This window comes from Glycine soja, chromosome 1, assembly GCF_004193775.1.
Source record: "Glycine soja cultivar W05 chromosome 1, ASM419377v2, whole genome shotgun sequence".
Taxonomy (NCBI): domain Eukaryota; kingdom Viridiplantae; phylum Streptophyta; class Magnoliopsida; order Fabales; family Fabaceae; genus Glycine; species Glycine soja.
Genome location: NC_041002.1, coordinates 6,807,427 through 6,951,605, shown reverse-complemented (window position 1 = coordinate 6,951,605; position 144,179 = coordinate 6,807,427). Strand labels below are relative to the sequence as shown.

At 31.6% G+C, this 144,179-nt stretch overlaps 4 protein-coding genes, 2 long non-coding RNA genes and 1 pseudogene across 15 annotated transcripts in view; 2 read left to right on the top strand and 5 right to left on the bottom strand.

The window, feature by feature from the left end:
• The window catches only part of LOC114417469, a 1,401-nt gene extending 1,400 nt beyond the window's left edge, over position 1 (bottom strand). The window contains exon 1 of the mRNA XM_028382880.1: position 1. This exon is cut by the window's left edge and continues 176 nt beyond it. Coding sequence (XP_028238681.1) covers position 1 — 1 coding nt within the window.
• Positions 2-19,208: 19,207 nt separating this feature from the next.
• Positions 19,209-28,730, bottom strand: LOC114402192. Its single transcript, XR_003664395.1, has 5 exons — positions 28,603-28,730; positions 26,526-26,588; positions 23,605-23,714; positions 19,479-19,767; positions 19,209-19,381 (listed from the first exon to the last, which is right to left on the bottom strand). It is a non-coding gene; the product is annotated as an uncharacterized LOC114402192 (long non-coding RNA).
• A 26,105-nt stretch (positions 28,731-54,835) lies between these two features.
• On the top strand, positions 54,836-55,576 carry LOC114403073. The gene is made up of 3 exons (XR_003664583.1): positions 54,836-55,207; positions 55,325-55,387; positions 55,514-55,576. It is a non-coding gene; the product is annotated as an uncharacterized LOC114403073 (long non-coding RNA).
• A 15,342-nt stretch (positions 55,577-70,918) lies between these two features.
• LOC114411734 (probable WRKY transcription factor 4) lies at positions 70,919-76,129 on the top strand. 2 transcript variants are annotated; one of them, XM_028375420.1, is made up of 4 exons: positions 70,919-71,021; positions 74,063-74,718; positions 75,094-75,252; positions 75,471-75,750. In XM_028375420.1, the coding sequence occupies exons 2-4, from the start codon at positions 74,075-74,077 to the stop codon at positions 75,748-75,750; spliced, it is 1,083 nt and encodes a 360-aa protein (XP_028231221.1). In that variant the 5' UTR covers positions 70,919-71,021; positions 74,063-74,074. The 2 variants fall into 2 exon arrangements, with proteins under 2 accessions (XP_028231221.1, XP_028231215.1); XM_028375414.1 differs by lacking the exon at positions 70,919-71,021 and adding an exon at positions 71,028-71,460 and having other exon boundaries at positions 75,471-76,129.
• Positions 76,130-83,407: 7,278 nt separating this feature from the next.
• LOC114411689 (putative exosome complex component rrp40) lies at positions 83,408-89,153 on the bottom strand. 9 transcript variants are annotated; one of them, XM_028375399.1, is made up of 12 exons: positions 88,962-89,153; positions 88,380-88,423; positions 88,178-88,253; positions 87,958-88,098; positions 87,779-87,853; positions 87,041-87,127; positions 86,254-86,310; positions 85,629-85,721; positions 84,491-84,563; positions 84,277-84,352; positions 84,105-84,195; positions 83,408-83,935 (listed from the first exon to the last, which is right to left on the bottom strand). In XM_028375399.1, the coding sequence occupies exons 4-12, from the start codon at positions 88,006-88,008 to the stop codon at positions 83,879-83,881; spliced, it is 660 nt and encodes a 219-aa protein (XP_028231200.1). In that variant the 5' UTR covers positions 88,009-88,098; positions 88,178-88,253; positions 88,380-88,423; positions 88,962-89,153; the 3' UTR covers positions 83,408-83,878. The 9 variants fall into 9 exon arrangements, 8 of the variants coding, with proteins under 8 accessions (XP_028231200.1, XP_028231174.1, XP_028231157.1 ...); XM_028375373.1 differs by having other exon boundaries at positions 87,958-88,065; positions 88,161-88,253; positions 88,380-88,448; positions 88,962-89,152; XM_028375356.1 differs by having other exon boundaries at positions 87,958-88,065; positions 88,161-88,253; positions 88,962-89,152.
• A 5,133-nt stretch (positions 89,154-94,286) lies between these two features.
• On the bottom strand, positions 94,287-137,118 carry LOC114411680 (annotated as a pseudogene).
• LOC114415113 lies at positions 125,460-126,744 on the bottom strand. Its single transcript, XM_028380036.1, has 2 exons — positions 126,726-126,744; positions 125,460-125,800 (listed from the first exon to the last, which is right to left on the bottom strand). Exons 1-2 carry the CDS (start codon positions 126,742-126,744, stop codon positions 125,460-125,462), a joined length of 360 nt encoding a protein of 119 aa, XP_028235837.1.
• Positions 137,119-144,179: the final 7,061 nt, after the last annotated feature.

Here is a 144,179-nt window from a genome sequence, read left to right as displayed (position 1 = left end):
TAGGGATGACTGGCTCATTGACGTGATCCGCAATCACAGCGACTCGCTGCCTCCGTGCGGATGCAGTAGGCCGTCAACGCTGTGGAGCATCATCGGAATCATCACGATCTCCTCTGCCGATACCTCTGCCAGTAACCTGACCTAAGGCACAACCTAATCCTCTGGTCCTAACCATGATCTGCAAACGAGTGACGCAAATTCAATCACCCATTTCATTCACTCAAATTTCATTGGTCTAACACAAATTTCATTGACTAAAAGTCGCGCAAGCTGTCAGGCTTTCAAGAAAGGCATGTCAAGAAAGGCTACACATGTTAGGCTTTTATCGGGTTAGTTTTTATTCAGTACGCTATATGATTGAATGGAAATTGATTATGGATCATAATATTATTGATATTAGATGAACAAAGCCAAAGAAAGAAGAAATCAATCTTCTTGATATTAGATTAACAAAGCCAAAGAAAGAAGAAATCAACCTTATGTGGACTGGTCAAGCTTTATGCTTATTCATTTGGTTCAACCTATAAAGGAAGTACATGGTCATAACTTAGTTAAAGGATACTCTATCCTTTATGAGCTATTTCTTTTCTAAGGATACTCTATCCTTTATGGTCATAACTTAGTTAAAGGAAGAAATGGAAGCAACTACTCATTTGGTTCAACCTATACTGGCAGTGAAGTGCATTCCTATGAGCCCCAAGCAATATTAATTGAAATATTAACTACTAAGTAGTTTACCAAGTGTTTTTATGATTCATTCTAATATCTCATGCAAGTTGTGATAAAATAATGTTTAGTGTAGCCCAAAGTCAATTCAAGGATCTCGAGGTTGTGATTAAATTTAAAGTCCCTTTTATTAATTGAGAATTTGTGTTTTGTTTCTCTACCTTTTATGTTTTCAATTTTTGAAATTTAATTGATGATTATGATAGGGTTTTGGGAATTGAATTAGTATTAGCATTAGGTGATAGAATGGCTGCTTAATTGATGACCAAAATGCTTATTGCTCTAAAGTTTGATATAAAACCATTTGTATGGAATAATTGGTTCATCATTTGTGATATTATATTATAGCTGACCATGTGGCTTAGAGTTCTAAATAACTTAAGGTTTTGGGATAGTTGGTTCATGATTCCAAATGCATTTCTTCACATACAGGCTCAGAGGTTCTAAGCAAACTACCATCATGCCAAATTCCCAGTTCTATCATGTCAAATTCCTATTTCCTAGTTTAATCCATTAATTGCAAGTATTTGCATCTATCTAAGGTATGAATTTAGGTACAAGAAGCTGCAGATTGCTATTCATTATTGTTCTCCTCTAATTTGGATTTTCTATTTCTATTCATTGTTGTTCTCCTCTAATTAAATTGTTAGATATGAATTTAGTTACAAGAAGCTGCAGATTGCTTGGGTGTTGACTGTGTGCCTCGATATGTTGAGATGAAGCACATGGAAGTTGGCTTATATGGAAGCACATGGAAGTTAGCTTATAGGGATATCAATTATATTAGTCATAACTTAGTTAAAGGAATGAATTTGTATGTAATCACATAAAAGGCAATTACATATTCGCATTAAATCAAATAAAGTATTTAGCAAATAATTAGCATACATTCATGGCAATTTGTATGAAACAGTAGATATTCATGACACTATTTATCAAATATTTAGCATACATTCAGAGGTATCAAATAATATTTGGCAATTTTTGAATTAAAATCAAACTGTGAGTTTTACGGATCAGGTGATCCGTAAAGTATGTTGAGTATTTTACGGATCTAGTGATCCGTAAACTACTCAACATACTTTACGGATCAAGTGATCCATAAGCATCTTCCGGATCAACTTGATCCGGAAAATGTTTACGGATCACTTGATTCGTAAAGCTCCCAGCGATTTCCGACAGCGGTTTCCGCCATCGCCTGCAACACTGGACCATAAAAGCTAAGGTTCACGGTGCTTACCTCGACGGTGGACGCGCTAACCTCCTCAACGACCGTTGCTCTTCGCGGAAGCTTCCTCGCAGCACCACCGCAAGCTACCTCGGCAACCTCCTCAACGAAGAAGAAGAAGAGGCACAAAGAAGACGTGCAAGCAATGAAGAAGAAGACGCAGGAAGAAGAAGCAGGAAGAAGAAGAAGCAGGAAGGTGATCCGAAAGAAGAAGAAGCAGAAGCGCAAACGCGGGGAGGGAGGGAGAGAGGTTTCGTTTTTTAAAAAAAAATTAGTGAGGGACGTTATGGTCTTTACACAGCAATTGCTGGGTGCACCAGCAAAACTGCTGGGTGCACCTAGCAGCACTCAATAATTTAGTAATTTGATCCCACAAAGCCCACAAAGTAATTTGACCCCACGCCCCTGTCACTATGAAAGCCCACAAAGTTTTTGCTTTCACACGTTCTTGGATCCATTGCCAATCTTAGTCATTCTTATTCCTTAGGGGTAAGACATTAAATTTCTTTCTTATTCCTTAGGGGTAAGACATTAAATTTCTTTTACACTTAACTCTGCTGGCATATACTCCAAACTCTTCGAATCTCTACTACCATCTTTTCCATTAAATTTCTCCTTCTTTGCCATTATGTATATTACATCAATCCTTCTTCCACCCCAAAAAGCTCTTGATTTTCATTTAATCCCAAGGCATGATTTAGGATTCATTATCCATCCTAATAATGGATAACTCGTACTAGCTAGCTTATGCATTGCTCCACTACATAGAATGAACCTTGATAGACTCAATTAGTAGCTCTCATAGTTAACATGTTTTGTGAAGATGTGAGAATTGCAGGCTAACCTTATTAACCATACCACTTCAAACCATACTGACATTTGTCCCTTCCATCACAGTCGACCAATACCTTAAACTGCAAGAATTGTTTTTGGACATATCATTGTGTAACACTAGCTAAATTCCCACGAACTCAAACATGTCTTTCATACTTAGCTGACACTTCACATTCCAACAACAAATATGTTGCGTTTTCCACTTCCCTTCCACACCCCTACATTGTATTCAATTATGTTTCTTTGTATTAAGTTTAATTTGAATAAATGGTATACAATCCAACGCTAGCTTCCATGCAAAGATTTACCCACCTTCGGGGGGTACACCTTTTACCTACCTATTTTCAAAAAAACTCCTCTAAGACCTATATGCTTAATTGGACATAATTGCTTGGTAAGCATATTTCGCTGAGTAACTATTTGACTTTTGATTTAAATTCAATTTTAATAGGCTAGGCTAACTTAGTTCGCGATGCCATCCCATGTAATTTGTGGTTAAATATGGTAGCTCGCAAACAAAAGATAAAAAACCAAAAAAAAACAATGTAAAATTACCTAAATAAGCAAAAAAATTAAAAAATAAAAACTCTAAACATTTGTGATTTTTAATTTCCTTTTGTGGGTTGTAATTTGTAAATAATTGATTTGATTTCGTAATATAAGAAAAATACGAATAAAGTGCAAACCAAAACCATTAACTAATAAAAAAATTAACCAAACATTAAACATTTATTAATTAATATAAGCTAACCAAATATTCAAATACATAAACAAATATTCAAAAGAAAACATCAAATAAAAAACAGTCTATTCAAGAACTAACCAATAATGTATACTCTAATAGAAAATAGAGCTTCAAGAGTTATATAACCTACAGGGGTGTTAATGGTGAGAGTTGGTTCGATTTTTAAACAAAATTAAAGTCATACAACCAAACACAAAATAAAAATCTGATTTGGTTTAGTTCAATATAACTATAACATCAAATTCAAACCAAATCAAATTAATCTTTTGGGATATGATTCAATTTGACTTTTTTTTTAATTTATTTTGAATTTGTTATCATAGTTTAATCTATCAACTAAACATACATATATCTAACTAGCTCTAATGCATGGCTTGAATGAATTGTGGTTAAATGGGTCACCCACAGCCCATAACTGATATACCTAGCTAGCTCTAAGGCATGGCTCTTCACCATTTGGTGGAAAAGTAATTTCATCAAAATGAAGAAATATACATTAATGATGATACTGCTTTTGTGGTTAATTAATTATTGTAGTATCCAATGTAAAGCTTATGGAAGCTAGTGAGGTTGTTGATCTTTGAGGTTATGGTTTTGGTGAACTTAATGTTGGAGTGAGCTTGAAATGGAGCCAATGCCGCAATTAAGAAGGAAGAGTCAAAGAAGAGGAAGAAGTGGTTAGAGAGGGAGAGCGAGAAGAGGGGTATGATTACGAGGAGTTGTAGCCAGTGGAAAATACTTTGAAAGTAAATACCATACACGACGTTATTTTGTATGGGGTTCAACCTTTTAAGTTTAATTATGTCACTTAGGGCTTATTTGTTTTCAAGTTATATATGGTCAAATTCACCTCAATCATCATATTAGATTATAATGTGTGTTATGATGAGAGGAATTGATTCTAATGATTTTGAAACAAGACATTTGGCGTGTTATGTGAAGAGAAACTAACATCCATAATATTAAAGACTAACACAAATAATGTCTTCTAAAGTTAAATATTCTTTCCATTTTTAATTATAAGATTCTTTTTAAAGATTTATAATAATAAATTTTGAAACAGAGCTAAAACTAGAGATTCCATATTTCAGAGTCACATAAAATTAAGTGTTCTAATATATTTGCACTTTTCCCCCTTAATATTACTACTGTAATTCAGTTTGAAGTGGAAGTGTGGAACCACAACATTATTGTATTACGCATGCTTGCGGGGGACAGACACGTACGTATCGCCCCTTGTGAGCTGCAGGCAGTGTTTTTTTTTTTTTACAGAAGGCAGAATTAATTGCTACAAATACAACATTGAAAATCAGAAATATAGTGGTTGGTGTATTTATTAGGTGTGAAAAGTAACCATTTATGTGTGTAAACGGTAAAGTAAGCACGTGGATGTGGTGGGTAGGTATGGTTCAGGAAACCCTAGACTGAAAGATGAATGTATTTGACTGTTTAACATGTTTTTCACATTTTATTACTGATTTTAATTGTTTTACATAAATACCTGGAATATGCATATATTAGTAGATTTTTTATTTAAGATTTTCCTTTTCAGGTTTTATATTACGAATTTCTATCATTTTTTCTCTCTAAATATTACCTTTGTTGTTAAATATAAGATTTTTTTTAAGATTGTTTCTTCATTTTTATTAAATTATTTTCAAGTTATATTTTGTATTAACTATTTTTTAATTAAAATATTTTAATTAATTCACAATAAATGTTATGAATTAATAAAATAAATTCGTCTTTTTTCTTATAAAGATGGGACAACAAAACTATGACACTTAATTAATTAGATAAAAGGTAATTAAGTAACAAAAATGATGTGCGCCAACAGTCTTAAGGATAATTTTAGAAAAATAATATAATTTTTTAATAAATTTAATATTATGGATTAAATTAACCAATTTTCTTAAAATTTGTGAATTATATAAAAAAAGTCTTATATTTAAGAACAAATATAGTATCTTTTATTAGATTTTTGGTAATTAATAAAGTAATACTTTAAAAAATTAATTTACATATCATTGAATATTCACGACAAGTACTGTACAATGTAATGAAAAATTAATTTTAATTAGTCATTTTTTTATCATAATTTCAATTAGTCTTTTTTTTAAATAATATCTATAATAAATAATTACTATAAAGGCTTAGTTGATGACAATTTCTGGGAAATTTTTTTAATTAGAGGGTAAAAATGACAATTTAACTTAAATGTCTTTTAAATCTTTTTGTGTCCTTAGTTCATAACATGATTATTCCTAACAAGCAAAAGAAATTTTACATATATATATATATATATATATATATATATATATATATATATATTGCATATGTTGTATTGTATGCTAAAAAATTTACCATATTTAAAAAAAACACACTTTTTTATTTTTTAAATATATTATATATTATTGTTTCATTAATACGATTTATTTACTCCCCAGTGACTAAGAGACTGCTAAAACCAGAGATTCTCTTTTTTCAGAGTTACATAAAATTAGGTGTACTATATTTTTTTATATTCTTTTTAATTCATTTTGAAGTGGAATTATGGAACCACTGCCACAACATTATATTACGAATACTTGCCTTCTCTGCTGTGAGAAGAGAAAGGATACAGAAATTTTTCTACTGGGAGTAAATAAATAAATTATAATAATTTCATTGACAAAAAAATATTATAAATTTTTATAAAATACACCATCTCATGATAAAAAATATCAAAATACCTAAGTTTTTAAACATTTAAAAAGATAAAGTACGGAAAATTAGTATCAAATTATTTTTTCTTTTATATTTTTACATTCTCTTATTTAAAAAATTTATCTTAAAGGATAATACCTATTTTTTATGAAGGTAAAAATAATAATTATTTAAGATATTAAAGTAAAAAAAAAAATCTACTTGGAAGCAATTGCCCTCTTAATTGGGAACGTGTATCTGTCATGGCTGTGAGCAGAGTTAATGGTTAGAAATAGAACATTGAAAATCTGAAATATAGTGGTTGCTGTATTTATGTGCGAAAAATTTGCGTGTGAAGATTGGTTTGGTTCAGGTAAGCTGAAACCTGAGAGTGCACTGCGTAGTCCTGCTAAAAAAATGTATTCATACTAGATATTTTATGACTATTTAAGATGTTTTTATTTCTATTTTATAATTTTTATTTTATTTTTACATCAATAACTGTAAATGTGATAATAATTTTAAAAATGTTAATTGTATTTTTTAATTATTTTTTTAGTTTTTGTTTGTTCAATTCAAATACATATTTTGTCACTATTCGTTTACTTTGATCTTAGTTTTGATGTTTATAAAACAAATTTACTAAAAATATATTTATTTTCGTTTCCCACAAGAATTAAAATTTATTAAATTTTTGGTTTTGGTTTTCAATTTACTACTAATAATATGTCAAAAAGGAAAGGTCGTAAGTTCTAATATTTTCACTAATAAAAATTAATAAATTAATAACTAAAATTTAACTATACAAAATCTGAAATCATTTGTTTGGCAAGATATAATAATAGCCATTTGAATCAGTGGGTACGTGATATATTAGATAAACCAAAGTTTAAATAAAATAAAACTATAGAAACTTAAACCAAAATGAAATATATAAGGATCAAAACCTATATTTATACAACTAAAAGGATAAAAAGTTAAACTTTCAAAATATGAAGTCCAAAACTAAAAGCAAAGAAAAATACAAAGAATAAAAAATGTATTTACAATTTTATGTTTTATAACTTTTAAAATTTATTATTGGCTTAAATATGTTGGTATTTCTTGATATATAGCTGAATTTTATTTTTGTCCCTGATAAATTTTTTTGTTGTTTTTTCTCCTTGATACCTATTTTTTTTTTTCTTGTTTCCCTATTGTTACTTGAATCTGCCAACTATTGGCATACCCATTAATTTGACACGTCATTTGCTTATCTGTGATGTTATGTTGGATTAAATGTATCATCTTATTTCATTATGTGTTTGATGGCCTCAATAATTAATAAATAAATAACAAAAATGAATTGTAGAGGACATAACATCTCATACTAAGTACAATTCTCGTCACTTTATCATTTAAAGTTTATTTTTTAATTATCAATTACATTTCACATGAATCAGACTCGACTTAAGACGTAACAACATTCACTAATTTCATAATAAATAATAAATAATTCACAGGCTTTATGCAACAATTATACTAAGACTTAAACTTATATGCAATGTGATACCATGTTTATAACATTTTGTTTTCGTAAAATAAATAAAAAGAATTTTATTTAAAAATTAAGAGTTTCTAAAAATTAAATAAATTAGAGGAAATGATTTTTGTTAATTAAAATAAGGATTTCATAATATTAGAAAATAAATAGAGTAAAATGATGTTTTAAAAATAAAGGGATGTTTTAATTAATTATTTATTTAATGAAAAAGTAAAATAGAATTCTTTTTTATAAAATAATAAAATAAAGAAAAATAAAGTAAATAATAGGCTAAGAGTACCTTATCTATAAATAAAGACATATTAGGTCAATTTTTACAATTAGGATATGTCTCTACTCTCTATGCTCTTTCTTTTTTTCAAATTCGTTCTCCCTTCTTCTTCTCCCAAAATCTATCTTTTTTTTTTTATACACCCAAACATGTCTAAGTAAAACTACAATCCCAACAATAGGAATGTGAGAAAATAAGTTTCCAAGGTGATATCTAAATTTCAGGATGATCTAACGGTTAACAAGTCTAGAATAATAATTTTACTGTGACATGTTTAAGTATATACGTGAAAAAGAGAATTTTGGAAAAGGAATAAGAAATGACGAATTTAGGAATAAGAAAGAGCGGTGAAACGTATCTTAATTATAAGAACTAATTTAATATATCTCTATTTATAGTTAGGGTCCTCTGAACATATTATTTATTATATTTTTTATTTTATAATTTTATAAAAATAATTCTATTTTACTATTTCATTAAATAAATAATCAATTAAAATATCCCTTTATTTTCTAAACTATCATTTTACTCTATTTATTTTCTAATACTATAAATCTTTGTTTTAATTAATAAAAATTATTTTCTCTCATTTATTTAATTTCTAAAAACTCTATTAATTTTTAAGTAAAATTCTTTTTATTTATTTTTAAAAAAAATAGGATGTTACATGCTTGTTCGCTCACCAGATTTGGACTCAGAGCTCACTTTCATACTCCTCCAACTACATGAAAGTCATGAAACTTGTCCATCATAAATAACTTGTTTTTCTATATGAAATTTGTTATTGGCTTTCGCTATACTATTTGAAATTTTCAACACATAGTAAATTTATGCATTAAAAAAATCTGCTATCCTCCATTTTAGGAAAAAAACGAGCTATGGATCCTTACCTACTCCACCTCTTCGAACTCCAAATTGAGCATTTAGCAGTACACACGCAATAATGAACAAAATGTAAAAGCCTAATTAATAACAGAGAGAAATTTCAAGGTGACAGATTGAAGAAGTAGGTGAAGCAACCAATAAAGATATTAAATTTCACATGCCAATTCTGTTTACTAATTTCTTTCTCTGAATTGCTGACGACGAATTAAATGTACGATTGTATGGTTCGATATGCTATTCAATGTTTGTGGACAAAAAGGAAATGAAAATCAACTAATTCAATATTTTGATTGTTTGAAGAGTGCGCAAATTATGATACAGATTAAGAAAAATATACTTCTAAATTTTAATAATCGGTTAAAATTTATTAAAAATTATATTTTTTTTATAAATTTTGTTTTTCTTTTAGTGATTTTTTTATTTATATTAAATGAAAACTAAAATCTAACCAAATTAACGATTTTAAATAATTTATAATAAGTCATAAAAACTTTTTTGAGGAAGAGTGTTAGAGTACCTCTAGCATTCTTGGTTAATTCTTTGAAAGTTTAGAGTAGTAGTTTGGAAATCTGACATACATAAAATCCTTTTCTTTATTTTTCCTTTTAAATGAAAATTTTATTTTTATTTACTTTATCATTTTAAAAGTGTAAAATTGCAAATTTTATATAAATCATTTTTTTTAATTTTTTACCTTTTTAATAATTATTTTGTACACTTATCAAGAACGAAAAGTAGGCATTCGTGAAGAATATGTTAGAGCAATAAACAAAAATAAATTAATGACATTAAAAAAAATTGCCTATCATGGGTTCATAACATTGTATAAAAGTATATAAATGTACTTTTTAGGATAATATAATGTACGCTATTAGATGCTTTAAATTACTTCAAAAAGTTAATTTTAAATTATTTTTTAATTTTTCAAAATAAATTAAATACGTTTCTGTAATAAAAAAATATTTTTGACTTCTTATTGCATGCTTACGAATATATCATAATTTTTTTAAAAAAATAGTTAATATTTCTTTATTTTAAGATATTAATGCAAAAAATTAAAAAGAAAAAATATTATGTTTTCAAGATGTTAAATATATTTAATTTTTCAATCAAATGATAAATAAAAAATATTATAAAGAATATTACATTTCTCTAATTCAAGATAACCACTCTTAGCTTAAATACATGATCAAATCCAATTGAAATCTGATTTACTAGTTTATATATAATGGTCATCGAAGATTTATGAGCATCTTAATTAACCAGTACAATGTAACTAATTGATAGTTCTATTCATCAGTGCCATTGATACATTTTTAAAATTTGTCTACAATTATTAATTAAGGAGAAGTGTGTTTCAGGAATAACTTTTTTTAGTTCAAGGGATATTATTTCTGATAATATAACATGAGAATGTTATTTTTGGTATTTTTCATGTAAAAAAATAAAATTGATTAACTATTAAAAATTATTAGAAATATTTTTTATATGTTAAAAATAATTAAAACATGCAGGAAATTGGCGGTAACACGAATGAGATTACTCAAGGAGTATTGAGAGTGAATGAAATTATGAGAAAGAAACTGGCACAACATGAGCAAACAAAATTTGTGGAAAAAAAAAAAATTGTAGGGCGTAACATGAAGCAATATTAAGAGGGCAGTGTGCTAATGGATTATAAGAAGGGTAGTTCTGGATTTTTATTCAAGAAAAAGTATTTCTGTCGTATGAAAATAATTTTTTATATCCTTCCGCCTTAATTAAATATTAGTTGAAGATGAAGTTATGACATTCTCATAATGAAATATTTCCTGATTAATTATTTTATTATTCCGTATTAAATTTGAGATAATTCTTTGCGATCTTTTATTTTTTAGACCAAAAAATTTATCCTAAAATAAACACCCCTAAATTTTTGCAAAACTACCAACATTCTTTTTTTATTCGGGAAAAGAAATCAAAATATATATTAGAAATAATTCAAACACATTATTGAATTAATTGGGCTATTTACGTAATTTGTGTGTATGTATTTTGGGGTGTGGCACAAAAATAAAGGAACAGATAATAAATAACAAGTAGCTGTGAGCCAGTAAAATATCAAAGATCCTATATGGAGGAGGGTAGGGCTCCATGCACGTGGAGAAACATTTGAGGAACCCCATTTAGCCAAGAAGTCTGCAACCATCAATAGTGTAGAAAACACTTTCTACATCGGTTATTAGCGATGTTCTACGTCGATTCTACATTCCCTTTGAAGTTGTCCTCGTTGAAAGCAAAGACCTTCAATGACGATCAATAAACCACCGTTTTGAAAGAGTCAACGATACAAAGATGCTTTTTTATTTCAACACCGTCTTTGCAAGTAACCATTCAAAGACGGTTTTTACGTTAACACCGTCGTAAAATGGTATTATTAAACGATAGTGTTTATGATAAACCCGACTTTGAATGTTGACCATTCTAAGACGATTTTATAGTAAACACCATCATAACATAGTATCATTCAACGACGGTGTTTGTCATAAAACCTGACTTTGAATGGTTACATCATACGACGGTGTTTATCTTAAAATCGTCTTAAAATGGACAATATTCAAAGTCGGGTTTATCATAAACATTGTCGTTGCATGGTATCATTCTACAACGGTGTTAACATAAAAACCATCTTTGAATGACACCATTCTAAGACGTTTATTAAGTATACACCGTCGTAGAAATGATATCATTCAATGATGGTTATTCGCTAATAATAACCATCTTTGAATGCGTTCCTTTAATGGTAGCATTGAACTGCACCTATATGATTAAGCCTTAAAGATAAGCATATTTCATAAATACATATAATCAAAATCATGATTATAGGCTTAAAAAATAGAATGTCATCCATTCAGAATAGCACACATTTGTAATAGGAGCTATTTAATCCTTATAATATTCATCACAAATTGTATGTGTCCGTGATGCTACTATGGAATTACGCAACATGCACAACACCAGGAATTATTGAAACAAGTGCAGAACCTTTTACTTAAAAGCAACCCTTGAGTTAATTATCCTTCAAGGTTGAAGTTTCCAAGAAAAACAGATCAAGTATGAATTTAGATTCATACTTTTCTAAATATTCAATTCAAATGAGAACTATTAAATCCAGTACTTAAACATAATAATGGAAAAACAAAAGCAAAGATCTCATTTGAAGCTGAATTTTTTTACCTTACACCAATATCGTTCAATAATTACATGTATCATTCATTAATTACCCATGACCATTGTTGGAGCATCATCATATGTAGTGCCTGCAACATTCTGCTAAGGTGGCATATTCAAACCAACATTCTGTGTTGGAGCAGTGCCTGTTCTTTGTATGACTACATCCCTAGGGACAATATCATATTTCCTTTGTGAATTTCGACATTAGCCCAACCCCTCATTGTGAGCTTCTTCATGAACATTTCACAGGCCTTCGCGAACACCATTGGGGTCTCGACTGATATCATCCACACATCCTCATCGGTCCAAAGTCTGTTGTGGAAATCATAACACTAAGCCAAGCTTATCATTGCTAATTTTTAACTCTAACAATAGTGCTGATACAAAAGGCTATATTGGGTGTAAATAAGACACTACAGTACAATATTCCAATAACAACCAAGTCTCCTTTAGAGGTTGTATATATGGACTACATGCAATTCCAAGTCAAACCTAAATAACAAATAGAAGACATGTATATTTATATGGAGAATCATGCAAAGCCACACCTAAAGAGTTTCCTTAGCACTGCATGAAGAAGTTAAAGAAGCTAAATGAAAAATGGCAAACTCACTTTGTTCCATTCAACGTGTGCTCTGAAGGTGTATGCCAATGACATTGAGTTAGATTGTAGTAAGTTTCATTTATGTTAAGCTGGTCTGCATCTCCTTTCCATTCCAATTGTCAAAAAATTAAGCACAAAGTTGACGAAGCAAGAGTTGATTTATAAACTTTCTTAAGTTTACCCAATTGATGAAGCTCTTCTACCCTTTGGTAAAGCAGATCAATAGGAGATTGTAGTGTTCCATCCCCACATGTTTTCCATAAACGTTGATACGCCACCAATTATCTGGCCCTGTGCTACTTCCTATAGCATTTTAATCACTCTTCATCTTCTGTTCACACAATGGAGAAGCAAAGGTCAAGCTGAATAACGAGTAATGAGGCCATAATGAATCCAATTGTTATTATTTTTTTGGCTGAATTTCCAATTTTTATTCTACTAACGTGATTTTATAAATGTGGCAACCACAAATGATGTACATAGTCCTATATAATAAGGTGGAAATTATGATGACTGACCTTGCTCATTGCTAAACCAACAACCACACAAATATACAGAACATGAGTCATCCCGACAACAAATAGGAACCGGTGCAACTACTCAAAGAAATGGTTGAGGTAGGAACCGGTGCATCTGCTCAAAGAAATAGGAACCAGTGTAGTTGCTCAAGACCCTCATACAAAAGAAATGGTTCACAAGTCGAGGGTCTACAAGTAATTTATTTATTGAAAATGAATTTTTTGTGAAGGCAGAAATCACTTTGCATTAGATTGATACCTCTCCGCATTGGTTGAATGCTTCACTATTAATTTCTTGAGGGGAGGAGGAGGAGGAGGAGGAGGAGGAGAAGCTTTGATGAATCATATTCTCATTGATGCCGAGGTCTTGCTCATAACAAATATAATCAATGTTTGCTAGATTGGGACGAATTGACACAAATTTCATAGATCCACCTTGCACTTTGTGCCAATAGCAAAGAGATAAGGCCAACCGGCATCAACTCTGACAATGCACAATAGTAATCCAACTTAAAATACAAAAATGAAAATTAAAATCAGTCAAGCGCACTTAGTTGATATAAGACATAATGGAATCATACTTAGTTAGTGGCCTTTAACTGATTTTGTAAGAACCTGTTTATTGGACAAGACTCAATTCAGTAGATAACGATATCATTGGATATTCTTAATGTAACGGAACAATAACAATATAGGAAATTTAATCTATTGCCAACATCATGTTACCCAAATAACCAATTTGAATATTCACTACAATAACCATTCTACCTCAACTTCTAAAATCCCTTGAAAACGTTCAATGTCATACTCGGGAATGCTCAAAGTTGCAATCACATCCCTTATATGACTTCCACATGAAAATTAAATTTGACCCATATTTCTTACAAGGGCTCTGCAACAAAATCACATAACTTATGAAGCACAAATCTACCAAAAAACAATGAAAGAATACACATACCAATATTAAACAATACCTATGATTAGAAGCCTCCTCATATATAGGCATTGGATAGAGTGAGGGACTAGCAGAAGGAGGACACAAGGTTGAGAAGACTCTTCAGCCTCTGTTATTGACAAACCTGCCACCGATTTTTACCAAAATCAAAAAACAACACTTAGAAGGAGAAGCAAATAAAGTTCAGTAGTAACTAATTTAACAAATACAATGAATTGCCTGTGGATAAATTTGTCACCTTTCGTTGGTGTACATCTTCAAAGGTAGCCAATATGGGTGGAAGAAATCCATAGGCTGCTCCACAAACAATAATACTTACAAGAATACCAAGACTGGCATACACATCAAACACCACTGCTGGTACACATAGGCCAGTAACAAGCTTAACAATAGTGTCAAATTAATGTATTTCAGTCCGTTAGGGAAATTACAATCACAAAGTAATTAAATTGATAATACATGGATAGCAATGTGAACAAAAACTTGAAACATTCGCAGTAAAGGAAAACACCTCACAACAATGTAATATATTTATTCACATAATCGTCAATAATAGTACAAATTTGTTTACAATATTTGACCAATTCTATCGAATAAAATGTAATTCGTTCTTCCTAAGTCATGATTAAGTCTTTCTACACAACATGTCTTTATGTTTTAAAAAATATGCTGCTTATTTCTTACGAATTGTTGTCATTGTCTCCTTGTCTAACGGCGTGCCATCACCATACCACTACAAGTTATAATATATATCAGTTAGTGACATAGATTAAAAATGAAGTACAACTGATACTCAACAAATAACAGATTTAACTGTATATATACCATGGTCCAATTAGTCTTTAACTCCCCGCTTACTATGTTCCACATCCAATGCATAATGTAATATCCACACTCAAAACCTCCGGTTTGAACATGACTCTACATTTAATATGAAAACATCACCATGCAAAATAACCCATAGATGATATGACTAACCTTAACTTCAATCCACTTAGGTCCAGCTTGCTTAGTATCACCATGCAAAGTAGTCTTTAATTTGTTCATTGCACTGCTTACAAAAAAACATCAACGTATATAGAAGGACAACATATTTATGCATGAACATTTAATAAGACCACATTATATCTTCTATGTTAACACTTAACTTGTTGATTGCAGCTTTGATATGAATATTGGGCTTCTTACGCAACGAACAGAACCAAACGACAACATCTTGCATAGGACACAAAGCAACCAGCTGCCAATGGGCCCTGAATTTCAAATGAATTACATAGGTATAACACAAACATTGCTTATAGTCATTTGACAAAGGACAACTTATTGATATAAGTAAGCTTCGAGGTACACCTCTCATTGGGATTCCTTAAGCCATGTTTCAATGTATTGTTGGCATTCACCACGTCTATCCTTTGCATTGTGTAAGGACTATGGCTTAAGGAATGCATACATGGAACCATGACCCAAGCTTGAACTAAGTGGAGAAGGACAAAGCCCTCGAGTGGAGAAGGATGAAGGCCCAAGTGGAGAAGGATGAAGGCCCAGAGGCAGAGACACTATCAAGACTATTAATTGTTGCTGAAAGCCCAAACTAATTTGAAGGCCCAAGTTAAATATGTTTTTTAGTTATAATTTTTATTTATTGTAATTTTGGCCCAAACTGTTTAGAAGGTCCATGTCTATTTTTATCTTTTGTTCAGATACACTATAAGTATTGGTTTTTGTTTTCAATAAAAAGACTTTTGACATTTGATAAAATTTGGTGAGATCTTCTCTCTGGGTTCCTTGTTGAACCAATCTCAGACTTATCAAGGTAATCCTTGTGGCGTCTATCCTGACTTATCTTCCTTCACTGGAAGTGGCGTCATCCAAAACTCCGTAGCCTGTAACAAATGATCCGCTCCTAGTCAGGTTCACATCAATAAACCTATTAATGACATTTGAAATTAAAAAAGATAATCATGCATATCATAATGAATAATAATTAATAGTGAAGAAATAAGGAATTTACTTACATCATCCATAACTGTAGTACAAATATGTTCAAACATTTGTCACCTGATATTATTTCACTAACATTAGAATATGTTAGGAAGATCGATGTAGCTACATCTGCAATCCCAAATTTAGTCCCATCAAACATAAATTGCACAGGCTTGTTGTAAATATCACAAAGGCTCCTAATTAGCCCACACAAAGGATCATCTGCCTCCACATCAAATGACGTTGGGGCATGTGCAACCACTTTGTTTGGAGTAAGTTGTGCATCCTATATGGTTAATGAAAACAACAATTTAACTGATGTTAGTAACTTATTTATGTCTAATCTACAATTGTTTTAATTCATGTACGGCAAAATAAACATTACCTCTTGTGATACAACTTTCACAAGCTGTGTCGGTCATGCAATGAATGTGTCAAGGGTCTGCCCCACATATTGTATTTCTAACGTGGGGTACGGGACTTCAGCATCACAGTTGATTACTTTTTCAACACTCACCCTTACACCATCATCTGCATAAGCCACATTGTGTATGGTAGACCCCCCCCCCCCTCAAGTATTTTTACCAATGACACCAACTATGTACCACAATCACGTTGCACATACAATCCATAGTCGGTATGACATCAACAACATTTTCTTCCCCTGAAGGGTTCACACCAGTTTCGACATTACTTCCTTTTGTGCTGACATGTAAACCCAATTGTTGTATGTCTAGCTCAATTGGGGGTGAGTACTGCGATCCCCTTTGTGAGAACTCTATTTTTATGGCCTCTTTCAACTCTTGTTTCATTTTCTCTAGGCTCCTTCTGTTTTCTTCTTCAATTTGAGTCCTCATTTCTTCCTTAAGGTTTCTGATAATCTCATTTCTCCACTGTTCCTTAAGGCTTCCAATTATCTCAACCAACTATTGTTGGCTGATGGATGTAGAGGAGTTGTTGGAGCCACGCGATGCCCTTCCATAGTATTGAATAATCATCACACCCAACCCCGCTGCACGCACATGACCTCCATGGTCAAGTTTCCCAATGACAGTGTTAAGTATGTCGTCACGACCATGGAGAACAAAGCTACCCTGCACAGTCTACTCTTCTAAGGAGTCCTACATGAAGGAGGTGACAAACATACATCAAATACGGTAATTGTTATTATTAAATTAACAAAACATTTAAAATCAATAATAATCGTTAACTCACTATTTTATCAGATATTTCTTGTGCCGATTGAGATGTCATATGGCCATAACGCTTGGTGCGGGCCACCTTCCATTTAACATGTCTTTGAATTGGAGATGGGGGTTGTCAATAATTGTTGTATTTTCAGTCAGCATTGCCTCCTCTTGTAGTCTCCTTCTTTTCTCGTCTAATAGCTTCTTCTCAAGCAAATCATAACCCCCACGAGATAGTACGTGGGGGCAGTCATTGTGTTTTTGAATTTCCTGTGCCCATTTCCTGATACCCTGTCATGGCGCATATATAATTTCCATCAATTGAATTTAATTGAAATGTTAAATGGGACAAATGATATTTCAAGTTACACGCATGCACATCTAACCTCCTAGTTAGGTGTTTGGCGGGTTGCAGCAAATTCTTTCCAAGTTTCAAGATCTAGACCATATTTTGATGAAGGATCATGTGTTTGTTGGCCGTCAGTGTTAGCAAACACAAATTTTCTAGTGAGGGTGAACTTAAATTGCCTCCATCTTGTCGCCACCATTGACATGACCTTCTGTTAGTCAATGAATACGACTAACTTTTGAGTATAAAACCTGTGTGAATTGTATGAAACTCCTCCAATTTATGGTTATTTTGTAGTGTTGTAATTACTTTTTGTTAAAGATAGGTAATAAATACTTAGTACTCCCATTTTGTGTGTTTAATATCCATTTCCTCTCAATTTCAGGTTAATTAGGCAAGTTAGTGAAGTGTTGATTTTCATCCACTTGCTAAGCCAATCTTCTGGCTTAGCGAGCCATCCGCTGAGCGCAACACTCCTCGGCTGAGCGCAAGGAAGAATCCGAAAGAAGGATGAGTTGTGCATTTGCGCTGAGCGAAGGGTCATCCCACTAAGTGCACCGCTTCAGTCCATCCGCTGAGCGAGAAAAGCACGCACTAAGCCGAAATCCACTAATGCGCCCTGAGTGGTCCATAGTCGCGCTAAGCGCGCTAGCACAAACAAAGCCACCTATTTAAGCCTGAAATCAGATTTTGGAAGGGAGTTTGGGAAATTCTTGAAGCTTTTGCATGTTTAGAGATTTCTAGAGAGAGAAAGGTCCAAGTTTCAGAGAGTTTTGAGAGATTTTGCTGTGAGAAGACTGGCAGAGAAATAAGTGAGAAGAGGAAGTCATCCTGAGAGCATGAGATGAGTCTGTGAGTGATTGTGAGGTTCTAGAGGTGGAGGAGACATCCCCACTACTTGTATTTCTTCAATCCTTCATTTTTCTCTTCTTTTTGTTGTAAAGGAAGCTTCCCAGATATGGAGAGCTAAATCCTCTGTTGGTTCTTCCTTGTAGGTACTTGATGTAAATACTTGTATATCTATTTAATGATGTTTTATGTGTTCTCTGTGCTATCAGTACGTCATTTTAGTGTGTGTTTTCCCTGATCATGTAGATGCATGCTTTGTTAGGATCATTCAATAGCAGAAACTGGTCTGATTCTTAGAACTTGATAGGACAAGGCTAGTTTATCGTATTATCACGAGGGATCGGGGTACGACAACCTCTCATGAGGAATCTGTAGATGTATGTTTGTCTTAATGCGGTTCTGGTCGAGTTTAGTCCAACAAGAGGAATCTGAGGACGATGCTTGATCAGGATTAGACTAGACTATCATGAGGAATCGGGGTTTAGCATTTCAGGAGACACCATAGAACACATGAGCATTGTTAAGTAAAAAATATCCTTTTAACATCAAACACCTAATAGGAAGACCAACGTGTTGTCTACTTGTCTTTACACATCATTACTCACGTGATTTTCCTTTTAATAGTTAGTTTACATACCTGTGCATAGTTGACACATCTCTTTTCATACTAGACACCTATTCACTGAATATAGCTTTACCAAGTAACACAAGTTCCCCAAGAGTTCGATATTCGATTCTTATCATTTTATACTACTTGCGCGATCCTTCTTCTTCGCATTTGGTGCTTCTAGGATATCAAATTTAGCCTGCATAAGATAATGTTGTGTTACATTTAGTCGATGTAAACATTTGGTTTAAAAATACAACTAAAAAATTAAACACAAAATGTATCAATGGACTTACCAAAATGTCATCTCATACTAGGTCCTTTAGAGATTCAGGTGCATCTTTCTAGTTGTTGTGTACAATAGGAATCTTTTCTTGAGCTACTACCCTCAGATAATTATGGAACTTTTACTTGTGAAGGCCTGATCCTCTCCCAGTACCGGGATTTACATTAACTATTGGTCTTGGTTGATCGACAGTTCTTAAAGTCAAGCTTCTTAGCCATGTCGATTGTCTACTCCTCTTGGAAGTGGCCTTTGACTGACCATCGAAATGCGGAGGAGACCTCGGAGATGTGGCCATGACCCTGTGCAAATAAAAGTAATAATTAGTAATGTACAACGATTAAACATATACTCAATACAAAACAAATTGTAAATTGCCAGAAAAAAATACATTACTTTAATAAAAGTTTGTTATGTAGGAATATTCTCCCATAAACCTTCATCATGATTTATACGATTTGCATGTACATCATCAACGCCATCATCTTCATTCATAGAAGGCATTCGTTGGGAAAAAGTAGGCGTCTCACAAATGTCAAGGGTTGAATCATCATTATGGTTACTGATACCACTTGGTCTTCCTTTTAGAACCACCGACAATCTTGAATCACATGGGTCTTCGACGTAAAAAACTTGTCTGGCTTATTCTGCCATAACAAAAGGTTTGTCCATGTAAGCCACATTGTTAAGGTCTACTAAAGTAAATCCCAATGGATCTTCATGCACACCAGTCTTCCCATTAACCCACTTACACTTAAAAGCAGACACTCCAAATTCACTATAATCAACCTCCCATATTTCTTCAATGACGCCAAAGTAAGGCATGGATACTCAAATCAGGTTGTTGTCTGATGCACTGCAAAAGTGATGAAAATCAGCATCAACAGTCACCCTACTGCTTTGCACGAAACTTTTATCATCTTGTGACTTCGTGTAGAACGAATAATTGTTGACGTCATATCCCTTCCAAGTAGGGACATTGAGATTTGAGCCAATAGCTAGCAATCTTAGTATTCTGGAAGCACTGTCATCAACAAATATTGTTTGTCTAAACCACTTGATGAAAGTTCTATTGTGCTCTTGCAACACCCTTATCATAATCATTTTTGGGTGAGTATCTGTGACATTTTTTTTGTGAGCCTCTATGTATGGTAACACCTCTGCTATGTTGTTTAATATATACAAATGTGCTTGTGACACCTCATGTCGACTCATTGTGATAACATTGTATCCACATGTACCATTACCTCGTCGTGACTGGTCATGTCGACTTTCAGGAAGACCCACAGAGTTAACCGTTGCAATGTACTGCGAGTAAAACTTAATACATTCTTCAGCAACATATCTTTCGACAATTGAAGCTTTTGGCCGGTGTTGGTTCTTGGTATAACCCTTTAACATCTTCATGTACTGCTCAACTGGATACATCCACCGTAAAAACACAGGACCACACAACCGGATTTCCTTCACGAGATGAACAACTAAGTGTACCATTATGTCAAAATGATGGAGGAAAATACATCTCCAATTGACAAAGGACAACGGCACCCTCATTCTCCAATTCATCCAATTTTTTAAGGTCAATGACTTTCCTACATATAGCATTAAAAAGGAAGCACAAACAAGTTATCGTAACCCTGACCTTGTTTGGCAAGGTATCGTGAATCACTACAGGCAATAGTTGTTGCATTAACACATGACAATCATGAGATTTCAAGCCAACCAATTTGAGATCATTAAGGGAGACAAGGCTCTTGATATTTGAAGAGTATCCTTGTGGGACTTTTACACTACGCATGCATTGACAAAAACTTCTTTTTTCTTTTGTTGACATTGTGTAACATGCTGGGGGTAAATACATTCGCGGACCTTTTGAGATAGGATGCACCTGGTCTCATATACCCATGTCAACCAAGTCTTGACGACACTTCAAACCATCCTTTGTCTTGCCTTTCATGTTAAGGAGGGTGCCAATTAAAGAATCACAAACACTTTTCTCCACATGCATGACGTCTATACAATGTCTAACATCAAGATCGAATCATTATGGAAGATCAAACAATATTGACCTTTTCTTCCATTTGTTTGCATCAGATGGTATTTTTTTTGTGTCTTCCCAAACATAGTTACGATATCCTTTACCCAATCATAAACTTCTTTGCCAGCTAATGGACTAGACGCGTTTTCATTTTCTTGACTTCCATCGAAGGCTCTTTTCAATCACTGATATGGATGATAATGTTTGAGAAATCTTCGGTGCCTGGTATATACAACTTTCTTTCCATGTTTTAGTTGGATGAAGCTTGTATTTTTCTCACATATAGGACATGCGTGATGTCCTTTGACATTATATCCACTTAAGTTCCCATAGGCTGGAAAGTAACTAATGGTACAAAATACCATTTCACGCAACCTGAACGTCTTATGCAGATTCTCATCCCACACATCAATCCCGTCTTCCAAAAATCTCCTCAAGTCTTCAATTAATGGACTTAGATAAACATTAATATCATTCCTTGGCTGCCTTGGACCCGCTACCATCATACAAAGCATTATGTACTTTTTCATGATGCATAACCAAGGAGAGAGGTTGCAAATCAGCAACAAAACAAGCCAGGAACTATGGTTAGTGCTTAAGTTTCTAAAAGAGTTCATTCCGTCCAAATATAGACCAAGCCTTAGATTTTTTGGCTCGTCCCCAAAATCAAGATACAGACGGTCAATTGCCTTCCATTGCGAACTATCATCTGGATGTTGGAGGAATCCATTAGATTTTCCACTGTGTGCATGCCATGTAAGGTTTTTTGCATCATCACCATTAGCATACAATCGCTTAAACCTTGGTATTATTGGAAGATACTAACACACCTTTGATGGACATTGGTTGTTTGTGATTACATCAACACTGCATTCCCCATCATTCACTCAGTAGCGTGAGACCCCACATGTGGGGCAATTACGTATTTCTGCAAATTCATTTCTATACAAAATGCAATCATTAGGGCATGCATGAATTTTTTGGTACTCCTCATTCCCACTGGACATAAAATCTTCTTTGCCTCATAGTGATTCTTTTGCAATGTGTTATCTTGTAGAAGAATGCTTTTCAATAACACAAGCAATTCAGTGAAGCTCTTGTCACTCCACCCAAATCGTGCCTTCAAGTTAACCAAAGCTAACACCGCAAACAACCTTGTGAAAGATGTGCACCCCAAATACTAAGGCTTGTTTGAATCATTTTCTATTTTGTCATACAAGGGTGTATGTGCCTGTTGAAAACCCTGTTGCTCAAGATCACGAATCATATCTTCTATACGATTTCCCATGTCTGCATTAACCGACTCAGACTGTGAGATTGTTGCCATGTCCGGCGATTCCCCATGCCTTATCCATTTTGTGTAATTCAAAACTATCCCATCACAGATAAGATGAGATCTTATGTCATTTACTGTTTTGCGTCTCCCATTTGCATAGTTGACATATGGACAAAAATATTTCCCCCGCAGAAATGGTGCATTAGATTGAGCAAACTGCAGAAAATCTTCAACACCATTCTCATAATCTTCACTTATACATGATGCTTTCATCCAACTTTGATCCATGTTTCCCCTTTGCTGTGAAACTTCAGTAAGTTATCCGACATGCATGAAAACCTCACTTTTTTCCTTATAGGTGTGGCCCTATCCCATTCAGGAAGACACTGTTTACAGTACATTCGTACACATGGGTACGTTAGTTTATTTGTTAATTTTGACTAAATTTCGATAGTATTTCGCATTGGTCTCCAAGTACACGACATGAAAGTGGTGAAATCTAATGATCCACCACATTCAAGTATGCACCCAGAGAACAAAGTGAAATGCAGTATACCAAAATTTTGTCTAATTTAACAAATAAACAGTTAACCCATACTTGTGAATGTACTAAACAAAGAGCCCTCACAAACCGTTCAAACACACAATTCAAGATTCAACACATTGATTAATGCAAACTGTCCGTATTAATCAATGTATTGAATCTCAAATGGAAAACCAAGGTTTGCTCACAATGCACATAAATGGTTATACAAAACAATACACATATACCAACAAGCTAAGCATGTAATGATTTTGGAGTATGGGACATATACAAATACATACCTCGGCTAGATAGTCACTGAAGACAAAGAGTAGGTCACTTTCAGGCTACAATGGGTACCACACGACACAATCGAGTACACATAACAGAATTCCTCCTTTTGTAGACAACACTACAATACCAAGCAAAATATTGAAGTAGTAAGAAATAATATATGGCTCAATATCACTAAATTAGCATCAACATTATGCTCATTACTCCATAATATATAAAATATTAAACCACGCCGAACATGCTTAACTACAAAACTACAGTAATTACTTGTGTCTGACAATCTAGGTACATAATTATGTCTTCTATATGTCGATCTATCATTGTAATCCTTTGCTTGCTATGTATCTCACAATTTATGACAAATAAACCAAATAGTGGTTTGGCCCTGAATTTCAGCAATAATATTATCGAATATAATTGATCAAATTTAATCATGGTTGCACCACACTTGTAATAAGCACACAACTATAACAATGACATACATACTAGGAGAGATGTTGACTATAAATATTAATAATTGTAGTGCTATATACGATTTCCTGTTCAGTCAAGCAACAACAAGAGCAAAGTGCATTCACTTCGTATAGCAGGTAAATAGTTGTACCTACACCCAACAATAAATGTTCAACAAGTGAGCGACAACATCACTACCATAACAACAATAATTAAAGTCATAGCACCCATGACCCATGGGATATTCTTAAGGCCAAAAGAATCAACAAAAAATGCAGGGGTTGGGACGAATACATTCATTAAAGTGATAGCACCCATGGCACATGGCATGTTTTGTATGATGAATAAAATAGTAGCTGATATTTAATGTATCAGAGATGTCATCTTCGCAACCAATGAATACCAATCATACAATTAAAGCTGAAAAATACCATGCTTCCATACATAAGCAATATGGCTTATTCCTGTTAAGTGGTTTTAAAACAACTAAATAAAGTGCATCCAATGTCCCACCATCATAATAACATGATCAATTATACACATGTAAAAAAATTTATCATACAACACAACAAATTCAAGTAGCAAAGGCTTTCCTATATAATAGTGCAAAGCACATGATGATAATCAAGCTAGTATTACTCATGCAATCAATGTCAACGCACTTCACAATTCATTCAAATATCCTAGGGTACCATGAAACACAAAGGGCGAAAAAATGGGTATCTGGGCTAGTACATGTTACAAAATCATATATAGATGACTTTGCAATTCATTCAAATATAGGGTACCACAAAACACTAATTTATTAAATGTTTTGTTAGCTTTTTTAAAATGAGTCATTCTTTTCAGTATTTTTTTTAGTTGTTTCAATTATTTGACAATTCTAAAGAAATTCAAATGCGTTAATATATATTATTTTATGTCTAATATGTAAAGGAGAGAGAATAAGACAATACAAAGGAAAAACAAGTGTGGTTTTGCATATTCTCCAAGAAAAATAAACTTCTGACCTCTCTCCTAGCTAACTGGAATAACACTTCTGCAACCATTGTTGACCAAATTTGGAACATAAATGGTTTCATAGCAGTTTCAAATATGTAGAAGTGTTATTAGTGACCATCAAGAGGGGCATTCATTGTTGCCTTCTCTAGTGCTTTGGATTATCGATATTTTGTTTTCATAAAAAAATAAGTGGAAAAACTAATAAATCTTTCAACTTTTGTCTTTTAAGACCTGCATGGCAGTGAAAAGCATTTCACATTTTTGGTTTCTATGCACAAATTAAAGAGGCCAGAAAAGATAAACCTGGAGAATTTAAATAACAAGAGGTTTGATGTAATTAGCATTTTGTTACAGATGATATAATATTACCATTCTTTTTCCTTCATAAGATCAAATCCTTTGTGACCTGAGTAATATACATACTTGGGTTAATTAAAACTGTCATGTTGTTCACATTGAAATGCCTAATTAACTTTTTCAACGAATGTTAGTATATATGGTGTTTTATTATGTTTTGAATTTCATGATTGTTCAATTTACTTGGTTCCACTTTTTCTATCAAGGATTTGGGATGGAGTTTCAAGGATTTTAAGAAACTGACTAAAACCACAAGTTGGAAGGCCTCTAGTAGAACCTATTGTAACTGCACATGCCCTATCACTGATTAGTCCTTATGGATCACTCATTCAGACTAATTCCATAGTAGGTTAAAAAATATTGTAGCTTGCAATCGATCAATAATGGAAAATAAGGCTAGATTGGTTAGTATGAACAAGCTAAGTTGGAGAGGTTTCATTTTTTCTTGAATTGGCTTCTTTAGGAAAGCATCTAAGAATGAGGTGACATGCTTCACATAATCGATATTCTCCTCTATCAAAGCTGAGTTATATAAAATGCAAGACCCTACGTGTTGAGATTTCAAATGAACTTTCCCTTTCGTAGCATAAATAGCTTAACAATCAAACTAGCATTTTGATCTTTAAGTCACAAAACAAAATTTTGCATTCAAGTTTCATACTCCTTTTCTACTAGTTGTTCCTTATAATAATAATTTCTTGAAATGAGACTAATGGAATAATATTATTCATTGTCAATTTATGAAGTCCATTTTCTAGAAGGATACAATCCGTACATCCTCACTTAGTAGTATGGCAAAAAGCAATGACAATAAGTAGTATTGTAAAGTACACAAATGAGTAATGGTATTTCATGTTAGAAATGAAGCAGTTGTTTGCATAGTTCAATAGTAAAAGCAAATTAATAACAGAGAAAGTAAATTTTGGACAACATAAGAAAATGTTTTTGTCATCGACAATGTTTCAATAAGAAGGCTCGGAATTAGGGAGATGACAATGAACTTACTTGCAGAAATTTCGACTAGACGTTATCTATAGAGGATACAAAAATTGAAATTCAATGTAAACTTGCAAATTTCCACAGAAAGGAGGAGGCTGCAATTAATCACGTCAATTACCTTAGTGAGCATTTTCTTTAGCCTTATGTTAGTGTTTCTCACATTAGCTGCTGCCCTATCCACCTGTATAATTAGGCCATTAAAGTCAAATTTTGTTTAAAAATTAGGATATTTTTTGTGGATGTGAAAACTAACATGCACTTAAACCAACAAGTTTGGCACTATGGTTCCTAATATTGGTCAACTAATATTTATAATATGTGGTTGGTGCTCTGATACATGTAAAGGTTTCTCATTTTTGGCATTCAAAGATCTTTGGCTTTTTGTCAAGCTTTCCCTTTCATCTGGTGCCATGGTATGGTATGCTTTCATCTTTACCAACTAATGGGTTAGTAAAGAATACAAAGTTTTAACTATCTACATTTCTATTATGCAATTTATCCAAAAATAAATAAATACATAATCAATACTCTGATGTCTTGAGCTCTGGCACAACACAATATTGGTTCTTTTAACAGGAAACATGGAAGATGCAGAGGTCCAAATTGATGGTCTGTCTATATGGTATTCCTGCTGTATTGTATGAAACTTCTTTATTAGAATTTGAAAAAGGAAAATGCTTGTTGGACACTCAAATAAAATTGATGATATGATGGGACAAAAGAGATAGATAGAGAAATAAGAGGTGTTTGTAAATAATGGGTGTTCAAATATTACCACTTAAAGAAAACTGTGATATTTCCCAATATTTTATATACCTTATCCATCTTTGATACTTTGTTGTATTGGCATAATGCATAATTCTTCTCTTTGGCTGCTTAAGATAAATTTTTATTTTTGTACAGCCTTAACATAAATGGATAGGAATTGATGATATCACTTGGTTTCATGGTTGCTGGAAGGTAATGACATTCTTTTAACTTCCTTTTGTTGTAGTCATTCTTTTTGTTATATGTGAAATAGAAATTGGATTGTTTGGGCATGAGGACTGATGTAAAGAAGCACATATGCCTTTCAAGCATAGTACTCGAGGGGCTATAAAGGGTGGTGCTAGGAAAGCTGACCTTAAATATAAACCTACAAATTTTTATTTTTTGTTTGTTTACCATATGGAATATTGACTTTATGTTTCCTGATTTATAGTGTTCGAGTTGCAAATGAGCTTGGAAAAGGAAACTCCAAAGGTGCAAAGTTCTCTATAGTTTTGACAGTGCTTACAGCTTTTGCCATTGGATTCATTCTCATGTTTATTTTGTTATTTTTAAAGGAAAAACTTGCTTACATATTTACCTCAAGTAAAGATGTTGCCTATGGTGTTGGAGACTTGTGACAATATGAGCTGAAAGTACTAAAACAACCATTTAGTTAAACTAGTAAACTTAAATTAAATTTCATACCCTTAGGTTCACATATAAATCATAATATGAACTAAAAGTACTAAAACATACATACCAAAGAGTGGAGTAGACACAACAAAATGACAAAATTAGAACAAAAGGCAGAGATGAAAGTGGCTGAATTTAGAAGTATAGAACCCAAGGAAGAGACCATATTACAGTTGCAGATAGCCAAAATCACAATACAAGGCAGAGATGTAGATGGCCAAACGGCCCGAACCCAAGGCAGAGATCAAAATGTGAATGCCCGAAGTCATAATGCACAAAAAGAAGGAACAAAGTAGAGAGAGAGCCAAAGTCCACAATGCACAAACACAAGGCAGAGGAGTAGAGGTAGAACAAGGAGTGGGACATATTTGAGAGTGGGAGGAGGGACAGACAGAGAGTAGGACACAAACAAGGGAATACTAAAAGCTTATAAGGTTGTTAAACCCAACCTGCACAACCCATCTGCATAAGCCAAAATTGGCTTGTAAAAAATCTGCAGTCCCAAGATCTTATGAGCAACATGGTGATTCACTCCTATCACACCAATTTACAATCACAACCCCGTTTTAGCTTGGATCTTAAAGATGGTGAGATATGATGATCTTACTCGCAATTTTGATAGCATTGCAATACATATTTTAAACAATGGATTAAACTAACCTTGACAAACCAATAGTCATATTTTAAACAAAACATTTAGCACATAATAAAAAATTTTCAGCCAGCAAACATGATCAATGGATAAAACTAACCTTGGAATTCTTGCACACGTTTCAGAAGCACAAGCTATAGCATTCAATTTTCCACACCAGGAAACAACACTAGGAAAAAACCAATAAGTTCTTTTAAAAAGCGACAACACCAGAATTATAATAGCATAAAAAGAATAAAATAATACGAAACAAATTAATTTTACAAAAAATGCTCAGAAAATGAAATACATAATCTCAACTTTACACAAACACATTCGTAAACTATCAACCATGAAAATAATACGGTTTTAATTAGAACTTTTTTTAGTTGTAGAAAGTTGAAATATTTTCATATTTTATATGTGCATGTTTAGTTTCTATACAGACACACCATTTGTTTTGTTTACAGGGAATATTGTGTGGGATTTGAATTCCTGAATAAAATAATTATTTCATTTTAAGGTTTTTCTCTAATCAATTAGGTTGATGTATAACAATGTTTTATGGGTGTGTGTGTGTGTATATATATATATATATATATATATATATATATATCAACCAGTCACTTAATCTTCCTTTAAAAAGTAGCATAATCAACGTTTGAAAAATACTAATAGGTGCCTGCAGCCAAATAAACATTCTTTGGCTTTTAAACATCACTTGCTAAGAAAACTTTTCCTCAATAACTAAAAGGTTATCCATGAGGTGAACAAAATACAGAAGGCATAAAAAAATATTTTCACCAAAGTGGTCAAATGAAATAGGAATCCTTCGGACATGAAGCATTGTTTAGAACCCCTTCTGCACTTGATTCTGTTAGCCTGTCAGCCTATCAAGATACAATTTTTTGGACCACTAACACTTATGGTATGCATTCTTGTAAATCATATTTACAGTTTTACTTGTTCTAATCAGGAACACCTCCTTAATGATAAACCTATCTGGTAGTCAAAGCTTTCTTGTAGATCAAATTCCCTATTTGGAATGGAATACTCAATATGATTAATACTAATAAGACACTACATATTTGCAGACCACAAATCAATGCAGCTATACTTTCTCATTTCCACACCAATTTTTGATCATGTTATTCATTTGACAAAAATATGAAATTAACCTAATTGGGTGAACAAAACCAATAAAGCACCTGAAGACTAGAACAAAAAGTATAATGGTTAGGTAGAGAAGAACCTGTCGAAGGAACAGTAAACGACGTGCACCTAGCTCACCACTACAAAACCTAATGCACGTTTCGCAAGAGCTACAATGGAAATACCATGAAATAGTTCAAAATACCAATTGGGTGTACATTGAATAGCAGTTCCTTTTTCATTCAACCCAATAAAGCATCAAAGTTAGAGGCGATAAATAGATAGTGATGAAAGAAAACCTTCGAGAATGAAGGTGCTACTATTAGAAAAGTAAAATAAAATGAAAGAAATAAACAAGAAGAAAATGAAAAGCCTTGAATTAAATAACAAAATAACAATAATAATAACTTTAATTGACACCACATGAATCAACAATGCACTATATTATACAATAAGCACAAGGAAAAAATAAATTAGGGGAAGAAATAATTAGCTTGGGTTGAGGCGTGCAAACGTTATCCTTAGAGAGAAAACGCCCCCACTGCACTGGTAAGAAAATCTGATTGCGCTCCTCTCCCAAGATACGACAACCCGTTGGTTTTGATCATGTGCAGCAAAAGGATCCCTGAACCTTCTGAACACCAATGCTCTTGCTCTCAAAAATAAGTTTTTTTTATAAGAGAAAGAAGAGAAAATTTTAGGGAGAAAGAAACCAGACTATTGCTCTGCTTGTGTATTTTCTAAAGAGGAGGAAAGATATATATGTATATATATATATATATATATATATATATATATATATATATATATATATATATATATATATATATATATATATATATATATATATATATAGGCATAGACACTCTTATTCAACAATAAAAATCTGACAGTTGGAACCCAACTTACTGATATCAAAACAAATGTAACAACTTACATATGCCAAAACAAACTTAACAAATTGCATTGACCTGTTAAAGCAAAATCTTAAAAAATATAAGAAATCTAATTTTACATAACAGATTCTAAAATAAATATTTTATTTTATAAAATAGAATTAATAAAGTAATATATATTTATAAATTATAAATTACAAAAAAAATATTTACTAACATTCCCCCACATAATTTAAAATTTTAAAATATTTTTTAAAATATAATTTGTATAGAAACATAAAAGAAAGAAAGAAAGAAAGAGCATGTGATATTGTATTTCAGTATAAGGAACCTTCTGGGTTTGAGCCTTATACCTAGTGTTTATGAACTTCCACCCGAGAAAAATGTAGTGACTTAATTGTCTTGAGCTACACATTCTTTAACCGGACTTTAGTACACAACCCCTACAATATTGACATTCAATTAGGTTCTAATTAGTGGTAGCGCGTTACACGACCTTGCGCTTGTATCTTGTTTCGTGAGTTTCACTTAGAGATTAGCCTATATCTCATAGTGGCGGCCCCACCACCACACTCATTAGGTGAATTCTCAAAGAGTGGTTTGTGACCCCCACCCCTACAATAATTGTCATCGAATTCATTAACATGTATTTTTTTATACCAAAAATACACATATAAATACCTCAACCTTAATATTGCCACAATTTATAATACACCTCGTCATAGGAATGAGAAACGAAACAACTTCACCAAATTTTATTTTGGTGTACTTTAGTTAACAAACAATTTCGTTGTTACCCATTGAACTCCATTCATGGGATCACCAATCACACGAAGATGGATGTCCATTGTTGTAACTAAATAATGGGCTTTAATCTTATTTCCCTCAACGACTCAAGTACTTGTTGACGCATCAACCATTTTGTAAGCGGATCCGCAATATTATTTTCTAACCTGACAAAGTCAAGAGAAATGACACCATGAGAAATCAAATTTTTGATAGACTTATCTCTCACTCTTAAGTGTCTTCCTTTTTCATTAAAATTTTTGCTAGTAACTTTAGATATAACAACTTGACTATCACAATGCACTGAAATAAGAGGTATAGGCTTATTCAATAATGATAAATCACATAACAAATTTTTAAGAAACTGAGCCTCACTAGTAGCAATATCTAAAGCAATAAATTTTTGCTTTCATGTGAAATAATAGTTTGTCTAGTAGATTTTCATGATATTGCACAACCGGCTAATGTAATGATATAACCACTCGTCAATTTTGTTTCATCAAAATCAGAACTTCAATTTGTATCACTAAACCCCTCAATTACTTCCCAATTTACCAAGTGGATATGCAATATCAGGCAGGCCTAGAGAAGTTTGTCAAATGCTACAAAAACCATTAATTTGAGAATATTTATATGAAAAAAAAATAGTTTACTCAAATTTTTCTTTAACTTAATGGATGAGTCATAAGGAGTAGAAACATGTTTCACATCAGAATAATTAAACTTCTTCAATAGCTTTTCAACATAATAAGATTGGGTAAAAGCCATGCCATCATTTTTTCTTTATAAGCTTAATACCCAAAATCACATCTACACAACCAAAATCTTTCATATAAAAATTTCTAGACAAGAAAGACTTCACATCATTTATTAAATGCATATTACTACCAAATATCAATATGTCATCCAGATACAAACATAAAATGACATATCCATTATCATCAAATTGTTTCACATACACACATTTATCACTATCATTAATTTGAAAACCATACAAAAGAATAACTTGATCAAACTTTTGTGTCATTGCTTTGGAGCTTGTTTCAAACCATATAAAGATTTAACAATTTATTTTTCAAGGAAAAACATTTTCAAAGAAAGTGACATCTCTAGATTCCATAATAGTACCATTAGAAATTTCAAAAACTTTTGAATTAACAACTAATGTTAATTTTTACTAGACACCCCCACACTTTAAGATATTTCAGATTTGGTTCTCTTTTTCTCCATAGCTCATAAAGATTTTTAAAAAAAAATTATAAGATACCATATCAAGAAAATGACATACAAAATATAAAGTTTCACCCAAGTGTTCATTTTATTGCTTTGTGTGTTGTATTTTCACATGTTTATTATTATTATTATTATTATTATTATTATTATTATTATTTTAGCAAGAAGCTACATATATAGAGACAATCGGTCACTAATGTGTAACAACAAAATATTTACAACAATAACGTTAAGAATCAGAAAATAAAAATCAAACAAACTTCCTAACATTAAATACTTGTAACGTTCACACAGGAAATTGACCAAGTAAAACATAGCTTCCTAACATATAGGAATGAAATTAGTGAGATGCTTTTAGTTTTTCACATAAAGTAATTCTAAAAGTATTTTATCTTTAAAACCATCATTAATAAAGAAAATATATTTTAATAATAAATTTCAAATTATAAAAAAGTATTTTTCAACAATCTCACATTAATTTAAAATTTAAAGAAATGAAATAATATAAAAAACATTTTTAATGGAGCATAAAGACTCAATGTATCCATTATACACATTTTGGTAAAAACAGGATGTTACTGTAGAAAAGACTATGCAAGAAGAAAGTATAAAATTTTTCTCTCTAAGACTGCTAGAAAAGTAAAATAAAATGAAAGAAATAAATAAGAAGAAAATGCAAAGCCTTGAATTAAATAACAAAATAAATTTAATTGACACCAAATGAATCAACAATGCACTATATTATACAATAAGCACAAGGAAAAAATAAATTAGGGGAAGAAATAATTAGCCTGGGTTGAAGTGCGCAAACGCTATTCTTAGAGAGAAAACGCCCCCACTGCACTGGTAAGAAAATCTGATTGCGCTCCTCTCTCAAGATACGACAATCCGTTGGTTCCGATCGTGTGCAGCGAAAGGGTCCCTGAACCTTCTGAACACCAATGCTCTTGCTCTCAAAAATAAGTTTTTTTTATAAGAGAAAGAAAGAAAATTTTAGGGAGAAAGAAACCAGACTATTGCTCTGCTTGTGTCTTTTCTAAAAAGGAGAAAAGATATATATATATATATATATATATATATATATATATATATATATATATATATATATATATATATATATATATATATATATATATATAATCTGACTATTGGAACCCAACTTACAAATATCAAAATAAATGTAACAACTTACATATGTCAAAACAAACTTAACAAATTGCATTGACCTATTAAAGCAAAATCTTAGAAAATATAAGAAATAATAGATTCTAAAATAAATATTTTATTTTATAAAATAAAATTAATATAAGTAATATATATTTATAAATTTTAAATTGTAAAACAAATATTTACTAACAGTTACATGGCAGCACAACACGTTCCACCACCACAACGCGTTTTGCTCAGAAACCCACTAGGGCGAAGGAGTGACGGGAGGACGTGAGTTGAGTAAGGGGAAACAATTTCAGTATGTCAATGACTAAGGGCATGAGGCTAGGGTCTGTGAGTCACTTGAGGCGTGCAAGGGTTAGTCTTTTAATCGACTTTGCATACCACGACGGTGTTAATTTTAAAGTGTTGTGGATTTCAATAATCAACAACAGTCATAACTGGACCTGTCGTTGTAACATCCATACAAAGACGGGTTTTGCTCCACTGTCGTCGTTTACGCAGAACATAATTACAAATTTGTCATCACATATTATTCTAAGATGACTTCGAAAGATTGATGTGGAATGTGCATCATAAAATAAGGTTTTTCTAGTAGTGCATATATGCTTTACGTGGAATACATTGGAGAAGAACTGTCCATTCTCGCCACAAATATTGCTGATCATGAACACTAAATACATGTGTTGTATGCGGATTACCTGCAAGTTTTATGTGTGTGAAATTAATATGTATCACCTCTTAAATTTTCAACCATTCTTTAATTTTTTTTTCTTGAACTTCTTTAGTCATTGAATATTCGATTACAATTAGAAATACTAAAATGGGTAGTATAAAAAATGTGTTATGTTTTTTACATTTCTTTTAATTCGATGCGGATATGCCTTGTAGAGAGAGAAAAAGGGAGTCTTTATATATATATATATATATATATTATTCTTTCTGATAAAGTAAACTTTTGTTTTTAAGTTATGTTTTACTTCTAGTAGTAAACTTTTGTATTACTTCCAGTGAAGCATTGCATTTTATTAATAATTTTTCATTTTTCTACATATTTTATTGTTATATTGCATATTTTCATATTTTTGGTTCTTATTAATATTTGACCTTAGGAAAGAAGAATCTCAACCTAAGATAAAATGAGAGTTAATTGGGATCGAAAGAAAGAAGAAAACAGAAATTAAGTCAAAATCACCATATCTACAATGGAGTATACATAATACTTGTGGAGCATCAAGAAATTAGATTAAGATATTTTATTTTTATATTTTATCAAGCCATTGGACCTTTTATGGAACCTTTATTTACATTGTTATTAGGCTTAGTTTCTATACCTTATAAAAAGAATTTAGAAGCACTTTAGGAGAGAACTTTGCTAGTTTTACTGCTAGACGTATGGTAGTTCTCTCTTCTCATTCTTAGTTTTATTTCTTGGGTTTTGTATTGTCATGACTTCCATGAGGGAGATAATTAAACCTATTTTCTAGTTCAAGGTTATATCAATGCCCAGTTTCTTAAAGATTGTGTGGTCTAAATATTTTTCATCTCTTTTCTGTTTTTTTATTTATATTTCTAGTATTTTATTATCAAATATTGTTTTGTTGATTGTGCAAAAAAGTCCTTTGTCTAATTAACAAGATTGTGAAAAGGCAATTAAGATTTTATATATATATATATATATATATATATATATATATATATATATATATATATATATATATATATATATAATTTTAGTAGTAAAGAAATATAAGCTTGAATAAATTGAACTTGTTGTCTAAAATTCGGCATCTCTGATTAGTACTAGACATGTGATTTTTAACACTTAGTAAATTTTATTTTTTTTTGCAATATTTCAAAAATATCACACAAATATATTAACAACATTATTTTTATTAAGTATTAAAAAAAATATCACTAAAAGTTACATATGTAATAATAGGTATATTCTATTAGTAGGCTAAATCTTAAAAGCTTGTTTAAGATTGTCTATTAATAAGAGTATTAATCATTGAGTTCATCTTGATTATTACTCCTTTTATATTTAATTATAAGACTTTTTTAATTAATTTTTGTCACTTAAAAAATATTTAATTTAGTTAATTATATTAAATATATTAGTTATTTATACTATTATTCTAAAATTATCAATTTCATATCTCTTTATCAACTTAATTGTCTCTCATTAATATTTAGAAAAAAACTAATTAAGTAAGGATATAAAAAAAATAATAAATGAATTTAAAAATTAAAAAATAATCTTATATAAAAAATCTTATAATTAGAGACTGAGTATAAATTTAAGGAGAGATTAATCATAGGTCTTACTCAACCCCCTATCTATTATTGATTTTAATTTCTTTTAAAATAAACAAGGTTTTTACTAGTTCCTACTTATTTTCGACCCTACTCTCCATTACACACTCGAAGAGGAAAATCAAATACAATAACAAAGAGCAAACACACTCTGGCCAGAGCAAACACACAATGACAAACAAACTAACACAGTAACGATAACTAGTAATGACAAGGGAATACGTGCTCTTTTGTCGTGAATGTATTTGATCGAAGAATTACGTCATAGGAAGAACATTTTTGGTTTTGCTGGTGTATTTTTTTCTTCTTAAACCACCATAATTAGGATTTTAACTTTCGGGTAAAACCCGAAGTATTCTTACAAATTTTGATCTTTTGAGCCGACAATGAAATTAATCCTCAATTAAAAGTTTAATTATATTTAAAATTCTCTCCAATATGAGAGACGCTTGAACTGTATTTTTTTTTCGTTTTTAGTTTCAAAAATTACACAAAAGATAAAATATATAGAATTTAACTTACATTCTTTTTTAGAAGGAGTAATTTAACAAGAAGGAATAATTTAACAAATTATAAGGTTTAAATATTTTTTTTGGTAAGTGAGTATTTTTTTTTATGAAAGTTCATTTTTTTAGTTTTAGTGTCTATAAATTTACATTTTTTCAATTTTAGTTCTTATAAGATATTTTATTCATTTTTAATCTCTAAAACTTTACATTTTTTCCAATTCTGATCCCTGTAAACACAAACTTATGGGGACTATAAATGAAAAAAAAATTAGAATCTTATAGAGATTAAAATTAAAAACACAAACTTACATGAACTAAAAATAATCAAAAAAACTTATAAGGACCAAAATTGAAAAAATATCAACTAACAAAGACTAAAATTAGAAAATGAACTTACAGTTACCAAAATAAAAAAAAAATGTTAACTTACTGGGAGGAGAAAGATCTTTAGGCCAAATAATAAATATAAATTTCCTTAAAATATGTCAAGATTTAACTTGCAAACTTATTCCTTCTAAAAAAATAAAAGGGTGTAAGTTAATAAATCATAATATCTATATCTATACATAAAGACTTTTATATTAATGTTAACTAATTATATTACCTTAAACATGACTTTTAAATAATTATTATAATTAATGATTCTTAATTATATAGTAATTTATGAATAAATGACAGTATAATAAAAAAAACTTTTACTATTGATGCATTTCAATTAAATCTATTTCAAATTAAAATTTAATTTTCATATAGTTTAAAATATTTAAAAATTTCTTTACATATGACTTTTAAAATAATTCTTAATAAAAAATATTGAACATGCCACAATAACATGATATATATATATATATATATATATATATGAATTTTCTATATTTAAGAATTTTTATTTTATTTTATTTTATATTATATCATATAATATTACCTTAAATACTTAATATCTATATTAAGTGTTCAGGTTTTTTTATTACTAAAAATTATATTAGTGACACAAATTCAACACTTAACCATTATGTTGGATTTTATTTGCATGTAAATTTTTTTAAAATTAGCGATAATTATTCATTATGAGCAAGATTCTGATTAATAGGTTAGAGGATATTCATGTTTTTCGACTCAAAGACTCAAAGAAATACCATTATCTATTAATACTGACATGATATATTTCAAAAGAAGTAAAGTGATTACAACTTGAAGCATTATTTTACCTTTAAAATCTCTAAAATTAATGGGTCAACCGGGTGGGAAGGAAATTAGTTAGAGCTTTAGAGGTGTCAAATAAAAACCTTGAATATCTCCTGGTTATAAAAAAAGGGTAAAATAATACTTTACCATGGGTTATGAGGGATTCTCTCTGCTTATTCACATTTGAATATGATACTGTGTTTCTCACTGCTAATTCAGCATCCTGGTGTCTAATTAGTTGAGCCTATTACGTAGCTATAGAAAAGCTTCCTCTGATCCCTAGCTAGCTAGCAATGTAGGGCAATTCACCGACACCGAAAGCTCACTCACACACGAGTTATTTGGTAATGCCATAGAAATTAGTAGTCAAACTAAAAAAATAATGAAAAACTATGTATCAAACTTACAAGATGATAATATTAGGTGTTGGATACTCTCACATATTGATCTTGCTATTCTGAATGCTTCCAACTATCATAATAATATCATCTTGCAAGTTTGACACATAGTCTTCTATTATCTTGAGTTTAATTAACCACTACTTTCCATCACATTGTTGTCAACCCTTACATGAGAGTGAGCTTTCGCTGCAGGTGAATTGTCTTACATTGGTAGCCACGAGCTTCATGTCTTCTTCCGGTATCCATGATCCTTTATTCAACCCTAGCCCTCTCACACCACGTGGCTTCCTCCCCATTTTTAAATGACAAACGGATATATATAAATTTAAGAAATCTGAATCAGACCCTGTGCTTGTTCTTACGTATAGCAGCATTCCCAGTTACGCTATATATAGAGGATATGTATGGAGTGGTACAGTGGTAGGTCACTGATATCGTAATAAATGAGTATAAATAATTGTAGCTGATATTTTCTTAGCTTAATATATTTTATCTGTCATCTTTAAGAAGATGGGGTCAGGATCAAAACGGTAGGTCTCCATACCCACCACATCTCTTTCAGCTTTTGGTTTACATGAAAATAATTTGTCGGCATATAATGTTTCTAACGGTTATTAGTTGAATAATTGATCGTATATTATAAATATTATTCACATATTTTTGCTTAATTTGGTTGCAAATATGTTAAAAGATTCAATTTAATCATCGATTTTTTTTTTAAATGCACCGATTAAATCATTTTTGTCAAATTGAAACTAGTATGGTTAAGTTGAGATTTTTTATGGTTTTCATTTTCTAACAGTGGCAACAACTTTTAACCCCCGTTATCTCTACCACGACATTCTCCGCACAGCCCCACCCAAATCCACCACCTGCCGCAATGAGAACACCCAACCAATCCCCACCATGCAAACCCAACAAAACTAAAAAATATAGATTTAATGTCGCTACGTTATTAACTAAAATGCAGTGATATATTTGTAAATAAAAGAAATTCATTAATATTGGTCTTTGAAAAACTGATTTTAACATCAATTAACATTGGTTTTTGAAAAAAATTAATGTTGTCAAATGATAAGTTAACATAAGTTCGCTAACATTGATTTTTAGAGAAAATCGATATTAATGAACTCAATTTTTAAAAATGCCTCCACGTCCTAATCTCTACTTACTCTTTCGCGTTGCTCTCTCTTCCCCTCTCCGTCTGAGTTGCTCTCTCTTCCTCTTTCCGTCTCAGTTGCATCTCACGCCATCACTGCCTCTTGTGCCTCCCGTCCATTCTCAGCTCCGTTACTCTCGCATTTCTTTCTCGTCGCCTTCTCAATGTCGCTGCCTCTTGCACCTCCAATCCGTTCACGTCGCCATAGGTACATCTCGCCGTCCATGCATTGCGGTTTGAATGTATGAAAAAGTTAGATATGAAAAACCTATGGCATTCACATTGTTAGAATTTTTTTGTTTTACTGATGATTGCAATGTCAGAGTCAGGGTTGGTTGAGTTTACTACACTTGTCATCGTGCACATGGCAATAAAAGGAGTTGATTTCAAACATGGATTGGAGTAAAACAATAACAAGAATTTGTAGTTTTAAGTACTGAACAAGTACTAGTTCCTACATGTGATTTCCATGTTTTGCATTACTTGTGATGACTGATGACCATGGGTACCATAGTCCAATTTGTGACTGCATATTGCCTTTCAATTGTACTTTGATAAGGCATAAATTATACTTTGACTGCATGTTTTGTTATGAATGTTTGATGCATGGAGTCACACTTTTAATAAATTCACATTGTAATTGATGCTTTGAGAGAAGGAAGAAACTAAAAATTTGGGTGCTAAGATGGGGAGAAGTATCGAAGATAGGAAATAATGAGAATTAAATGATTTTGTTTGTGAATGAGCTTGTTGCTTATGCAATTTGAATTTGACTTATCCCTGGAATACATGTCATGTTAAATTCGTAAATTAAAATCAAGCATTTGGTGGCTGGTCCTGTTTTGGAACTATGAATCTTAAGTTCATAGATAAGTCCTGTGAGCCTCACCTTTGGCTTGAACGCAAACTTTGACAAATATTGCAACTGGACGTTTGAACTTGGAGTAGAGTAACAAAAATCTCACTGAATTTACTTTTCTCATTTTTATACGAGAATAAAAGTTTGAACTTGGAGTAGAGTAATCTAGCTTGAACTTGGGTTTAAGGGTTTGAGAATCGCTATATTAATTTGGCTATAATTTTCTTTTTCAATTCCACCGTATAATTTGGCTATAATTTGTAACTTAAAATTTGACATTTTCCTTTGTAAGGGACTTCAAATGAACTGGACTTAGAATCCGCATTCCATTACCTTCTTTCTTCCTTATTCTTCTCATGAAGCGTGAAACATATAAATTACAAGTGAAGCTCTTTGATTTGTTTTCTTTCAAAAATTGAAATAATTTTTTTTATTTGTAGCATTCATTTTTACGTTAGATAAAATGCATTTATCTTGGGCCTCAAAGAATTTTAGGGACTACATGTTAACATGCCACCACGCCACATCATACTAAAAGACATAACAAATAAATTGTATAAAATATTTATAAGAGAAAAAAAATAAAAATATAAGATGATTGAGCTTTTTTCTAAGTTAAAATTACTTTTATAAAAAAAAATTAACTTACTCAACGAAACCTACTTTTTTTAGATTAGTACGTAATCTAATTTTTTCAATCTACTAATATATTTACCTTGTTTAAATGTGCACAGAATAAAAATAAGTATGTTTTTATTATTACTAAATAAATATTATAAATTATAAATTTAAATAAATATTAATTTATACATTAAATATTATAACTATAATTATAATATAATTGTTCTATTTTAGATAATTTATTTTAAAAATATTTTAATTAGTACTTCTAAAATCATATAATTATGCTACAAAAACCAAAAATGCAATTAATTTTTTTTAGTTTATACATTATTCGCTTGTATACTTAAGTATAATTACCATATATTGATAAAAAAAAAAGATAATTAACATTATTATAAAGAGATATTTTTCTTTAAAATAAATATTAGCAAAATATTCTTTGGCTAACACATTATTGTTAATTGAAATATATTAGAAAAAATTATATAATAAGTCCCACTATTTATTTTAAAAACTTGTTATTTTATAATTTTTGATAAATGTATATAGAGAGAAGAAGAGAGAGAATATGTGATGTGAGGATTTATTTTATATGACAATGAAAAAATAAATATTTGCTTGTTGAGCATTTCACCGAGTGTCTTGTTGATTCTCTTTCTCCAATTTAGTAATTCCTTCGATTGTTGGATGCAGACCAAATGGTTTGTCAATAATTATCTCTATAGTTGCAAACATAATCAAATTGTCGAGCCAAGTGAATGGGCCTAACCTAACGATCAACATTTTGGTCCCAAAATAGGAGTAACATTTTTATTTTAGTCATTTAAATATTTTTGTTTTTAAATTAGTCCCTTTAAATAACATTTTGTAGTTGTAATTGCAATTTGTAGGTACTTTTCATTTTCTTGTTTTCATTGTGATCATTCATTGTTATTGTTAGTTACCATCTTCACAGGTATGAATGTCTGTCATGCTATTTTCAGGGTTATTTTTGTTATGAATGCTTTTATAACTTGTATTATGTGATTAATGATGTAATATTACTGTATATACATGTTATATTCATTATGAGTGAATCTTAGTTTCCTGTTTCAAATTGAATATAATGATTCTTTTAGACAGTTTGGATTAATCGTTGTATTGAATCTTGAATTGTCTGTCTGGACAGTTTGGGAATAGTCATTTTTTTATAGTAGATTCATATGTATAAGTTAAGTCTCTTTTGTTAAATTTGATGAAATTTCGATACAATTCATTTCACTTTGTTCTCTGAGTGCGTACTTGATTGTGGTGGAAGTCATGTCACCATTTTCATGTCGTGTACTTGGAGATCAATGCGAAATGCTGCCAAAATTTTGTCAAATTTAAGAAAAGCGACTTAACCTTTACATATAAAAAAAATTGTTCCTAAATAGGATAGAGCCACACCTTTAATGAAAAAAGCGAGGTTTTCATGCATGGAATAACTTTGTCAGTATCACAGAGTTATTAATTAGATGGACCGAAGTTGGATGAATGCAAGTCACATGAGCTCTACGTATGAGGAAGGCGTTGAAGAGCTTTTCCAATTTTCCTTCGAAAGAAGTCAAGCGGATGAGGATGAAGAATATTTTTGTCCTTTTATAAACTGTTTGAATGAGAGATGACAAGTACTAGACGACATACGAGAACATCTTCTGTGTGATGGGATTAAGAAGAATTATGCGATATGGATATGGCATGTGAATTGACATGTAAAGGGGGTCCCAAATTGAACCGATTGATGTAAAAATGGGAGATCGATTAGAGGATATGATCCGTGATCTTGGAAAAGAGTTTTTTCAACAAGCACATGCCCCTATGTATGATACATTGGAAAGTGATTCCAAGAAGCCTTTATATTCAGGGTGCAAGAAATCTTTGACCCTGTTGTCAGCGATGTTAAGTCTGGTTAATGTCAAGGCCAAATATGGGTGGAGTGACAAAAGCTTCACTTACTGTGTCCGATGGGTATGAAGTATCAGAAAATACATGCATGCCCTAATGAATGTATATTGTACAAACATGGGTATGAACAAATGCATAAATTCCCCAGGTGTGGGGTATCACGGTACAAAGTGAAGGATGACGACAAGTGTAACAGTGACGAAAGCACAACGAAAGGCCCCCCCCAGCAAAGGTGTTATGGTATATTCCGATCATTCCAAGGTTTGAGCGTCTGTTTGCTAATGCAGATGACGCAAAAGACCTTACATGGTATGCAGATGGGAAAAATTGCGATGGAATGCTTTGCCATCTGGTTGGTTCCTCCCAATGGAAGAAGATTAATCATCTATATCTAGATTTCGATAAAGAGGTAAGAAATCTTAGGCTTGAACTTGCTACTAATGAAATGTGACAGTTTAAGCACTCAACACAGTTCGTGGCCTATTTTGCTAGTAATTTACAACTTGCCTCCTTGGTTGTGCATGAAGCGAAAATACATGATGGTGTCTATGATGATATCGGGCCCAAGACACCTAGGAAATGGCATCGATGTTTATCTCAATCCCTTGATTGAAGACTTAAGCAAGTTATGGGATGAGAGGGTTGTCGTGTTTGGTAGGTATCAAAATGAGACATTCAAGTTACGCGCAATGCTATTTTGTACCATAAATGACTTTCCAGCATACGGAATTTGAGTGGATACAGTGTTAAGAACCATCGTGCATGCCATATCTATGAAGAAGACACAAGCTATGTACAACTGAAACATGGAAGAAAAATAGTATACACTTGACATCGACGTTTTCTAAAAGCTTATCACGATTGAAAAAAGCTTTTAATGAAAGTCAAAAGTATGAAAATGCATCGACACTGTTAACTGGTTAGCAAGTTCTTGAGCGGGTTGAGGACATCAATACGATGTTTGGAAAAACCTCAAATAAGGAAAAAAGTAAAACTTGCATATGGAAGAAGAGGTCAATATTGTTTTATCTTCCATATTGGTCCGATCTAGATGTCATACATTGTATTGATGTCATGAATGTGGAGAAAACAATGTGTGATAGTGTCATCAACATGCTTCTTAACAATCAAGGTAAGACAAAAGATGGTTCGAATACTCGTCAAGATCTAGTTGAGATGGGTATATGACACTAATTACATCCTAGGTCCGATGTTAAGAAAATACACTTGCCTCCAGCTTGTCATACTTTGTCCAAAAAGGAGAAGATAAGTTTCTGTCAGTATCTGCACCGTGTCAAAGTGTCATAGGGATACTCTTCAAATATTAAGAGTCTTGCGCAGTTCAAAGATCTAAAGTTAGTTGGCTTAAAGTCTCATGATTGTCACGTCTTAATGCAACAACTATTAGTCGTGGCGATACGAGACATTTTACCTAAGAAATTCAGACTTGTCATAACTCGCTTGTGTTTTTTTTTTAGTGTCATATGTAGCAAAGTCATTGATCCTCTTAAGTTAGATGAGCTGGAAAATGAGGCTGATATTATCTTGTGTCAGTTGGAGATTTATTTTCCGCCTTCATTTTTCAACATCTCGGTTCACTTAATTGTTTATCTGGTGAGGGAAATTAAATGTTGTGGTCCCATTTATTTGTAGTGGATGTACCCGATTGAGTGATACATGAATATCTTAAAAGGGTATACAAAGAATCTACACTGTCTGGAAGCATCTATTGTTGAAAGGTATATTGCAGAAAAAACTATTAAGTTTTGTTTAGAGTGCATTGAAAAGGCAAAACCTGTTGGGCTTCTCGAGTCTCAACATGATGAAATAGTGGGAGGTAAGATTTCAAGAGGACTACATGTTATCACTCCAAGTCTAGAAGAATTGCAACAAGCTCATTTGTATATACTAAATAACAGTAATAAAGTTATGTCATACATAGTTCATCACAAAGTTTTGGTCAAGTAAAGTAACCCAAAAATGACCAAGAATAGCGTGTTGAAAGAGCATAACAAGACTTTCCTAAATTGGTTTAAAGATCCAATCTTTGGTGACGATAATGCTTCTAAAACGCTAAGGAAGTTAGCAAATAAGCCTAAAAGAAATCTTATAACTTGGTAAGGATATGATATCAACAAGTTTTAATTCTACACGAAATCACAAGATGACTAGAGTACAATGTAAAATAGTGGGGTTAGTCTAAGGTTTGAATCTCAACACTTTGCTACTGTATATGATGACAATTTTTGTGAGCTTTCATGCCTTACTTTATAGTCATTGAAGAAATCTAGGAGCTTAATTATGTAAAATTCATGGTTTGTGTTTTCAAGTGTAAGTAGGTTGGTAGCAATGTCGATGTGTGAACAGATGATTTCGGATTTACGTTAGTAGATTTGAAGAAGCTCGCTTATTAGAATGAGCCTTTCATCATGGCAGAGCAGGCTAAACAAGTGTTTTATGTTCAAGATCCTTGTGAAGAAAGGTGGTCAATGGTTCTACACAAAAAAAAAAAACAATTAGTGTTAATGTTGAAGATGATGATTCAATTGTTGATACTTGTCTGAGTCCTTTCTCCACACAAATGCCGCCTAACGTCAATAGAGAAAAAGAAGTCGATGACATGCATACAAATCACGATGATCATGATGAAGGAGGATTAATTAACATCATATAATGTAATTTATTTTATATTTATTTGCTTTGATAATTTCAATTGCATAACTTAATATAGTTTTCAAACATTGTTTAATTAATGTTGTTTTTAATAGGCACATGGATACACCACTCAGCTTCCCTCTTCCTCATCTTGAGTCAGCAGCACCTTCGCCATCTACGTCGAATAAGACAAGAAAAGCAACACAGCTCAGATCATTGGCTACTAGACTAGTTGAGGCAGAGAGATCAGTGATTCATGTGGATCTTGCCACTGGGAAAGTCGAAGGTCCCCATAGAAAGAAATTAAGAACGTATTTGGGGATCGTCACTTGCGATAAGGTGGATGTCACATATGATAATTGGAAACAAGTCCCTATAGCTCAAAAGGATTTGATCTAGGAGGATCTTCAGGTATTTCAATTAAACGTTACATGTTTTTGTAATAGGTTATACAAAAAATCTTAAATTATAATTGACTAACTAGAAAATGCACTTTTTGTATCACAGGCTGAATTTGATATTCCTGAAGCATCCGATTGAGGACGAAAAAAAAATATTACAGACCGTAGGAGAAAGCGGTGGAGGTATTTTAATTCAAATTTGACCTCCAAATGGGCTTTGGCAGAGGCAAGGAGGGCAATGATGATAAAGTATGTGATAAGTACGACATAAGCAAGGAGAAGTAGAACTAGTTTTGTCACAGCCATTGAGACCCTTCATGGGAGGTAAGTTTGTGATTTTCATTGTTTTAAACTTTATATTTACGCATTATTGTCAAATGTATTAAGTTAGGCTAATGTGTAATTGTTACAGGATGTTCGAAATAAGGCACAAGCCATTCAGAAACAAAACACTACCCCTTACGTGTGGGGGTTATGATTATCTAAAAGAAAAGTTGATGGAGGACAAGAAAAAGAAACAATTAGAGGAAAAAAATCAATGTGGGAGCACTAACACAATCGTTGATCCTTCATCTCCCATTAGACGACACGTGAAGTAAAAGATGACCCGCACGAGAAATTTGGTCAAATGACATCTGAGGCAGTAAAGAAAATTACAGATAGGATTGTAAGTGACTCTCATTTTTCAGTGGTTATTCTTTATAATAATTGTTAGATGAGTAAACCAAATTTGTTTCATCTATTGACTACATGATTCCTTGGAGGAACAGGCCTCACAAGGAAGATTTGTCGTCCATGGGTGTCAAGATGTATTAATTGTTGCCATTGGGAGACCAGAACATCCTGGTCGTGTCTATTTTGCTGGAGTCGATGTCACGATCAAACAATACTTTGGATCGACTTCAACGAGCTCCTGCATGTTTGCAACCGTGGCTCCCGAAGACCTGGAGCAGCTAACACAAAAAATCAAGGACTAGCTGGAGGAGTCAATCACAAAAAAAGTTACTTGACAACTAATGTTGTCCTTCATCCAGATGCATTCCCAGTTGGAATCGCAAATGCAATCATAGGGACTCGCATTGCCTCTTGAGGTGAGGTTGGTCCTTTTGCTACTCGTGTCAACACAAAAGAAAGTTGTGTCGATCCCTCGGGGTAGGACCCAGGCACGGGTGACTAAGAGAAATGTAGATTGTATATCGATGAAAATCCTCCCCACTTGGTTATCCTTGAAAGAGTTTATGAGGGGTTGACCACCGTCCACAACATCCCTTTGGACTATGATCAAGTCAAGGTTGGTGTTGAGGAAGTTTGAGATGTTGATGCTCACGTTCCTATACCCACTCAACAGGTTCAGTTAATGGGGTAGACACTTAGCACTTTCCTTGCTTGGCCGACACATCTTGTAAAGCATTTTTGAAACAAGTATTTTATTTTTTTGTTTTTAAGAATTACTAAAAAAATAATTTGTTACAAATAAAGTGTTGATTGTCATTCACATATGTTTATTAATTGTCTAGGATAAATAAGGAGCTAAGGGACCAGCGAAACATGTAGATAGGTTGTTATACCTGATGACATTGACCATCCCGTAGCTTTTCCTCAAGCCTTTGCAGGTGTCGTGGGATGCTACCGTGTTTAGGAGTGTATAATGAAAACTTCCTCTTATACATAAAACATGAATATCTTTCTGAAATAGCACACGGTGGTCAAGGTCTCAACATCTCTATTATACAATTGTGGATTTTGTAAGTCACTTTACGTTATTGTACAGTAAATAACTAATTGTTTTAAATTCTTACATAATTTACTTTATTTTAACAACAATAGGCATATGACTAAGACAAGTATGTGAACGAGGAATGCCTTTATGCATGGATTCCTCGAGTTACAGTCCATACAGGCATTTAGGCAATCACAATTTGAATATGAAGATTATATTAAGAAATGGATGCAAAATTCACATAGAGATGTCTACCTAGGAGCCTACTTGAATGAGTAAGTTAAACTGAACAAATCAATTTAACTAATGTATTCACTATAATAACTTAATGTTCTCTAATGCAGTGCACATTGACAAATGGTCGTTATATGTCCTAAAGACAATGTTGTCACCTGGTTTTGTTCCTTACACAGTAGGCCTGACAACTACTTGAAAGAAATTATCAACATGTCAGTTGTATTTTGTAATACATTTACTTTATGATTAGTATTTGACGTCTATATTTTAATTGTACAATATGCATGTGTGTTTCTCTCAATCAATGCTTTGAAAGGATTTAATGATAGTCAAGGAAGTAAATCCAAGGCTGCTACTAGATGGATTGTAGTTAAAGTAAGTCATTTAAACAATGTTTGTTGCCTTAAAAATAAAATTTTATTACTTTGTATAATAATTTTCGGTTAACTTTAAATATCTAAATATCCTACTCAATTTAGTGTAATAAGCAAAAAGGAAGCACTGAGTGCGGGTGCTACGTAATGCATTGGATGTCAACGATAGTCCTAGGAGGTTTCAAGGATAATTGGGGAATAATAATTGTTTACTTCAAAACTAATTCAATTTGTTATAATTGTTATTATTTATACATATTAACTTATGTTTTATTATATCATACAATATGTTATTGATCCAAGACCATTGGAACTAGAGACCATGAAGGCAATTCACATTCAATGGGCAAGATATTATCTAAAGGTTAAAAATGATGCACTAGGTATTTAATTAATTTTAGAATTGTAGAGTTATGTCAATTTAGATTATGCTACAATTGATTTTATGTATTGACTATCATTACTTTAAATATTTACTTTAATTGATAGTAAATATTCAATTATTATGGACAAAATTTGAATTGTTTGAAAATTGTCTGGATTGGTTTTATTTTTCAATTTACAGGTTAATTTGAAATAATTTAAAAAAATAAATAGGATATTAAATTTTTTTTCAAAAAACAACATTGATTTTTCCAAAAACTGATGTTGTTGAGCAGAAAACAACATCAGTTTTTTGAAAAATTGATGTTATTTTTCTCCTCACCAACATCAGTTTTTATAAAAACCAATGTTATAGTTGATTGAAAATATCAATTTTTTATTCTTAATTTTTTTGTTCAATTTTACTCCAAAAAAATTTATTTTTGACATATTTTATCTCTATTTTTTTAAAAAAAACTTATAAATTTTACTTTATGTCAATGAATTGACAATGTTAACATAAGTGTAAAAGTTGGAAATAAAATTTACCAAAAAATTATAAATGAGAGGTAAAATTTGTCAAATGTGAAAAAACTGGGAGTATAAATTGCCAAAAAAGTAAAAAAAGTTTAGGATAAAAAATGCAATTATATTAGCACATCATGTTAACTCAATGAAAAAAAATGCAATTATATTAGCACGCCATGTTAGCTCAACGATAGGAGGTAAAATTAATAATTTTAAAAAAAAAAAGATTAAATTTAACTAAATTAATTTGTTGGAGATAAAATTCATTAAAAAATAAAAAATTAGAGATAAAAAATACAATTAAACCTTATATGAATTATGATTCAACGCAAATTTAGAGCGCTAATTTAGAAGGCAAATGTTGTGTTGTAATTAGGGTCCATTAATTATAAGGTTACAAATTTGAGATAGACAAAAGAATTAATTTCATTATTTAAAAAACATAAGGCTATATATGTATTTTTCATCAGCAAATCTATATACTATCTAATAAAAGAGAAGTACTTGGAAAAATAAAAAATGCCCCTATCTAAGGTTGCGACACGTGGCACTTTTGTTGGTTTTTTTGTCATTTTGCCCTTCATTTTTTGCACTCTTTTTTCTGTTGCCCCAGCCACATGTGACTCCCTAATTGGTGGATTTCTAACTCTTCATTTAATTTCACTTAATTCCCCTGTTGCCTCTCCCATGTGTCTCGCTGTCCAGCCTTCTCATGTCGGTGTGGACCTGCAACACGCTTCCTCCCATGTCCCGTCCAGAAAACCCTTTTTTTTTTGTATTATCATTTACCTATTCCTTCTTCAGTTTTCTTCCTTCTTCACTTTCCCGTTGGTCATCATTTTTCTTTCCCTTTGTTGTTATGCATGTTTGCTTCCTTACTAAAGGCAAGATTTTAATTTTTTTTTGCTATTATGCATGTTTTCTTCGTAACTGATAGTTCTTTGTTTTGTGGTTTTGCAATGTCACCCACGAGGAAGTACCCACCATGGAATGGTTTTTTTCCTTTGCTATTATGCATGTTTGCTTCCTTACTAATTCTTTTCCATTTGCAAGGTCATTCAGGAAGAAGCATCCAACAGGCAAGGTTTTTATTTTGTTTGTTGTTATGCATGTTTGCTTCTTAACTGATAGTGTCCACTTTGTTTGTTTCCCGTAACACTTGTCCACTGACATTAACTCATATTTATTCATGTTTGCTTCCTTACTAATCAAGGTTTTTATTTTGTTTGCTATCACAAAAAAATATTTAACTCCCATAGTTCGCAAAAAAGGTCTCAGGAGATTAAAAAGGCACTTCCTTGACTTGGTTTCATTGCCTGTTGCTTAAAAGAGTAGTCCAATATTTTACTTTCCTTTTTGACTTTGTAACTTTCAATCTTCATGGGTACTTGAGATTCAACATTTTTACCACAAAAAGTTTCAATTTTTAGAACAAGCGCAAAAAATAGACTAAAACAGATTCACGGGTACTTGAGATTCAACATTTTTACTCCTAAATTTCAAGTTTTTTATTTGTTTTGTCAATGTAGACATTAAACCAAATGATATGTAGTACCAAAATCAATCTGAATTGTTATATTCTTCTTCTTGATAAGATGTTGCCTTTATTTAGTTTTATGGTGAATACTAATTTTGCTGATATAGAATAATTTTAATTTTACATGCAACGAAAAAAATTTCATCCCGTGATTCAAATTTTTTTTCTGAATAAAGTTTTGTGATTTTAATTTTGCAGGTTAATTTAGAATACCTTGGTAGAGTTGTGTTCAACACAAATGGCGGGAACTGATTCACACACAACTATGATTGATGGCCTGGGTGTTGCTGGATGGGGAGTTGGTGGAATAGAAGCAGAAGCTGCAATGCTTGGCCAGGTAAAACTAACATGCTAATTTGTTATAGAACCCTCTGAGTTACTTTTAAAATTAGAGAATGAAATTAATTTATTCTCTGAGTATCTATGAAAAATTCCAATTCTCTCCTTTCTTTTAACAGTATGCATGTTGTTTGTAATGATGTATAGACTTGTGTGGTTTTGACCATTGGAGGAGTTATTGTAAGAAATATTTATTTATCTCATATTTTTGCAGCCCATGAGCATGGTCCTACCAGGTGTTGTTGGGTTCAAATTATTAGGCAAACTACGAGATGGTGTCACAACTACTGACTTGGTGTTGATTGTTACACAAATGCTAAGAAAGCATGGGGTTGTTGGCAAGTTTGTAGACTTTTATGGTAAATATATTCCAGAAAATAAATTGTTATTTTGTTGAGTGGGACAAAAAAATAAAGTTTTAAACAAGCCCAGGTTTTTTTCCTACTCTCTCTTAGTTTGTGTTTTTTTTTGTTTTCTTTCATTATTATTACTATTATTATTATTATTATTATTATTATTTGTTGTTGTTGTTATTATTATTATGTATGCTCTAGCTGAAGACCCTCTTTTATGTTGTGATACCAAGAGTGAACATTGAGATTTTTCTTTGAGGTTTCTGGTGTGTGTAGGTGGTGATAACAAAGAAAACCATTTTCCTTTTAGGAAGCATTAACTGTCATGCGGTTATATTGTTGGTGAAATGGGTTGTAAGTTATGTGTTTGGTGAGATGCCTAAATGAAGTTTTGGTTTTTAATCTTGAAAGTCCATGTGTGTCCTGATTTTGGGATACCTCCCTATTTATGATTTCTGACTCATATTTTTGAAGCCCATGAGCATGGTACTACCAGGTGTCGTTGGGTACAAATTATTAGGCAAACTACGAGATGGTGTCATAGCTACTGACTTGGTGTTGATTGTTACACAAATGCTAAGAAAGCATGGGGTTGTTGGCAAGTTTGTAGACTTTTATGGTAAATATATTGTAGAAAATAAATGGTTTCTTTGTTGAGTGGGACAAAAAAAATAAAGTTTTAAACAAGCCCAGGTTTTTTTCCTACTCTCTCTTAGTTTGTGTTGTTTTTTTGTTTTCTTTAATTATTATTATTATTGTTGTTGTTGTTGTTGTTGTTGTTGTTGTTGTTGTTGTTGTTGTTGTTATGTATGCTTTAGCTGAAGGCCATTTTTTATGTTGTGATGCCAGGAGTAAAACATTTTCCTTTTAGGAAGCATTAACTGTCATGCGGTTACATTTTTGGTGAAATGGGTTGTAAGTTATGTGTTTGGTGAGATGCCTAAATGAAGTTTTGGTTTTTAATCTTGAAAGTCCACGTGTGTCTTGATTTTGGGATACCTCCCTATTTATGATTTCTGAATTATCTATTGTAGGAACGAGTTTATTTGATTCTAGAGTATGCACCCAAAGGTGATCTTTACTAGGAATTGCAAAAATGCAAATATTTCATCTAAAGGCGTGTAAGTGTGTAACTATTGTAAGTATATATCATAAAACAACTTTCCTTCTTTTCCTCTCTCCATATGTTGTTGTTTGTGGCTTACAAAATTCCATAGTGATTGACAAATTAATGTTTCTTTTGTGATTGAGGCAGTATGTTGCATCATTGGCCCGAGCCTTTATATATTGCCATGGAAAGCATGTAATACATAGGGATTTCTTATTAACAAAAAAAGTTTATACTGAGATCTACTTATTACCAAAAAAGAAGTTTATGATTTCTTATTTTTGAATTAATTTCTTCATGAAGGGTCCCAATGTACAGTGAAGCTAAGTTGGAATTTTTCATATTTCTGTGGTACCCTAAAACTAAGGTATAAAATTACTTGTTGTGTTAGAAAATCTGATATCATTTTCTTATTTGCTTCTCTTCAATATGACAGTGAAATCTAAAATTTGTGTTAGGGAACAACATATGTGTGTGACTCCTTCAGACCATATGTTGCAAAACATGCGACAAAAATTGATCGCAGCTTATTGGAACTAAGGACAAGGGTAGGGGATATTGTAGTTTTGTATTGGCAAAGAGCTTTCAGTTATACAATATATGAAATTTTGCAACTTGTTGCTACACAATCGACTCTAGCTTCTCGACCTGCTCAGGTAGTTGATTATGGTTATGCATATTTTGTGTCTGCTATTATGTTTGACGATGACTAAGTATGCTGGAATATCAAGCAAGGTTTTTTTTGGCTTTGTTGTTATGCATGTTTGCTTCCTTTTGGTAGCAACATTGATCCTCTTTTCTTTGTTATTTGTTGGTTTTGTTGTTCCAAGTTAAAGCAGTTTTCGCTGCTCCGTGATTTTGCAGCTTCACCCGCGAGGAAGTATCCAGCATACTGACATTGACTCATATTTCTGCACAACATCAAAGGTTTGTAACTTTCAATCTTCATGGGTACTTGAGATTCAGCATTTTTACCCCTAAAGTTTCTATTTTTTTCGCAACCAGCAAAGAAAAAAAAAACTGAAATAGGAAAATTTTATTATTCTGTGAGGAAGAAAAACTTCCATACCTATAGACCAACAATTTCCACAATATTTTCACGTTTTTCTATGTTGTTTGAAATTAATTTTTGTTAAATACTATTATAGAGAATGTGAGGATAACAATAATAGTATTAATTTTTGTTAAATTCAATTTTAGACTAAGTAGTAGATAACCATAATTCAAGTACTTTATGTGCTGCACAATGTTGTTTAGGAAGTTGGCAATGAAGTATTTATCAAAGGAAAATGTGACTGACTTATAGTTTTTGCCTTATTTGAAAGTAACAGATTTCTCATTTAGTTTTTAAGTTGCTAGCATACCCAAATACTTCAGGTATATTCCAATGTACTTTTGACATTTGGATATGTTGACATTCTACTCCTACACTATATTTAGTGAACATATACTATGTCTTCTATACAATGTGGTATGTATTGGCCTTACTATGTCTTCTATAATAAATATTTGCTTCTCTTCATTTTCAGGTCTTACCTTTCAAATAGGTGTTTTTTTTATATACAAACTTTCTATGTTAATTCCTATAATAACAATTACTAGATTTGGATTTAATTATTGTTACCTTTCTATTTGACCAGCTAATTCCAATCTGTGTGAACTCCTATATAGATTGTATTAATCAATCTAAATCTAAATTACCCTATGACAAAGGTTGTTTTGGAAATGTTGGCTTAGGAGAAAAAGATGATCACATGCAAGTATTTTACTACTTTGTTAAGTTATAAAATAATCCTCTTGTGCTTTGTTAAGTCAGAAAATAATCCTATATTAGTTAGCAATTCTTTCAAGTCAATTATTGTCAAAGGATGTATTTCTTTCAAGAGCTGAGTCCAAGACCATTTTTGAGATTAACTACATTTATGAGGTAAACCTGTTATTTATGTTTCCTATTTGTTTTGTGCAATAGAAAGTCCAATCCAAAGTAGTGGCAACCAAACTCTATTAACTCTAATCAAAGTGCGGTTGTTTATTGAATTCCTCCACCAATTGGCCCGAAATCTGATCCCTATGTTTTTCGCCATAAAATAGTTTGTCTTACTATCGACACCATTAATAGAATTCTTATGGATAACCATTCATCGTGTTATCCAGGTTGCATTCAATGCCACAAAAAAACTGATGTTAACCTTGGCAACGGTTATTGCACTCCTGCTCAATTGGTATGCCTTTCATTTATCACTCTTTCTTACACTCTTATATACATTGTCAGGTATAACCTTAGATGATGGTTAACCACGACGAGGAAAACATTTAATTTTTGCTCTGGGACTGTGAATCTACTGAGTGCATTTGACAATCAGCTGATGGAGTCAATAGGCTGGAAATAGCAGTACCTAACCGAATTATCATGCAGTGTTTTTAATCTTTTAATAATATTTTATTAGTTTGCTATCCAATCTGACTACAGATATTAATTATTAAATCTTTTTTCTTTGCGCAGGGATGGTGATGTTGATTTAAATGTTTCTGCTCTATTTTGCATTTTTCCTTAAAAAATGCTCAATATAAGACCAACTTCATTAAATTATAAGTCAAGTCACAAACCTCACTTTGCATTGTTTGATCATGTTACTAGCCCAATTTTCAAATCCACTTGATACACAACACCTCCAACATTTAAAGCATTCATGATATAATAATTCACTATTTTATTATTACTTTGATATTCCGCAGTGCAACTTATAAAAAGAGTTAAAACATTCCACATGCAAAAATAACCCTTGAGCTGCTTGCACAGCCATGTACCTTGGCAATCATTCAAACGCCCCTGCAAGATTAACTTTTTAGAAACAACAATTAAGACTGCACAATTGCCAAGCAACTCAATCTACGGTTAGTTTCAACTTTGGGAAAATACAACAATTTAATGCCTGCAATCTGCTACTTCAACTTCCTTCAACACACCAAAGGAGAGCTTATCTTGCAAATTTCATTTCAATTCTTTTGCAGAGAAACCATCAGCTTCAGCCCATCTCGAAAATGAGCATAACATTGTCAACAATGACAAGTAGGGTAAGCCACCTAAATAGCTTTCATTTACTTAACTTTTGTTTTCAATTAACTGCTTCTCTTCATACCAAATCTTATTTTTGTTCAAACACTTCTACGCCTGAAAGTATCATCCCTGCGTTATTGCAGATAAGTAATCCAATTATCAGGCGACCCTTCATCCTACAATTTAGCGCCGCCTTCCACAACGATAGAGTAATATTAAACTACTCTTTTATTCACGTTGTTTCTTTGACTCATTCTTCTCATATAATATATAACACCTAACTGTAACACATTTTTCTGGTAGGATTATATACAAATATCAATCTTCTACCATGAATAGTAGGCACCACACTACCCGAACTTTGCCCACTTTAGCTATGACGGAGCCATGTACGAAGTACAAATAAGACAAGACCAAGGGAAATTTTTCTTTGCTGATGGCCTCAAAACCTTCAGAAAAGACTTAGGGATCTACGAGTCCACCACCATCAATTTTTTGGCCTATGAACAAAAATGGATATTCAACCTCCACTTCACTCCTCCACTGGATCAACAATCATGCGACAGACATTAATTTTTTCAGAATGCATGTCTGGACTCTTGAACTCACCCAAGGCTTGCTTGGTGCCCTTGATCCACTGGTAACTGACATTAGCTATATTTACGTTATTATCCAAATTTTTTCCAGACATTAATTTCAGTTCAATTTTATGTGCAGAGACTTCCACCTATTGCAACAATACATCTTCCTTCCTGCGGTTTCCATATGGCGATTTTAAGAAGGTTCGACCCTCCATTGCAATGGACTGTCGTCACGCTTTTGATGTTGGCATTGGTGACAAGCACATTGTCCAACCATGGTACCAATTTCTTGCACAAGGTGATTTCAACCATGGAGATGAGCTCTCATTCTACTACAGGCCTCGCGACAAAATTTGGGAAATTGTTACTAGAAGACAAAAAAATTGGGCCGACAATGATAGTGACTGAATTTTAATTTGTATTTTCTGGGTTTTAAAACAATATTTTGTTAATTTAGATGTTGAACAATTATTTAAGTTTAAATATTCAGCCTTTTAGCTTCGGTAATTTTGTTGTTTTCACCATTATTTAGTTATTAATATTCAATTTTTTTATGCTTCAACACTGAATTGCATTTTGGAACACCAATTCACGTGAAAGTGAAACCTGTGGTACCCCTCTCCCATGATCCTACCATTTTTCCAAATAATTAAAAGAATTAGGACTGGTGATCGACAAGTGAGATTTTCTGTAGTAAAATACTTCATCACTTTAGTTGGAGAGGTGACCTAAGCCTCAACTCATCACCTTCCCTTTGTGTTCTTCAGTATTTTACATTAAACATTGGATTTGTGTTTATAAATACATGTGTGATATTAATATGGAAGCACTTTTAAGAAGAAAAAAAATAACCTTTCTTTAAGGAAGATACTATAAGAAAAATGAGATAATGTAAGGTCTCATATATACTTTTTTTAGGCAATGTACCGACCCGTGCATACACACAAGCTTCTGGAACCCTAGCCTCTCCCAAAAATCAAACCACAAAAAACTAGACAAAAAAAATGCTAACCAAAATCGCAAACTAATAGGATGAATATGGCAAGAGGACCATAAAAAAAACAGAAAATGCAACACATACAGGGTTTTGAAACCCTCAACATGAAGAGAGAGGAAAATCTAAGGCTGCAACACGTGGGACTTTTTTCGGTTGTTGTTGTTGTTGTTATTATTATTATTATTATTATTATTATTATTATTATTATTATTATTATTATTATTATTATTATTATTATTATTATTATGTATGTTCTAACTGAAGACCCTTTTTTATGTTGTAATGCCGGGAGTGAATATTGAGATTTTTCTTTGAGGTTCTTGCTGTATAGGTGGTAATAACAAAGAAAATCATTTTCCTTTTAGGGAGCATTAACTTTCATGCAGTTACATTGGTGAAATTCATGCAAGTACTAGTTTGCTTATGTAGTAATCCCTTTATTTACCAGTTTGTCTATGCAGTAATGTTCTATATTACATAAATTTTTAACCATCTTTTTTTTTCTTTTCATTTTAACTTTTGTGATTTTAATGACAAAGTTTCTTGATGTTTTTTTCTTCTAATTTTCTTACTTTCTTTCTTTTCTTTATTTCATGTTTTCTGCTTCTTTGATATATTTTTTTCCCGCCTGTTTAGTCCTTTATTTGATGCTTTTTGCTTCTTTGCTGACTTTCATGTTTTGTTTTGGATGAGTTCTCTTTGTTTGCCAATTTGCCTATGCAATAATCCTCTATATTACTCTATTTTTTTATTATACCTTTCTTTTAATTCTTTCATCGAAAATCAATTGACGAATGATCTGTGTATGCACGGGTTACCGACTAGTAAACATATATTAAAGGAGGGTCCAAGGAGTTATCCAAACCCATGTTATACCGTGTCGTTACCTATAACAAGCCTTTTATACACAACATAGGATTTGTAGACCACTTGAAAAAAAAAAAGGAATAATAATTTCTGAATTGATTCATGTTTTGCAAAGGATTTGACCAAACAAATATGGAGTGAGATTAAGTGTTGCAAACTCAGTGATTTTAATATGTTGTTTTGTCGGCACAAGAAACATCGTATGGGGATCAACACTATTGAAAATGTCAATGACGGATATTGTTGCCGTGTCAACGAACGGTGGTCAACGGCAAGAAACATTGTTGACGACAAGGAGCGGTAGTACTACTGTGTAGATGGGAGGGTTGTAGAAGAAAGTGAGAAAGGAATCATTTGTATATGAGGCATAGTATTATGGTGAGTCTAAGATGGATCTAAGAATTACTAAAAAATGATCCATAATAGACCACTTATAAAATGGTCATAACCACAACCTTGGAAATGATTTCTATGCATCCAAATAGTCCAAACTGAGAAAAACCGTACAACCCACCAAATATTTTTAATTTTTTTCCCTGTGAAGATGTAGCTATGTTGACTGTTGTATAAAATGATTCTTACCATCATTGAGCATCTCCATTAGAATTCCAAGCCACACCTATATTATACATTAATTTATTTTTATACATGTTGTATGGTAGAGATAGCAATATAAAGAATTAAAGAAAGTCACATAGTAGTAAATATAACTATAGCTCAACAATAGCTCGACGATGGCAGTAAGGAAAAAAAATTATATATAACATATTTATACTAATTAAAAAATAAATTTAATCTAAAAAACTGAACCTTTAGTTTTAATATAAATGTCCATTTTGGTCTCTGAAGGAGCGAGGTAGTGAAAAATTAATCTATGCAAGACGTGAAATTCAAATTTATTTATTATTTTTTATTAACAAAATTATTTATTGTTATAAAATATTATTTATTTAAAAAAATGAAAAGGAGTCCTTCACTCCAATTTTGGGGACGGGGAGTAATTTTTTAGAGGCTCGGAATGTGTGCAATGAAACATGATTTTTTGTCAAGTATACAACAAAATCATGTTTTTGTGAGAAAGGTAATTTTTTAATCACTTAGGGTGTGTTTGGTTTGTATTTTTATTTTCTATTTTTATTTTTTGTTTTCATTTTTTTAGAACTATTTTCATTTTCAAAAGATTAGAATTCTGAAAACATGTTTAGTTTAACTTCTTGTTTTCTGTTTTTTGGAAATAAAAACACTGAAAATTTACAATATATTGATTTTTTGTCTTTTTTGTATTTTTAGATTTTTTCTAAATTACATTTCTTACCACCGTATTTTTATTTTTCCCAAAATGAGGTTACTGTTTTAAACTGAAAATGCTGAAAATGAAATTTTATTGTTTTCATTTTCTAGTTGTTTTCTATTTTTATTTTCATTGAAAATGAAAACAAGAATCCAATCAAACATACTTTCATTACCATTTTTGATTTTCAGTGAAAATAAAAACAGAAAATAACCAAACCAAACATCCCCTTAAAAATCCACTCGCGAAGGAGTGAGAATATCATTTTTGGAAGTAGCAATGGCATGTCCCATTTACAATCGATTTTATGCTTTTCTCAAGCCCAACTCAAGCAAGAAGTATTCGGCCCGACACCATTTGTTTGAGATAATGCAGGGAAGGAAGAATGGATTTTAACCTCGTATAATTAAGTTACTTCATAATATATTAATTACTCCTCGTTTTCATCATTTTCTTTTCTTTTAATTTAATGGTTCTCACAAGCCACTCACTTTTAAGTTTTTAAGTCTTTAATCATTAAATTAAAAAGAAAATAAAAAACGAGGACAAGTAACTTTTTAAAAAATATTTCAGCAGGAACATTTCATGCGCTTCATGTTTATAATATTTTATAAAATATTTTCACATCACCACCCTGTTTTAAGCTTTTTCTTCCATTGTACATTGGAGGGGTGAAAAAAAAAACGAAATCATATTTTTATTATTTTATTTTTTCCCCCTCACCTAAACAATAAAATTACGATTCAGTTGTATAATAGTTTAACAAAATTATATTTTTGTTGCTTAATTTTTTTTTCTTCTGAAAGTATCTATGACACAAAAACATAGTTTTGCTGAGAAGTATGTTGAGAAGCATACACAACGGACACTAGATTCCGTTGGACACTACCATGGGCATGGAATGGGATTCGGGGTACACCAGCAATTACAGGACTCTTAGAGACCAAATCATCCACAAAGTTGACAAAAAACATCAAGCCAAACCAAAGTTTCATCAAACCATTTTGTGACATTCATAAAAAAAAAAAAGAAAAAAATTGGGGCCCGACGTTTTGAATCTTCAAACCCGCATCACTCCTTGGGGGTGTTGTTATGCTCACCCAGAACAATTGTTGGTACATCTAGCACAATAACGTGATTCTCATTTTGTCATTTTGTAAAACTGATACCGATTGGACAGCATGATTCTCATTTTGTCCTTCCCTAAAACTGATACAGATTGGGTAATCTATAAGTCTCATACGAATTCAATCCATAAGTGGTCCATACATTTTTTAAAAAGAAAATTCAAAAATATGTTTTATGGATTAATTTAAAATTAATGGTTCAAACAAAGAATCAAACCTATGACTTTCATAGTTATTAGCACAACACTCTAATCAACTAAACTAATAGGTCAATTATATTATAAAATAATTAATGTCGCTATATGTAACAATTAATTTTGATATAATAATTAATATGTTTACATATATGAATTTTTATGAAACCTATAATTTTTTTTAAAATTTATATATGTAAAAAAATACATTATTAGATCAAAATTAATTGTAATAAGGTTAAAAAATACATTAGTAGATTTATGTTAATAAACCTATGATTTATATTTACAATTTATATGTGTAAACAAATTAATTATTAGATCAAAATTAATTATCACAAAATTTATTATCTAATTTACATGCGTATTAAATATACATTAGAAATTTTAATATTACATATAGCGATATTAATTATTTTATAACATAATAGGCCTATTAGCTCAGTTGATTAGAGCATTGTGCTAATCACATGAAATTGTTGTGCTAGGTGTACCAACAATTGGGCTGGGTGCACATAGCAAAAGAGACATTTCATCCCATTTGGCAGTGTGAATAGAAAAAATGGCAGTCTTAATAGTAGCCCCCATTGTAAAAGGGCTTCGGAGCCCCAACTTTCATTCTTCAAAACGTTGGCACTTGGCACATAAATAAGTTTTTTTTTTCAATTCTCTCTCTCCAAAACATGCATAACTGATAAAAGGTTTTTACTTTTTTTAATAAATTCGAATTACCCTTTTATCATAATTTTTTTAATATTTTAAATCAATCAAAATTAATTGGTTCCATTTGGTTCAAATTAGATAAAAAAAATCAATAAATTTGAACGAAACCAATCTAATTAAAAAATGAGTTGATTTGAGTCCGATCATAAAATTTGCAACTTGTATACTTTTAAAATCTCTATCCAAAAAATTAAAAAATCAGAAATCAATTATAAAAAATCTATAAATCTATTACAAAAAAAAAATTCCATGAATTTAAAATACCAATTGACATTTGTTTGTTAAAATATATTATCTACGACGGGTAAAAATACTCAAAATTTTAGGTAGAAAATAATTAATTCAGTTCATTTCCAAAAAAAAAAACACCAAAGTTTACAAAGACCAAAATTTAAAAAACATCAAATTAAAAATACTAAAATTAGAAAAATAAACTTATAATCCTAACTGATAAGGACAAAAACATATTTAAGTTAAATTATAAATATAAATTTTCTTAAAATATACCAATATGTAACTTGCAAACTTACTCCTTCTAAAAAGTAAGTAAGTGTATGTTAGTAAATGTGTATAGGATTTGCTAACTTACACCACTTATTTTTAGAAGATGTAAGTTAAGAAATTATAACTATAAATTTTCTTAAAATAGGTTTTATTGTAACTTGTTAACTTACTCTTTCTAAAAAATAAATGAGTGTAAGTTAATAAACCCCATATTATATATATATATATATATAAAGACTTTTATATTAATTGTTAACTAATTATAATACCCTAAACATGACTTTTAAATAATTTATAAGAGTTAAAGATTTTCAATTATATAATAATTTATTAAATCATAGTGTAATAAAAAATTTATAGTATTAATGTATTTCAATTAAATCTATTTCTAATTAAAATTTAATTTTCATAGAGTTTACGATAACTAAAAATTACTTTATATATGACTTTTAAAATAATTCTTAATAAAAATATTGTGCATGCTACAATAACATGATATATTATATATGAATTTTTTATATTTAATAATTTTTCTATTTTATATTATATAATATAATACTACCTTAAATATGTAATATCTATATTACGTGTTCAGGTTTTTTATTACTAAAAATTATATTAACGACACAAACTCAGCAGTTAACCATTATGTTTGATTTTTTATTCTCTAGCTAGTGAGTTGAAAGACACTCGTATTTAACGACCCATGACCCAAAAATATATCATTATCTATTAATACTGATATGGTGTATTTCAAAAGTAAATGGTCACGACTTGAAGTACTATTTTACCTTTAAAAACTCTACAATTAATGGACCAACTGGGTGGGAAGGAAATTAGTTAGAGGTGGCAAATAAAAATCTTAAATATATCCTAGCTATTGAAAAAGAGAGGGTAAAATGATACTTTATTATTGTTTATGAGAGATTTTCACTGCTAATTCACATTTTAATATGATACTATGATTCTCATTGCTAATTAAACGCATAAGATTAGAACAGTGGTGTAACATCCTATTGCATTCGTACATAGGAGAACAATCTATTTAGCTAAAGAATTAATATTTGATTTTATCTATATGCAAAAAATTTTTAGGTCAACGACAATCACACATCATGAGCGGAATTATTCTTTGACCAATGGATTGGGGCACACTCTTGTTTTCTAACCCATGACCCAAAAAATTAGTATTATTTATTAATGCTGATAAAACATATTTTAAAAGAAGTAAAATGATCCTGACCTAAAGTACTATTTTACTTTTAAAAACTCTAAAATTAATGGGTAAATTGGATGGGAAGGAAACTAGATATAGGTGTCAAATAAAAACCTTAAATATCTCCTAGTTATAAAAAAAAAGAGGATAAAATAATACTTTACAATCCGTTATAAGTGAGAGATTCTATCTGCTAATTCACATTTGAATATGATATTGTGATTCTCACTGATAATTAAATGTATAAGGTTAGAATAGTGATATAAAATCCTATTGTGTTCATACATGGAAGAATGATTTAGTCAAATAATTAGTATTCGATTTTCTTTGTATGCAAAATTTTCTTAAGTCAACGACAATTACATATCATAAGCGAAATTATTCTACCAATGGGTATGGGAACACTCATGATTTTTGTCCCAAGACCCAAAAAATATTATTATCTATTATTATTGATAAGATATATTTCAAAAGAAGTAAAATGATCAAGTACTATTTTACCTTAAAAAAATTCTAAAATTAATGGGTCAATCAGGTGGAAGAAAATTAGATAGAGATGTCAAATAAAAACCTTAAATATATCTCCTAGTTATAAAAAAAAAAAAAGATAAAATGATATTTTACTATCCATTACGGAAAGATTTTCAATGCTAATTCACATTTGAATATGATACTTTGATTCTTTGTGTATAAGCTCCACAAAATGTACTTGGATTTGGTTGATAACCAGGCCAACTTGCTATGCTTGATAACCATTGTGTCACTCTGGGACATGAGCCAGTCCAGAACAACATGATGATTCTTCTTTATTCCAATTGTGCACAAGTTATTTGTATATATTTGCACACAACAATGCGCACAGAAAGGGTCCATCATCATCCTCGTCCACACTGCTTTAATGGGGGACACGAGAGGACACTCTACGTGCCATTACCACCAAGTGGTCCATCATCCACTCTACTTTTAAACCTTTTATGAAAACGATGTCAAACTTTTTTCTTCTAGCGATGTGCTTAAATATTTTTTTAAGAAGAAAAAAAAGAACCACCAATTAATATCACGTTCTAAACGCGAGAACTTTTGTGGCAAAAGAAAAAGACACATTCACATTGCCTATTGCGTGGTTCTAATTTTGCCGAGATGTTTTGAACCATCTTATTGCCCTGGCACTAGGTCAGCACGTGCAGGTCAGGAGCATTTTGCTAATCAATGTCGACTAATGTATCCATGACTTTTTTTTATGTGTAGAAATAAAAAACAAGCACATGAGAATTTGTAACAACTCATGTATTCTGTTCAATTAATTAAGTTACACTTTCTCGATAATCTATAGATAACTAGGAATAATGTTAAAATTAAACTAAAAGATTAAATAGATAACTAGGAATAATGTTAAAATTAAACTAAAAGATTAAATTAACATGTAGGTCTCTATATTTTTATCAAATTTTCAATTAGATCCCTAATTTTTTTTTTAATTTGATGCTTGAGCTTTTATTACTTTTAAATTGGGTCCCTCATTTAAATGTTGTTATGAAAATTAAACCGTAAAGACCTAATTAGAGTTGTAGAAAACCAATGCTTCTTGAATTTGTTATATGCGGGATTGAGTCAATGAAATTTTTCTGTAAATCTTTTTTCTTTTCAGGTCAATTCAACCTAGATTCCTTTACAATTATTTGGTTGAGCAAAAGGTTGAAACTTTACAAAAAAAAAAACTTTATACGTTTACCAAATTTTCAATTAGGTCTCTAAACTTTTTTTCTTTTAATTTGATCCCTGAGTTTTTATTTACTTTTAAATTGGATCTCTCGTTTAAATGTTGTTATGGAAATTTAACTGCATAGACCTAATTAGAGTTGCAGACAGAAAACCAATGTTTCTTGACTTTGTTGTATGTAGAATTGAGTCAATGAGATTTTTCTGTAAAGTTTTTATCTTTTCAGGTCAATTCAACTTAGGTATTCCTTTACAGTTAGTTATCTGACTCAATAAAAGTTGAAACTTTAAAAAAAAAAAAAAAAACTCTCACAATTTACTTAGTTGTACTTATAACACACTCCAAAAACATTAATTCACTATTTGCACCTCCGAGTAAGTGTTTGTGATTAATTTTTCTTAAGAATAATTAGATGCAAAGACCAAATTGAAAAATAAATAAAAGTTCAAGGACACCAAAAATTCAGGGGCCTAATTGAAAATTTGTCAAAATGTAAGGACTAATAGAGTAATTAAACCAAACTAAAATTATCATTAACTAGCAAGTATTTTGTATATTGTGTGATTGTGTATTTGTCCTATTTTTCTATTTTGTTCCTAGTAAAAAAATTGAAAAAGGTTCTTAAAATATTATAATCTTTTTCATTAGTCCTTGTTAGAAGTTGCTAACATGACTAACGGTTGTTAAGGTCAGAAAGTGCCACATTATAAAAAATACAACATCAATAAGACTAAAAACATGAAATAATTAATAAAGATAAAAAAAACATAATATATAAGGACTAAAAGAAAAAGGAAGTGATATATTTGTTAGGATGAAAAAAGATATTCAAGTCTTAAATTAACCATTAAAATAAAATAAACCTATCTAAAAAATATGTATTTAGGTTGGCTTGTGTGTAACTTGATTTATCATTACAAAGCTTGAGCTTGGTGTGTTTATCTATTATAGGTCAATTTTTAAGACTTGGCTTAGCTTGGAAGCCTTCTTACATGACAAGGTATTTTTGAATGTTTGACTCTCAAGAAACATCTTGCCTATTTTCAACTCTATAGGCCTTTGAGTAGGCTAATAGGCTAAGCTAAGATTTTAAAATAGTCATGCTGAGCTATTTTCACCCATATCCACAATTCCATTTTTCTTCTCTTCCTCCCGCTCTCATTCATTGTGAACTAATTGCTTGAGAAACTCCTTATCCTTTTTAACTCCTAGAAAGATCATCAATGTAAATGTTAATGTGTATTTGACCGAGCAATCAAATCACACATAACTTCATATGAAAAAGGAACAAATTCCTTATGATGAAGGACAATATGATCTTGACACCATAATTTTATAAGTAATAGTCATAAGTGATGGTGTGATGGTGATTTAAGGATCTTTAGTTATTTTCAACCAATTATGAATGTTTAGAAATAAAAAGAGGGGTTAGTTAAAGAATGAAAACATATTGTAATTTAGAAGAAAAATCAATTCAGTAAAAAGGACTAATTAATCTATTTGTTATGTTTTCTAATTGGATCCATCATTGATTTTTAAATATTTCATTCTCATTCTTTATTTAATTATTGTTTGACCCCAAAATTAATCATATAAGTATCAATTAATTTCAAGAAAATGCCTACTAAATTAAGCATCTAGAATTTAATTAATTTGGGTTACACAATCACATGCCCTCTAAGTCACCAAACTAATTTACAAATTAATTCTGTATCAAACCAATGATTAAGCACGGAAGAACTTATCAAACCCAATTGAAATACGCCAAATCTTGAATTCAACATATTAATCAAGAATGCAAACCCAAATTTAAATGCTAATGCACCAACACACACAAAAATCAAGATTTAGAATAAAAAAGATTATTAGAGAAAGAAACCAAACCAAACCAAGAATTGAAAAATAATTTAAAACCAAACCTCAAGATCCATAAAAAAATCTTTAGAAAAGTGAATTAATAATAATAAAAAAAAGCATTCTATGGAGACTTCACATGAAATCATAAAAAGGGAAAGAAAATGAAAGAAAGTTGAGAAAGATGAAATCCCGAGATACAAAGTGCAATTCAACCTCTTTGAAGACTCCCCCTCTAATCCTATAGAAGACATTTATAAGTTTGTCTAGTTTTACTAGATTTTAAGCTTGAAATATAGGCCTACTAAATGTAATTAGCCCAATCACAAATTAATTCAACAAGGCTAGCTAAGTTGCAAAGTCAATAACATGTTTGCCATTCTCCTTGATTTATGAGACCTTACATATGGATGAATTGATTTTTATTGTATTCAAAAAGTTACAAATAAATTTATCCTTAAAATTTTGGCACCAGACTCATGTTGTTTCAATCTCTACAACTCAAGATATACTCAAAATACTACACCTATGTTAAGATTTTTTTATATTCTATTTGTAGGAATCAAAATTAAATAAAAAAAAAACTATAACAACTCACACACATGACCTAACCAATTAAAATAGAACTCCTTAGCACACCCATGTTAGATTGTAAGGATAGAACAATGTCTCCATACTTCATGTCCAAAATCGTCCATACTTCTAGCTGAATAAGCTTATGACCTCTTCTTGATAAATGTATATTTTCTTTAAACTTTCCATAGACAACAAAATTACCTCCATCGCATTTTCAGAGTTCAAGTTACGACGTAAATAAGGTGAAAAGATCTCAAAATACATAAAAATTTGAAATCAATATTTTTCATTAAAGTTCAATTAAGTCCAAACATACAAAACTTAGTTATAGAATATCATAATAAATGTATTAAAATTGGTCGATCAAACAACTTATCTTAATGAAAATTTTGTCAAGATGTGCGATAAGTTCTTCGAAGACATGAGATGGAAAATTACAAAAATGTTCCAATAATAAAAAGAATGTTTTATTTCTCAATCATTCTCATATTATAAAAATATATGCATCAAAAGAAATTGTTGTTCAAATGAGATAATGTTACGAGAATTAAAAGAATGTGAGTGTTTTGTATCACATCTAGCCATCATATAATGGATTGTTAAAATAATATAATTTTTCCAATTTTCAAATACACCCTTAAATTTTGTTTGTTTTACCTTTTCCTGCTGAAATAGTGTCAACATTTATCTTTCCCAATTACAATTTTTTCTTGTTGTGAAGAATTAAGAAAAGACCATTATGATAATCACCTAAAAGATATCCATCATAATTTTTAATCAGCTGAAAATAAATATTTTTATCATAATAAGATTAGATAGAAATTAAGCTCATTTACAAAATGCAGGAGACATATTTCAGTATACATACAGACTGCTTGTATAATTCATGTTTCATTTTAGATCACATTCATGCTATGGTGTGAGCTTGGAGTATTGTCACTTGTGGGAGATTCAACTCTTTCCTCTTTGGCGTTCATTCGCCACTCTCACGTTCTACTTAAATTATTTCAAACATGAAAAAACGAATATATTAGACGCCATAATTTTTATCAACAGTAGTTTAATTAATTTTTTTAAGAAAAAAGAAGCAGATATTATAGTTGTCGTGTGCCAAAGGTTTTTTGCGCCTTCCACATGTAAAAAGGAGAAAACGGTTTTGTCAATTTGTTACTTCATTGTTCCCATTATTTTGTCTTCTTTATCCAAATTCGAAAAGATGCACAGTAAAACTACGGTAATCTTCTTTCCGATTTTTTTTATAATAATTCTATAATTATAGAGAGAATAAGGTATTTTGTTGTACATATTTTTATATTTATTTTATTTTTTTAACTATATTTATAAGTTATTATTTTATTTATATAATTATTTTTATAAACCTTCCCCTAACTCTTATTATTATTGTTTTATTTAAAAAAAATTAGACACGAAGTGTCTGTTTTTCCTGGTAATGATTTATAACTATTATAAAATAAAATAATCTTATTTTATATCATTATTTTTATAGATATTTTTACCTTTAATCATTATAACTTATTACAACATTTTAACTTCTAATAATTAAATTTTTTAAAACAAGTTATATATATATATATATATATATATATATATATATATATATATATATATAACTTTTAAGTTGAATCACCGAGTAATAATAGTATTAATAACAAGTTTTGCAAATTTGCATGAATATCATAAAGAATTTTTTAATTTATATTTTATTTAATACACCTTATTAAAAATAAAATTGTGTAATAATAAGTTTGTGGCACCATTTTCCTCACGCCACCCTATCATTGAGTTACTCTGCCAAATGTCCTATTTTTAATAAGTCTTTTGGTCAATTTGGGCAAAATTCATTCATTTCATATACGGTGACAGTTAGCCAGTTAAATTATGCGACACGTGTCCCTACATAGCAGAAAATTCATTCCTACTTAATCACGGCTTACAGAAACAAAAGAAAAACAAAACAAGAATAGTACGTATCTTTTTCAAAATATTAAATGCACTATTTTTATTTTATTTAGAATAAATTTTTCTGAAATAATTATAGGAATATTTTATATGTAACTATAAATAATTTTTAAACTTTTAATTTACAAGTTTAGCGGAACAATTAATGCTTTTAAAAGTACTCGTTAGTAAATTCTTAAAATAATTTTAGAATTTTTTTTCATATATTTACGACGTCTAGATAAGCAATTCTTTTAAAGTTTGGATCAAATTGATTTGTTAAATCACTCGTATTGTTAATGTGTTACATTTTTTGTTAACATTATTTAATATTATAACAAACAAATAAGTGATATAACCCCGTCTCAAATATCTTATCAATTTAAGTTTCTAACTGGTTTTTGACAAATTCAATTGGAAGATATTAACATTTTGTCAAATATTTTTATATTTTCAATGTTATAAATGTTTTGATTTTTGTTTAAATATTTTTCTTTGTATTTTCAATAAGGAATTTGCTAAATATATCAGCATGTTATTTAAAACTTACAAGTAATATGTTAGTAAGTTTTTTTTTGTTTTTTTTACTGCATGTTTGTAAGTTATGATTTTCACTTTCTTAAAATATTTTTTAGTAAAAAATCTAGATTCACACAAACACAAAGTAACTAGTAACCATCCGAATAATTTATAATCTGCATAATTTATTTATATTTGTGATGTGATTTAATTTTACGAAAACTTTTGTTAAATGCTTGTATCTCATAAAACAAACTCTTTTGCATATTTAGTAAGTTTTTCATTTTTTTTCATTTCTAATAATTCTTTTGAATTTTAACTTTAAATCTCTTCAAATTTCCATGTGATTGATGAGTTGTTTGATAAATTTCACTCCCAATTGAATTAAAATTTAATGAGAAATATAAGCATGTTAATTTTATATCTTCTATTAATTTAGAGGCTCATAAAAATACTTTGTAAATTTACCAACAACCATACAAAACTCTCTTCATTTCTATTTCTTCATAGTTATGTAAGAATAAAAGACAACATCAAAAGGTTTACATCAATTCATACTTCTTGTTCAATCAACTGAACTATATTCTTCGATTTTCCATTCCTATTTCATTTTTTTGTTAATTTTTATTCTCATTTTTCTATTTCTAAATGAGATCATTTATGTTTTTTTTTCAAAATAAGAGAAAAAACTGGGAACTGGGATATGAAACTTCTTTAATTAAAACTATATTTACTCCATTTCTCGATTTCTCAATTTTATATATAAGAATTCTTCAAAAAAGAAAATGTATAGCAGGATAAATTAAAGGAGACTTGACAACGTTGAGAGGTACATTTAAATTTCGTTTAGTTTTCAAGTTGGTTTGAAAACGACAAACTAATACGTAAATTCAAATATCATTTTCTTGATTTTCTTACAAGTTAGTGTAACAAGTTTATTAGAATTTTGTCAATGCTTCGTTTTTGTTGGATTTTAAGTTGATTATTAAAGGATGAAGAATAGAGACTTATGTACATTCATGTGCCAACGGTTAGAGATATAACAGAAAAATATAATAGGTAGTGTAATGACAGAAAGAGAGATAAGAATTAAAAAAAATGAATTGTATTAATTAAGGGTATGCAATGTACAATTGTTTGTATTATTTTAGAATATTTGTTAAAAGAAATTAACTTCTTAAATTGATCTATATATTAACTCAAATTATTTCCCGTAAAGAATACCAGCAGTTTCTTAAAAAAAAAAAAAACTTCTATTTCGAGAAAGATATTTTTTTTTTTACAAAAAGATACTATTTGTAAAGAAAACGTTTAATTCTTCTAAACAAAAAGTACACCTTAGTTATAAAAAAATGCAGAGTTATTAATTAATGCACAGGAAGCCAATTCATAACCAAAAAAAATAAAAATTTGTGAAAGGAAAAAAAAATGAAAACATATAGCATTTGGTTGGGCAACTAAAGCGTGGACTTTTTGCAAGTTTTTCTTCAATCAGATCCACCAAACCCATCACAGAAAATCACGTAAGATTGTACCTCCAACTCAAAAGCTTCAAACTTTTTCCAGTTTCCAAATTAAGACACAGAGAGAAAAAGCAAAAAGAAGCTGCAAAATTTTCTTCTTTTGTCACTTTTTTCTGTTTTTTTATCACAAAAGTTTGAACCTTTTCTTTCCTTCCATTGAATTTGGATGGCTGGCGGCGGAGGTGGGGACCGGCCGCCGTGGAAGGAGGCGGCGCCGCCACGACCCACCATCACTCTGCCGCCGCGGTCTGGTTCCATGGAGACCCTTTTCAATGGAGGGTTCAGCCCTGGTCCCATGACTCTGCTTTCTGGCTTCTTGGGTGATGGGGATGATGGAAAGTCCTTCTCTCAGCTCCTCGCCGGAGCTATGGCTTCTCCGGTGGCCGGAGCTGTCGCCGCCGGAGTGATGGACTCACCTAGTCTCTTTTCACCTTCTCAGGTATTATTGTGTAGTTCCCTCTCTGAGTCATCATGTGCGAGTTCCTCTTGTGTTGCTTGCATTTTCAGTTATGAAACATGTTTGAAAACATGTTTTTTTTTTGTTCTTTTTGCTTCTGGTTTGGACTAAGTTTTTGATGCGAAGATTAAAAATTTAGCTGCTTTTAGTTGTATTGTTCTTTGATTAAAATTGAAGTTTGACATCTAAGTAATTGACTTTTTAATATTGACTTTTTTTTATATGCTGATTAGTGAAGTAATAGTTTGATTTTGATTCGGGTGTAACTTACAAAGCACCTTGAGGCGTTGTACGTAAGTTTGTTAGGCTCTATATAGATGAATTTATTCATAAGCACTTTTAGAAAAGATAATATGAAGGAACTTATACAAATTATCTTATACATAAGCTTTATTCTTTCTTTTTATTTTCTTTTCCTATAAGTATTTATGGAGAAATTTATCTACTGAGGGCCTTACTTGGTTTCTGAGAATAGGCAGGGAAGATTGTTTGTGGTGTTTTGATGGGAGTCTCTGGTGTTTGTTATGTTTGTAGGAACGCATTTAAGTTTTTACTCAATTTAGCAAGTGTGATCGAGCAATATATGTCAGGTTTGAGTTCTACTCTATAGGTGCTGAAGTGGTCATGGTAGCTATAAGCCTTTGATTAGATTCATGGAATCTATTCCAATGAATGTGGAGTTATTGAATGTGAATATTTAATTTCTTTCCTTCAATTTAAGGGTGGGATTTTTTTTTTTTTGGGGGATTCTTTAAATGGTGGCGTGGAGATTACTACAACGTGTAGAATTTCCTTGTGTTGCTATTGCAAAAGGTATTGTGTTTGAAACTTACCCAGGAGGAGAGATGAATTTACTTCCCCATTTTTTTACGCTGAAACATTGATTATGTATACAATACATTGCATATGAGAGATGACTAATACGAGTATATATATGATGCTGGATATTGTTACTTCTAGTACTAAAATAAGACAAGATCAAAATAAAATAGTGGGTATTTCTGAAATATTTTCTGAACATGCCAAACACATCTGAAGCCATTCCGTTACCCATTTGTTAAAAGATTATATTGGTGTACCACCTATGGTATCCTCATTTTCATAGCATATTGACTCCCTCAACATCCTTAACTTTCCTATATTTATTGCTCGCCAACTTGTATGTTCAATTGACAGGCTTCTTAAATGGGCAATGAGTGGTATTGTAGAATAATGGGAGCTGTCTTTAATATTAAATTTTGAAATTTATAAAAAGAAAAATAGTTGTTCTGAAGTTTCATTTTGGCAACTTAATTAAAAAAAAAACATTTGGAGTTGGCTTCTGCCAACTTTACTATTTTGGAGGTGGTGTCACTTTCGTTGAATTGAAAACTTGATTATTGTTCACCAGATATACCACATTTAGGGGTGAGTCATTCTTATATTTTTATCATCTTATGAACACCCGGATCTAAAAGGCAGATAACAGTGAAACTGGTGCATTCAACCTGAATGAAAACTATCTTTTCCGATTAAGGAACCATGCTGTTTTAAAACTATCTTTTAAGGTGGAAACAATGGATTGCTTGTGCACAAACTTTTCATTAATAATGTCATAACTCTTAAGTACAAGCTTTTCTGTACCTCAATCCCCCCTTTTTTTCATGAAACAAGCAGGAATTGTTTTGAAGAAACATAGTAAAGGACTAGCATATGTACTATGTATGAACAGTTTTAGACAGTAGGTTTTCTAAGCTATCCTTGAGTAATATATCTGTTTTCCAAGATTCAAGATGGAAACTGTACAATCATGGATGGTTATGCTACGATAAGGGGTTACACTCGGTGCATGCTTGGATTCACATTGAATCATCCAAAATCACATTGAGATATCAAATAATGTTATTTTAAATAAATATTTACATGTTTGGTCTCACTTAGAAAAATTGATTATGTATTCAAAATTAATTCTGAGTTGAAGTAATTTTAAATAGATTTTGTGTTGAATAATATTAATAAAATTTATACTAAGTTTTATTGTTAATTTATTTTATAATAAAAACAACCAAACATAAATCATTTTATTTCAAAATCAATTTTAATACAAATCAATTTTGCAAAATCAATTTAATGAACACTCACCCAAACACACTCAATTCCATTTGAATTACTCAACAGGAGCTTCAAACTGATCCCTTAACTGGATGCTTAGGCTTAGGTCTACTATAAATTCTATAATACTATTTCTAATACAACAAAGTTGTATTCAGGCCCTAGCAAAAATAATACTTAATAAGGATAATAGGATATAGATTGTACCCACTAAACAATGGTTATTTAAATGTGAATATCTAGTAAATATGTTGTGGTGAGATAACAAAAATTTAAAGGCTACTTCTTGGATTATATCAGATATCTAAATCTACATGATAATGAAAATTTTATTGCTTGCATGATATTGAACAGTGCTACAGGAAACCGCATACAGCGCTACAGGAAACCGCATACAGCCACTCTTTGTTAGAATAACAGTCACATATGATATTTTTTAAGTTTTTATACTTCCTCCTTATTCTCCTGAGAACCTGATTTGTGACACTTGTAGGTGTCTTTTGGAATGACACACCAGCAGGCCCTAACACAGGTCTCAGCTCAGGCTTCACAAGCCAACTCAAATATGCATATCCAGGCTGAACATTCATTGACACAGGCTTCTGCAGCTACTTTCAATACAACACAACAGCTGATTCCACCCTTAAATGCAGACTCTTGGGCCACAATGACTGAAACAGCAGATCATTCTCATTCTGAACAAAGATTGCAATCTTCATTGTTGAATGTTGATAAGCCGGCAGATGATGGCTACAACTGGAGGAAGTATGGACAGAAACAGGTGAAGGGTAGTGAGTTTCCTCGAAGTTATTACAAGTGCACGCATCCAAACTGTTCTGTCAAGAAAAAGGTCGAGCGCTCACTTGAGGGTCATGTAACTGCAATTATTTATAAAGGAGAACACAACCATCAACGTCCTCATCCTAACAAGCGCTCAAAAGACACCATGACTTCAAATGCAAATTCAAATATCCAAGGGAGTGTAGATTCAACTTATCAAGGGACAACTACGAACTCGATGTCTAAGATGGATCCAGAGTCAAGTCAGGCAACAGCTGATCATCTATCAGGAACAAGTGAAAGCGAGGAAGTAGGCGATCATGAAACCGAAGTGGATGAGAAAAATGTTGAGCCTGACCCCAAGAGGAGGTAAGGTTTTATTCTATATAAATCTGTTCTTGTTGGATAATCGTTTGCTAGGAGTTAGATAGAAGGGAAGGGAAAACTAGTTACAGAGTTAGAGTAATTAATTAGTTGGTCATAGGAATTAATTAGATGTAAATAAGGGGAATTAAGGGGAAAGGATTCATTCTATTTGGTTATCATTTGTAAATTGAGTTTTTGTTCTTTGTGAAAGGAGATCCTTGGTGAAGACAAAAGACGAAACCTTTGGAGGAGATCTCTCTCTCCTATTTTCTGTTCTTTCCATTCAATTCAATAAAATATTTCTTTTCTTTTCATTTTTATTCTTGGTTCCTAACATCATTTGTCTTTTCTGATCTTAGAGTTGTTATAATTCTGCAGAAAAGCAGAAGTCTCGCAGTCAGATCCAGCTTCTTCACATAGGACTGTCACTGAGCCTCGAATCATTGTGCAAACAACAAGTGAAGTTGATCTCTTGGATGATGGGTATAGATGGCGAAAATATGGGCAGAAAGTTGTCAAAGGCAACCCTTATCCTAGGTGATATTGCTTCTCCTCCACACTTCGATTGCATCTATCGAACTAGTCATGACTGTTATGATTGCCCTGAACTTGTTAAAAGTTTATCACCCAAAGAAATGCTCAATTTTTTCATATTCATCGCCCAGATTACATATACTACTTTATGTAACATAGGCCTCATTAACCTTGTCTTGTGCTGAAAAAATAATGCTGATGCTTGCTTATATCATGCACAGGAGCTATTACAAATGTACAACCCAAGGTTGCAATGTGCGGAAGCACGTGGAGAGGGCTTCAACAGATCCTAAAGCTGTCATAACAACATATGAAGGAAAACACAATCATGATGTGCCAGCAGCTAAGAATAACAGCCACACTATGGCCAGCAATACTGCATCACAGTTAAAATCGCATAATACCAATCCTGAGAAGCATAATTTTGGCAGCAGAGGTATGGGAGGAAATGAACAACAGCCGGTTGCACGGCTTCGGTTGAAGGAAGAGCAGATCACCTAGTTTTCTGGAAGAAACATCCAGTGAGGAAGAATTTTTCTCACCTCACTTGTCATCTATATTTTGATGTTATCGTATTCTTTTTTAGTCTAAGGCCTAAGTTTTGATCAGGGCCTATCAGTGCAAATCCTAATAAACAAATAGTTCAACACTGATGCAAGAGGCAAGGGCAAAAGGTTTAAACAGGTTTGCCCAGTGAACACAGGTTTTTGATGATGTTGTACTATTTGTACCTTTTGTGTACATTAAAAGTGTAAGTTATGTTGTCTAATATAGTTGTTCATCATTTCATCATGTAATTCCTTGCTCTTTGATATTTTCCTCAAGAACGTGACGAAATTTTGGATCATGAAATAAATTTCATCATAAGTTACCTTCTCCATCCAATATGTTTGATACACAAACGCTTTTCCCGTGTGTCACAATGGAATTGCATTTAAAAATTACATTGACCTATCATGCTTTATAATTTCATGAGCAAATTACAGCAACACACTCTAAGCTTTTATCAAATTACACATAATTCCACCTTTTTCTATTTTCTTACACTAACTTTCCTTTAAATTCGAAAACATTACATTAACAACCTTTTATATGTTTGAAAATATTATATTAACACCTTCTCAATAATTTTCCAATATTTGTCATGTCAGTCCACACTTCTCCTACACCTTTTCTTTTGATCAAAGGTCATTCTCAACTTCCATGACATATCAGTATTATTAGACAAGCTTTTCTATCGTGTCCGTGTTGTTGCTTGACTTTTCTTTATGATCAGTGCTTTGTCTACTTACTTCGAAAATATTTGTACTCTTTTGAAGCTGCTCAAACTGGTATGTGCTACGAAGTGCCAAGCAATATTATTTTGAGGCTGCATTAGTATCCTGAAATGATGACACTGCCTGTATAACACTCCTATAGAGAGGCTTACTAATATCTGATAGAGTACCCTTACAAATCATATACAAGCAAATATGTATATCAAGGTCCAAAGAAGAGTACAAAATCATGACATTTTGAGTGCAATCTTGGGTTTAAAATTCAAAGTCCTCTTTTCCAAAAAACCAAATAGTATCTCCATCCATGAGACAACCACTACAAGTTTTCTAAGGCACAAACTATATTTTGCTAACTGTGACTTGTGATGTTGTATCAACGACAACAACCTAGGACCAGTAGGTTGCAAGGTAGTATCCTATTATGATTCAGTATGATTTATATACATGTAGTTTATTATCAAAGACTACTTCGCAATTTAATATGTGAGCTTTGTTTTGTTACCTCTTGCAATTGGCTTTTATGCAAATCAGTTTTGCTGCAATTTCATTAATGTGATTACAATTGTGTATTGATTATTTCTTGTGTTTCAATGGTTAATATGCATAATGGTGGCCACATTGCACATAAAAAATAGTTGGGTCATCTGAATTTTTATGTGAACCTAAGAAGGAATTGTTGATTTATGTACAACATTCTATAATAGTATTAGGTACAACATTAATATCAATTTTGTTATAACATTGTGTAATCGTATTATGTTTGTATCAAGATTTAATGATGTCAAGTTTTTAACTCCATATGGCGTTCAGAGTTAATGAATGATATCAAGACAAAGTGTTATCAATTGGCAAAAATAATGATGCAGATTACAAGAACTGAAGAGGAGATGTCCCAGACCATTCTTGCAAAGGATTAGGTCAATCATTTATTATGATATAACTATTATTTCCAATTACCATATTGATTTTTGAATCAATTTGTTACAACTAACCAACCAATTAGCCTCATTCTAATGTTGCACTATTTCAAATGCAGATGTATGGTGAAGTCAGTAGGCCGTTTGCTATTAAATGGAAAGAACAACTTGATCATCATTGGCATTTGGTAGACAAACATGACAACATGCATGATGTTGTCTACAATAAAGATTTGGCCAGCCTAACCATTGTGCATGGATGAGCAGCACTAAAGACTTTTTATGGGTTCGAGGGAGATCACCATGTCACATTAACCTATTATGGTCAATGTCTCTTCTTGCTAACCATATTCAAAACCAGTCGTGCTGCAAAAACTTTTCCAAAATGGAACTCATTTTACCATCAAGTGCCGAATTCAGTGACTTTCAAGGTGCTTCTGAATGATTACAAGGTCACGTGCAACAGCTTGGTAACTTGCTTAGCTATATACTTAATTAATTTCGAAGCACCTTCATTTGTCAATTTTTGTATCCCTTCTCTCAAATTAAATTATTGGTTATGTCAGGATGTTTCAAGTACTATGTATTACTTTATGAAAGAGAAAAGGTTCACTCATTTGATTATAGAAGACTGTGCTGAATGTCACAATGTTTACAATGACCGGCAAAAAACAACAAAAACTAGATGCGAATGGAGAAATTTTTCCAAAGCCCACGACTTCACACTTGGTATGAAAATAGTCTTCGAATTTCCTAATCCCAATGTCAACTATGTTTTGGTTTGGTTATGTTTATAAATCTACTGCAATGTCGAAGTATCATTTGTAAATTGCACACTTATTTGATTCTCAAACTTTTCTGACATACTATGTCTTCAACAATATGACTTTGTTATTTTCGCTTTGGTATATAATATTTGTTTTTCTTTTGAATCGTCATCAAATTTAATTTGTACGTATTAATAATTCATTTTTTTATCTTATATTACTTTTTAGCTCATTCACTTGTTTTTAAATTTAAGAAATAACGATATTGTATAATAGTATAATTATATAATTTACACTTATATTGTTATTTGTATTTTTCAGCTTACCCATATGAATGCACGTGTTAGTGACTATTTTATAATAAACAAATAGTTTAACACTAATGAAAGAGGTATGGGCAAATGGTTTAAACGACAAAGTTTGCACAGTGAACACAGGATTTAGGTTTTGGATGATGATGTTGTACTATTTGTACCTTTTGTGTACATTGAAAATGCAAGTTATGTTGTTATAAATGTTCATCATTTCATCGTGTAAAGGCTCTTTGATATTTTGCTCAAGAACGTGACAAAATTTTGGATCATGAAATAAATTTCATCGTATTATACCTTGTCCATACAATATGTTCACTACATAGACACTTTGCCCTGAGATTTGATCGAATTGCATTTACTTGTTTAAAAAATACATTGTCCTAGCATATTTTATTTGCTTTTTTTTTGCTAAATTACCAAATTGGTTTCATCATTTATTTATTTTATTCAATTTGATTCCTCTTTTAATAAAAAAAAGTATAATTTTGTTTGTTATTTTCAAAAATGCTTCAATAGGACGTTAGTCTCAATTGGATAAAAAAATACCACATTAGACCTTTTTATCAAAAGAGACATTGAATAAAATAAATAAATATATATATATCATATTTGTGATAGTATGAAATTACATATATTTATAATTTTATTTTATCATAATATATATATATATATATATATATATATATATATATATATATATATATATATATATATATATATCATATTTGTATTCAGTTTGTAACCTCCTGGTTGAATCATTAATCCAATATCAACCAAATTATTACCGTTTCATTTTTAAAACACTGATTTCTTGTCTATTTTTGTTGTACATAATTATTAGCGAATTAAATGATTCGTACTTTGTTAATATATTAGTGTTTTCCATTGGAAGTTCAAATGGAAAAAACATGTTTGTTACTGCCATAAAAAGGGTGTTCTTGTACATGTACTATTTTTTAAGATTGCCTACCAAAAGTATGTTTTTAAACCTGTTAAGAGTTGGACCGCTATTGTACACTAATGCACAATAATTTCCACTAAATATAGTATTAAAATAATATATGAAATTATGAATATAGTAATAAATAAATATAATTATTCACATATTCATCACTATCCATTTATTTATATATATTAATTTAAAAAACGTATTATATGAGAATGATTATATGTTAGAATGATTAATCTTAATCATTAGACTAGAATAAAAGATCAAGATTAAAATATTTTAATTCAAATTAAAACCTCATTAACCCATAAAATCTTTATAAAATTTGTTAAATAAAAAATCAAATATCTTAGTAAATTTTGTCTCTCTCAACAAAGTCTTCTCCATACATACGATCAAAGAATCAAATCCTTGTCAGCATGTTTAAGGAACTTAGTGAGATACTAACTATTCTAGGCCTTATTGGTTGATATTAACCATTCTTATTCTCATATAAAAATTATCTATATATTTAGTTTACGATATGCTTTTACTAACTATATATTCTATCCAACACTTTTTTTACCACTTTTGTTTGTGATATACAACTTTTTTTTTTTACTTTTATTTATTGTTATTAAATACTTATATAAAGAATAATAAAAACACTAAATTATTTCTAATTTTTTGCATAATTATTTACCAAAAAGAAAATGCATATTCTCTCAGATCAAATTTATTATTAAAATACACTAAATAAATTTAAGAAATATACTTATTTTGTTAAGCAAACTAAACCAAAATACAAGGAATGTGAAGAGAACATAATATAATAAATTAAGTTTATTGAATTACTTCATATTATACTGCTAGAACTTCTATATCCATATTTCAAGATTGTGCTTGCTAGCTAGCTATGAAGTTACTGAAATGTAATTCTAAATAACTCTCGGCATACAGCTTACCATGTATATTATTTCAATTGGTTTAATTTGCAATGTTTCCATATTGCTTAAATCTAATAGGAAACCATTGGATTTAAGTATTTGCAAGTGATTACTATCTTAGAAGGGCTTCATTTGGAGATTGACAAGTTGACGAGTGACTTTGTGCTACAACACATTGTACCTATCTAAAGTAGCGGTAACCAATACCACAAGAAGTTTCCTGAAATTGATATTTGTGCAAAAGGGTGTATATATCTATGGTTAAAATATGTTTTTGCATCTTTATTAAATTGAAAAGGTTGAATTTTTGTTCCAACAAGAAAATTTGTACGTCTCAATTCTCTTAAAATTAAAATATGTCATGTCATAGTGTGACTCAAAAGCTAAATTTGCATTATTTCAAATTAGCTTTAAGTCAAAAACAATGATATACTTTAATTTTATAAAGACTAAAAAGAATTACAATATTTCCAAATTATAGAAGCAATAAACATATTGTAGCTTTTTTCTTTTTTAAATCAAGGCCGCCACGGAAGGTCACCACACTGGAGCATCGGAGGGACACTCCTGCGGATCAACATCGAAGGTCGTCGAGTACATATATTGTTGAAGGGTAATAGTAATGTTGAGGAGAAACAATTTGAGAAAGGGAAAACATTTTCTAGGGTTGTTTTAGCCGTCATAAATCGCTTCATATCTTTGCCAAGCATTTTTGGCGGTTTATAAACACCAATTAAACAGGCCAAAACATGTTTTTTAAATGTACATTTTTTGTCTTACGTACAATTAAAATATACTTAGAGTAAGTTATGCTAAAACACAATCTTTTGTAATAATGTTCTTCAATCCTCTTCACCACTTACAACCATTTCTAAACTTCAATCATATTTGAAAAAATCATTTCAACCTTTTCCCAATACGTCTAGTTTAATTGTATCTTTAGTTTTTTCTTTGCCTAGATTAGATACCACGGATGTTGCACAACCCTCTGGTTCAAAGAATACTTTTGTTTGTGATGTGTGATTTCTGTTAGCCTAAGAGAATTTTACACATATAAGAAATCAAACATAGATTCTCTCCCTAGATAGATTGTTTTCTCATATGTGATATAATGGAATATTACCCTAATATGCCAACTATCTTTAGTTTAATGTTTTGCTTATGAGTGGGAAAGCAAAACACAAAGAACAGAAAGAGAAAAGGGAAGCTAAATGCCCCTAAGGTATAGAGTGCCTAAAACATCTCATAACAAACCAGCAAACAAAGATTGTCTCTGAAGTTTGCTCCAAACTTGGCTAGGTAGTCTGCAACCTTATTTCCTTCACGCATGACATGCTAGAAGTGGAGGTTCCGATCAAGAGATGTAAAATCTCGAATTCTCGATATCAAAGGGTAACTGCAGGAGTCAATGAAACCTTCAATTCAACCATGCTCATCTCTACGAACCCCACCAAAACCAGAATGGCCTGGGTTCCCTAGAGAACTACCATCTGAATTGACTTTATTGATTCAATGACAATTTTTATCTTTAAAGAAAAAACTTCTAAAACAAAATTTTAAAATATACTTCATTTTGATCAAAGTATAATAGGCAGATAACCATAGATCCAAGGAATGAGAGATCCATTGAAACTTACTCATTGATTATATAATCAATAGGCTAGTTTGTTTAAACTTATTTATTGAAAATAAATATTTATTTTATTAAAAGTAGTTTTTATTTTTTTGATTTGTCTAAACTAGGTCTAGTTAAAAAATAATTTTCTATTTATTTTAAGAAACAAATCATATTTGTTTTTTAAAAAGTATTTTTTTGAAAAACATTTATTTTAAAATTATTTTTAAGTTTACCCAAACTGGTCCAATATCTCAAAAAAAAATTGTTATTAAATTTTTTATATTTGAGGGGGCTAGCATTTTAAAAGAAAGAAAATTTGGAATCAATTAGCAAAAAAAAATGACCAACATGTGATATGATTGATAAACAATTTTATTTCTTAAACATATCATAAGTTCGATCTCAGGATGTATATGAAAAAACAATTGTTAGAAAAAAAAAATAACAAAAACAAAAGCTGCCATTTAATAGTATTACTTTGACTTAGACTAACACTATCCCAACCCCCACCCGCCCCCAAATAAATAAAATAATGCATGTTTGTTTCAAATTAATTTTTTAAGCTCTCAGAAGGCTAAGATAATATCCTTGTAATAAACTTTTTTTTTTTCTGGACGAAATTAAATAACAACTTATTCCAGACAGTAACTTTTAAATAATCAAGATTGTGCACACACTTCTCATAACTTGTGCTAGTACCTTTTCCCTTCATAAAACCACTTATGGCTCCGTTCAATTTAATTAGGCTGCACAAAACATCAAATATGCATGCTACCTAACGTAAGATCATGTCAGAGTGATCACCAAATTAGTCCCTAAAATTACAAGCATTGATCAATTCAATTCGAGAAGAAGAAAAAAATGTCATTTAATCATTGGTTCCTAACATAACTAAACACTATTCATTTCAGTATCTGAAATAACTATTTTAGTTTGTGCATTAAACAGAATAAATACTTTTTATATAATTAAAACTCATGATAAATATATATATTTGAATATATAAACAATGTTTTGAATTTACAGTGAATAATATGGTTATTAACTATTGATAATTTCTTTTAAAATATTATTGCATTTCAATCTAGAGACAAAGATAAAAAGATCGAATGAAAAGGATAGATAGACGGTGAAGAAAATAAAGTACACAGATAACGATAGTAGTTTGAGATGACAGAAATTCTTTTGGCTGGTTGGAAGAATACTTAGTGATATAACAAATATACTGAATTCGCAAATAAAGTATATCATTCTTCATCACTTCACATTTACCGAATCTGACAAATAGTTCTTAAAGGCAGGCCAGAACAGATTCCCTAACAGAATAGAGTATAATTTCTTATGATTTAGACAAATATTGCAGCTAGTAGATTTCTAAATATGAACAATATAAATAACAAAGCTAAGGACTGGCTTTCTATTCATATATTTTGCGGAAACCAATGACATCGTACAACTCATGTAACCTAGTAGGCTTTGTTGTTGAATTTTGCAGACACAGAATAATGTAACCAGAAAAGTAAACTCCTAGTAAATAGTAAGAGAACTTCTCAATTCTTATAAATATCATGTAAGTCACATTAAACATGAAGGTGTTGATAATCCTTTGTGCCCTTTAGCTAGTGGGGCTAGTCTAGTGGAGAGTGTTCGCCCTGCAGAAGCATTGGTATTTGGTAGCACATAAAAAGTACGCACTTTATAAATTGGAAATGGCATAAGATGACAATTGCAAAACAAGTATTCTGCTATGAAATTGAAATCACAAGGGACTATATGAATGGCCAATCAAAAATGGAAGGAACACTGGATCCTCTGCAGCAGCTTTTCAACCATTATTCTCTGCTGAGCACCACTCAATGTCTCAGTTCATAATCGCATTAGCTACAACAATAGTTGTGTGTGGAGATGCTGCATCGACCTAGATGAAAAAGTTCAGAAAGGAAAGCAGAAATTAATAGAATGAAATTTCACCAACTCTAACTCAAATGATGGTCAAGCATATGCTTCATACGAGACAAGTCCATTTAAAGAAGCAAAAAAAAAAAGAACGTAATATGGCACGCTAGAGATAGAGGGTGTCTGCATACCCAAACACGTCCATTTAAGCCAACTGCTATCTCAAAGGACAGTTTCTTCCCTAAAGCATCAAGTACTGGACATGTGGGAGAACTGAGAAGCCTACAAACAACACACAATCTCTCATGTCAAGATCTTTTAATGTTATGCATAGACAAGCAAAATTAAATTCCACAGCCATACATCCTTGATTGACCTGTTGTACACTCAAACATATAGCCATCTTTTAGGGCACCAAATTCTGCAGCTTTCCCACTGGCTAAACAAACACCAAAACAAAATAAAAGGCAGGGTTAGGTCTGCAAAAATAAAACAAACAAATTTAAACGTAAACAACAAAAAAAAATCTATAATTAAGTTAAGAGGCACAGAAAAACAAAAAAGATAAAACACCTACCATCAGTGCACGATAGCTCTGGATTCATTCCAGGGTTTGCTTTTATAACCCGCACGTAAATCAAAGTACCTATCTGCAGGTGAAGCATTAGGCATAAGAAAATATAACCCACAGAAACATGATAGACCAACCAGACAGCATTGTTTAACACCCAAAGAGTAAGAACAAGTCAAGTGCTAGTTTGACAGCCAAATCAAAAGAGATGAAAAGGAAAATGTGAATAACTTCATTTCTTACAAGAATTAATACAAGCATAAAACATAAACTCTTAGAAGACTGGCTTAATTAGGTTAACCAACAATGCATCTTTGGTAATTTGTGGCAGTAGCAAAATTCAAAGATAGCAGTCAAAAAGCACTTCCTGCTTCATAGTCTTAATTTTACACTAAAAGATAAATAAAAACACAAACTGTGTTGCTGACTTGTTCTTCCATATTCAGTGAATCCAAGGAATTTGGGCAGACTACAAGGAGCAGCCACATGTGTTGTTAGGATGCCTTTGTAAATCCCATTTGGTAATGTTCTATTTTCCTGTCTTATGGCATAATTCATATCAAGAAATACTTATAACCTGCAACTTTGCCCAAAGACACAGACAATTTAAGATGGTTGGAGTTCAAATTTCTAAATTAGACATGGTCACCCAACACAACTTTTCAAGCAGACTAGTTAAGTTACTTAAAAGTGAAAAGATCAGCATTAAGATCATGGCTTGAAACTGATTTCAAAGAGATGTTTTTTTGTCGTACTAGTCAAAGTTACTTGTCCCTCCCATGGTTGACCTCAGTCTTCTGCTAGTCCACAGCACCAAAGCATAATACTAATCCCCTTCACCTATATCTAATTATTTATATTAATGGACAAGGACTACAAAATGAACCTTCAATCCTTTACTTTGAGTACACTGAAAATTCCGCAACAATCGTCATGATTGCAATTTGCAAATACAATTAACTATAGAAAGTTGCAGTGTTTTGAGGTAGACAAGGCTATCACAGAAAGAGATACTTATGATTGTGTTATCCTTATATACTCTGAATAAACATGTTTCTACACTTCCTCAAAAATAAGTTCTAACCACGCAGATAAAGAGATGAAGTGATTTACTGAAACTAAAAACGAAGTATTTTATGCACACCTCAAACCTAGGTATATTTCTTCTAGTTCCTCCTTCAAATGCAAGCACCGGTAAAAATGCTAAAGTTGGTCCTTTTATGTCCACAAGAAAGTTCTGCACAGCAATAAATTGAGATTTTTATCATAGAAACACACAGAGCTAGGTAAGAAACACATTTTAATTATTTTCAAGAAATTAAAAAAAAAAGTACAACAGTTGACATAGAACCAATCAATCCATTCATTTTAAGACTTTAAGGTACACTAGTAAATTCCTTTTGAATATCTTAAATTAACATTTACATGATATTAGTTATGAAGCCACCCTTGATTATCAGCCCGTCATTGTAGAAAGAAAGCAAGTAAGCAAGAAATAAAGCAAGCATAAACAATTTATTAGCCGCTTTCTTTCTTTCTTTATTACTTTCTTCCATATTTGTTTTCTTGACATGTGTCTTTGTAGTTTTAGGAAAAAACTTATGGTTTTAAGGAAGGGTAACACCATCATGCCATGGCTAATTCTCTTTTTAAGTCCATAGTCCTCATTAACAACTTAAGTCTGAAGACAGTTAAATAATAGAGCCTAAATAAAACTTGAAGCCAACAACAAAGCTTGAAAAACAAAAAAAAAATAAAAATTTCCTTACATCTGATCTGGAGTCTACAACAATTCCAAGAACAGAATCCTCTGCATATGGCACATACTGAACAAAACAAAAGAATCAGAATATGGAAGAAAAAAGATAGCATTGTTCTGTTCCTAGGGGAAGAAACATTAAAATCCTACTCCATACATAACGAGAAGGTAAATTACATAACATAATTCAATGCTAAAAAAAATTATAAGCACTTTAGAAGATATTCTTCTGGAAGAATGTAAACTGATATTCATCTTAACAGCGATAACTTAATTCCCATATATGATAGAATATCTACGAAACTATTAAAATGGAAGAAAATGCACAGACATTTAACCTAATTTTGTGACTGCAATTGAATATTTACTTAATTCAAGAGGGTGTAAAATAGACCCAAAGCAAACATAGAAAAAGGTCCTCCACAAATTTCTTTGACAGATACTATCTTCCAATGTAATGACAAACAAATTTTGACACTTACAAATGGCATTACACTGAAATCGAAACAATTTATTTGAGGATATTATTCCCACCATCTTTGGTTTAGCCATCTTGTTGTAGATCAAAAGTATATTAGCCCCTTCTACTAAAAAAGCTCCAGGAATACATGTAAGATAAACTTATGCTTGATTTAAAGGAACATATTTATAGCTATTGGAAATTGGACAGTAAATTCATATAGCACTAAGAAAGGAGCATACTAACCAGTAACAATGAAAAGTCAGCATTGTCATGTCAGTCAAAGCCATGCTTTTACACATTAATACATAGCTCATGACCACAGAATCATACTCACCCTCTTCTGAGAATTTTCAACCCAGTATTTATGAGGCTTTGAGAACCTGAGTCTGCCAGCCTTCATTACAGAAATTGCATCACAATCCTAGAAAATTGACATAAGCGAGAGTCCCTTATTATTAACAGGATTGAAAAGAATGAACAAAAAGCAAGAACAATCATCATGTATTATTTCCTTTCTGTTTATAAGATGCTAAATGAGGAGGATGAATCAAAAAATACAAAATCAAAAGCAAGACACCCTGAAAGTTTACGATAACAAAGTTTTGAGTTCCATATCACTTCATTGCTAAACAGAAAAAAAAGCCACTTCATAATATCTAAGAGAAACTCATATACTTATGTTGACCAAAATGATTTTAAAACTTGAGAGAGCTGAGAATCTGTACTGTGTCTAACATGCATTTAAACTAAAAAGGAAGTATGAAGGTATAAAAAGGCATTCCAAAATTAGTTATCGTCTGATAAACATTCAAGCTCTTGGGAAATCATCCCTTAAAAAGTTTTTGTTAAGGGAGTAGAACCAAGCCACTTAAGTACTCCACCGAGCATAACATATTGCTCTATATGAGACTTTGGCACCCCATAGTACCTAACTCTCTATCATTGTAAAAAATGATACATGTGTGTGAGCATGCACATGTAGTGTAGAGCCAACAAAAACAGAGATAGACAGGAATTCAAATGTCAAATTGTCAATGGAATGTTCTAAATTTTCAAAAAACTAGAGACCTACCTGTCGTAGACCGCCTCCAAGTTTAATTGTGTGGTTTATCATTTTAGAAAGATCAAGAACCACATCTCCAGGACACTATAAAACCATTGACATAAATTATAATTATAATTAACATACAAAACAATGCTCCGTGTTGTATCCATCATGCACAACAGAGATGAATAAGGGCAAGCACTCACCACTGATTGGTCTACTAAGTTTGTAAATGAACTGGTGGATTTTGTCTCCATTTATTGAACACAAAAAGGACCCAGAATAAATAGCCCTTCAACAACTCTTATTTGTAACTGTGAAAACCATTCAGCATCACACTAAAGTCACTACACAATCAGAATTGCCACCAGTCACAACAAAAACAGTAAGAGCATTATGATAAAGTCACCTGTTAAATGTCTATACCTCTCAGCTACAAAATTCTTTCAATGACAACACCAAAGGTCCAAAAGAGAGCATAACAGTTCGGTCACAACAACACCTAGGCAAAGAAAAAATTAAAACTTTAATAAGTAAACAAAATCATAAAACTTAAAAGTGATACCTGATACAGCAATACGGATTAAAAGCAATTCATCCACAAAACAAAAGCAATTCAGAGACATACAGTGATACCGATCAAAGCTATCCCTCTCCGAAACCTTGAGAAAACTAAAAAAGTAGCTAGTCAAATAAGCTGCCAGAGTTTAAGACACAAAAACACATGAATCATATTGTTTTTTTTTTTAAGGCAAAAGAAAGATATTATTATTAATAAAGAGACATATCATTCCAGTACTCAGATTGTGTCACATATCCCCAACAAAACAGTACAGAATGAATCCCAATAGACCATAATTTAGGCTCACAAGAAGCAACCCCAAGGTACACCACCTAATGTTACTCAAATAATTCCACACCTCCTTCCAGAACAAACCATATCATTCCCTGGCAACCACATAAGTATAACTCAACCATTTCTATATAAAAACAAAAAAAAAAAAACAAAAATCAAACACGCAGCATATTAATAATTTATATATTCATGCCACATTAACAATCACCATAACATAACAACATAAATTATACCAGAGATAAACTTCTAACCCCCTTACTCTCTAGCTTTTCGAGCATGCAGAAAAAAGAAGGGGGAAATTCAAAATTTATCATAAGCCCAACATTAAATAAAAAGGGAGAGAGAGATGCTTACAAGGGCTGAATGAGGTAAGTTGTCTTGTTGAGAGGTTAGGTTAGGTTTGAGTGTTTGAGCGAAGGGTCAGAGACGAGAGAGTGAGTGTGTATGGTAATGAAAGTGCGACGATAGGTCTCCTTGCTAAGTTCACTTCCCTTTCTTCTCATTAAATTTATTGGCAAAATGACGTCAATGGATTTTATTTACAAACTTTTTATCAAAAGGAGTTCCTCTTTAAATATATTATGGAGGGTCTGTTTCGTAAGGATTTCACTAAAAAGAATGGCAAAACAGCTATGTCACCATTTGTATATGCGAAAACATACTTGTATATGTCAGCTTAAAATTCAAGGCATATGCATTGTCCCACCATCATTCATCCACCTCATGCCCCTTCACCAATGTATACCATGTCCATCATCTACCATGGGTTTCGCCAATGGGACTAGCGTATCCAACATATTTCGCCATGGTGGCTGGCAAAATAGGGTAAGGGTTGGGTTTTGTCATTGTGACGGGCGAAATAAGGGTAAGACGTAATTAAATATTATTTCTCATTATAACAAATCATATCAATTTTAAAAAAAAATCAAAATAAAGTTAAAAATATATTATATTAATCATCAATTACAATAGTATTTAATTTTTTTCCGTTAAAATTAATCATCCCTAATTTAACTATAATCAATTACAATCATATTTAATTTTTTCCGTCTAATTTTTTTCCGTTAAAATCAACATGCCTAATTTTTTTCATTAAAATCAACCATCCCTAATTTAACTACAATAAATTACAATCGTATTTAATTTTTTTCCATTTAATTTTTTTCGTTAAAATCAACCATGCATAATTTTTTTTCCATTAAAATCAATCATCCCTAATTTAACTATAATCAATTACAATCGTATTTAATTTTTTCCGTCTAATTTTTTTCCGTTAAAATCAATCATGCCTAATTTTTCCGTTAAAATCAATCATCCCTAATTTAACTATAATCAATTACAATCATATTTAATTTTTTTTGTTTAATTTTTTTCCGTTAAAATAAACCATGCCTAATTTTCTCCCGTTAAAATCAACCATGCCTATTTTGCTAGTTTTACCAGCGGAACCTATGGGGGATGGATGCATGCATGGCCATGCACATTGAGTTTCGCCAATGGTGGTGGCGAAAGCAACATGTCCGTGAATGCTTTTTGCTTTTTCCGTGCATGAATAGTGATGTTGCAGGATGTTCCGTAGCTGGCGATATGCATGTTTTGTCAATCTTAATAACGAAAGCCCTAAAATAAAAGACCTCCTCCTGAATAATATGTTTGAAAAGAGACCTCTTTTGATAAAAAGTTTGTAAATAAAACTCATTGACGTCATTTTGCCTAAATTTATTATTACCAATTATACCCTTTTAACCCTTTTGTTCCTCCGCACACCCCACAATTGTGTTATTCCTTTAAACCTCCTTTACACCTTATCTTTATTATTATTACTATTTAAACCCTAATTTGGAATCCCTCATCTTTACTCATTCTTATTATTCTTTAAACCTTCCTATCGTATTTCCCTTCAAACATATTCATAATAATGTACATCATAATTTCTTTTGAAAACAATGGGACTTTCTATTTACACCAAGTGCCTACTCAATTTTGTATGACTTCTAGAAATAGCTATGTTTATTTTTTTAAAACATGGTTCTAGAAATTACTTTCCAGAATTCATATATACTATTCTAGAAAGGTATTTTTGGAAGGTTTAAATATTTTTTTTAATCCTTGTAATTTAGATTTTTTTTCTTTTCATCCTTGCAAAAAAAAAAAAACTTTCTAATCTCTACAAATTATGTATGTTTTATTTTTAATCCTTAAAGCACTTTATATAGTGCCTTAAACAGTGAAAAAACATAATCTAAAGCGCTATAAGACGAAAAATAAAACAAACATAGTTTATATGGACTAAAAACAAAAAAAAATTACAATACGAAAAAAAGTGCTTAATTGCAAGGACTAAAAAAATATTTAAGTTTTTCTAAAATTATCTTTAATAATATACATAATTTTGGGAACTACTTTTTGGAATGGATTTCGAAATGGATATATGTTGTTCTGGAAAGTGAATTCTAGTAATTTTTTATTTGTTTATCTCATCATACCCTTATTTCTTTTTTAATTTAATTTTTTACATTTGAACATGAAATACCATTTTAGTAAGATGCCCGAGGTGATGGACATGCCAACCGATGGAGAACAAAATAAGGTTGTTGATTGTAGTGAGGCATTCAACACTACATAGGTAAGTGTTGGTTGTCATAACCATGACTTGGCGAAAATATTAGTGGGTCATTCATATGTTGGGCAACTGAGTGTTGAAGAGAAGTCTTTAGTCAATGATATGATAAGGAACATGGTGAAGCCAAAAAGCATACTACCTAGTGGATCATAATGTACATAGTGTCACTACTATGAAACACATTTACAATGTCTGACAAGCCTATTGATCCTATCAGAAAGGTCCTAGAACGGAAATGCAATACTAGGTCAAATTATTGGAACATGATCATTATGTGTACTGGCATAGAGAGATAGACGGTTCAAATGTTATTAGAGATATATTTTGGTTACATCCAGGCTCCATTGAACTTCTTAGTACTTTCTCAATTGCTTTGCTCGCTGATAGTACTTACAAATACTGATTGCCGCTACTCAAGATTGTCAATGTCACTTCAATAGAGTTAACATTTTCTGTGGCATTTTCTTATGTGGAGTTTGAACAAGCTAATAACTTTACTTGGGTACTAAAACAGTTAAGAGAATCGATTATCAATCGATAATGAGTTACCAAAAGTGATTGTAACAGATAGAGACATTGCTTTGATGAATGCAGTGCAAATAGTTTTTCCTAACTCTTCTAATTTATTATGATGTTTTCATATCAACAAGAATGTGAAGGTATCAAAATTGTGGTTATCGTGTAGGGCTAAAAAGGTATAATTGATAACAATAATTTTAATGAGAAGGAAATGGGTGAACTAGGCAAATAGAGAGCTATATTTAGCAATTTTTTTTTACTTATAAACACAAACTGAGTAAGCATACCCATTCCACCACAGGTTAAGTCCAGATTAGTTAAGTCGTAAGTGGGCCGAGTCACATTTTTAACATATTGAAATTTGCAATGTTTTAGCCCACTTGGCCCAAACCCGTGGTGGGCACAGGTTGACCCCTGCATTACGACCCATCTTGTCGACTTTATACTGAAGCCTAGTAATAAAGGTAGATTTGTGTTGGGCCATAGTTATTCAGTTTATTTACAGTGTATTTGAGAATAAGGTTTTGGAAGAAAAGGGAAAGGAATATTTTTTTTTGCTTAAATATGTTTGTTATACATGTAATATAATCTATTTTGATTTTACTATCTAAACTTCACTTTTTTTTTATTTTACTATCTTAATTTTTTTTTATGTTTGATATTAGTACTGGTCGACTGTCGATAATCAAAATCTGTTAAATAATGATGTGACAGACTAACAAAGTATCACACTATTAGTTGAGTGATGAAATGTCAGGCCAACAGAGTGTCACAACATCAATTAACAGGTCCTAATTGACAAAAATACTAAAATCAAACATAAAAATATTTCAAGTAGTAAAATTAAAAAAACAAAAAAGTAAAGTTTAAGTAGTAAAATAAAAAGACTATATTACAAATATAAAAAACATATTTAAACCATATTTTAATTTTTATTAATATTCTCTGATAATTTATTTAAGATGAAATAATAATAATATTTTTCTTGAAGAAGAAAGAAATAAAATAATATATTATTATAAATTTATTAGTTTAGTCTATTGTTTATTTTATAACATTATATAAACATCTTAATTTAAAAATAAAAAATTTGTCTCACTTTTTCTTTTATTTTCAAACATATATTTGTATCCTTTTACAAAAAAGTTTATGAAAGACTAGAATTTGTCACTTAATTACAATTATAAAATACTTTTACATAATTACAACTGGTCTTTCTATTTTTTTTTGAAACTTTTTGTCTTTCTAGTTTCTACACGAGATGCATGGAACATCTTATGTTAGGTGTAAATTAACCTAATTTATATATATATATATATTTCAAATATTTTAATTAAACATTTAATTATTTGAATCAACTATCTTTAATTGAGAAAAATATACATTTTTGCTTTTACCTGAAAAATTTATAATTCCTTAATTGTATTTTTTATTTTATATATAATACTATTTGTACTTTATTTTTAAAATATTAAGTGAATACAGCTTCAATTGATTTTCTTAAAATATTATTTTAGATTATATTGGAAGTAAATATATTATAGATTTTTTTATAAACTAACGTGGAAATCTGTGCATTACACGGATTTTAAAAAAAATGAAAGAATAAATAATAAAATGAGTAAAATTAAAATAGAAAATTTAAAAAACTATTCAGTAAACACGTGATAGGACAATTTTAATATAGATATAGATAATCTAGTGGTTGATGAGAAAACATTTTTAACCCATAAAAGAAAAAGAAAACATTTTTTTTTATAATAGCATAAGTAATTCAAGACATTAACACTTTTTTGTTTTGACACAAAGGGATCATGTCATTTCTTTCGTAATAAAAAAAAAAAAGAGCGCGAATACATGTAAGAGTGTGATCATAGACTTGTAAGCTAACAAAAGATCTAGACACCCTCATCAAAGAGTGGCTGACTTGATTAGCTTTGGCTACGAATGAACTTAATATGATAGTTCTGAATATTGAAAATATACTACTAATAGTTCCAAAGAATAGCTCTTGGCTCATCTTATAACACTCAGGACATAAACACTTAAAAATGATTATGCATATAATAAGAGAAAAATGATTATGCATTTCTTGTGTAATTTTCTTTTACATAATTATTCAATCATAATCTATTATATATAAAAATTTTGTTGATTTTTAAAATAATTATTTTAAACTAATTTAAATGATTATCTGTAACAAAATTATTTTATATTATCAATGTATATAAGTATTAAACTCATAACAAAATCATCTTATAACGCATTTGGTTTCATGTCTTGGACATGATTTTTCACATCTTAAATGTGATTCTAAGAAACTAATAATTATAATTTTCACATTCCAAATATAATTTTATATTTCTTAGCAAGTTTTCAAACATGCTATTATTAATTTATTTGTTTAATCAATTTGTGCCACGATTATTCTTGAGAGTGTTTTTGAAATGAGCAATTATACAAGGATTATAGATTATACTCAATCATATCGGATACTCCGAGGAAGGTCTTGGTTGATGATTTGTGCTTGCAAAACTGAATATAGTCTACTATAATCTTTTCTTTAATTATACATTTCAAGATGTCTTTTTTACAACGGTCACCTAAGTAGTCATCATGATTCCTGAAAGATAATTATCATGCAAAGTAACATATAGGACTTTAATTACATCATATCATATGAATAATAATAATAAAAATCAATCTTGCACGTCGGTGAAGGCTAAAATTTCTTCAAATTTGCTTCTCTTTTTCCTCTTCTTATTTTTTTTATCCCCCGGTTAATTAAATAGATTTGGCACCCCATTCTTTCATAAATATCAATGAATCTCTTCTCTTTTCTTTTCTGATCCCCCCCATTGATCAACTAATGCACGCCTGAGTTATCGTCAAGAGTCACAAGTGTAGGAATTTGGCCATGGTTAACAAAATCAATTTTATTCAATCTTAAGCAACACAAAACTTCCTCTGGAAGTTCCTCTTGCTTTTGTGCCTACAAAAGCATAACAAAGAGGGTATTAAAATGTAGAAGCATACTAATACACCAATTAATTAGGCAAGAAGGAAGAACATGGGCACTAAACATCCATAGTCCTGACTAATCTTTACTTGACACGTAATCGAATTTTTTAATTCATGAGAAAAAATTAATTTTACTCGGCTACGTGTAATGTAGAGATTAGTTGGGATTATTATAGTTCTAAATGATGTAATAATTTCTTCTTAACACATAATAGCTTGATCAACTTCATTACTTAAATGTCCAAACTAACTATTGCAAGAACATAGTATACCTGGATAGTTAGACCAACATCAAGTATTCCATGCTTTACACGGTCTCGGAGTGAATCAAGTCCTTTCCTTGATATATAGCTAAAGCGATGTATATCTAGGTCTATCTCAAAGTAGTTAGGTCCCTGTAATTAAAAAACATAAATAATGTGTAAAAATATGTGGTGCAGAAGAATCAATCTACATGGTAAAATGAGCTTCATGCCCATGCTAAAAGAAATGTCAAGATAAAAAGAACTTCAGAAAGATCTTTGTTACTAAGAAAAGAAGAAGAAAAAAAAAACTTCTGTTAAACAACTTAACATAGATTGTGCCACCTTAAAGTTAAGGGTGTGTTTGAGATAGCTGAGAAAATTAAATTATTTCAATAATCGATTATAATCAGAATTAATATTTGTAGGTAAACTTGTTGAAATATTAGACACAAAATACTACACATCCCTTTCTAAATAACCAGAATCCAATATTCATGTCAATCACCCTGAACACTTGGATTACCACATTTGTAACTTAATGTATTTAATATAGTGCAGAATGAGGACATAACTTTGGAATATATCCAACTCTAAACGCAGAGGAATTTGTATCATTTGTGTGAGTGTGTGTGTGAGGGGGTGTTTACTAGCTTGAGGGTTTTATTACGGGTATCAAACGAACCATTAATAGATGGAGGAATCTTAAGGTTCATTATACCAAAACATAATAAACTAACAAATGACAAAGGTGTGTAAAAATATGTCAAAATCATGATGAGCTCAATTCTCATGCCATGAATATGTTGAAGATTGCTATTTCATGGATTCCTTCAACTGAGAAGTAGACACATATTTTGAGCCAAGCAAGTCATAAGTTTGTATACACCTTATAGAACTCGTGCTGAGGACGTGACAACACTGGCTTGCCATTGTAGGCATTTATAAGCTTCTTCTCTGCAGAATACAGATTAAGGTCCTCTGAATTAACTACTCCAGCCAAAAATTTTAGTCTCTCCCTATAGGGAACCACACTTTCCTTTGTATACCCTTTCACCTTTTCCGTCTCATCATCTATTAATCTCTGTTAAACAAATACTGTTATTTAACTTAACAAATAATTGAAGCTAGGAAACTGCAACAATATCAAATTGGAATTTCACTTCTCTTCCTAAAGTCTGGAAGATTAGAAATTAAGAATATATTGCAATTTTGAGAAGGTAACTACTAGAAAGCTTATGAGCATGTCATACTAAGGACCTACTTCAAAAGGGTACTTAACAAGTTTTAACATGTGTATCTAGATAGTACATGAAAGCAATCGGTTATTGGAAACAAAATCAAATATCTGTGTACATTTTAAGGGTAAGTAAACCAAAGGAGATTATTCTGTCTAATAGGATTAGCCCTTAAAAGTAAAAGAGGACAGACACACATGCAAATAGATATGATGTTAACCAAGTCAAGCTTGTTCTAAGCATCCAGTTTGTTTTTTTAACTCAAAAAGGTATGTACTACTCAGTTAAGTTTTAAAACATGCCCCCCTATGTGGGTTGACAATTTCTCTTGATAAAACAGAATAGGCCCTGAACAAAACATAGTAGAACTAGTGATGTCAAAAAAGTACTTAACTGCCAAAATTTCAATGGAGGATATGGCTTTTTCTTGAGTGCAAGGAAATGAATAATTAATGTAAGGACAATTCAATCAAACATTGAGATTATACTTCCTTTAGGAAACATAAGAAGAAATCTGGCACTAGCAGCAAGTGAAGGATTTCTTTACTTCCTTTTTAGGGTAACATTTTGTAAGCTTGCAGATCTGAAAGTTTAATGAAGTAACTATTGATGAGAAGATATACCTTGATCATCCCCATAAAATTTGGTGAGATCTCTTTCTCAAAATTCTCAGACAACTTAAAATACAGAACAAGACTCAAGCCTTCCCCATTGGCATCACCAAGGAACACACTAGCAGCATATGTTGGCAACTAAGGCAAAAGAAACATAATTATGTAAGCAGTCTCTAATGTTGTTCAAGTAGAAAAACAACAGCTATAGACCTCATCAAAAGTGAATATTTGTGACTTGTGAGTATAAAAGGAGCAAATACGTAGTCTAGGACCAAACCTGTATATTAACAATGAGGAGGGAAGGTAAACTCTCATTTTCTTTCACAGGTGGAAGTTCAAGATGCTTAGCTATGTGACTTATCTTCTTAGGACAAGCAAATAAATCAACACCTATTGGTACGTATGGGCAGGATTCTGGAGCAGGGCACTTCTGCTTATCTCTGAATAACTTATTATCACATATAATATCAGTCTTTCAGAAGAAACAAAAATAAAACCAAAGGTCTAACTAACTGATGAATATGTGCATAAAATGATAGAAGATTGACAGATACAATTTTCTCACGTGCCTGAAAAAATTTTCACCGCGAAGCTTAAACACTGAAGGCGAAATCGCAGACCATGTACTAGGTAAAGGCTTTTCTTAAATAGAACTTGGAATTTGAAGCCCCGCCCTAGGACGGTAAAGAAATTTCTCAGATGAACCTGTCCATCCACTGATTAGTATCACATCATAATTATGAGAAGTTTGGATATATGTATTGATATAAAGTTCCTAATATTTTACTGCTTAGACAAGTTCAAACGATGTAGAAAAGTAACAATATGGATGTAACAAATAGGGCAACACACAAAAGATTATTGACTGATATATTAAATACAGATTGCATTCTTATTGTTGGACAAGGAATCCTCCAAGGTGTTCACAATTTCACATTGAGAGATTTTAAAAAACAAAGTCTATATAAAGAACAAAGACCAAAACATTGGAAAATCTTACACGTAATGTACTAACATGATTCAGTCTTGTCATGTCCATCAATTGAAGTCCTTTTTACTGAAAGCATGATAACTGTTGATTGCTTTGTGCTGTTTTCTTGAGTTTTCTCGCCACTCTTATAGTTACCTCCATCTACTTTGAGGTAGCTTTCATAAAACTCCTCATATTTACGACCTGAATCTAAAATGCAGGATGCACTTTCATACTGGAGTAGCTGAGTATTTGGGGCACTTCCCAAAGAATTGTTGGGAAAGGGAAACCAATCTGCCATCCAGAAGGAAGAAACAGATAAGTGCCATTAGGAAAGGAAGAAACAATTCTGAAATAGTTATTAGGAACTACAAGACATGATTGCATTACCTCCATGCACACTGCTGAATTCATCATCTGAATCGGATCCTATAATGCTAACTGAGTCAAACCATGCTTCTTCTTGGTATTTTCCTGCTTAATATATACAAGTGTTCAGCATGTTTACCAAAGGTAGCAATGTCAACTTCATGAAATCCATCAAGCTAAATACAATAAGAAACATCTTCAATGACAACAACAACAACAATGACAAAGCCTTATCCCACTAAGTGCAATCAGTTGCATGAATCACAGTTAAATGGATTCATATCTTGCATGAGGGAAATCAAGTTATTGATGTGTTGGCCAAACATGGTTTGGAGCTTCAGAGTTCTACTTGTGATTTTGATGTGGGGCCTTTTTTCATTTCTAATGCCTTAAAGGCAGATAAAGCTTGTACTACCTTTCCTGAAGGTATCTAGTTTCGAATAAAATTGCTCATTCATAAAAAAAAATCTACATGAATAACCCATTGGACTTATTCAAAGACGACCAAATAACCAATCATCAAAGAAAAAATCATTAAAATCACAAATAACCAAAAAAACCAAAATGAATGCATGATATAATTAACTCACTAGTCATTATAATTCTCACTTTAAGACAATCATTGATTAACAAAAATCTCCTGATAGTTTTGTATTGCAGCAAAGAAGAGGGGAGAAGAGAAAACATACCATTTGCATCAATTTGACTATGACTATGGTATTGAGTGAGATGAAATTTCATGTTTGAAACCTCTGATCTTCTGCAGGGGGCTGAAGCACCATTCTCAAAGTCCAGGTGAACAAAGTCACTGAGAGAGAAGTCTCCCACACGGCTTCCGGCATTGCTAACCCTTTCCAAAGGCAAATCAGGAAGTGCAGTGGGAATGTTTCCTCTGCGTTTCCCAGACTTTTGTTTTCTTCTTTTCTGACCACTGCTCTTTCTGTTTGGATTTGAGGCACAGCTCCCCATTGTGGTGGAAGTAATCTTCTTCACTAATCCGGCCAACATTTTGTCTTTATTATGTATCACCACAAAAAAAGATTAAGCAGTACTAGTGTATCTATGATTAACCCCCCTGAGAAGAAATTAGAACCTTGCATTCACACAAACAATCAAATTTGTACTGGATCAGCTCAAAATATGGAAGAAATGCATAAAAAAGAAAGGGTTATGGTTAATTTATATATATACTAGGATGAGAAATCAACTTAATTTAATAAAAGTGGCTTTACCAAATAATCAACTAAATCGTTCAACAGCTAGCACATATGCATGTATACATATATACCTTAAGTTAAAAAAAAAATAGCAATCTAGACAATGATACACCTACGACTGATTATAACATGGAGGCCATCAAGGTGATCACATAGCTTTGTCTGCCACACACCACCTCAATTTGAAGAAAAACACCTGAAGAAAGCAAGAATATAAATAAATAAATAAATAAATATATACACATCCTTCCATATAAGGATAATATTATTCATACAAAAAATAAAAAGAAAGATTCATAAAATGATTATTTTGGCTTGCAAGAGTTGACAAAAACAAAACAAGATGTAACAACGTTGGTCTGGATTCATCGTACATGTTCACATGCATACAATCCTAGCAACACATACGTGCTGATTGCTGAATAATGTTGTGCTGAATAATGTTGACGGGGTAACTAACGCACATAAAAGTTAAAACAACACACATCACAAGTAGCATGAGCGAGTCACATGAAAACAAAAGCATACATATGATATGAGAAAGAACACATTGATAAATAGGGAAGAAGAAGGAACATAATATATAATATATAGTATACACACAACACATGCATGCACAAAGGATCAAAAAGGCTTGAATAAAACCAAAAAACATGTATATTTGAGAAAAGGGTCATTGACAAAAAGATCAATGATGATAACAAAAGAAGAAGAATTGAAGGATCCTATTGATGATCACCTAGGGGGGTACGGTATGAAGGAATCGAAGAGGTGGTGCCGGTAGCATAAAGGAGGAACCGTCGTTCCCAAAAAAGGAACTATGATTCCTCTCTCTTGGCTAGCTTCTCCTACGTGTGGTGGTGTTGGTAGAGGTTTCCTTTGTCCTTTAACTCGTTGTTGAGACGATGATGAGAACAAAAGAAAAGACAAGAGAAAAAAAGAAGAGGGGTTCCAACCAAAATGAAGAGAGAGACAAAAGATTTTGACAACTGCACCCAACACAAACACAACACAACCCCTCCAATCAATTCGGATCCTACTTCGTTGTTAGAGTCTTTATCCCCGTCCTTTCAAATCTCTTTCCATGCTTCTCTCTCTCTCTCTTCTCATTGTCACAAACTATAAATACTTTTTTTTCTTGCCAAGTAACCAGCATCAAATGATTCATGTCAAAGGTAAATTTTTTTTATTAAAATGAATTATTTCTAACGTAGTTTTCAATGTTGGTTGACACTTGACAACAATTAAACCATTTAATTTCTAGAGTAAATATTACTACTAGTACATGCAAGATACACTTGGTGTTTGGTATAAAGAAAAAAAAAACTTTGGGTCATAGAACTTGTCCATTACTACACAAAAATGCTCTTCTACGACTCGCGATCAAAGAGGGTTCTAATAAAATCAATGTCTTAAAAAATGCACTGACATTTTTGTAAATAATCTCAACTTTTCAAATACAGTTTTGTGAAAACCGTCTCCGAAACGTCCATTCAAAGATGGTTTTAACAAACATCGATGTTGAAATAAGATACTCAGCATTGGTTTTAACAAAAATTGAGGGCGATAACCACGGAGATGGCGAGCACGACCGCGAGAGCGAGGACGAGAGGGAGCAGAGCTTGCAAGAGGTGGAGGTTGTGAAGAAGGAAGAGGAGAGCGAGGAGGGAGACTCGGATAGTGATGCCAAGGACGACAAGTATAGCCCGTGAGGCGTGACGAGCAAGCAGAGGGATGACTTCGTCAAGAGCGGATCTGAGGAGAATCAGTATGCTCACCATGATGACGGGGAAGAAGAAGTCGACAAAGCCAGAAGCCCTAGGCATCCAAGAGCTTGAAACGCTTGAGTTGTTGGACAAGCCTTCACTAGTTCCCATTAAAAATGAGTCTTTTTCTGAAATTGATGTACACTCAGAGAATGTTTGTATTGAAGAGGATGTTTTAGCACCCTTTTTGAAGTTTTTCAAAGGAAGTAGTGATTCTGTGGTGGAGGAGGAAGAAGTCGGTGGGGTGTTGGAAGGTTCTAAAGAAAGGGGTGATGAGAGTGAAGAAGCTAAGAAGGTTTGTGCTGAGTACCCTGAGCCCAAACCTGGGCATTTTGTGGTTGGTGTTGTTGTTATTGACGTATGCTGTAATTCAGTTAGTTAGTTAGTAGTTAGTAGTTAGGAGTTAGTTAGTTTGACAGGAAGGTTGTTGTAGTTACATGTGTAGTGTATATAAAAATAATAGTGATCATGAATGAGAACACTACTACAAAAAGCAGTTTTAACATCGGCTTATTAACATCGGTTTTGTACAAAATTGATGTTAAGTTAAACGCAGTGGCATATTTGTAAATAAAGTATCTTTCTTAACATCAATTTTCCAAAAAACCGATGTTAATATCATTAGTTAACATCGGTTTTTCAAAAAACTGATGTTAACGTATGATATGTTAACATCGGTTTTCTAAAAAACCGATGTTAATTCATACACGTTAACATCGGTTTTTTAAAAACCGATGTTAACATCATTAGTTAACATCAGTTTTCCAAAAAACCGATGTTAATGCATACACGTTAACATCGGTTTTTGAAAAATCGATGTTAGCGTATGCTATGTTAACATCGGTTTTTCAAAAAATCGATGTTAATATAAACATTTTTTTAATTATTTATATATTTTAAAAAAAATCATATATTGCGTTATTAATTATATTTTAATTAAAAAAATATAATAATTAAGAAACAATTATAAATTCAAAAGGTAAACATTTAAAAATTAAACTAAATTTTTAAAATGAATTTCGTAATTTGAATTTTATTATTATTTAATCAACAAAATTTGATCAGACTTCGCCATATTTTTTGTCATTTGATTAAGCAAAGTTTTTTCTTCACTGCTTAAATGACCAACATACAAATGGAGGTGAAATTTAATATTTTGGTTATTACCAAATGCATTGTGTTAAGAGTAAATAGTGGATGCTACTAAAAAAAAGAGTAAATAGTGTATGTTAATAATTTAATTTTTTACACTAATATTTAATAATAAATTATTATGTACAATTTTTTTTCTCATGTTAGTTATCCTAAAAATTGTAGTAATAATAAATTTTAACTAATGAATGATATAAAAAAATTATATGGTTTCTTTATAGAAATTAAAATCTTGCGTAACTTTTTTTTTTTGTCAAAGATCGATCTACCACAAATGTCCAAATGTAGTGTGTGACTACTATCCAAGTAAGTGTAGGGTCGGATTGATTATTCGTAAAAATTAAACATAAAAATATATAATAACTATTCAACCAAGAAAAGACAAAAAAAAATAATTGTTTAGTCAGATCTCTTTGACCGATAAAATAATTTATTTCAATGGACATATTTCAGAATAAATATAAAAGCATTGTTATTTATAAAAAAAATTCTAAAAATTAATTTAAGATATGATTCTTGCATAATACTAAATACATGCCGTTAAAAAGATACATATTTTAAAAAATGTGATTATATCCCATGAAAATTAATCAACATTATAATGATTTGCTCAAAATGATCCAAATTTTTAAAATTATATTGAGGTTTATAGAGTCAAAAACTTTAATTATGATGATTATTTAAAATAGAAAAAATTTACAATTTATTATATAAAAATAATTGTTAATAATTAAAATGCACTATGCATGATTATTGAAAAACATAAGTATCCATGTATTCCTGATTTTTTTTAATTTTTATTTGAAAACTTTGATTATAGAAGAATAAATCAAATATTAAGTTGTATTTCGATAAATTGTTGGTCCAAATAGTAGTGGGTTAAAGTAAGATTTTGGATTTGGATCTCGTAGATGAAAAAAAACATTGTTAAGTAGTTTAAGACCATCACGTCATTCATGATTCCGACCAATAATCATAATAAGTGAATAATAATTATTGTATTATTCATTGATCTAAGGGATTTTAATTAATTTAAAATATTAAATTATCTATATGTCACATGATTATTGATTAGGATCATAGATAATATGATAGTCCGAATCACTTAATAATTTCTTGATTGAGAGGGAAGAACATATGAAATCATTTTATTTGAAAAGTCAGGTAATCAAGTTCATAGGTAGGATCTTTAAGCATTTTATCTTCAACCATTTTATTTGATTAATCTAGAATATTTCATCTAATTGATTGAGATGATAAAAATTATTTTGGTTATCATCAAACATGTTTCTAAAGCCACTATGAAGCATTGTAACATCATAAAAAAAATATATTTCAATCCATATATTCACTACAAAGAATCATTCATAAAAAAAAATAAAAATGACACAACAATATTCCAACAGAAAAATACAAAGAAACAACACAATAAAATTTGATAGACGACAAAATCACAAGAATCTGATTTTTTTAGAAGTCGTTGGGCCTGTGACTTTTTAGTTTTCCTTTTTTTTTAATATGTTTGAAATAGAGGTCGTAGAATATGTAGGGATTTATTTCTTTTTTGAAATAAGTATTATTAAAATAAAAATTGATTTAATTTATTTAATATGATTATTTTAATATTAAGGATAAAATATTTATTTACTAATAAAAGGTAAGAAAATTGCGAAAAAGAAAGAAATAAATCATGGATAAACTCACGACTTCAAATTGAAATTAAACAAAAAAAAATGAGGTTGCAAGGGGTTTCATGACTTTGGTGAGGACAATTTTTTTTAAGAAAAGGAAAATTAAGAACATTCTAATTTAATTTTTACAACATAGATTTTACTGTGCAAATGTGGTTTACCAATTGTTTAGATTAATAAAGAGAAAAAAATTAAAAGGAATGAAAGAAAACAAATAAAAATTAAAGATAAATATAGTCAAAAAAAGTGTTGTTTAGGCAAATAGAAAAAAAGAAAAATAAGTGGAAATATTAATATTACTTGTTTGAATGAACGTAAAAGAAATAAAAAATAAATAAATAATTATATTAAATTATTTTATATTAATTAAAAAAATACGCAAATATATTTCTAAAACAATTTTTAAAAAATTTACTTTATAAAAAATCATCAGATAAAGGCATCTAATGCACCACAACAGCTCACCCACATTAGTCTTTGTTTTTTATGTCTTTCCCTTTCATATATAATTTTTATTCTCATCATCAATTTTGCTTGGGCCAGCTTTTTATTAGTGGACCATTCACAATGACACAATTACCCCCACTCCATGCATATTTCATTTTTCTATTCTACTGGAAACCAAAAAAACTTGTCTAAAGGAATAGAAACTAACGATTAAAGGGAAAATAAATTGACTTCATCACGTGACTAAAGTTTGTTTCTTTTTTTAAATAAAAAATTACATATTTTTTATTAAATGATTTTATGGAGAAGAATATTGAAGGTGTTCAGAAACTGGCTTTTTGTATTGAATGACATCCTTGCTTCATTACATTAGTGCAAAAAAAAATGTTGCTGTCTTTTGCAAGGTATCAGCAGGGGAAGTTTGATATTTTCATGAAGTTATGAATACTTTTGGGTTTGACTTTGCATATATACTTTTAAGCATTAAGACAATATATTGAACAATATAATGTTTTACGTTTTTTCTTTGGTTAGTTACTGGATTTGGACTCAGAAAGTTTCACTCAAAATTGGAGGGGTATTTTTTACCTTTCACTCAAAATTAACACAATCAAGTGTTAGTGTAGGGGTATTCTTTAGACACTGGACAATAGTTTCACCGCTAGGATTCCCAGCATTTCAATTAAAATTAGGTTTAAATATATTTTTATTTCATTTAAATTGTATTTTCTTTTAATTTAATTTATATAAAAAAAATTATTCAACTTCATTTTTTTAAGTTTGTACTTTTCTAATTTTTATTATTATAAGATATTTTGTTTATTTTTAATGCTTATAAGTTTATGTTTTTTAATTTTAATTTTTAAAAACAAGAACTTATGGAAACTATAAAATAAAAAAAATAAAATCTTAAAAAGATTATAATTAAAAAACGTACAAACTTATAACTTATAAGAATTTATAATAAGCAAAAAAAAATTTACAAAAATCAAAACTGAAAAATTACTGACTCACGAAAACTAAACTTATGAATACCAAAAACGAAAAAACGTTAACTTGAACCAAAAGTATCATCGTAATGCTATGTGCAAAAATTTAAAAGCCTGCTCCTTCCTCTCACTCACTCAGTTACTCACTCTCCCTCGCCGCAGCTCACTCACTCTCCCACGCTCGCTCCAGGTACTATAATGCCTCTTTCTCTTCCTTCCATCACATACTTCCAGCAGATTAACTCTTCTCCATGGGCTACGGTTTATGCCAACGAAAGTTTCTAACTCACAACTATTGCCTTTCGGGTTCAAATCAAAGTGAGAGATTATAAAATTTTCTTGTTATTGAGATCTATACTTCATTCTTCTTTCCCTCCGTGAACTATGTTATTGAGTGCATATTACTACTAGTTATGCCTTTCTAAAAACTGACAATAAAGTGTGTTTTGTCTGTGACCTTGTTTTGCTTTGAAAATCTTCAGCATTGCATGAAAACTATTTTTTGCTGGTGGTCTGTGGAATTGTGAACCAATTTGCATAAACCCCAAGAGAGGGAGACTGATATTTTAGGGTTCATGCTTTTGGTGCATTTATGTTGCAGTTGTCATTCTATTCTGAGAGATAATGCTATGAGTTTGTTTTTTTTACTTCTTGTTTTTGGTCAAATTTCACTGTGTTATATACTATAATTTATGAATGTAAGAAGAATTAAAAGACATAAATTTGAAAGCATTGAGGAAACTGAGAGGGATCTACTTCAGAAGGAATCGTCAAACAGAGTTTAGGTAATTTTGATTGTTATAGTTCTTTATTTCATCATCTTTGCATGGAATTTATTTATTCATACACTGTTCCTCTTTTAAAGCAAGAAAACCAATTTTCAACAAAGGGTGTGCCTAGTGTGATAATGTTTCTTAGTTTTATCTATATATATAGCTCTCTTGAACAATTTCACTTGTTGAACCTAAGCTTGTATAGTTTACATTGCCATCTGTAACTTGCTTTACTCAAAACAAATTTCTCCCCTTTACTAAGAAACAGTATTAATTGTTTTTTTACTTCTTGGGAAGACCAGTTGGCTAATAAGCTGGGATTGCAGCCGTGACAGGTGTTTCTGTGGTTTCAGAACCTCAGGGCTCGAGAAGAACCAGGTGTGCCTCATATTTATTTTATCTCATGATTTATGAAATCTATATCTTTCCACTATCTCATGAGGTGTTTTAGTTTAGCCTTATTTAAATTGGAACATTCAACTGACTAATGGTGATGACCTTAGGGCACTTGTTGGCTGCGCCATTAATAAAAAAGTTTACAAGGGGCCAGTAAAACAATAGTGAAGAAATAGAAATAAAAAGAAGGATATATACTCCAAGTTTACAAAGGGCCAGTAAAATAATAGTGCAGAACTTGTAAATGTAAATCATTATTATAGAAGGATATATAAACTAGAAAGTGGAAGTGGCAGATGAAAATGTCACTAACATCACGTGTGCTTCACTCCAGCACAAATTCCACCGCCACTGACAGTTGGCTTTCATTCAGACACATGACATTATATCAATTCAGCCACTCGTGGGGGTTATGAATATTTAGAAGAAAAGCTCATGGCTGAGAAGACAAAGAAAACACTGGAAGAAGCTGCCCAATCTGGAAGCACTGAGGGCATCATTGACCCTCAATCTCCCATCAGACGCCACGTGAAATGGAAGATGGCCCACACAAAGAAAACTGGACAGATGACATCTGAGGCAGCAAAGGAAATAGCTGACAGGATTGTAAGTCATTTTTAATTAATAATTGTAATTATCTTTGTGTATTTTGTGAATTCCTTGGACATATAAGTGTTCGGTACATGATTCTTTGGACGAGCAGGGATCGTTCATCCCCCATGGACGTACGGATATCCTGACTGCTGCCATTGGGCGACCAGAGCACCCTGGTCGTGTTCGTGCTGTTGGAGCCGGTGTCACCATAAAGCAATACTTTGGATCGGCTTCACGAACGTCTCGCAGTTCTTCCTCCATGCCTCCTGAAGACCTAGAACAACTGACCCAACAAATCAGAGACCAATTGGAGGAGTCAATCACAAAAAAAGTGACTCGAAAGATGATGGAATCCTTCAGCCAGATGCAGTCCCAGTTTCAGTCTCAGATGCAATCACATGGACTTGCACTACCTCCAGAGCCACAGGTTGGTCCCTCAGGTCCTCGTATCAGCTCAAAGGAGAGTTGTGTTGATCCCTCACGGAACAATCCAGGGACGGGTGACTCAGACAAATGCGGGCTATATATTGAAGAAAATTCTTCCTGCCTGGTTGCCCTAGGAAGACTTTATGAGGGATTCACAACAGTTCACAACATCCCTTTGTTGCATGGCCAAGTCAAGGTTGGTGTTAAGGAGGTTAAAGATGCAGAGGCTCTCGTTCCTGTACCCACTGACGAGGTTACCTTAGTGGGGCAGACACTTAACACCTTCCTTGCTTGGCCAACACATCTTGTGAAGCGTTTATCAGAACATGTATTTTACTCTGATTATATGTTTATTTTTTTCAATTAATTTGTTCACTGTAATCAAAACTTACTAATTAACTATGTTTTATCAACAGGCAGTTGTGTCTCCAGCAAAATCTCCAGAAAGCCCGGATGAAGAGGTCGATGATCCCCTGTACTTGATGACATTGATCATCCCATAACTGTTTTTGAAGCCGCTCCAGGTTATGTGGGATGCTACCATATTCGGGGTGTTTAATCAAAACTTCCCGTTGTATATAAAGCACGAAGATCTCTCTGAAATTGCACAATGTGGTCAATGTCTTAGCATATCTGTTATACAGTTGTGGATTCTGTAAGTCATTTTAGATTACTGTTAATTACCAAAGTAATTGTTTTAAATTCATACATAATTAACTTTGACTTAACATCACAGTCATCTGACTGAGACAAGTGTGCGACCGGGGAATTCTGATGTGTATGGATTCCTCGAGCCACAGTCCATTCAGAGATCTGGGCAATCACAATTTGAATCTGAAAGTTACATCAAGAGTTGGATACAGAGTTCAAAACGAGATGTTTACCTTGGAGCCTACCTGAATGGGTAAGTCAAACACAATAATTGAATTTAAATAACCTATACTACTACAATAACCCATATTCGTCTCTACTATAGCGGACACTAGCAAATGGTCGTCATTCTATCTAAGGAAAACATAGTTGTCTGGTTTTGTTCTTTACATAACAGGCCAGACAACTACCTTAAGGGAATAATTAACAAGTCAGTATTGTTTTCAATACATTTTCATTGGCATAACTCAACAACATCAATATTTTAATGTTCCTCATATTCAACACTAGTGCTTTGAAAGGACTTGATGATACTCCACAATAGAAATCCAAGGCTGCTGCTAGGTGGATTGTTGTTAAGGTGCGTGATTTAAATAAAAGTTCTACTTATATATATTTTATGTGTGTGTACACTAATTGTAGTTAACGTTTAATTAATATCCAAATTTCATTATGTATTTAGTGTAATAGACAAAAAGGAATCACTGAATGTGGCTACTACGTGATGCACTGGATGTCCACGATAATCTTAGGATCTTTCAGGAATAATTGGGAGACGGTAATTGTTTATTTCAAACAAAGTTGATTTTTTTTATAATTGTTATTACATTATTAATTTATAAAAAACCAATGTTAACTGTCAATAGCAACACATTCGTTAACATCGGTTTTTTAAAAAAATCGATGTTAACTGTCAATAATGACACATTCGTTAACATCAGTTTTTTATAAAAACCGATGTTGACGTGGTTTAACATCGGTTTTTTAAAAAAACCGATGTTAACTGTCAATAGTAACACATTAGTTAACATCGGTTTTTTATAAAAACCGATGTTAACGTGGTTTAACATCGGTTTTTTGAAAAAACCGATGTTAATTGTCGATAGCAACACATTCGTTAACATCAGTTTTTTGAAAAAACCGATGTTAATTGTCAAGAGTAACACATTCGTTAACATCGGTTTTTTCAGAAAACCGATGTTAACTGTCAACATTAACACATTCGTTAACATCGGTTTTTACAAGTTAACTTTCAACATTAATATACATTTTCTGGGTGTAATTCATAGTAGCAACATCGGTTATTTATATAACCGATGTTGGTATTTTATGTTAACATCGGTTTTTAAAAAACCGATGTTAACGATAATACAATCAACGTCGGTACTTTCAACATCGGTTTTTGAACCGATGTTGAAAGTCATAAATAACCGATGTAGAAAGCATATTTTCTAATAGTGGAAGAATGAGAGTGTGTAGAAGTTTTAATTCAGAATTCTAAGTTCCCTCTATTTTCTAAATCAATTCCTTCATCTTCTCTTATTCTCTAACATAGAGTGAGTGAGTGCATAGTGTGAGTGTGTGTGAAGAGCTTTATTTGTTCCAACATACTGGTATTCAGAGCTGAGGTTCAAGATCCTTGGATACCGAAACTGAGATGGCTTCCTTGAATGGAAGTTTTCCAGCATCTATGCTTGTTCTCAAAGGCAAGAATTATGATGATTGGTGTGCTAAGATGAAGGTAATCTTTCGATTTCAAGATGTGACAGAAGTGGTGCAAGAAGGGGTTCAAGAACTTGACAGGAACCCAACTGATGCACAAAAGGTGGCTCACCGTGATTTGATGAAAAGAGATGCAAAGGCATTGTTTATCATTCATCAGTGTGTAGATGCAGATAATTTTCAGAAAATTAGATCTGTTGATACTGCAAAGAAGGCATGGGATACTCTAGAGAAATCCTATGCAAGGGATAGCGAACTCAAGAAGGTGAAGTTGCAGACCTTGAGAAGGCAATATGAACTTCTACAAATGAGTGATCATGAAAGCATTGGTGAGTTCTTTTCTCGAATCTTGGCAATTACAAATCAAATGAATGCTTATGGTGACAAGCAATCAGACTTGGGTATCATTGACAAGGTATTAAGAACCTTGACACCAAGATTTGATCATATAGTGGTGACAATTGAGCAAGGCTAGAATCTTGAAGAAATGAAGATTGAAGAACTGCAAGGAATACTTGAAGCTCAAGAGATGAGGCTCAATGAAAGAAATTCACAAAGATTAGCTGAGCAAGCTATGCAAGCCCAAACAACCAAAGGGAATAACTATGATGGTGGCAAGAATAAGAAGGGAAAGGGAAAGTGGAAGAACAATAAGTGGAAGGGGTCAAGTGAGAGCTCCAACAGTTCTGGAAATCATAACCAGAATGAAGAAACAGACAAGAAAGGTGGAGGGAATCACAAAGTGGGTAAGAAGAAATTCAACAAGAAAGGGATTCAGTGTTATAACTGTCAGAAATGGGGACATTTTGCAGATGAATGCAAAAATAAAAGGGTTCCAAGAAATGCAGATGAGGCTAAATTGGCACAAGATGAGGATTCTGACTCTGATAAAGTGTTGCTAATGGCAACAACAAACTTAGAAGAAGACAATGTTAATCTGTGGTATCTTGACACAGGTTGTTCCAATCACATGACTGGACATAGAGAGTGGTTTGTAAACATTGATGATAAGGTGAAGAGCAAGATCAAGTTTGCAGATAATAGCTCTGTAACTGCAAAAGGCATTGGAAAGGTGATGATTTAGAGGAAGGATGGACAACACTCATTTGTCAATGATGTGTTATATGTTCCCAATATGAAGAATAATTTGCTGAGTTTGGGACAGTTGCTAGAAAAGGACTACTCAATGCAGATGAAGGACGGTCAAATGAAGATATTTGACAACAAGAAGAGGTTGATCCTAAAGGCCTCTTTGTCAAGAAATAGAACATTCAAGATTGGAATTCAGATTGCTGAATTTCAATGCTTGGCTACTTCTATAAGTGATGAAAGCTGGATGTGGCATCAAAGGTTTGGTCATCTAAACCTCAGAAGTTTAAGTGAATTGAAAAGTAAGAAAATGGTTCATGATCTTCCCCAAATTGACATACCAAAACAATTATGTGTTGAGTGTTGTGTGTCAAAGCAACCAAGGAATTCTTTCAAGTCAGAAATTTCAATCAGATCCAAAAGAAAGCTTGAAGTGATCTATTCTGATGTGTGTGGTCCTTTTGAAGTGAAATCCCTAGGAGGTAATAGTTACTTTGTGTCATTCATTGATGAATATACTAGAAAATGTGGATCTATCTCATTAAGCAGAAAAGTGAAGTGTTTAACATTTTTAAGAAGTTTAAGCTGTTGAGTGAAAAGCAAAGTGATAAGGTAATCAAAGTGCTTAGAACAGATGGAGGTGGTGAGTATAACTCACATGAATTTCAATTATTTTATGATAAAAAGGGGATAATTCATGAAGTGACATCTCCCTATACACCTCAGCATAATGGTGTTGCTAAGAGAAGAAATATAACCATTCTAAACATGGCCAGGAACATGATGAAAGGGAAGGGAATGCCTCATTACTTCTGGGGAGAGGCAACTTCTACTGCTCTGTATATTCTGAACAGGTGTCCCACTAAGAGATTGCAGGGATACACACCTGAAGAAACATGGTTAGAAAAGAAGCCTAGTGTGAGTCATTTCAGAATATTTGGTTCACTGTGTTTTAGGCATGTGCTTGAGCAGAACAGAAAGAAACTTGATGACAAGGCTGAACCAATGATACTCATTGGATATCATCCAACTGGTGCCTACAAGCTGTATAATCCTAGAATGAGGAAGGTTGTGATTAGCAAAGATGTCTTGATAGATGAAACAAAGGGCTGGAATTGGGAAATAAATGCTGTTGACAATGGTGAAAGAAAGGTGATTGTGAACCTTGAAGACAAACAAAGTGAAGAGGATGCACCATCATGTTGAGAGCAACTCAGAAGGTCACAAAGAGAGAGACAAGTACCACAAAAACTTAGAGAGTATGAATTGTATCCTAATACAGCAATCACTGTAGAAGGGGATTTACTGCACTTTGCTCTACTTGCTGAATCAGAACCAATGAGTCATGATGAAGCCTCACAAAGTTCACATTGGAGAGCAGCTATGGAAGAAGAATTGAGATCAATTGAGAAGAATCAGACTTGGGAGTTAGTCCATTTGCCTCAAGGAAAAAGACCAATTGATGTGAAAAGGGTCTATAAGACTAAAGTAAAGCCTAATGGAGATGTGTCCAAGTATAAGGCAAGATTAGTAGCAAGGGGATTTCTGCAAAAACATGGGTTGGATTACAATGAGGTTTTTGCTCCAGTTGCAAGACTTGAAACTGTTAGGCTCATTGTGGCAGCTGCTTGCAACAGAAACTGGTCTCTATATCAACTGGATGTGAAGTCAGCATTTTTGAATGGGCCACTTGAAGAAGAAGTCTACATAACTCAACCACCTGGTTATGTAGTTGCAGGACAAGAGGATAAAGTCTACAAGTTGAATAAGGCACTATATGGCTTCAAGCAGGCTCCTAGAGCCTGGAATATGAAAATTGATAGCTTCCTAGTCCAGCAAAATTTCACCAAGTGCACTACTGAGCATGGAGTCTATGTCAGAAACACAAATTCTGGTGATTTTTTGATAATATGTCTCTATGTAGATGATTTGCTAGTGACTGACAGTAGTAAAGAAGATATAAGAGTGTTCAAAGGAAGAATATTGGATGAATTTGAGATGTCTAATCTTGGTGAACTATCATACTTCCTGGGTATTGAATTTGTTTCTACCAGTAAAGGGATTTTCATGCATCAAAAGAAGTATGCAGAAGACATCCTAAAGAGGTTCAATATGATGGATTGCAATTATGTTATCACACCAACTGAAACTGGAATTAAGCTGCAAATAGATGGGGACGAGAAAGAAGTTGATCCTACCTTGTACAAGCAAATTGTAGGCTCATTGAGGTACCTATGTAACACTAGACCTGATATTGCCTATTGTGTTGGGTTGATAAGCAGGTTTATGGAGAAACCAAAGACACCTCACTTCTTGGCAGCAAAGAGGATTTTGAGGTATGTGAAAGGAACATTGGATCTTGGCATTTTATATCCTTACAGTCAGAAGAATATAGAAGGAGAATTGTTTGGTTATAGAGATTCAGATTGGTGTGGTGATAAGGATGATAGGAAAAACACTACTGGTTATGTTTTCAAATTTGGAACATCACCAATCTCTTGGTGCTCAAAGAAGCAGAGTGTAGTTTCTTTGTCAACGTGTGAAGCAGAATATATTGTTGCTGCTATGGCAGCCAGTCAAGCTCTATGGCTGGAAGCTCTAATGGAAGAACTAAACTTGAGAAATTGCAGTCCTATGAGGTTGTTGATGGATAACAAATCAACAATTGATTTAGCTAAGCATCCTGTGGCACATGGCAGGAGTAAACATATTGAAACCAAGTTTTATTTCCTGCGTGATCAAGTGAGTAAGGAGAAGCTTGAATTGGAGTTTTGCAGGTCTGAAGATCAAGTTGCAGACATACTAACTAAGCCATTGAAGTCTATCAAGTTCATGGAATTGAGAGACAAGTTAGGAGTGACATCCTTGACAAATCTGAATTAAGGAGGGATGTTGATGTATGATGTAATTCAGTTAGTTAGTTAGTAGTTAGGAGTTAGTTAGTTTGACAGCTATGAAGGTTGTTGTAGTTACATGTGTAGTGTATATAAAAATAATAGTGATCATGAATGAGAAGAATGAGAGTGTGCAGAAGTTTTAATTCAGAATTCTAAGTTTCCTCTATTTTCTAAATCAATTGCTTCATCTTCTCTTATTCTCTAAGATAGAGTGAGTGAGTGCATAGTGTGAGTGTGTGTGAAGAGCTTTATTTGTTCCAACAGTTGTTTCAGGTAATGAGAACAAGCTCAATGTGAATGTTGGGTCATAGTTACCAGGTACAATGTTGACAAAGGAGGTGTTTCCCTTGTTTAGTAAAGAAATGGAGCACTTGTTGTGTGATGTGAACAATGTTGAAGAATGTTCTACAATTCAGGGGAAGATAGGGATTCTGAAGAATGATGATGCAATAAATGGGGTAATAGTGCCAGTGTCGAGGGGGAACTGTTGTAGAGATTGGAACCATTTTGTTTGCTAAGGTTGTTGGTAGGACACTTGCTAGTAGGTCGTTGCTTTCAACTAGAAGGCTCTTTCGCCGGATTGCCTGGCATCGACTGAGGCGGGTTTTTGTCTTCCTTTCATTATTATTTTTTACCTTGGTTATGTTTATCATATTAGATATGTCAAATTTTATGTGTAATTTTGTGAATGGGATCCAAGTGCTAGGTTCTTATGATTACTTTGTTTGAAACTTACAAAGCATAGATGCAACACAAGACATGAGTGTGACATGACACCAACAAAAGAAACTGCAAATTCTGAAAATTATAAGGCACAACATGGTTTGGATATAACACAAAAAGATGATATTAAGCTAACATAAAAACAAAAATCTTACATTACAATAAAAACATCAAGTTTCAATAGTCAACATTTTTCATTGTGAACACAATAAAATACTATCATTTATCTAGTTATAGTGTCTCATCCATATTAGCACACAAATTCAAAAATAAAGTAAAGAAATCGAAGGATTTAAGCTAGGTGTAGCTATCATTGGTATGGTAACCGTTTTGGTGTGTTCATGATTCCTAGGTTAGAAAGTATTATCAAATATTGATAGGGTAAGTGAATGTTACATCATTAACAACTATAGTTATACTCGGGAAATATATGTGATAACAAACTTGAAAGCAATGATCTTAAGTCAAATTATTGCTTTAGTCAATTTTAAAACCTACAAAATCAATTAATCTCTTATCTTGCTGATGAGATTTAAATCTTATGCTTTTAATGTTTTGGGCAGATAAAACAGCTTGGTGAACCTATAGAAGTTAGAATCACTAAGTGGAATACTAAGGGACTGCTGACAAGGATTGAGGTTTGTGCCATTGATTTGAATAATCATGTTCATGTATCATTTGAGTAAATAATTATCACTTCATGAATTTGGATATGCAGGGTTTGCGAGCTTTCCTACCTAAAGTCGAGCTTATGAGAAGAGTAAATAGCTTTACTGAGTTGAAAGAAAATGTGAGTTCCAACCCCGTAATTTTCCTCCAACCAAAAAATTATACACAATAAAATATTATTTTGGGACAACTAATTTACTTATATGCTTCCATGAGATTCTAGTACTCTATTATTGTATTATAGATCAACATATAACAATATTTACAACTTAATTGATGTTGATGGCGTTATTAGGCTCAATTAAAATCTTTTCTAGCTTTGGTTTCCTTGAGTGTGATTGGGAGAAGCCTCTATGAGCTATCCTATTAATTCATTGTTGGTTTTTAACTAAAACAATTATTTTTTCATGTTCGTATGCACGTACAAGTTATTCTAGTAGATGAAGTTGAAAACAATTTGATACATAGTGAAAGGGAAGCTTGGGTGAGTACTCAAATTTGTTTGTTTCCTTGGTTGTTGCCTCATTTGAATAGTCAATGTTGGAGTTTACCTTTTGTTTTCTCCTTTTTGTCTTTCAAAATCCCTACTTTGTAATTAATACGTTTGCAAGAAAAGCTAAATCTTCAGTAAGGAACACTTCTTAAAGGGACCGTAAGAAAGATCCTTTCTTACGGAGCCCAAATAAGGATAAGAGAAACAAATAGAAGGTGAGTGATATCTTGGATATAGATAGTTAACTCTTCATGCATCTATTTGACTGCTTGGTAAGTCATAACGTTATTCGACATATTCATGTAGGTGTAGTTCTTATTTCCAAGGGAAAAATTCCATCTTAGAGTATTGCTTAGATGCTTGCATGCTTCCAATTTCCCTGCTTTAATGTTGCCAATTGTGAAGGAAAGAAATGTTAATGCAAGTTTATCCTACTTATAGCTTACATAAAAGATAGAAACCAAACTAGATAATTCATGTACTATAACATAAGTGCTTTTTGTAGGTAAAACATACTTGTGAATCCCTTCAAAATAAAATCATGTAGACTTACATCAACTCTAATGAGATTAAATTGTCCAATTATTTCTATTAAACCATTTGGTGGATTGCCACTCTGTTTCCTTATCACTTTTATATTTTCCTCATTTCCTACCGTAATAGTATTCAGCACTGTTGACTTAAGTGAAGTACTATCATTAAAGTATTAAATTGAGTGTTAAGTGTTTTTCATTTTTCTTTACCAACATATTTTGTCATTCCCTTATGGTGGTATTATGAAACTTGTGTTGGACAAGTAACCTCAATAACTTAAGAGGGGGGATAAATTAAGTTATAAAATTTCTCGTTTAATTGACTTCTAAATTCCCTTTTAAATCTATATGTTAAGAATATTGAAGATGAAGATCAAAGTTATGTTAACATAATACTTCAAGTGTGCAAGATAAAGTAATCAAGATAAGGAAGAGAGAAATGCAAGCTCGGTTTATCCTGGTTCGGCCACTTCCTGTGTCTACGTCCAATCCTTAAACAACCCACTTGAGATTTTTACTAACTTTGTAAAAATCCCTTTTACAACTTCTGAGGGATCTCTTTCCCTTGTATTCAGGAAACTCACAATTCAAGAGACAAATAACCTCTTGATTTCAATAAGTCTTTAAAGAAAGTACAAATGTTTTTCTCTCTTTTAGAGAAGAAGATACAAGATGACGTTCTTAGAAAACTCCTTAATTGATTTGCAAGTATTTGATCAATGATTTGTTTTTGAGAGGATAAGACAATAAAGTTTTGAAAAACTCTAAATTTGAAATTTGAAACTTTTTGAAAAAGCTTTTTAAAATAATTTTGCTTCTGGTAATCGATTACAATTCTTGGTAATCAATTACCAGTGGAAAATGGCTTTTTCAGAAAATGTTAAAAATATTTTAAAATCAATTTAAAAACTATGTTGTAAGGTCAAACCTTTGCAATCACTAAGAAACTCTTTTAACAAAGATAGACTAAGACTTAGCTTTCTTCTTGATCTTTGTTTTCTTGGTCTTGATTTGGACTTGAAATAAAACTTGTGTTTCTTTTGTCTTGGCATCATCAAAACCTTCATACACATACATTCACAACTTGCTTATTGAACTCTAGATGTCATTTACTGCCTTAGTAAATAAGTTTCCATATCAAGTTTCTCATTACAAAGAAGAAATATACTTTAAATTCTTATGACCAGAAAGAAAAGGGGAAAAAGGACTAAATAAGTTTGTTTTTCCTGTTTATCTAGAGCTGGGGATCACTCATTTAAAAGGAGATTGCATCTTGGTGGACCATTGTTAAAGGAAAATATCGCAACCATGGTACTTGAGAGGTTAGGGTCAAATTCTATATGTTCTTATTCAAAAACCAAAAACAATCCCTTCTATGGACAAAGACATCCAATGTTGTAGCGTGGTGCAAAACTTATGTGTTAGTGACTTGCTTCTCTTAGGAAGAGCAACCACTGAAATGTATTTATCCATATAATGAAAATATCTAGTATATAATGTAAATATTTACTTTGATAATTTAAATATTAATAAGATAATTTTAATTCTTCGTATTTCATTTATTTATTTTGTGACACTTTATTGTTAATGGTGTAGTTACTTTTTTTCTAATAAATTAAAATTTAATTTTTATATATTTATAACTTAATTATATTTAAATAAAGATAAAATAATTTTAAGTTTATATTTTACTTTTAATATATTATAATCTGCGATTTTGTTTCCAAATACAAATACTATATTTTAAAATAATAAACCCCAATAAATTTAAACTATGCAATTTTAGTCCTTGTAATAACCCATGATGCTTGAAACATTTGTGTTTTATTTAGAGACTTTCTAAGACGGTTCATCAAAAAATCATCTTAGAAAGTTTACTTTCTAAAACGATTCTTTAAACAAATTGTCTTAGAAATATCAATTTTTTGACATTTAAAAATAAAAAATACATTCTAAGACGGTTTTGAAGATAACCGATATAGAAATCAAGATTCTATGACAGTTTAAAAATTGTTAAGGAGGGTGTTGACTTTCCATTTCGATAAATACAAAAATGATTGAAAATCATTATAAAAAGTCACAATGAACCGTCTATATGAAAGTGATTTTTGTAATAATGGTCATTTCTAAAAATCATGAATCCTGAAATTATGATTTTAGAAATTATTAAATTTGTTTTATTGATCATAAATATTATTATGATTTTTCTAGGAAAAAATATAATATAATATTTTTACCATAATCTTTAATTATTTATCACATTAAATAATTTAAAAAGAGTAATATGATATTTTTATTATGATAAAACTTATTTTTTAACTTAAAAAAAATAGATTCTCATCTTTTCCATGAGAATATTTTCATGAAAAGATAGTGAAAAAATAATTTTTGGTAATGTTATTTTTAAAAAAAATAAACCAAACATTAAAAAAACATTTTTAACATAAAATTTTGAGGAAACTAAAAAATTTTCTTGTACCAAATTTTCAGAAGACTATCAGGGTATTTCTTTTCCTTTTTTGTTAACTAATAATTGTATTTATTTAAATTCTACGAATTATATATTTAGCCAAATCCTATGAATTATTTACTTTATCAACAATAAATTTCTTTTTTTACCTGTACATTGTTCATGACAGAAAAACGGATAGTTAAGTTAGCGCGAAAAAATAGCTTATTTTAGTATATTACTATTTTAATATATATTTCTTTGATTAAATTAATATCTGAGTCAATGGAATTGAATTAGTCAATAAATTATCATGAGCAACAAAATATATTCAATATCATTTTCTTATTTTTAAAATACTATCTGAATCAATAGAATTAAACGTGTGAATAAATTATCTTGACCATCAAAATACATTTTATACCATTTTTATTTTTATTTTAAAATACTAATATGACTAATGTTTCATTTTTAACATTAAAGAACAAATATCATCATGTGATAAAATTCTATGGATAAAAATATAAGTTTAATGTTTATAAATTATAAAATAATTTTATATTATCATTTAAATTTTAATTTAAATTATTTTAAAATAATTATTTTTAAGAGTCAACAAATTTATTATATATTATAAGTTATGATTAGATGACTGTATAAATAGTGTATAATTTTTTTTTCTAAAATATTATAAAATAAAAAAGAGATGTTATAAAGATACACAAATATTCTCTTAGTTTTATACACAAATATTCTCTTAGTTTTTTTTTATTTTGGCTTAATTTTCTCTTTAGATTTTTGGTACAGTTTGACTTCATTATGCTGGAAATCTAAAATACCGCGCGTTATTCAATTAAAATATAACACGGTTTTTGGAACCAAAATGATTATGTATGTTTCGTATATAATATTTTTTTAAGTTTGTAGTCAAGGGTACCACCGTTAGCTAGGTTAGTATGTTTTTTCAGAGGAAGCTAGGTTAGTGTGTTATTAAAAGAACATCTATTAAAAAAAATAGTTCCTTAAATAAATATTAATACTTCAAGATTTCAGCTAGGGATACGGATACCCTACGAGAAAGAAAAACATATATGGTTCTTAGAAAAATTCTTGTGTATCCTATTTGTCTAACGAAAATTCTAATAAAAAACAATTTAATTTCAAACAGGTTAGTTGAGTACTTGAGTGAAACAAGATAGGTTCTTTAATTAATCTAACATATCATAAATTTAAGTTTATATTCCTGGTTGGAATTTTTAATAAACATTATAAAATACCAAATGAGCACCAAAACACATTATATCAGATTATCAAGAGGTTTTAAGGAATACCTAGATCCATAGAGCTTGATCAACACGCAGAAATATCTTACAACGGTCACGAACAATTGGTTTAATAACCTTCTTCAATTAAATCACCTTCTTCCTTATGGGACTTTCGTTTTCTCTTCAGATGGGGAGAGGAGAAACTGTTTCTTAATTTGGTGTCTTGGAGATCATAACCATGTCTTAGGTTTTAACTTATTAGGATTCCCATTATCTCTTAATGAACCAAACTGGTTTATGCTCATTAAGCCCATATCAATTTTCTGTTGGCAGTCTAATGAGCTCATTGAATTAGATCACTTTATATTGAACCCATCTAAATGTAAATAACTGATATAAATGTTATAATATAATATGTAGCCCATATTAATTAATTAGGAATTATAAAATTCCTAACAATCTTCCACTTGGGCTTCATATTAACCTTAGACATTTATATCAGTAAATTCTTTAGGCGTACAACCGTATGTTATTTACTTTTAGACTCCTTTTATACAATTTGGTGCATCTCATATAGCAACAGGAAACCACTGCAGTTTTTATCACAATTCAGTGTAACTAAGCCACAATGATCACCACTGTTACTCATACTCGATGACATAGATCAAATATGGATAAGCGGCATGAAAATTACATACAATGTGATCTTAATAATGTTTATTTCCAACTAGTCCAAACTTTATTCTTTATAGAGATCAATCCAAAGAGCAATACAAATATTGCACACAAAACAAACTCAGAATAGAATGATAAACATCAACTTTATTTCTGTAGAAAACCCAAACAATACAAATATCTAGAAAACATAAGATATAAAACATAAATGGGACTTCCACTAAACTAAGGTATTGTTAGGAACTACACCCATATGAGCAGTGTGCTCATGAAAAACTCTAGGTACCAAACCTTTAGTAAGTGGGTCAGCTAGCATGGAATCAATTTTATATGTTCTATGGAAATCTGCCTATTTTGAACTCTTTCCTTCACAACCGGAAACTTGATGTCAATGAATTTTGACTTGGTTGTAGTCTTATTATTGTTGGAGTAAAGAACTGTAGAGTTATTGTCACAATAAATTTTCAATGGTCTTTCAATGTCATCGACCACATGCAAACTAGTGACAAAGTTTCGCAGTCATATCCCGTGATTAGATGCCTCAAAAAAGGCAATGAACTACACAGTCATGGTTGAAGAAGCTACAAGAGTCTGTTTAGCATACTTCCAAGAGATAGCTCCTCCAGCCAACATATATATGTATCCAGAAGTGGAGCGTTTGCTGTCTTGACATCCAGCAAAATCAGAGTCTGAGTACCCAATGATCTCCAAATTTTCAGACTTCTGATAAGTGAGCATGTAGCCTTTTGTTCTCTTCAAGTAACGCATTACGCATTTCATTGCCTTCCAATGTTGCAATCTAGGATTACTCAAGTATCTGCCCAGAACTCCTACGACAAATGCTATGTCGGGACAAGTACAAACTTGAGCATACATCAGACTTTCTACTGCTGACGCATAGGGAATCTTCTGCATCTTAGTTCTTTCAAGGTCATTATTGGGGCATTGTTTAAGACTGAATTTGTCTCCTTTAGCTATTGGGGTATCCCTTGGTTTACTATCTTTCATGCTGAATCTATCAAGTACTTTATCAATATAGCTCTTTTGTGACAACCTTAGGATACCTTGAGAGCAGTCTCGTAGTATCTTAATACCTAACACAAAAGAAGCTTCCCTAAGATCTTTCATTTCAAAAAATTTCGTTAGAAATCTCTTGGTCTCCTGTAAGAAGCCTATATCTCGACTAGCAAGCAGTATATCATCGACATATAATACCAAGAATATGTATTTACTCCCACTGAACTTATGATATACACAATCATCAACTACATTTGTCTCGAAACCATATGAGGTAATGACTTGATAAAACTTGTAATACCATTGACGGGAAGCCTGTTTGAGACCATAGATGGATTTCTTTAGTTTGCATACCATGGACTTTAAGTCACCTAACACAAAGTTCTATGGTTGCACCATATAAATCGTTTCTTCAATGTCACCATTTAGAAACACAGTCTTGGCATCCATCTGATGTAGCTCTAAGTCAAAATGAACTACCAGTGCCATTATAGTTCTAAAAGAATCCTTTGAAGATACTGGAGAAAAGGTTTCTTTATAGTCAATGTCTTCCTTCTGGGTAAAGCCTTTAGCAAATAGATGAGCCTTATATCTCTTGATATTACCCTTTGAATCCTTCTTGGTTTTAAATATCAATTTACAACCAATAGGTTTCACACCTTCAGGCAATTTGACTAGATCCTAAACTTCATTGTCTTTCATAGACTTCATCTCATCCTTCATGGCGTCAATCCATTTTTGAGAGTTAGAACTGCGCATAGCTTGACAGAAGTTGATTGGATCATCCTCTGTTAAACCAATTCCATCATTATGTTCTTGGAGAAATATAATATAATCATTTGAGATTGCACTTCTCCTTTCTCTAATGGATCTCCTTAATGGCACTTCTTGAGGTTGTTGAGGTTGCTCTAAAGGTACTTGAGGGAGAACCTCATTGTTGTCTTGTTCTAGAACAATGTCAATAGTTTGAACATTGTCTTCTATTACTGGAGTTGTGTCTTGAACAATAATAGGTACAAGGACTTGATCATTGTAAATAACAGGTTCTTCTTCAAAGACAATATTCCTTATGTTCTCTTCCTTCCCAAACTCAACTTCCTCAAGAAACACTACTAAAAAAAGGTTTTTTTACGATGCACCTTCAAGGTCAGTGGCATTATAAACATCGTAGTAGGCTGCACGGTGGCATTTATGTAAATATTTAACTTCTACAACGACATTTGATTGCTACACTGTCTTAGCTACACTGTCTTAGTTGCTTAAGCGGTGACATTTTTGTAATTAGGAACTTTGTCAACAAAGACGGTGCTAGAAAAGACCGTCTTTGAACACTACTTTTCCACCACATTTTTGGAAAGCACTATCGTAGACTTGCTCGTGATTTAGTCACGTGAAACCAGTTGGCTTGTGCCCTCACTCACTACTGGACTACTTTGACCCTCCTTGAGCTCACCGTCTCCTCCATAGCTATCTTCCACACTTCCTTGCCCCATCGTCGAACATCTTTGGCCGCCGTTCAGTTGCCGTCGTCACTGTAGTGTAGGTAGGTCAGTCTCTCATTTTCCCTATTTCATTGTTACATTATTGTGCCTTCAAAGGTTGCTAATATTGAACGAAGAAGCATCACTTTTCAAGATGTTAAAAAGCCTCCATTAGGGTATGAATCCTCAAAACTCCAACATTTCCCTAAAGGCCTTTGTGGCCATGGAGTTTATGTTACTCTTCAAAACATTTCACGAAAAAAAAAAAAAACTTTACTGGTTATAAGCGAGTTTTGTAGCCCTTTAGTGACTTCTCATTAATAGTGTTCAGTGACTTCTCATTAATAGTGTTTAGGTCGTGCTTGTAATTTTGTTTTTAATTAATGTGGATATAAAACCATATTATTGTTTCTTTGCAGGGAAATATCATTGCTAACAACTGCCCCCCTTTGAGGAAGTCGGAGATTGAATACTATGCTATGTTGGCAAAGGTTGGAGTTCATCATTACTATTAACATCTTGAAAATAATAAGTCGAAGTTCATAATTAATTAAGTAAGTTATTGTTAACTACTTTACTTGGCACCCTATTAAGGATGTAAACTTCGATCTTTAAGGCTTCTTCCCAAAGTAACTCTGGCAAAGAAGAATGACTAATCATACTTTTCACCATATCCTTAAGAGTTCAGTTTCTTCGTTCTGCTACACCTTTCATGCTAGGTTTTCCCGGCATAGTGTATTGCGAAATAATTCCACACTCTTTGAGGAAAAGCGAAAAGGTCCTAGACGTTGTTCGCCTGATCCATCATATCTGTCATAGTACTCACCACCACGGTCAGATTTGACAGCCTTAATTTTTTTCCAAGTTGAAGTTCAACCTCAACCTTGAAAGTTTTAAAAATGTCTAGGGATTGGGACTTCTCATGTATCAAATATAGGTAATCGTATCTAGAGTAGTCATCTATGAACGTAATGAAATATTGTTGTCCATTTCAAGAAGTTGTAGGAAAAAGACCACAAATGTTTGTATGCACTAGTTCTAAGACATCTTTAGCTCTTTCAGCACCTAATTTTCTTATGTTTGTTCATTTTCCCTTTATGCATTCAACACAGACCTCAAAGCCCGATAAATCCAAAGGGTTAAGAATTTCATCCAACACAAGTATATGAATTCTCTGTTTAGAGATATGGCCTAAATGCTTATGCCATAAGGTGGCTGAATTCTCATTCAACTTTCATTTTGTACCACGTGAACTTATTTGCAGTATTTCATTATAGGAACTAACAACATCAAGCATGTAAAGATTATCAATTAAAGAACCAGAACCAACCATATTTGAATTTTGGTAGAGACTAACTTTATTATTTCCAAATGAACAAGAAAATCCAAATTTGTCCAAACTAGAAACAGAAATCAAATTTCGTCTAAAAGACGGTACAATAAAAGTCTCAAATAATTCCAAATAAAATCCAATTTTTAACTGTAATCTAAAAGTTCCAATAGCTTCCACTGCAACCTTCTTGCCATTACCCACAAAGATGAACCTTTCATCATCACTTGGCGGTCGGCTCCACAGGCAACCCTACATAGTCATACTTATGTGAGTAATAACACCAGAATCTACCTACCAAGTATCTTTAGGTACAAAAGCCAAATTAACTTCAGAACAAACTAGAGTAAGAAATTTACTTTTCTTCACACGCCATACGACATACTTGGGATACTCTTTCTTTATGTGTCCCGACTTCTTGCAGAAGTAACAGGTAAATTCCTCATCCTTCTTTTGTTTCTTTTGCTGAGAAGTCCTTTCCGTAGCACCCTTAGTCTTCTTCCTTTTCTTATTCTGAGAGGTCGAAGTCAAGTGAGCACTTTCAGTCCTATCTCTCTACACTCTTTCCTCCTCTTGCACACAGTGAGATATAAGCTCATTGAGGGACCATTTTTTCTTTTGAGTGTTATAGATCACTTTGAATTGCCCAAAGTGTGCAGGAAGTAAGATCAAAACCAAGTGCACGAGGAGGTTTTTACCAAGCTCTAACTTAAGTGACTTGATTTTCGATGCGAGATTGGACATCTCCATAATGTACTCCCTTATGTTCCCTTTGCCTTTATACTTCAAGGAGATAAGTTTAGCCAAAAGGTTACTCGTCTCCGTTTTTTTCATTTTTGGCAAAGTATTGCTCAATTTCCTTAAGGAATTTCTTTGCACTTTGACCCTCAGAAATAGAGCCCCAAAACGCTTCTGGAATAGAGCGCTTCATGATCATAAGGCACATTCGGTTGGACTGATCCCACTTCTCAATTTTTACCTCATTAGAGGTTTCCGAAGTGGAAATGGGTCGTTCCATCCTCAATGCCAAGTCCAAATCCATACAGCCAAGAACAATTTCTAAGGCGTCCTTCCAGACCTTAAAATTTGTCTCATTCAGCATTGGGATAGAATTCACTTGGGCAGTAACATTTGCAGCACTGACAATATTAACTAAAGAGAGAACAAAAATTATTAACATGTTCACAAATAATCAAGCAAGTCATATAAAGTATATATAACAAGACATGCAAATATTCTCATAACAGATCCATCACAAGATACCTAGCACAACATTAATTCTAGTCTTTGAACAGAGAAATTAATTTGTAGTTGGTACTCTCAATGCAATGATCAAATATTGACAATTAGTTCTGTCAAATAATAGCCTTTCTTTGGGCGACTATTGTTCTCATGAAAAAAAAAACTTTATAATTGTCTCATATTTATCATCGCAAGTATGTTATTATTTGGCCAAATTGTATCTTCCTTTGGGCCGAGCGCAATTCGCATAAATAATTCCATACTAACATCCGTGCAATTTAATTAAATCAATTTACACAATAGAGCTTGATCAACATGCAGCGAAATCTTACAGTGGTCACGAACAATTAGTTTAATGATCTTCCTCAACCAAATTACCTTCTTCCTTATGGGACCTTCGTTTTCTCTTCAGATGGGGAGAGGAGAAACTATTTCTTGATTTGGTGTCTTGGGAACCATAACCATGCCTTAGGTTTTAACCTATTAGGATTTCTATTATCCCTTAATGGGCCAAACTGGTTTTCGTTCATTAAGCCCATATCAATTTTCTGTTGACAGTCTAATGGGCTCATTCAATTATATCACTTTATATTGAACTCATCTAAATGCAAATAACTGATATAAATGTTATAATATAATATGTAGTGCATATTAATTAATTAGGAATTGTAAAATTCCTAACATTCCTCTCTTTGAGGTGACCGTAATTTTTTATTTTTCCCATAAAAATAGAAAATTTTAAAATTTGCAAAAATATGACTGTAAATAAACTATTCAATGACATACTTACGTATATTGATATTTGTTATTTTATTACAAACAAATTAATGCAAACCATGGAAGGTCACAGTCATGGCCGCGTATAGGAGTGGGAATAGGCCAGGCCAGGCCAGGCCAGGCCAGGCTTTGAAAGGCCTGAGCCTAGCCTACGATGAATCTTTAAGGTCTGAGCCTGACCTATAGCCTATCAAAGACTTTTATTTTGGCTCGGCCTGACCTTTTTAAAAGCCTTCTTCACAATATATATTTTATGGAGTAGGAACGTAATAGGAAAGTTAAAGAAAAAGAAAAGTCAATCAAAATAATGAGGAATATAAAAGGGCACACGACTCACACCTAAATTGTAATTAAAGTCCTTGATTATAGAAATAGAAGTTATGGAGCAGTAATGTGTAATCAAAGTCTGATAGTTTTAAAAAAAATTAATTGTATCCAAAAAATAATATTATATATTGGTACCCCCAAAAAATAATATAAGTGTATATATATATATATATATATATATATATATATATATATATATATATATATATATATATATATATAGGCCGGCCCATCAGGCTTATAAGGCTTTTTAATAAGCCTAAGTCTGGTTTATTTAATTTAATAGGCTTTTAAAAAAGTCTAAGCCTAACTTTTTAATTAAATAGGCCAGTTCAGGCCAGGCTTTATGTAGGTCAGGTCGTAGGCCCCTGTAGGCCGGCCTGGCCTATTCCCACCCCTAGCCGCGTAGCAATACTTTGAGTTGCTAATGCGTGTACATCTGGTATGCATCAGAAGAGTGACGAGACTTTTGCCTACTTTAAATGAGCAATTTTTCACACATATATAATCCAAAAAGAGAGCTTGTAAGTGTATTTAAATGGAAAATCGTAAAGAACTTTTGATTGTCGTATAACATAATATTTAGTATAGAATCCAAACTAGTTTGATCATATAATAATTTGAGATATAATATATATTAACTTACATATATTATATGTTTATGTTTTTAGATAAACATCCATTGGACACCATTCTAATTTAAAATTAAATATGCACTACATGATTAATTCATTTGCAATTATGTGTTTTTTTTTCCTCAAATATGTATGTGTTCTCTTTCATGTTTCAAAGACTACAATATTATTGTAATATTTAGGCGAATGGGAAATTTCATGATTATAAAAATATATATAGGGCATGTATATTAAGTGCATGTAGCCAAAGACAATGTTGCTAACTAATTAAGAGCTCGTGTCCCTTGAACAACTTCGTAAGATGGCTTGGCCACTTCTTTCTCATAATAACCCATGCGTTTGTATTGAAAAATAAGAGTGAATGATTGAATTTGTGTCCTAAGTAACAAGCTAGGACATAACTAGATATTAAGTCAATATTCTTGTTAATCTTACCTACCAAATGAAGAAATAATTCATATGATCAAGAACTAAACAAAGGAATACTATATGATATGAAATACATTAAGATACCAATGGAACTACTTATCCAGACTACTCTGCACAAAGGCTTTCCTATTTCTTGTCCCTAGTTAGTTTAGCTATTATCACATCAATAAGTTAACATGTTAGTTTAAAATGTCATTCGTGTGTGTTATATAATTGTCTCTTGCCTCTTTTTTTATTATTTAGGACATATATTCTTCATCATACAAAATGGTTGTCATTATTGTTGAAAAATTAAATAAAATAAAAGGTAACACTACTAAAAAAAAGTTATTCAATGATGGTTGTTAGGGGTCTTCAAAGCCAGTTTTTAACCGTCTTAGAAAACTCTATTGTGGTAGGTCAATTGATTTGACGACAATCGTGATTGTCATTGTATACGAGAGTGTCTATGACGATTATTATACAGTATTGTCTTAAAATTAGTTTTTAATTAAAAAAAGAATAAATGAAACGACACATGATTTTAAGACGGTTTGAGTCAAAAACCGTCTTAGTATACTTAAAAAAAATTAAAAAATAAAGACAATAGTCATTTTATTCAAAGACGGTCTTGGTTAATACCGATCTTTATAACTGCACTTTCTAAGACGGTTTGCCGCCAAAAACCATCTTAGAATTTATTTAAGAGAAAACCGTCTTTGAAAGTTATGTGTTTCTAACACGGTTAACGATAGAACTGTCTTAGATTCCATTTTTTTTCCTCTACGAAATTTGAATGCTTCTTTCATAAGGTTGTCGATCAACCTTATACAACAAGATAATTATGTGCATTAGCTCATTTCTTTAGACACAAAATGTTGTATGATAATCACTTAAAAGTTGAATTACAAAAACAAAAATGAATATGCTATAGAAATTTATAAAAGTAAAACCTATATCAAGATTTAAACAATAATTATTTTGGACAAACTACATGTTTTGAAATTTATCCAAATTTAAACAATAATTGAACAATAAATATTTTTGACAAACTGCATACATATTGACAAGACTCCAAACACACAACACCACCAATCAATTGAAGAAACTTTAAGATGCCACTAGAGAAGAAAAAAAGATGAGTAACCCAATCACCATGCATCAAAAGTTTGACAATCCCCACCTCTCTAAGTTTTATCACTCTATCTCCTATGTTCATAATACCTTAGCAAATTGTTGAAGGACTTAGATCAGGTACTTTACATGGTTCCAAGACCAGCTGTTGGTATTGTGTACTAGCTCATCTACTCTAGGAGGTTTGGTAAAATATATGCAAAAAAATGATTAAGCTTTAGCCACAACCACATAGGAGACAGAAAAAATAGCTTTAAGGTTGTCTAGAACTCCTTTTGGTTGGTTTCCTTTGCAGTGGATTGGGCTGCCTGGAATTGAATGGCATTTTTTTTTGCAGATCTCTAAGCCTTTGAAACAATTCTAGGAATGCTGGCCGACAAGCTGGATCACGGGTAGGAATAGACAAATTTATAACTCAACAAAAGATTTTGGTAAATCCACCACATCATGGTTTCAACATTAATGAGTAAAGCGACTTCAAAGGCTGCAGAAAAATAGTTGTGATCAACAATTTGCATATAAAACAAAAGGGCTTAATCCATATAATTTTTTGTCATTTTATTTCCTATAAATGTTTTATAGTTTTAGTGTGGCATTATTTATGGATGATGTGACAAACATCTAGGGGACAATAGGTCTGTTGTATGTTAAATAATAAGGAATAAAATGAATATCTTTCAATATAAGAAAGACCTATATGAGTCCTGATTTTTGGACACCTTATAATTTTGAACTGTAGAAGCAAGCTTCATGATGATGAATCAAGTTGATTCAAGTAGTTTTGATGATGAAAAAGATGATGACAAAAAGCCCAAAGAATGATTTCAAGATTGAGTCAACAAGTTCAAGATCAAGTTTAATTTCAAGCTTCAAGAGAAGAAATCAAGAAGATTCAAGAATCAAGAGAAATTTGATTTCAAGATTCAAGAAAAGAAATCAAGAAGTCTTCACAAGGGAAGTATTGAAAAGATTTTTCAAAAAACAAACATAACACAATTTTGTTTTTCAAAAGAGTTTTTCTCAAATTTTCTAAGTTACCAGAGTTTTTACTCTCTGGTAATCGATTACCAATTTACTTAATCGATTACCAGTGGCAAAGTTTGATTTCAAAAAAAATTTAACTGAATTTGCAACGTTCCAATTGATTTCAAAATGGTGTAATTGATTACAAGATATTGGTAATCGATTACCAGTGTATCTGAATGTTGAATTCAAAATCAATTGTCAAGAGTCATATCCTTTCATAAAAAGCTTTGTGTAATCGATTACCAATGACAATTTTTGAATAAAAATCAAGAGATGTAACTCTTCCAATGGTTTTCAGGTTTTTCTCAAGGTTATAACTCTTCCAATGGTTTTTCTTGACCAGACATGAAGAGTGTATAAAAGTAAGACCTTGACTTGCATTTCAATAAATTTTTCACATATTCTTTTACAACTTTTGAATATCTTCTTCTTCTTCTTCTTCCTTTGCCAAAAGCTTTCAAAGTTTTCTGGTTTCCAAACCTTGTTAACAAAAGTTTGTTATTCATCTTTTTTATTCTCTTCTCCCTTTGCCAAAAAGAATTTGACAAAGACTAACCACCTGAATTCTTTTTGTGTCTCTCTTCTCCCTTTTCCAAAAGAACAAAGGACTAACCGCCTGAATTCTTTTGTGTCTCTCTTCTCCCTTTGCCAAAAAGAATTCGCCAAGGACTAACCGCCTGAATTCTTTTTGTGTCTCTCTTCTCATTTTCCAAAAGAACGAAGGACTAACCGCCTGAATTCTTTTGTGTCTCCCTTCTCCCTTTTCAAAGAATTCAAAACGACACAGTCTGAGAATTCTTTTGATTCTTCCCTTTCCCTTAAACACAAGATTTCAAAGGACTAACCGCCTAAGATATCTTTTGTTTCCCCTTCACAAAGTTTCAAAGGACTAACCACCTGAGAACTTTGTCTTAACACATTGGAAGGTACATCTTTTGTGGTACAAGTAGAGGGTACATCTACTTGGGTTGTTGTAACTGAGAACAAGAGAGGGTACATCTCTATTGGATCAGTTCAAGTGGAGGGTACATCCACTTGGTTGTTCAAAGAGAACAAAGGTGGGTACATCCCTTGTGGATCTTTGCTTGTAAAGGTTTTTACAAGGTTGAAAGAAATCTCAAGGACCGCAGGTCGCTTGGGGACTGGATGTAGGCACGGGTTGTTACCGAATCAGTATAAAACGCTTGTGTTTGTCTTCTTCTTCCCTACACTCTTTAATTTCCACTGTGCACTTTAATTATCGGTTTTACTTTTGGTTAAGTTTCTATTTTTGTTCTTTACTTTCTTAACATTATAGTAAAAGCTTAATTGAATCTAGTAACATTAAGAAAGATAGATTTTTAATTAGTAAAGGTTTAATTAATAATTAATTCAATCCTCCCTTCTTAATTATTCCGAGGCCACTTGATTCAACATGAACAACCTATCAACACCTCTCATTTCTCTTCCTATGATATCATATCACCTATCATACCTATATTTTTATATGTTTTTTACTCTCTTTGTAGGTGTTAACTAGAATTTGGGGTGTCCACAAATATTTTTTCTATTAAAATATCAAGTAGCAAATGCAACAACCCAAAGTCAACATTCACACAAAAAAAAACAAACCAAAGTCAACTATGCAACGACGAATTTGTTATTCACTTTAAACAACGAAAAATATAATATAGGCTACATCAAGTACGTTCCCTAGTATTAATTAAAAGTCCAAATGAATCCAGCTTGATGAAACAACAAGTTATATTAAGAATTTTAAGGAATTAGGGTAAGCTGGCCAACTTTTGGGGCACACGTGACTTGTATGTTTGTTTCAGTGATAAAATTCATGCTTGGATATTCGAAGCTATTTATTGGATTGGGGATTGGGATGCAAAAGTTTAACAGAGATAAGAATACACACCTATGCCAACAACTCTCAATTATAGAAGCCCACCGTGGATCAACATTTTTTGGAATTTCTAGCCGTTGATTCATGAATCCTACAATTCCAATAACCTGCAACATTTTTAGAGGAACAGTTGTTCATATATGCACCCACAGTGATCATATTCCATAGTTCCATAAAAAAAATCTTCATGTCATATAAAAGCTTGCAGTCACCATGGTATTTAATAGCATAGAATAAGTGTAACTCAAAAACAAAATAAACTGCACACGAAAGGCACAATTTAAACACCCAACTTGCACCCTCTATGGTATTATAGTTCACTTTGAAGCACTAGAATGACAAATAACATAAAAAAGCAAATTCTTGACCAAGATAAAAGCACACTTTGCAGTGGATTTCTATTCATTAGGCTTTACTATCATTTGAAGTTGCACATGAATATATTTTCAAAGGTTTATCTACACATGAAAGTAATAGCTGCATGGAGTTGAGATTATCCCAAGGTATCTTTTCAGTTACAATTTCTCCATAATATTACTCCAAAGCCGTAATAAGGTGAGATGTAATATGTTCCCAAGAAGTAGCAAATACAGATATTTGAAGTTTGAAATTTGTTTAAAAATGATGAGAGAAAGAGTAGTTGAGAGCATAGGTTGAACATACTTCTCATGAAAGGGTTCATTACGAAGAACTTCTGGTGCCATCCATTGAGGGTACAAAGAAAAATAATGCAAGAATCAGTAAAATGTTTCAAACATATACAATATATTACAGTCACAAGGAGAAAAAAACAAGACGAGCCTACCGTGCCCTTTCCTATCTTAGTTGTGAGAAATGTTTCAAGCTTAAGACGAGAAAGACCAAAATCACCAACCTGTTCATTTAACACGTGATTAAGATATTATCTAGTTGAGCAGAAAAAATGCTACAAATCTGATAGCAATCAAGGATAGACGTCCAAACCAACATTGTACGATAAATAGAAAAGTCACCAGTGGCTAACCTTCACAGTCCAGTTCTTATCAACCCTATCTGATTAAGTTTATAGGTTGTGCTATAATATAACTATCCTTAACTTAATTGAACACTGGAGTTTACTGTCTTTATCTATCTACCATGACAGTAGTCCTTCCATGAGGAATTATTGTATAATCCGAGACCACCATGTGTCCAAAGTCTCAATCAATCCCCATGTGACATGCTGTCAAGTTTTTCATTTTATGAAATAGTTAATAAAACTCAGTTACGAGTCATGGAGATTGGCATTCCTCTCCTCCCTTTCTTCAAACCAAACAGTCCATAAAGAAAGGTCATACTAACCATATGTCATATGATCAAAGTTTATTCTTTCAGCAGCACCATATTTTGATATTTAATTAAGAACAAAATAAAAGATGAAGAAACATAGCTTGATGTAAAGTGTACTAATTACTACTATTTAGAGTAATACCAATATTGTTGTCCAACACCCAAACTATGCTTTCATGCTTTTGGAAGTAATATGAATATAGCATAATCAGAACACGTCTATTGTGGAAATGTGAATTCAATGCCAAATAGAGCGTGGACTGAACTGCATCAGTATTAACTACTAAGGTATGGTTGTATGGGAGTGTACTATTTTCAAAATTCAAACCAATTAAATTTGCATACAAGCTTCTATTTTTATTATACCACTAGTATTATATTATCATAAAATAAGTACTTTTGGGGAACACATGTAAAGATTAATAAAGAAATAAAATAATAAACATTAAAATTAAAGGAAAGATTACCAAACTCTGTATTCTAATGACTAAGACATGCAACAAGATGGGGCAAAAAGTGGAGGCATTTCCATGACTAAGACATCCATTATAATAGGAGCCAATGTTACATCCCATGACACTAAAATAAGGGGGAGATATTACTTTAGTATGATACAAAAATATTGTTATAATTCCCAATTAAATAGATCAAGTAAAAACTATGGAGTATAGACGATGGATCCTTGCTTAGACTTATTTAAGAGGTAATAAAAGAGACTATACTACGAGTACATACTCACAAGATCTGTTAAATGTGAGCCTATTGCAACAAGTAGGCTTGTTGGTGCTCGTTGTCAATCAGAATTTAGTTCCTGCAAAAAAACAACCCGTGTCAATCCAGTAAAGCATGAGCAGTAACATACCAAATCTGGTGAAGCCATCACCTAGAAAATCCTAAGATGACCATAATATCAAGAAAATAACAAATTAGTGATTAAGGGATTCTAACTCAGTTGGTTGAGTAGATGCGTGAGAGTTATTGTAAACATTCCGGTAGGTATCTTTAGTTCTTATGGATAAAAAAATGTGAAACCTTTGGTTGATAGTAAACTAAAGCACTTATTCTCTGTTTGAAAATTGATTTGATCATAAAAAATTTCTCAAGATATTTTTTTACGAAATTTTGTTATGATATCTATAATAATCTCCAGTTTAATTAGGTGGATAGTTGAGCAAATAGACATAACAAGAGTTTAGAAGAATCGAGAATAGACAAGCAACAACCTAGTTGCGTGCTGGCTAGCTGTTAGCATGCAAATGCACAATTTCTCTCGAGCTCTCCATATTTCATCTCAATATATTCCTAACACGTGATTTTCATCCCCTTCAAACATGGTATACATGTGTTGGATCTATCCGTGACATATATACTGGGGGTGGTTTATATTTAAAATAATTTTATTTCAAAAGAGACAATTTTCTCAACAAAAAAATTGAAAAATCAAATGCGGAGAGATGAAATATCCTAGAAGGATGCTCGCATGGCTTACTAAAGTCATTTGATGACTATATATATTCTCTACCCCTGTCTTGTGCTGATTTCGCCACTCTGCATTGGCAATTATGTTTCTGTTTCAAGAAAACACATATTGTGTTCTATATTGGACCACAGATTGAAGCAGCATAGTGCAGTGGCCATTAAAAAATAGGGTAAGAAAAGAGAAATTAGGGAATAGAATGGGCCAACAAGGTTGAGTAGCACACAGTAACTTTAATACATGAATTCAAAAGCTTGTCAAATTGAAACAAATGCTTGTACAAATGAAAGGACCATATAAAGGGTAAAACAGATTTAAAAATTGAAACTACATCCTAAAATATAACGCTAAAGCACTGACCAATTATGTTTATTTATAAGGTGGCCTTATAGTCTTACACCAAACCAAAAAACTTGTGCATCAAAAATACAAAAAAAAATTCCTCAAATTGTTGCTTCCAAGGTTTTCTTTTGTTTTGAACTCCCTATGAACCCGAAAACACAAAAGCTACTATTGCGGAACCACATTGTTTATAACATTCTAGCACATCAAATACATAGGGTAGGACTTAGGTGTTTCAATCAGCAATTTCTCTACATAAAATAATTTTTTTTTTATTAATTATCTTTCTCCAAAGTAACTTACTGAACAAACCATACCCTATGTGACAACATAAAAGTACAGCCACGAAACAATTTCAAAAATCCATATAGTAGCAATTTCATTTGCTGACATCACAAGGAAGTATTAACATTGCTGGGCTATACTATTTTTCACTCTTTTGTTGATCCTATCCTATTCTAAGTACGTGATGTGTTGAGGTGGTGATGATGAGTTGATAAAAAAGAAGGGTATGTTATGTTGTCATTATATAAATAGCCTTAGTGCATGCACTTCAAACACCTTGGTCCTCTAAAACATTTTATGCTCCCAAGGTTCTCTATGCTAGTTCTATACACCATGAACCTTGAAAATTGTCACTGTCTAAGCACCATAAGAAGCAATAGCAGTTTGAGTTGGTCAAGTTATGAGAGAATTGGCTACGATCCCATTGTATGTGTCAACAAATTTGTGACCAAATTGAAGATGGGAAGCTGGAAAGCATTGTGAAGGAAGATCAAGAGAGAAAGAAAAAGATTCTTTAGAACTACAACATTGTGATTTGGCTGTCGTTTACAGCTAATTTTGGTGGCAAAAAGCAACATCCAGCCACATGTCACAGCCCTTGGTAGAGCGATAGGGTGCTGCCACTCCTTCTGAGGCCTAACAGAACCTACACCACTGATCATCTCATTCTTTTCAATATAGCACCATTCTTGCAATTCAAGTTACAAGTACATAACTTGATTTTAATTTATGGAAGAAGTTACATTCATTTTGCCTTCTTATTTCTTCTACTAAAAGTGTTAACAACTTTGTCCAAACCAGGACTTGACAAAAAATACATTCAGGTCCCCTATCTACCACAATAGCATTGGGGTATTCATATTAATCTGTAAGAGGCACGTTTCCCTAACTTTGGCTTGGATTGGATTCAAACATATCCAAGTTGAAATCGTTTGCAAATCTAGATATCATATTACATGTTTCATAACAGAATGTATTTTATGGCAGCTTGTTAAGGGAATGTTTTTTGTTTTCACATAGTTTATTGGATTTCCAACAAACTATTTCTCGATAGAAAATGGATAATGGTACAATATGGTTTAGTAAAATCTTGCATTAGTGAAGAAACAAAGATAACAATCAAGGTTAATTTCAGTAGATATCCTTTACCCCTAACTAGGACCACAAATGGTCTCTATCGGTTCAAAACCCCATTTTCAACAAATACCCTCATATGAACAGATCGAGAGGAAAAGATAGAATATGGAAACTTACGAAGGCAAGGCGACACACGGGAGACGCTATCAGGGCACCACCACAGCTGACTGACGAAACGACGGACACTAGGGAGTGCACCACCACAGCTAAGGACGGGGGACCTACTGGACGAAGGCACGATAGAAGGCATGATGGAAGGCACGAGGGAGGGCATGACAATGGAGGTAACAGAATGAAGTAATGGATGAAGGCACGAGGGATGGCACGAGCGACGAAGTTCTGATGGCGGGCACGAGCTGAGATGAAAGACAAAACTAGTTACTGCCAATTTTGTAAATTGGAAACGATGACTGTTTTCTTAAAAAATGTCATCGTTTTCGTTGCCTCTATTTACAAATATAGCCACCGCGTCATATACAACGACAATTGTTAGTAAAATGTCGTCGTTTTTAGGTACCATTATTTTTTATATTGCCACCGCGTCAAATACAAAGACGATTTTGGCGTAAACGTCATGGTTTTTTAATTGTATATTTACAAATACTGCCATCACGTCATATTGGATGACGATCCCCAACAATCATTGTCGTATTGACATCGTCGAATAGCTTCTTTTTAGTAGTAGAACTATTGCATGTGATTTACATTTACCCAAAGCTAAATGTGAAAGCATATAATAAATTGATATGAATGTTATAAGTTGTCCAGTGATAAACTTAATTGTTACTTATATTTTCTTTTCAATATCCCTTCTTTCATAAGCCGAGATCAAAAAAGAAAAAGATAAGAGGATCGATGTGGTAAAAAACTTATCAGAGTCTTTAACAAAATTATCAAATTAATTATTTTCATGCATAAGAATATTAAATTATCTAGTATAAAATATTAAAAAAATCATCTTAAACCTCTTCTTTTCTTTTTTATTGTAATTTTGAATTATTTTCCTATTATAATTTTTGGATTATTATACAACAAGTTCTCTTAAAAGTTAGAAAGTAATTCAAAAGATGTATTTAAAGATTTGCTTATTCTAATATATGTTTGTCCATATATACAAACTTAGGAATTCAACTTTTAGTTGTATGCTTAAAAATATATATATATATATATATATATATATATATATATATAATTATTTGCCAATTTTATAATTATTTGCCAATCATACTATATTATGACACTTTAATTTGTAAAATTATTTCTATTCGTATACATTTTAAAAATTTATAAAGGAGTGCTAGCAAAACATGTTTTTTATTAATTAAAATTTCCTGAAAGTTACAAACACTACCGGAAAATGGACTTTTTATGACGGTTAAATCGGGCATTTAATGGCAATTTTGAACCGTCGTGTAAACGGACATCGTAAAATACCAAAAAAATATTACGTCAGTTGCGAAAAACACGTGGATGTATTGACATATAATTATTTTAATTTAATGAATGGTTTTAAAATGAAGTCTTATTTATACTATGCGTTAAATACTTAAAAAAAATATTCATCGCATTTTTACTATGCTCAAATTAAATTGTTGACTACTAATAAAACAAAACAAAAAAAACCTAAATTCAAGACTGTTCATATAGAGATTACTTATGTTGGGCACCAAAAAATTCTCAACTCATTCTTTCACTAATCAATTGAGTATAATAATTATAGATTACAGTATTTGCTAAACTAAATATATAGCTTCAAGTTGCATATTGTATATTCAGATTTAATTAATTGGTTATGTATAAATGCAACAAAAGAGAAGAAAAAAAAACATATTATCAGAATTTCTACATGAATAATTTGATGTTGATATATATATATATATATATATATATCTTCAAACAATTTCTTAGTAAGGCTGATAAAAAATTGATGTTTTCCACATTTAGAGTAGACAAATTGATTATTTTTCTCAGTAAAAAAACCACCAAATATACAAGAAAATTGAAGATGTTTTCCATATATATCTTCAAAATCAAACTTTCTTGCTAGTTACAATCACCCAATTTCAAGGAGACATCTATCAATGACTAGTAATCTACCAATTTCAAGGACCCAGTTTTTCTGAACAAAGTAAGTCTTGAAAAAGAAAATGTCATTAACTATCAATGACTAGTAATCTAGCCTTCTAAGAACTGAAAAAATAGCAGTGCTCTATCATAGTATGCCGGCAGGTAGCATGAAACAAAATCTCTCACCTGGAGAAGGCAAACCATGGAAATTCTTAACTTCAATCATTAAAAGGTAGATGTTACTCCATTATTTAACACAAAGATACATCGTCATCATTCATCATTTCATCACACTTAAAACATAAATCCATGTGAGCAACAAACCTCATCATCTATCATTCCAAGGTTGCCTGTCTCCCTCATGGCAATCTCAGCCTGCATATTCAAATAGCTCAATACATGGATGCTACAACCAGGTTTAGAACACAGTTTGTAATTTTTGAAAGAGGATGTTAAAAAAACCTACCTATAAGCGCCATTGGAAGACACAATTTGGGTTATTAATCTTGATGACTATCCAAGACTTTATGTATTTGTCCCAAGCATCATAGTAAGCTTCAAGGTTTTTATTTACAGCTTCTAGCTAAAAAATAAACACAAATTGTTATATCTGTGTGCAAAATCACAATTCACTAGCAATTTCTCCCTTAAAAGAAAAGGGTAAAGAGTTTGCATAGTCAGCCCTTCAGTATCATAAACTCCATGTGTATGATCTTGAGAAAGAAAAAACTAATTCTAACCTGGGGATCAACAACCTTTACTGTGTCAACTGGAAGGGGCTTCAAACCAAGCATCCTTACTTTATCATATCTTGATAACTTCAATTTCATACCTGGACACTTTTCAAATAATAAGAAATTAGAAAAACAAAAAACAATATAACAAGGAGAAAACAAAACTAAATACAAAGAACCACCACCTTCTCTTGTCAATTTGGTTAAAGCTGCTAGAGTTTGAACAGAAAAAGCAAGATCGTGACTTCCTGCATTTCCACGCAACTAGAAGGAAACAAAATCTGGCAATAATATTTTAGTTTCCATAAACGATAATGTCCCTAGATAATGTACTGTTTATCCCTTAGCTTATAGGGGAATAATTACCTCAAGAAGGGCATTTCCTGGATTAGCTTCTCTTAGTTTATTCTACAGTCCAAACATAATTTGCCATGCCAAAGAAACAGGAGCAAGATAAGCTACAACAATCAAGACAAATATAAATAGCAACTAGGAATTGTCCTGTCGACTTACTCGCACATGCACTTGACAAAAAAAGCTTATTTGGAAACCTGTGAGGTACATTTTTTACCTATTTGAAACTGATAAGAGCATAACAATCTTTCATGATAAGAATAAGGCCGAAAGACTCTAATTCACACGGTATCTGTATCTGATCTTAAATGCATTCATGGTTTCAGCCACTCATATGAAGCTTCAGAACAAGACCAAACTACCAGAACAATCTAAAAGAAACGTGTGAATTTCCAGTAATTCAAATTAATCATCATCAAACTTCCTTGAATATCATCACAGCCCACCTAACTAGTGTCATCCATGACCAAATACACATTTATCATTTTCTCTCTGTTAGAATACCATTTCATAACAAGAATCAGTTGTCAATTACTCAGTCATCAACCCAAAGTTACAGCCACAAAATGGAATAAGAAAACCAGAAAGGCTATACCAATTGACACTCCAAGTCCAAATCAGACCATGCCCACAAGAATGATTTCCAATTAAGAGAAGCAATAGGATTTATTGCCATTACATGTAGGAAGCAGGAAAATTCATAACCAAATGACAAGCAGTTTTAAACCCAAAAGGCAAAGCAAATCAAGTCCATAAGCACAAATAACTAAAAATATCAATTCGATGTCTCAACTCTCAACTAAAAAATGTACAACGGCTAACCCAAAAGGTAAGCATACAGTTGAAGATGAAAAAAAATAGACAGCACAGAACAGAACATGATGCAAGGTCATCCATAATATAGCATGGGAATTACCATGATGTGTTTGTACAATTTGCCAGCTTAAACTTGTTTAACTAGTAAATAATCAAAGTTGGACATGTCCATAAAACCACTGCATGCTACTGTTAATTACAACATCAAAATTATTTACATAATATTCAAGCACCATTTAGCATTTGACCTTCCTATTTTGTTTTCCAATGTAGATCAGACATAGATAAATGCATGCTTAAAATTAATACCAGCTAAAGGATAATTAAGTTGTACTACCAGCAAACTCAATCCTGGCCAAAGCATGCTTGTTGTAGTTGTGGAGTCAAAGCCTCTATAAAACCCCAAACTAAGTAACATAAAACCCTAGGCCGGCCTAACATTCAACCTAGGTAACATAAAACACTAGAAATTGTTTGTGTGAGAACAGGAGTTGAGCATGTCATGTCTATATAACACGATGCAACTGGAACACTAAGGATTCTAAACACATTTAGATACTTTTGTGAATACAGAGGCAAGGGATGGCTGGTACCTACGACGCGTGCGAACTCAGGCCACCAAACAGACAACGTCGTCGGTGACACAAGCGACAGGCACGACGGATGACACTAGCTATAGGGCACTACAGAGGGCGAGAGGCACGAGCAATAGCAAATTGATGGTTTTCAGCCGCAAGCGCGTCTAGGGCACTTTTATCTTATGCAACGAAGAAGGTCATCAACAGAGACCGTCATTGTCTTTATGCAATATTATTACAAAATTGCCACTATGAGCCATTCTAAGGCGCTTTCTTATGACCGTCTTAGATTGTGCGACTTAAAAATCATTTATAACTTCGTTAATTACAAAAATGTCACCGTGTGGCATTCTAATGTGGTTCTATAGAATCGTCTTAGATTCTGTGTCGTAGAAAACAACTTTTCTAGTAGTGAAAATTATAAGTGTGATTTATTATAAGTAAAGAGTGAAACCTATATAATTTTATGATTTTAATAAATTTCAATAATAATAATAAAGAATATAATATTAAAAAGTATATATATATTGCTTATCTTACTTATGTATTGAATGGAAATAATCTTCAACCGGCAATAAAGATATCATGACAAGTGCAAACAGCCCGGGCACACACAGCCGCTAACAACTATGTATATACATTAATTAAAATATATTAACCACAACAATCTAAACGCACTTTTCAAGTGATACGTACGTACACAATATAAATTATTGTTTTAGAATCATAAAGCAGCCCCAACAACATTCAAGATATAGTTTTTCAATAAAAACATGTTTCACCAAACGAATCTTTGATTTATTCAACAACAAAAAAAAAACCAATCATTGATTTAGGCACTCAGCCACTTTCAGCCATAATTCCTCTAAAATATTTTGTCTCCCATGGAAGCTCTTTGATTATTTTACTCCACTTCCACTTCAACTTCAACAAGCTTCATTAATTAGGAAAAAAACCTATGAAATTACCTAATAACTTTTTCAGAAATTATATTGCACAACCACTTGAACTAGGGTTATTCTTGACAACGTAATCAGAATTTTAAAGATATTGATATCAGGCACACAGGTTAACACAAAAATTTAATGAGATTCCGACAAGTGCCTACATTATTGGGAGCAAAGCGATTGTCTCTATTTTTTATTTATTAATAATTGAATTACACCAATTTATATAACAATAATGCACCCTCAACGAGATTCGCAACCCGACACCAAGAAGGCTAAGCTAGTGTGGTGAATAAAATATGAGTCATGCAGAACAACAGTTATTCTAGATAGGATTTCTAAGCGGTTAAATATTAGTTTGATATATTGCCAAATAAATATTATAAAATTCAATAATTTGTAATTATATATATGACATTTTTTTAAAAAAAGCTAATTATGTATATGATAATTAATTGGATGATAATATTGTAAAAAATATTTACGATGTCAATTTATTCAAATTAAATTTAAAAAAATAGTATATTCATTTTCACCCCCAAAGAAAACTATATACCTTTTATAAAATTAGTGTACTTCTGGTTTAATTAATAATGCATCAATAACTCAGGGGTGATTCAAGTGTTATATAAGTGCAAAATCTGCAATTAATTAAGAAGCCTTTTTTTAGGTATTAATTAAGAAGCCTTTGTAATTAATGGGACTCCATGCTATGGAAAATCACTTTTGACGCCTCACTTTGATAGAGAATCACATAACCGCTCAAGGAAAAATAAATTAAAGTAATGTTCATTAACAACTTCATAAAATTAAAATTCATGTTATATTAATTGGAGGAATAATTTTTAAATAAAAAATCCAAGTTCATTTATATTGGAATTAATTAAAAGGGTCAATATCAAAAGGAGTATATATATATATATATATATATATATATATATATATATATATATATATATATATATATATATATATATATATAACTTCAAATATCATCGATAGTTCTTTTGTCAATATTAAATTTAATAGTTATATTGTTATTGTCATATAATGTAGGTTTTGGTCACTGCAGCGTAATTATTTTTCTTTTGGTACAGGCCCCTGTAAGTCAAATTATTAATTGGACTTCATGAAAAATATAGAGGATCCGTAAAAAAAAAATTACTATTATAGAGGAAGTACGTGTGATCCACCTTAAGATCAATAATAGTTGGAACATAATACATCAATTTAGAATTTGAATACACTACATTTACCATTGCTATAGCCTATATGGCTGGGAATTTTAAGATATTTTCCAAAATGAAAGTGTTGGTTGGATTTTATTACACATTTAGAGAAAATACAACACAAATTTCCCCAAGTAGCCATCCTTAGAAATTATTTACACAACCAGTAACATTTACTATTCATGGTGTGAATTCGGGCACTCATTCCCGAATTCACACCTACCCCTCCCGAAATTTTGTTTTGCCCAAGTAAGAATTCGGGTGTGCAAAACCCGAATTCTGATCCTATTTTTCTTTTTTTTTAACTAATGTATTTTGTTAAATTAAAGAATAAAATTAATTTATATTTTTTAATTAAAAAAATAATCAATTTATATTATTTTAATTAAAAAATATAATTAATTTAAATTTTGTTAAATTAACTTGCTTTATTTAATGTATTATTTTTCTATTTATTTTTTGTACTAAAATATTTTATTATTTAGTTAATAATAAAATAATGCTACATCTTTTATTAAGATATTTAATATTATTAAAATATTTTTTAAAAAGATATTTAATCATGTTTGTTGATTAAAAGCTTCTTCTTTTTATCTTAACGATTATTATTGTCATCTGTTTCTTTTATAGTGTGTTTAGATGGAGTTAGGAGAATTCATTTTTTCAAGAAATTTAAAAGGATTCATGATAAAATAGCTTATTTGGATAGAATATTTGAAAGGAGATTTAATTTTTGGTATTTTTATGAATCATTTTAATTGACTAAAACAGTGTGATTTCAAATTCTCTAAAAAAAGTAAAGAATTTGAAATTCTTT

Coding starts and splice junctions, on each gene's coding strand:
- LOC114411734 (XM_028375414.1), top strand. CDS start 71,188: ATGGCTGGCGGCGGAGGTGGGGACCGGCCGCCGTGGAAGGAGGCGGCG. Junction 71,461..74,062: donor GTCTCTTTTCACCTTCTCAG/GTATTATTGTGT, acceptor TGACACTTGTAG/GTGTCTTTTGGAATGACACA. Junction 75,253..75,470: donor AAAGGCAACCCTTATCCTAG/GTGATATTGCTT, acceptor TATCATGCACAG/GAGCTATTACAAATGTACAA.
- LOC114411689 (XM_028375399.1), bottom strand. CDS start 88,008: ATGGAGACAAAATCCACCAGTTCATTTACAAACTTAGTAGACCAATCA. Junction 86,311..87,040: donor TTGAAAATTCTCAGAAGAGG/GTGAGTATGATT, acceptor TGTTTTGTTCAG/TATGTGCCATATGCAGAGGA. Junction 84,564..85,628: donor GAAATATACCTAGGTTTGAG/GTGTGCATAAAA, acceptor CTTCACCTGCAG/ATAGGTACTTTGATTTACGT.